At 47.2% G+C, this 140,109-nt stretch overlaps 7 protein-coding genes across 8 annotated transcripts; 2 read left to right on the top strand and 5 right to left on the bottom strand.

The window, feature by feature from the left end:
- Window positions 1-18,252: 18,252 nt before the first annotated feature.
- On the top strand, window positions 18,253-22,306 carry LOC120504756 (prostate stem cell antigen-like). Its single transcript, XM_039714568.1, has 3 exons — window positions 18,253-18,472; window positions 20,576-20,680; window positions 21,857-22,306. The coding sequence occupies exons 1-3, from the start codon at window positions 18,421-18,423 to the stop codon at window positions 22,066-22,068; spliced, it is 369 nt and encodes a 122-aa protein (XP_039570502.1). The 5' UTR covers window positions 18,253-18,420; the 3' UTR covers window positions 22,069-22,306.
- Window positions 22,307-40,992: 18,686 nt separating this feature from the next.
- On the top strand, window positions 40,993-47,597 carry LOC120504639 (ly6/PLAUR domain-containing protein 2-like). The gene is made up of 3 exons (XM_039714345.1): window positions 40,993-41,475; window positions 44,505-44,624; window positions 45,672-47,597. The coding sequence occupies exons 1-3, from the start codon at window positions 41,424-41,426 to the stop codon at window positions 45,881-45,883; spliced, it is 384 nt and encodes a 127-aa protein (XP_039570279.1). The 5' UTR covers window positions 40,993-41,423; the 3' UTR covers window positions 45,884-47,597.
- Window positions 47,598-59,411: 11,814 nt separating this feature from the next.
- Window positions 59,412-64,033, bottom strand: LOC120504744 (ly6/PLAUR domain-containing protein 2-like). The gene is made up of 3 exons (XM_039714546.1): window positions 63,902-64,033; window positions 60,295-60,414; window positions 59,412-59,702 (listed from the first exon to the last, which is right to left on the bottom strand). Exons 1-3 carry the CDS (start codon window positions 63,951-63,953, stop codon window positions 59,491-59,493), a joined length of 384 nt encoding a protein of 127 aa, XP_039570480.1. The 5' UTR covers window positions 63,954-64,033; the 3' UTR covers window positions 59,412-59,490.
- A 9,501-nt stretch (window positions 64,034-73,534) lies between these two features.
- LOC120504565 (lymphocyte antigen 6E) lies at window positions 73,535-83,887 on the bottom strand. The gene is made up of 3 exons (XM_039714171.1): window positions 83,730-83,887; window positions 79,117-79,236; window positions 73,535-78,018 (listed from the first exon to the last, which is right to left on the bottom strand). Exons 1-3 carry the CDS (start codon window positions 83,779-83,781, stop codon window positions 77,810-77,812), a joined length of 381 nt encoding a protein of 126 aa, XP_039570105.1. The 5' UTR covers window positions 83,782-83,887; the 3' UTR covers window positions 73,535-77,809.
- Window positions 83,888-93,487: 9,600 nt separating this feature from the next.
- Window positions 93,488-99,343, bottom strand: LOC120504765 (lymphocyte antigen 6E-like). The gene is made up of 3 exons (XM_039714579.1): window positions 99,292-99,343; window positions 95,143-95,262; window positions 93,488-93,703 (listed from the first exon to the last, which is right to left on the bottom strand). Exons 1-3 carry the CDS (start codon window positions 99,341-99,343, stop codon window positions 93,492-93,494), a joined length of 384 nt encoding a protein of 127 aa, XP_039570513.1. The 3' UTR covers window positions 93,488-93,491.
- A 4,863-nt stretch (window positions 99,344-104,206) lies between these two features.
- Window positions 104,207-110,889, bottom strand: LOC120504646 (lymphocyte antigen 6E-like). Of its 2 annotated transcripts, none has more exons than XM_039714368.1 (4): window positions 110,774-110,889; window positions 109,492-109,807; window positions 105,502-105,621; window positions 104,207-104,828 (listed from the first exon to the last, which is right to left on the bottom strand). In XM_039714368.1, exons 2-4 carry the CDS (start codon window positions 109,541-109,543, stop codon window positions 104,620-104,622), a joined length of 381 nt encoding a protein of 126 aa, XP_039570302.1. In that variant the 5' UTR covers window positions 109,544-109,807; window positions 110,774-110,889; the 3' UTR covers window positions 104,207-104,619. The 2 variants fall into 2 exon arrangements, with proteins under 2 accessions (XP_039570302.1, XP_039570292.1); XM_039714358.1 differs by lacking the exon at window positions 110,774-110,889 and adding an exon at window positions 110,505-110,761.
- Window positions 110,890-113,256: 2,367 nt separating this feature from the next.
- On the bottom strand, window positions 113,257-117,076 carry LOC120504722 (lymphocyte antigen 6E-like). Its single transcript, XM_039714509.1, has 3 exons — window positions 116,970-117,076; window positions 114,330-114,449; window positions 113,257-113,572 (listed from the first exon to the last, which is right to left on the bottom strand). Exons 1-3 carry the CDS (start codon window positions 117,019-117,021, stop codon window positions 113,364-113,366), a joined length of 381 nt encoding a protein of 126 aa, XP_039570443.1. The 5' UTR covers window positions 117,022-117,076; the 3' UTR covers window positions 113,257-113,363.
- Between the last annotated feature and the right edge of the window lie 23,033 nt (window positions 117,077-140,109).

The following is a 140,109-nucleotide window of genomic DNA, read 5'->3' as shown; positions in this document are numbered from 1 at the left end:
GCCTGGATTGATCCTGGGGTTTGCCCCAGCTGAGGTGCAGCACCAGCACTTGCTCTTCTTAAACCACACAACATTCCCACTTTTCCAGCTTGTCCTGGTCCCTCTGGATGGCCCCATCCTTCAGGAGTGTCACTGTACCCTCAGTTTGGTGTCATCAACAAATTTGCTGAGAATGCCCTTGATCCCTCTCTCATTCCATCTGCCCCAAAATTTGTATAAAACCCTACAACTTCTTCCCAAGTACACTTTAAAAATGAAATAAAAAATAACTTTCAACTGGAATAAATTGCTATAAACAAAACAATTCCACTTCCAGCCTTTTTGTTTTTAAAGAATGCAGCTTTCCCTGAGCAGTTCAGGAAACTTTTCTCTGAGGAGGGAAGAGATTTTCAAGGCCCATTTATGTAACTGAGGAGTCCATTGTTGTCCTACCTCGTGCTGAACTTTCCTCACAATGAAGTTAATTATAAATATATGAACTGTTATAAATAAATCTATAAGGCTCTGTATTTTTCTAAATCTGTGTATATGTTCCTTACATTATATCCTGGATAAAGCTGGAGTGGTGGCGTAATACATATAATGGGATGAGTTAAATGTCAGCACAGAGTGGGCGAATCTGGTGTTATTCCAAACATTTTCTCAGGGGAGAATATTTCAAGAATTCACTGATGAATAAAGGCAAAGAGTTTTAAACAATGTTTTCTCCTCTTTAGAAACTTCTGTTCCCAAAGACTTCGATGTAGGAAAGGAAATTCACAGGTGACCTCCACTTCCCAAATTAACTTCTGCCAAGGAATTGCCATTTTTTGAGGTGGTTTTCCCATTGTGTTTTTGGAGGTTTCCTGGTGGGAAACCATGTCTGCTCTTGCCAAGAAGCATTACTGCTAGAATATTCCTGTTGAATAAGCCTTATTTTTTTTTTAGTTCTGTCTCAGAGTAACATCACTGATTCTAACAGAGTTTCAAGGACCTAAAAAGAGAGAAAACCTACAGCAAATCAACCCAGGAATGACAATTTTAGGTCTTCAGCCTTCCTAATCTTTGAGGTGTTTTGCCCAAATTTGACTATCTTCATTTGTCAGACATTTTTTGTTCCTTCTGTGGTTTTAGGTGGTGACTTTGTGTTTTTCAGCTCTTTCTAAGTCACGAAGACTTTTTCAAGAAGAAGAGAAACTTTTTTTGGTACAACTCGTGGGATTAAGGGAGATGAGAGTGTGGCCTTAGTTTAAACAACCCTTCCACCAAGAGACATTGTCTCCTTCTGCTCCTGGCAGCACAGAGATCAAACTGTGCAGTGACACTCAGGAAAGAGCAGGAAGAAAAGGTCAAGGAGGCTAATTTGTAATTAAAGGGATGCAATTAAAGGGATGAGTCATTCCACAAGTGAGCTGTGAACCTCAGCTCATCTCTTATCTCCATCACACATGGTGGCTGCTGGGAGTAGCAGGGTGGAGATTGGATTTGTTTGAATGTTAAACATCTGTCAGAGAATGCTGGAAAAAAACCCAGCCCCTTTAGACTTCAGAGGCAAAAAGAGACTTCACAGACAGTCCCTGCAGACCAGTTCCACCTCTACACATTCCTCCTTTCTTATGTAATCCCTTCTTCATGTCACACTTCTTCAGGGAGCCACAAAAAAAAATAAAGAAGTTTTCCTGACAAGGATGATGCTGGAGAGGTAGGAGAGGTGTGCTGGAAGGTTCTTCCTGCAGAAAGGGAATTCTTGTAAAGAGGAGAGTGAAAAAAGCAGCAGTAAGGACTTGGGAAGAGGATCACAAACCATGGGACATCCAATCTTCTTGATGGAATTACCATGGAATAGTTTGGGTTGGAAGGGACCTTCAAGGTCACCTGGTTCCAAGCTCTCTGGACCTTCCACTATCCCAGGTTCCTCCAAGCCCTGTCCAACCTGGCCTTGGACACTTCCAGGGATGAGGCAGCCACAGCTTCTCTGGAGACTCTCACCACCCTCACAGAGAATATTTTTTTTCCTACTATCCAATATAAACCTACTCCCTTTGAGCTGACAGCCACTCCCCCCTGTCCAGCTTTCAAGGAGAGCATTGGCTGATGATTCCAGCAAGGGGAATAAATCCTGGAACTCAGGTGACATCTTTCCCCTGTCCTGAAGCCCATGCCAAGAGAGAAGTTTCCTGGCTGTCCCATCATCCCTTAGGCTGTGTTTTCCTAATCCAGTCCTAGAGCTCAGGAAAAACAAAGGCAGATCCCTGTGGCTGAGAAAGTTCTCCAGAGTTAAAACCATCCAACAAAAGTTTTGGCTGGCTCATTTAATTAGGAAAAAAAAGATATTTCCACTAATGGCAATACAATGGCTATATATAAACATATAGAAATGTCTGTGAAAGGAAGCAGCTCTCATTCCTAATTAACTGCTGGCTCTCCTGGCTGGGCTCCAGCTTCCACTGACAGATGGTGATGAGCCACTCTCCTCTACCCTTCCTTTTGTTAATGAACTATCCAGGAGAAAATTCTTCCTCCACAAGATCCAGAACTGCCCGGAGCCCATGGCCAGCCCTTCCTTGGTTTTCATTAAGCCAGGAATATCTGAACTCTGGCTCATTAGTGCCCACATTGCTGAAGGCTTCTGGTGCAATTAAATCTTCAAATGGCAGTAGATTTCTCTGTAAAAGCTAAATCAGGGCTGACTCGTGATGGAAGATCACAAAAAGTGGGATAAAAGGATGGCTGCAAAGCCAAGTCTCCAGGGAGAATCTCACAGCTCCACCCTAAGATTCCTGTGTAGAGGAAAATAAGAAAGTTCTTTCTCTCTCTATTGGTTCTTTGTCTCAAAATACTGGTGCTGGCATGGAAATTCTCCCTGACTCATTTCCAGGGGAGATCTTGCCTGAAATTCCTTGAAGATGAGGGAGGCAGACATTGCCCTGGGATAACATGGACAAATTATTCCCAAACCCATCTTTTAGATAAGTTTGGAAGGGTTGGAGAGGCACATCTGGACCATGAAGCGAAGCACTGAGCCCATGCTAGTATGCTAGTCAGAGCAACGCTAGGACTGGAACCAGCATTGCCCTGCCTCTTATCTCCTCAAGAGATGTTAGAGGGAGCAATTATCATCTCCAGAACAACATCATATCCTGATGTTTAATATTTTCCTGCTCACAGCATGGTTGGATCTGCCCTCCAGCCTTCGTGTCACATTCTGCATTCCCCTGCCCATGGTGCAGAGATTGGAATTGCATGATCCCTCAGTTCCCTTCCAACACAAACCTTTCCATGATTCCACGTTCTTGTGGGCCCAGGAAGGAAGGTCCAGCAAGATTTGCTGTGCAGGGGATGTTGGTCACCCAAGGAGATGAGGGCAGAGTCCTGAATGTGGCAGAGTGAATTTTGATTTGAGCAATGAAGATAAAAACAAGCCTCAAGTTCAGATCCTCATCCCTAGCTCAGGAATGTCCAACCCCCCCACATCACTGTGAGTGTCCCTCTCCAAAGACCTGAAGTAGGGAACAACATTCTTGCTGCAGCTCCTGATATCCCCTGTCAGCGCCTCCTTTTCTCCTCCCTTACTCCCACAATGTTGACAGCACTGCAGTTATTGAGGGAAACCCCAAGATCCATGGATTGAGCTTCCAGACCCTCAGTTTTATTCTTGGCTTTGTCACTGACAGTGGGGGTGACCTAGGTAAATTTTTGCTGCTCTGATCCTCAGTGTCCCAATGAATCTAAAGGGACTATTAACACTAAATTTGTTTTTTCTTGTGTCTCTCTGTCCCACAGGGTAATGACCTTATAATTTACCAGCCCTCCCAACACCTGCTCCCTCCTAAAGTGCAAAATGTCTTTCCACTCAAATTATCTGTCTCCCCTCACAAATTATCTCCCCAATTAACACCACAAACATAGCTCAAAGCAGTTTTGCTCTCATCTCTCCTTGTGTTCAAGCCTCCTGCTTCCATTTCACACCTGATTTTGGGGGTTCTGTGCCTGAGAGCTCAATGGCATTTTCCAGCTGCATCTGGTGGTTCCATAAACAATATTCCTTCCCCTTGTGAGCTAAAATCCCAAAATGCTTTGAGACAAGTTGTTGAGGAATTGTAAATGAGACCAGCTACGATTTCAGGACCCTGAACAGCTGAACCATAATTAGTATTCCTATCAGGAAATGTTTCAGATGGATTGCTTCAGGAGCAGAGGTCACAAAGAGTGAGAGGATCCAAACCCACATAACTCCTTCCTTTAGAATTATATCTCATTTTCTCTCTATATTGTACATCCTGGCTCTGTTAAAGGTATTCCAGAATGGTTCCCAGATATATGTCTCCAGTGGCCCTATTTTCCACTTATTATTTGCTCTCTCATTTTTTCTCCATTGGGTTTGGGATGATCCCCATCATGTATTTCATTCAAATTCAAGGAGAATTCAAGGAGAATTGCACTTTTAATTGACCTATCAAATGTGATCTTACTGTACAACACCATGGCTTTTGTATATTTGGGAATTCCAGAAATATTTTATCTCAAGATGAAACAGAGTTGTTCTGTTTTGATCAGACATGAGGCAGATATGGAGCAGGATGAGTTTTCCACCTGTCCATTCTTAGAGGTTAAACAACGCAAAAGAGCAGAAGCCAAAGCACAAATAATAGTGAAAAAAACACCTGGATAATTTCCAAATATTCCTGGTTTTACACTTTTTGATAGAAACAACATGGAAGAGTTTGGGTTGAGAGGGACCTTGAAGATCACCCAGTTCCAGCCCCCTGCCATGGGCAGGGACATCTTCCACTATCCCAGGTTGCTTCAAGCCCCATCCAACCTGGCCTTGAACATCTCCAAGGATGAGGCATCCACAATTTCTCTGGGGAATCTGTTCCAGGACCTCACCACCCTCACAGGCAAGAATTCCTTCCTAATACCCAATCCAGAGCTACTCTCAGTTTTAAGTCAATTTCAAACACTTTAAGACACTCTATTGAATGCCTTAACTTTCAGGAGCATTGGCAGGAGCAGCTCTGCTGAAATATTCATAGGGGAACACTTTCCCACAGGGAATTTCCTGAATTTACTCTGGAGATTCCCTAGGATGAGTTATGCTTACCCAGCCTATAAGAAGCAGCAGGCTGGGATTTTCCAACCTGCTCCAGTATCACTCCACATGGCTACACTCAAAGCCCAGTCTCTCTTCTCTCCAGGAGGGGGTTTTTCCATGTTGATTCCATCAAAGGAAAATGAAATTATTCATAAAATCATGGAATTATTAAGGTTGGAAAGGATTTTTGAGATCATCAAGTCCAACTATCAGTCTAGCTCAATGCTCACCATCAATGCTATATCCACGTTTCTTTGAACATTCCCAGGGATGATGATGGGATGAATTCCACAGTGATTGTGAAAATTTGCTTTCCAGTTCTCCTTCTTTCTTGGACACCATCCATTTTCCTGTGACCTCTGCAAGTGCATCACAAATATTACCCCAGATTGGCAATAATTGGAATACAAAGGGAGGGAGAAGAAGTTAAATCCATGCAAAAGGAGAGGGAGAAGGTGGAAACTCCCTTACATTTAGTGCACAAATCATAGAATCACCAATCATTAAGGCTGGAAAAGACCTCTGAGACCATCGAGTCCACCTCAGGATTCCAGCTCCTGCCTCTTGTGTTTCCTTGGATTTCCTCCCTGGTGAGATCCCTGCTGCTCCTGATGACTGCAGGGGCTGCATGAAAATAAAATTAGAGGCTGTGTAACCTGGAAAGTGCTTTCCAAATGTTTTTCTGCCCTGTTGGAGGGTGAGAAAGCTCCCACCCCGTGGGAGCAATCACTGTGTGCATTCAGAAAAGCCTGCGCTGAGAGCAGCAATCCCCAAGGAGACTCCAAGGGAAAACAGGATCTGTGGGAGTGCAATCAGCCACTGCAAAGCGCCTTTTCCTGCAAGACTCCAGCAGTTCCTATCAATTCCTTGAATGAAATCAGTGCTGGGGAAAACTCAGGGACAGGATTTCCCTGCAGTGCTTTTGCAGGAGAATCTTGGCCTCCTGGTGGGTCACAGGACTCATCCCTTTGGGACAAAGATGCTCCTTCAGGCTGTCCTGTCCCAGCAGGGATGTCCTGGCACAGAATCCATGGGGTCCTGCAGGATCTTCCCACTCTTTCTCACCATCATCCACATGCTCTGCATCCCAAATCTCTATGGTCTCTGAACCAGAACCAAAAGCAAGTTGATTTTCCAGCTCCATCAGCTCCTCTGCATGAACGAGGGGTGAGAAACAGCTCAGGGGTTTCTCTGCCATCTGAGAAGACACATATTTGTCCTAAAGTCAGTGATTTTACATCTCTCAGGGCAGGCACAGAGGATTTGTGTGCTGCATTTATTTTCTATTAATTTCATGAACCTTAAAACTGAGATGGGAAATAGATTCATGCTCATTTTATATAAATGTATCCATGTATGAGGCAAAATGGCACCACCATGGACCAGATGACCTCCAGTGGTCCTTTCCAACCTCACCCATTCCATGATTTTGTGATTCTGTGATCATCCCCCATCTCTCTGGGTCTTGGATCATTCACCCTTAATTAATACGTGCTTTAATTAATACCTTCTGCCTGAAAAGCACAGCATTGGCTCCCACCTCCAAAGCCAAAACGTTTCTGGCTTACACTGACGATTTAGGGGGGACATTTCCAGCTCCAGCTTTAAAAGGCACTTGGGCACTGCAAGAAAAGCAACAGAAATCATCTGGGACAAGTTCTGGACCAAAATTCCCAATAGAGCCTGAACTGCTTCTGCTCCATATCCTTCCAAGAGCAGGCATTTCCTTAAGTAAAATCCCCAAGAGTCTTGGTGAAGAAAATTGACCTGGAAACTCAGGAAAAAGTGGGAGAAGTTAAAACTGTTTTTTCCTCTTTGAGCCACACTCTAATTCTCTCATTCTGACCCAAAGGGGATCCATTCTTGAAGCATTTAAGAGCAGTGGGAATCAGAGCTGTTCCAGCCCCATGTGCTTCAGGAGATCACAGGAAACCTCCAGTCCAGATCTTCAGACCTTTTCACCAGCAGGAGTTAAGAAGATAAATATTTTATAGGTTTTAGGCTGATCTTTTTACTTGGGGATTTAAGGAATATTTTCCACAAAAAATGCAAGCAAAATTTTCAGTGAAACCTAATCCTCCCTGGCCTTCTCCAGGTGAAAAGAAGTCAATAAAAAATCCTGGCTGGAGAGACATCCACAAACCTTAGCTACCCAAAAAAAACATTCTAACCTTATTGTGCTTTGTAACTTTCTTCTAAATATTTTGGCAAATTTGCTGCTTTCCAGACACGGAAAATGTCCATCTGAACAGCACAATGTGAACTTTCCAGCTGGCTAAACCTGGCTTGAGAAAAATGCTGGTGACAAGTGAAAAATGCCACATGCTTTGACAGAAGTTATAATTAAATCCATGGATGCGACCAAGATGAACCATGTCTGAGAAGGCAAAAAAACCCCAACCAAAAAAACAAAAAAACAAAAAAAAAAACCTTTGGTGGCTGGGGAAAAATAGAGACAGAATTTTATAAAGGCTGAACCTTCAAACATTCTCTTGGTCTGATGCTTCCATAAGGTCACATTAATGAGCTGTTTCTTAGACAGGACAAGAGATCTAAAACAGAAGGAAAACCAATGGAGGAGCTGTTCCACTTTGTTCTGTTCCATCGTGATGTGGAAAAAAAAACCAAAAAAAACCCAAAAAAAAAACCAAAAAAAAAACCCCAAAAAAACCCAAAAAACAACTTTGGGTTTTCTTAAATTTATCAAGGCTTTCCAACAACTTCATTCAGAAGATCATTGAAATAAAGAACAGGCATCTTTCACTTAAACATGAACATCCAGGGAAGAGAAAGGAAAATTTTCCATAGTTCTGAGTGTCTCCATTGGCAATTCCCACCTCTGCTCCTCAGCAGGTGGGATCTCCAGGACCTTCAGGAATCCCAAGTCACTGGTTGGTCTGGAATAGAGGAGGCTTAAGAATCCATTTGTTGGCAGTTTTGGCCACCACAGTAATACAAAAAGGATATAAAGATATTAGAAGTCGTTCAAAGGAGGGACACAAAGGTGGTGACGGGTCTGGAGGGGAAGCCTGATGAGGAGAGGTTGGAGTTCCTTGGTTTGTTCAGCCTGGGGAAGATTCTGAGGGGGGACCTGGAGCTTCTGCATGAGGGGAAGGGCAGGCACTGATCTCTTCTGTCTGGTGACAGTGACTGAGCAAGAGGGAATGGCCTCAAGTTGTGTCAGAGGAGGTGTAGGAACCCTGGTTACTGAGAATTTTAGACTTTCTGTGCTGACAGGCACTGACACCCAAGAGAACACTGCATTTGACCTGAGGCCATGGAGAAGGCCTCCAAAATTCAGTTACAGAACTTAGATTATGAGTATAGTTTGAATAGAAGTGTGTAATATCACAGGGTGGGAAACTTAGAGTTTAAGGTTTTAGAATATAGTAATATATATAAAGCAAGATGGAGGTTTTAGGGCAGAGGCTGGTCCTTCTTCACCTTCTTCTCCATGGGTTTGGGTGGTTTTGTGTAATTGGATAAAAAAGTCTGCATTGTGGGCCACTGGTTATTGGGTTAAAAATAAAAATAATTTAGGTGTCATTTCTTAATTGGACAGTTTATCCTTAAAAGGCCTTTCAGAGAGAGACATAGGTCTCCATTTTTTGTTTGTTAGAGTGAAGTGCTGCAGAACTCAGGGTTTGTGAGACTGTAACATAAATAAGAACTAACAAACATCCGAGTCCAAGCAAGAAATACCATATTGCACATTTAATCCCAGCCCTGGCAAAAAGAAGATAAGACACCACAGGGAGGTTTAGTAGGATTTTAGGAAAAGGTTCTTCCCCCAGAGGGTGGTTGGGCACTGGAAAGTTCTCCCCAAGGAATGGTCATGGCTCCAAGCCTGCAGAGCTCAAGGAGTGTTCGCACAACATTGTCGGGCACAGGGTGGGATTTTTGGACATCTCCTGGAGATGGAGACTGACCTGGAGCTCACCTGGACAGAGTTTGGGCAAAGCCATGTGCTTCTAAAGGAAGAGGGATAAAAGAAAATTCCTTCCCATCCATGGAAGTGTTCCAGGACAGGTTGGATGGAGCTCGGAGCAACCTGGTCTAGTGGAAGGTGTCCCTGCTCATAGAAGGGGGTTGGAACAAGATGATCCTGAAGGCTTCTTACACCCAAAGCAGTCTCTGATTCCCTGAAAACAAAAACAAAAACAAAAACAAAAACAAAAACAAAAACAAACCAAATCAAAATAAACCCCACTAGGGATAAAATATAACAAATCAATTAATATATAAACCAGGAGTTAAGATTTATAATCCTGGAAGAGGAGGTATAAAGAATAATATTAATTTAAAAAATCAATGAATCCAAGTATCTGTCTTAATTTCTTGCTGAAAATAAGTGAATTTACCTCTTGTTTCCATTTTTTTTCCACACAAAAGAGGGAAAACAAAGGCTTCCCGAGCCTTTATGATTAATTCAATGCAGTTAGAGCAGGCAAGGTATTTACAAGTTGTGCTTAATAGAAAGGTTTATCAAAGGCAGGGCAATTACCAGACAGTTTGGGGGCCTGAAAACAGAGTGTTATTAAAAAAAATGTAGAAAAACAAGTAGAGGAGGAAATAAAAGAGAATTCACGGGAAAATGTGTAAAAAGCAAGATGAACTGGTGCCTCAGTTCTCTTGACACAGAGCAAAAAGGAAATTATGACAGGGCAGGGCAGCCAAGGAAAACAAGAAATATCTGGATTAGAGGGAATAAATAACTGCAATAAAAGGTCAGGAGGTGTGAAGGATGTCCCTGTCCATTGCTCAAGGGGGTATTTCATCAGGGATGCCAGGTCCAGGTGAGATAATGGAATAAAATGTTTGGGGTTAGGAAGGAACCTTAAAAATCATCTCATCCCAACCCCTGCTATGGGCAGGGAACTCTCCACTGGACCAGGTTGCTCCAAGCCCCACCCAGCCTGTCCTTCAGCATTTTCAGGGGTGGAAATTGGACAAAAACTTTTAATTTCCCTGTGAAAAACCTCTAAGGAGCGGTGTCAGAAGGGGCTCATGACACAGATGGACACTTTGATCCAACTGGGAATGGTAGTTCTTCCCTTCCCAAGCAGCAGGAGCCTCGCAACTTCCCCAGGTAGTTCTCTCCGAAGTCTAATCAGTCTGACTGCTAAAAATAACTGCCGCTTATCCACACTGAAATCATTCCAGTAATTAATAGAAAATTAATTCAAGGCAGGCAGCAATGCCCCTGAGAGCAAACGACCTTGCTTTTTGCAGGGAAGACAAATTAGCCAAGGTCCATCCAATGTGAGCCATCAAAATGGGAGGAACGGGATGTTCCCAACCTCCTGACTGTTTTTACCCACACAGAATTTGTGGATCACAAGGGAGGAACAGCTCCCATTACCATTCCTATTATTCCCTGGCAAGCAATTATATCATCCTTGATATTTTGTTGGGATCCTTGACATTTGTTTTGAATTTTTTTTTCTATTTCTTTTCTGTTTTTCTTCACCTCTGGATGCTGTTCCTGCAGTTCCGTAAGTCTTAACCTGGTCTATGGAAATATGGTTAATGCAGTTCTAGCTCTGTCCATCCCTCTGTCCATGCTCCTGTCTGCCCATGGATCTGACTGGGAATCACCCTGCCCAGATTCAAGAAAATTAAATGAGGTGAAAGCTCTTAAAGCTCTAGAAATTATCTCATTAAATTTGTGAAAAATGGTCAAAAAGAGGAGAAACCTCAAAATGAAGAGTTCCACAAAAGCACCTCAAACACTCCTAGAAGCAGCAGCCAGGCAGAAAACAGGAAAATCCATCCCCTGATGGTGCCTTTTGCTCAACAAAAGAGGAAGGCATCCTGGGAAGGAGCCCAAAGGCAGGAAAAAAACAGAGAATTGGGAGCTAAGAGGATTGAGGGGACAAACAAATTGGAAACTCAGCTTCATTCATTCTGAAAATTTTGGGTTGAGGGAGAGGATTCTCTCCCTCTACTCCACTCTGGTGAAACCCCACCTGGAATTCTGCATCCAGCCCTGGGTCCAGCAGCAGAAGGATGTGGAGATGCTGGAGCAGGTCCTGAGGAGGCCACTGAGATGCTCCAAGGGCTAGAGCTCCTCTGCTCTGGAGCCAGGCCAGGAGAGCTGGGAATGTCCAGCCTGGAGAAGAGAAGGCTCCAGAGAGACCTCAGAGCCCCTTCCAGTGCCTGGAGGGGCTCCAGGAGAGCTGGAGATGGACTTGGGACAAGGGATGGAGTGGCAGGACACAGGGAATGGCTTCCCACTCCCAGAGGGCAGCGTTAGATGGGATATTGGGAAGAAATTCTTGGTTGTGAGTGTGGGGAAATCCTGAAATGAAATTCCTAGAGAAGCTGTGGCTGCCCCTGGATCCTTGGAAGTGTCCAGGGCAAGGTTGGACAGGGCTTGGAGCAACCTGGGATAATGGAAGGTGCCCCTGTCCATGTCAGAGGCTGGAATGAGATGATCTTTAAGGTTTCTTCCAACCCAAACCATTTCACAATTCAATGAAAACTGCACCCCTTTGGCTGTGCCCAGGCTGCAGAGACTGTAAATCCATCTCCTCCATTTCCTTCCTATCAGGTTTGTTTCATCCTAGACACATTTCTGGCCAGCCTTTGGCATCCCACTTCTTGCTGGGGAGGCTGACAAGGCAGCTGTTAATTCCATGCTCAGTGCTGGCTGTGCTATCAATCCCAAAACCTCTGGGCTTAGGATCTGTGGCACCTTGGAAAAGGTCACGGCCGAGCAGGAAGTGCAATTTGTAAAGGTCAGGCAGGGAAAGGGATCCTTGACCCCCACCTGGGCTGTTGAGGGGGATGATTTCATTCCAGCATTGGAATCAAAAGTGGAACTGCTGGGAGCAGCTTTGATTCACACAATAGGATTTTGGTTTTCCTTTTATGCTTCCATTTATTGTTAAGAATCTGACAAAACACAACCATCTGTAAGGTGGAGCCTATTTAGTAGCCAAGCTCCTGTAAATCAGGAAATATTTAGGTGAAAAATGGAGCTGGGAATCCAATTTGTTTAATCAAATTCAGGATTTGCTTTAGGACACATTGGACAATGCCCCTTCTGGCCAGGCTTCCCCTGGGCGTACCATGGAATCTTGGAATGGTTTAGGTTGGAAGGGATCTTAAAGTTCATCTTATTCCAACCCTCCTGCCCTGGGCATCTTCCACTATCCCAGGTTGATCCAAGCCCCATCCAATCTGGTCCTGGACATTTCCAGGGATGGGGAAACCACATCTTCTCTGGGCAAACTGTGCCAGGGCATCCCCACCCCCAGAGGGAAGAATTCCTGACCAATATTCCATCTAAACCTGCCCTTTTTCGGGGGAGCCTTGAAGCCATTCTCCCTTGCACTTTCAAATTAGCAAATTCCTAAAGACCTCAAGCAATGGAGGGGTTGATTTTTCCAATCGATTTTCCAGCTAAACAGTTAAACTAGGAGGAAATGACAGATATTAATCAGAATTCCTATTATCTCTCCTGGTTTGTGCAACTCATCTTCTGCTGTCCTAAGCATCAGAGCATTTGATAAAGCAGTCAGGGGGAGAAAAAAAAATCAACTTTTTTAATGAAATAGTTTTTGTAAGAAATTGCCAATTCATCAAAATCAAATTGCTTCACTCCACGGCATCTCTCCGGCCCAATTAGTTTGTAATTAGTTAACAGAAAGTGGAACAGTTCTAAGCAGAGGGACAAAGACAAGTGCTATCAGAATTCCTGCCTCTGTAAATAGAGGAGCATCTGCTTCAGGGAAAGGAAACCTGACTTTAAAGGACTGATCCTGCATCTCCTGCATCTTAATTGCATGTCCCGAGTGGAGAATCACTGGTTTAGATGGATCTTGCTCTCCATACCTGGGTTTAATTCCAAAACCCATCCCGGACTTTGTTACTTCTTCAGAACACTTCTTTCTCCACAGAATCTTATTTTACAACACTTTGTTAAAAAACTTCAGAACTGAGTCACAAAAAATGCTCTGACAGGAATGACATCCCTCAAGAAAACATTTTCGCAATGAATAAATCCACGAGAGGAGCTCCTTCTGTGCAGAAAATTTTTCCCAAAACCTTGTTAATATTGGGAAAGCACCATCACTTCTGGGGACTGACCACAAACTAAGGACAGGATGAACAAAAAGGAGATTTTATGACCTTTGCATGAGCGGGAGACAACTTAGGAGGACTTCAAGGATGCCATGAGTTTAAGCAGGGAAAAAATTAGAAGGACCAAAGCACTCCTGAGCTGGGGATTGATCTCTTCTCCCAAGGAGTAGAACAAGAGGAAACAGCCTCAAGTTATCAGGGCAGGTTTAGGTTGGATATTAGGAAAAAATTCTTCACCAGGAAGATTGGAACAGGCTGCCCAGGGAATGCCCATCCCTGGAGGGATTTAAAGGATGTGTGGATGTGCCACCTGGGGACATGGGTTTGCTTTGGGAATGGTTGGACTCAAAGATCTCAGAGGTCTTCTCCAGCCTGAAAAACTCCATGATTGTCAGGGAATGGAGAGACCAAGAGGACATGGACTGAGGGCAGCTGTGGCCACATGAGGGACACTGGTCCCTGCTGGTCATGTCTGGCCCCAAAAACACCCTTTTCTACCCAAGGCTGGACAGGACTTGGAGCAACATGGTCTGGTAGAAGGTCTCCCAGCCCATGGCAGGCATAGTAATGGATGATCTTAAAGGTCCCTTCTACATAAAATTTTTCTGTGATTCTGTGTTTCCTCCTGCAGCAGCTGGACTGGAAATCTCCCTATCCATATTCTGTGGTTTCTTGTGGGTCCAGGAAAATTAATTTCCCCAATGGAAGGAAAAGTTCATAGACTGGGAAGCAGCAAGAGTGGTTGAGGGTCCTGGTTTGAGATCTGTTGTGTGATCCCAGGAAATCCATATTTCCTCCCTGTATTTCCAATATTTTCCCACATTTGTACACAGGAAGATGCAGTGCCTCGTAAGCCAGAAGTCAGAAAGTTTTTTGTGAGGGCAGAACAAGCACAGAACCTCTTTGTGGTCCCAGCCCAGGCTGCTCTACCCACCCTTCACTCAACTCCAAAGCATGGGTGCAGGAAAATGCTCTCCTTTCTCCCTGAAAACAACTCTGGGATGCTCCAGGCATCGCTGGCAGGAGCTGGCAGGGATCCCATACTCTGAGTCTTTTGCAAGCAGAAGAGCTCAGCAATTAGCAAAATAACAAAAACAAAAAACCAAAAAAAAAAAAAAAGAGAGAGAGTCAATGCATTTTTGATGCTCTGAAGTTGCTGAGATTTTTAAACAAACAATCTGGCGCTGCTCCCACACTCTGGGAGAGGTTTGAGCTCCAACCATGTGGCAACAGCACCATCGTATGGGAATCTCCAATCCCTGCAGCCCTTGGAATTTTCTCCATCGACTCCTCGTTCTGCAAACAAGATCAGCACCGTGGTGGGATTTATTTTCAGCCGTGCATTGATTTCATGGTTGTCAGCAGGAATGTGTGGGATGTGAAGGTGAACTTTTTCTCCAGGGCTGGTCAGGCTGGCTCTGGAAATCAGAAATCCTGAACTGGAATTGCTGGATGTTTTACTTGTGTGCCCAGACCCTTGGAGAAATACTCAAGGTCAAACAGACTCCTTGCTTGTTAAACTTTTGTATTGCACCCTGGTTGTACCTGTGTGCACCACAGATCCCAAAAACTTTGCTTGGGATGCAGGAATTCCAAGCTCTGTATGGTTTTGGAGGAAAAAGAGGCACAAAGAAAGGAAGGCTAGAGCCAAAAATCCCTGAGAAGCTCAGTGACAGCAACACAAACCCCTTCCTGCATCCTCCCAATGTCTTGCTCTTAATGACAGCTCCAGTCTCCATTGCTGGGCTCTGGAATTCCAGCAGGAATCCCAGCCTTGCATCCACGTGCTCTGAAGCTCATTTTAACAGCAAACCTGGATATAAATCCTTAGAGTAGGAGGTGAACCATGACATGGAATATGTTGCAAATCTGCAGATGTGGGAGCTGGAGCCTCTCTGTGCTGGCAGCCAAGGGCATCTCTGGAGCAGCTGGAATCATTTTTCCTGCTGCTGGATCATCATCATTCATGTCCATTCCAGGACAGAGAAAAGTGGAAAACAGCTGGGATCTGGGGAAGGCTGAGATAGGGGACATCCTGTGTGTTTTCCATAGAATCATAGAATGGTTTGGGTGGGAAGGGACCTTCAAGGTCATCTTGTCTAACCCCCTGCTATGGACAGGGACATCTTCCACCAGACTAGGTTGGTTCTGTTGTCCTGTTGTGGCCATGGGCAGTTCCAGAGATGGAGCAGCCGCAGCTTCTCTGGGCAAACTGTGCCAGAAGTTCCTCAAAGGAAGAATTCCTTCCCAATATCCAATCTAAACGTACTCTTTCATCCATCCATCCATCCATCCATCCATCCATCCATCCATCCATCCATCCATCCATCTCTGGGAACATCTCTACATCTTCTCCTTTTAAAATCTTTCCCTCTCCTTTTCAATCCATCCGTTATCCTGCGTATCCAGTTCCATGCCTCATTCTGGACCACGCTTCCCACCTTGCAGAAAAGTCTGTAATGGGATTTGCCTCACTCCCATCTGGTGACTTGATCTCATTTATTCCCCACCCATTCTGATTTGGGACAGCTGAATATTCTTGAGAATGTGTTCCCAACAACAGCCATCAGGAATTCCCACTTGGTTGCCTAAAACTGGTCACTAAAATCCCTTCTCTAACATCCCACAGCCTCACAGCATGGGTAGATTTGCAGACAGCACTTCAGGCAGCGTCAGCTCTCTGTTAACACCATCCAGGAGTGGAAAAGGCAATAAAAATCCCTCTAGAATTGTAACCACACACAGGGACTTCAGAACATCCTGGAAAGAAATTACAGGCATGACCATGCTGAGAAAACAACTCGGAGATCAGAGAAGCTGTGGCTGCCTCATTCCTGGAAGTGTCCAAGGCCAGGTTGGACCAGGTTGGACCTGGCTTAGACCATGGCAGGACTGTGGAATGAGATTACCTTGAAGACCCTTCCAACCCAAATAATTCCATGATCCTGTGATTTTAAGATCTCTGACGTCCTACAAGCTTCCCTAGAGATGATCAGGAAATTGGAGAAACTTCCTTTTGGAGTCTCTCTGTCCAGGTTTTCCAGGAATCCTTTCACCATTTTTTCCTCAAATATCCAGCTCATGGCTGGTCTTCAGTGTGATCCATGACACCATGGCCTGTACCATGATCCATCACCATTTTCCCAGCCTGACGCCAGGCAGGAGCAAATAATCCAGAACCAAGATAGAGCAAATAATTAACTCCTGTTTAACCCCCTTCCCAAACAGAGAGCTCCAGACCTGTCTCCATCAGGAATCTTCAGTGACAGCAAAAAAAGTATTAAAAAAAAAATTCCAGGGGATTTTCAGGCATCGTGAAATTTCCAGAGAGAATTGATGGTGTTTTCCATGCAGGCAGATGAACTGGGAATTTTATAACCTCGGGAAAAGAAAACAACACTTTGTATACCCAGTCCTATGGATAACTGTGTGTTAATGCATGTGGGATTATAACGGGGTACGTTTGCCATCTTCAGGAGTCGGGCAGGAATTGCACTTCAGTTTCCCAAAATACAGTGAGAATCAACAATTTATGTAAGAATACAGGAATTCCTGGGATCTCACACAGCCTCAGGCAAGCAGGACTGGGGGATGGAGAAGCTCTCAGTAGTCAGATTCTCTCACAGCACCACAAGTTTTGAGTTTTTCTGTCTGATGTTAGAAAAAGAATAAAAATCAATTATACTGCGAAAGATGGAAAGAGTTTTTCTTCCTTATCTTTTTTTAAAGAAATATTTACTTCTAGGCTGTGGTGGATTTGGTAGGGACTGTTTTTTCTTCCTCTTGGCCCTGTTCTTCCTTACCACAAAAAGCCAAACCCTACAGAGACAGTCCTAAGGGATTAAAAAAGAAAAATAACCTTCAATACCTCTGAATGAGGAAGTCCAGAGTCTGAAAAAAAAATTTGGGTTTTTTTATCCATAAAACTTGGCTATAAATTATATGGTCTGTAAAAATATGATGTGGCAGAAGCCAATAGGCACAGAAAGAAGGTGTTTGGGCACTTTTTAAGGTATTTTTTATATAGAAAAGTGCAAGTAGAAGTGGTTAAGATCCCCATGGAGGAATTAGGATTTGTTAAATCATCTCCTGCAAGAGATTCTCCTCTGGTGTAACTCAGGGCAGGAGTTTTAGTCTGTATCTTTCATCTCACAGCTGCTGATAAATGATCCACTTGCACACCTTTCGGAAAAGTTTCCTGAGAGCTAAACTGCATGGGAATAAATCCCTGAAGGAGAGAAATGCACAAGATCCCAGGGGAAAAAAAAAAAAAAAAGTTGAATTTAGCAAAAAAGCCCTGTTTTCTTTTGCCCTGGCATGTCCTCAGAAGTGGTCACAGGGTGTGAGGAATGGGAGAGGACTCTGCTCAACCCACGAGAGCAAACATTCGCACTCGACGCTGGAATGTGGCTGAACTCACCCCATCTGTGAGGGAGAAGTGGCATTTTATGGGCGAGCTTGGGTTGTTGACATTGCATCCGCTCTAAGCAAAGTGTCCGAACTTGTACCCAGCCTATGCCAGACAAGAGCACACAAAGAGAACCAAGCCACAGATGAAACATCTCAAAACACCAAATAAATCCATCACAAAGTCCCTTGGGGTTCAAACACCAAAAATAAGAGTTGGCCATTACTTTGTAAGAGAAAACAAGTGCAAATGAGGGGGAATGAACTCCTCGATACCTGGAAATGCCAATGCACTTTTAATTTGCCCACATACCTTCCTACCACATACCTTGTTATCACGAGTATCACTCACACGGTGCAGATAAATACCCGGAGCTGTTGATTCAAAGAACGTTTTGTCCTCAGTTTAAACACAATGGCTCCACTCAGGGTGGCACCGGGGGTGGAGAGCCTCGTTCACAGGGTGCCACCACAGCCTCAGTGGCTCTGAAGAAATGCATAAGGCCAGCCTTGTTCTGAAGAATTTGGGGCTTTTTCCACTCCTGTGAGCACTTTGCCCAAGGGTAGGAGGGAAGAATCTGGGTTTTTTTTTCCACTCCTGTGAGCACTTTGCCCAAGGGTAGGAGGGATGGCAGGGGTGGAGGGGAGCCCAGAGAGTGGCAGGGAAAGAGGAGAGGCACCCAACACAAATATCCCAACGCGCAAAGCAACCCCTCCCTTGGTGCTGCCAGCAGCTCCCTCAGGTGCCTTCTCAGGGATGACCTTGTGGGCACGCCCGGCCTCCCAGGATATATAACCTGCCCCAGGAGGAAAGAACCCAGAGAGGCAGCCCCAAGACAGGTTATTCCAAGATGAAGGCTTTCCTTGCGCTCCTGCTGGGAGCGCTCCTGTGCGTGGACTCAGGTAAGACCCCACAAGGGATCCGCCCCCCCATCCCTCCCTGAAGGATTTCAGTCTGGAAGGAGGATTTGTGGTGGGATTTGGAAATGAGGGAAGAGATGCTGGCACGCTGTCGTGCCAAGGTATTTCCCTTTGGATGGGTGTTGAGTGGGGAAAATGCACATCCCACCTGGGGATGGTGGGATCCGAGGGCTGGGGAGAGAAGCTTCCAGGAGAGATAAATCCTGAATCCTGAATTAATCAAAATTCTTTTTTTTTTTTTTTTTTCATGCAGACCATGCAGTTAAGGGGAAGAGGAGGGGCTAAGTGGGGTGGGAGGATTATTTTCCTTTTTCCTTTTTCCCAGGTTATCAAAATTGCAACATTTACGCAAAATTTTCCACCAACTTTTTTCCTGGCTCTTCCTTTCAAAAGCGGACCCTGACTCTGCCCAGGTTTCCAGAATCTTAGTAGGACAGTAAAAATTACTATGCCATGATGTGTTATTTTATAGACTGAATGGGTGGGGTTTAGACAATGTCAGGTTTTTATTGCTTCACTGAGAAGAAAAAAATTTTGTTTGAAACAGCTTTTCCCTATTACCAGAGAAGAGAAGAGTCAAATTTGAGCAGTTTCTCAATCAGCAGAGGATGCTTAAGAAATAAACTGTGAAGGTCTTGCACAGCCCTCAGACCTTTCTGTCTGCCAGCTTCCATCAGAACAGTCAAAATTTGACTTTTACTGCTTTAAAAGTCAGATCAGTGTGAGAACAGTGCAGCACTCAGACAAATTAAGGGTTGGGTCTTCACCTCTGTGACTCCGCCGGTCATTTACATCAGAAAGGCTTGGACAGAGTGCCTCAAATTAATTCCTTCAATCCCTCAATTCCAAACAGGGATTTTCAGTGCCCTAAAAGAGTATTTCAGGCATTAGAGTATTGAGTTGGGGGATTCATGATGCAAGTTTGGTGGTCATGGGGCTCAAAGAAATATTTATTTATTTATTTATTAACTGACACTTGCAAGGCTCCAGTGACACCCTGGAGCACAAGTAGGTGACAGGAACAGGTAATGACACCACAATCTCACTCCTCTGGGGACAATTTTTCACCAGGGCTGGATGCCTGGGAGCTGCCAGGTTTTTCCTGCCCTTGCTGGAGATTTTGCAAATTCCTTCTTCATCCCTCACTCAAGGCCAGGTCAGGTGTGGCTTGGAGAAAGCTGGTCTAGAGGGATGTGTCCCTGATGAAATGATTCTCCCAACCCAAACCATTCCATGACCCTCTTCAAGTCCTGCTGTCCCTCTGCTCTCTTTTTTGCTCCCTCACTGCACTGACTACAGCCAAAATATCTTCAGCACCTGCCAAACCTGACTCCCACCTCAACCAGGTATATTATTATCCACAAAAAAAAAAAAAAAAAAAAAAAAGAAGAAGAAACCCATTTTTCCCCCAAAGCAGAGGAGATCCTCATCCTTTGAGGATCCCCAGGAATGGTTCTGTTTCCGAGAAGTTGAATTCTCTGGCGAGCTTTAGATAGATTGAAGATACATGAGAGGGGGAAAATTGTTCCCCACCTGCAGGGCTGGGTCCAGTTCTGGGGTCCAGCATCAGAAGGACGTGGAGGTGCTGGAGCAAGTCCAGAGAAGACCATGGAGGTCTCCATGGGGGTCTCCATGCTCTGAGGGCTGGAGCCTCTCTCCTCTGGAGCTGTGAGAGCTGGAGGTGCTCACCCTGGAGAAGAGAAAACACTAGAGACACCTCAGAGCCCTTTTCAGTGCCTAAAGAGGCTCCAGGAGAGTTGGGGATAAATTTTTAGGAGGTCCTGTTGGGATAAGATGAAAGGTGATTTTTTAAAACTAAAAGAGGGTGGATTTAGATTAACTATAAAACATTTTTTATCATGAGAGTGGTAAAAAAATAGATCAGGCTGCCCAAGGAGGCTGTGGCTGCCCCACCTCTGGAAGTGTCCAAATCCAGATTGGATGGGGCTTGGAGCAACCTGGTCAACTGGAAGTTGTCCCTTCCCATGCCAAAGTGGTGGAAATTGATGATTTTAAAGTCCCTTCCAACCCAAACCATTCAATTTTTCCCTGATTTCTCTCCTAAGCCCTCTTGGTCTCCTGCAGGTTCATCTTTGAAGTGCTACAGCTGCACCTCCCAACTCAGCAACTCCAAGTGCCAGACGGTGAAGGCGTGTGGAGAGAACAACGTGTGCAAGACAGACGTGATCCGTAAGGAAAAGCAGGGGTGGAAAATGTCTTAGTTGGGATGTTGGAGTCAAACCTCTTTCCAGCCTCAGGTGTCCCATCCAGGCTCACCCAGTCTGGGTACACCAGGTGGTTTTGGCCAGCAAACCTCAGTGTGCAAATATCTCTCACCTGTGCAAAATTAGGTTTATTTCTCTTTCACAGCACCAAAAATTATTTGCTTGCAAGGGCAATGGTTAATTTTTTGCAATATTTGCAAACATGAATTAGAATGGGAGGGGCAGAGCCTGGTCCCTCCTGGTTGCGAAGTTAGGAGGTGGTGATTTGAGGTGAAATCAATGAAAATGACAAAATTTCATCTCTGCATCTGTGGGAAAGCTTGAAAACCTTGGATTTTATCCTCCTGTTTTAGATCTGGCTTGCTCTGCCCAGATCTGTGCTGACAGCTGAGTTGCTCTTGGACCTGGGGCACAAAATCTATTAGTGCCACATTTAAGCTCCCCTCTGTCAGGCAGTAGATGGGATACCTGCAGTAGGAATTATCCCAGTTGGAAACGTGCAAATCTATGACATTCACATGCAGGAGAATCAAGATGTTGTAGGACTGTAGGACTCCTTGTTATTTATTGCACGTGGCAAAGATTTCCAGGAATCCTTTGGTGAAAGTATTCCTGGAAAATCAGAATGGATTTTCGATCTCCTGGAGGAGAATGGGTCAAATCTCCTGGAGGTCAAAATCTGCTGGTAACCAGCAGTTGCCAAAAATGGCCAAAAAGATGGGCTGTGCCTCTCAGAAAAAAATCAAACAATAACTGTGACATCTGAAATGGGAATAGTTGTGCTTCCATAATTTCCCAGGTGTTGAAAGGCAACAAAGATGTTTGGGATTGGGCTTCACATGAGAGAGGGCGAGATTAGATGGGCTATTAAGAAGAAATTCCTTGCTTTGAGGGTGGTGAGGCCAAAGAAACTGTGGTTGCCCCATCCCTGGAATTGTCCAAGGTCAGGTTGGACAGGGCTTGGAGCAGCCTGGCCTAGTGGAAGGTGTCCCTGCCCATGAGATGATCTTGTATTTCCCTTCCCACCCAAACCATTCTGTGATTTCTATTTCTCTCCCACAGAACAAGCACCCCATTATTCAGTTCCACAAGGCTTGGCTTGTACTAAATCCTTCTAATAACGGTCCTGCTTTCCTCCCAGGGGTTGTGGGGCTCTTCAGCATCATCAGCAAGGGATGTGAGGCCTCGTGTGAATCATCCTACCAGGACTTCAACGTGGGCAACAGGAACATCTCCTGCTGCAGCAGCGACCTCTGCAACGTCAACGCCGCGGGCAGTGTGAGGTCCAGCCACGGGCTGGCCGGAGGCATAGCGGCCGGAGTGCTCTGGACCGTGCTCAACAACAAATTTTGAGGAGCAAAGATGCCTCCCATGACCACAGAAAGTCTCAGAGCACCCCTCTAATAACAGGAATTGTAACCAGGAGCAGTGGGGTGTGCTGGGCACCCAGCACCCTCGGAGCTGATGGCAGCTCTTTGCCATATGATGGCTTCTGCTTTAATCTTATTGCAAAGCTCCAGTGCTACCAGATAAGGAAATGCGTGTTCATGTTATCTGCAAAACACCTAAAATAAAGTTATTTCTCCACCAACTGTGTCTATCACTCAGTCATCTGTTTCTGCCCACAGCAGAGCTGCAGGTGGGTGTTTTATGTCTGGCCAATGTCCAGCCCAGCTCATTGCTGTGCAATGACCAGGTAACCTCCTCAGAGGGTGAGGGAAAGGCTGCAGATGTATCTCCCTGGAGTTCAGGGAAGCCTGTGAAGCTGCTTCCCATGAAGTTCTCCTGGAAAAACTGGCAGCCCAGGGCTTGGGAACGTGCACTCTTGGCTGGGTTAAAAACTGGCTGGATTCCAGGCACAGAGTGGTGAGGAATGGTGCCACATCCAGCTGGTGGCAGGTCACCAGTGGTGTCCCACTGGGATCAGTACGGGGGTCAGTCCAATATATTTATTGATGATCTGGATGAGGAGGTCAAGACCACCCTCTGGAAGTTCATGGATGATACCAAGCTGGGTGGGATGTTGGTCTGCTGGAGGGCAGGAAGGCTCTGCAGACAGGCTGGATCAGTGTTTCAGGGCCAGTGGTTTGAGATTCAACAACACCCATGAGGTGTCTGAGTACGAGGCAGACTCTTTAGCATCTCTCATATACAATAATAGCCCCTCTCTAAGGCTATAAATTCAAAGTCATTCTGTGCCTTTTCCAGCTGATTTATTTTATGGATACAAACTTAGATGTTCCCACTTTGCATTGAGAGATCAAAGGCAGCAGGAAAAGCTCTGTACAAAGAGGCCTGAGAGAAACTCTTAGGTGTGTTTTCCAACCTACACCCACGTGAAGAGATTTGGTAAAAAAAAAAAACTAAGGAGGAAAACATGGAGAGTAAATCTGGGAAAGCCCTCAGGGGGGGGAGAACAGAATTTAAGGAGCTGTGAAGTCAGGACAGCAGTGGTTGGAGGATTAAAAGGGGAGGGAGATTGGCCAAGAGCCCCAAATTTCTCTCTTCCACCTTAAAACCTACTGGAGCTCCCAAGGATGTGGAGATCCACAGCTTAAATAACAGGGAATCATTCCCCTGGGGTGGGGATGAGTCATCTGAAGGATCCATAGCCATGGGACAAGCATCAAAATCCCATTTGGGATGAAGTCAGAGGGATGTCAGGAGATAATGACACCGTCTGCTGTTGTGAAAAGCACATAAATCCTCGAGATGCTGGCATAATTGTAAGGAAGCTGCTAATTGTAGGAAGCTGGGAAGGGCTTTCCCAGGAGGACGTCAAGAATGAGCCACCTTGTTTACAGGAATCCAATCTGGTTATTGGTGAAGGAAGGATTTGGGACAAGTGCAGTGATTTATTCTGGCTTTTCCAAACCTCCTGAGTCATATCGCTGAAAAGGGGCTTGTCCACCTGTAAGTCTTCCAGTCGGGATGTTTTCTGCATGGGTGACCAATTCCATGAGCTCTCCATTCCAGGGAATCCTCTCCTTGCACTGCAAGGATGTCCCTGACACCTTAATGCCCTGTGCGCACTTTCTGAAACAATTCCACATCCACAGGCCATTCCCAACAAGCAATTTGGCTGCAGTGGTCTTTTCTGGAGACTGGGAATTTAGGTGGGCAAGGCGTGGTGGCACCAGAGCCACTGGAGTCCTCAGGGAAGTTGGGTGAAACAGCCTCTTCCAGCTTCTGGAGCGATCAAACATATTCCTAAAATCATGGAATGGTTTGAGTTGGAAGAAACTTTCAAAATCATCTTGTTCCATGGCCCTGCCATGGCCAGAGACACCTTCCACTAGACCAGGTTGCTCAGATCCCCATCCAACCTGGCCTTGAACACTTCCAGGGATGGGAATTTTGGGAATTTGTCCCCAAAAGTAAGATAGGGGAGTATAAATGGGGGCTGTTCAGCTCTAATTTAACATTTTGGTCCCATGGCAATGTTGTCTACTCTCTCAAGCAGGTAATTGAGGAGTTTCTTCCCAGAGCCAAGAAATGGCTTTCCCAAACACTCAGAGGCTCAAGGGATGATTTCTTCTCCAAATTTCTGCCCTGAAGGAGTCAGGGATTTCTCAAGCAGGTAATTGAGGAGCTTCTTCCCAGAGCCAAGAGGTGATTTTCCCAAGCTCTGGTGGTTGATACCCAATGTCTAAACACTCAGAGGCTCAAGGGATGATTTCTTCTCCAAATTTCTGCCCTGAAGGAGTCAGGGATTGGCCACTGAGTGATTCTCATCTGGATTTACCTAGAGATAAATCCTCTCTGTGGATGCATCTGGAAGTTGCATGGGTAGGATGAAATGGAGCACCTCTCCTATAAGGGGAGGCAGAGAGAGTTGAGGTTGCTGAACCTGAAGAAGGGAAGGCTCTGGAGAGAGCTTTCAGTGGCTAAAGAGGCTCCAAAAGACCTGGAGAAGGACTTTGGAAAAGGGATGGACAGACAGGACACAGGGAATGGCTTCCCACAGTCAGAGGACAGGGTTAGACAGGATATTGGGAAGGATTTTTTCCCTGGGAGGGTGGTGAGGTCCTGGCACAAGTTTTTCCCGGGAAGCTGTGGCTGTCCCATCCCTGGAAGTGTCCAAGGTGAGTTTGGATGTGGTTGGGAGCAACCTGGTCTAGAGGGAGGTGTCCCTGTCCCGGGTGAGGGGGTTCCAGCCCAAGGTATTCGGGATTCCTTGATTTGGTGGTGAGATAGTTCAGAGAAGGTACAGCTGGGAGAGAGCAAGACTGGGACAGAAACAGGAGAGAACTGGGCAGGAGCCCCCTGTGGAACTGATGGCATCTGGCACAGCACCTGTAATAGCCCCAAACCTCACTGCCTGTCCAGGTCACTGACAGAACAGCCTCAAAAACAACCCTCTAATTTCCGGGAAGGGCAAGGGGGTGGCAAACTGGGGCAGATAAATGACTCAGCTGCCCATCAGAACCTGGGCTGGGCCAGGGCAGGACCAGGAAGAGAACAGGATGTTCTCCAAAGAGCTGGGACTACACCTTGGCAGAAAGGTTGGCTCCCCTCGTGCTTTAAACCTATCATAAATCTCAACAGGACTCTGGGTCAGGTCTCTCTGCTCTGCCCTGCACCCTCTGTCACCAGCGTGCTCTGTTGGTGCAGAAATCAGTGATAATTTACATTTTGGGTGCTGTTAAAACATCGTGAGAGCTGCTGCAGGACACACAAGCACGTTATTCATCTGAAAAACAAGGCTGGGTGTATTTTGCTCAAGGAAGTCACTTCTTGAACAGTTTTATCAATTCTTCTGTCCTCTCCACACTTCTGAAAAAGCCTAAAATTGAGGGCAGAGGGTTTAAAAAACTCAAGTGTCCAGGGACAGGTTGGATGGGGCTTGGAGTAATCTGATCCAGTAGAAGTTGTCCTTACCCACAAGATGATCTTGAAGGTTACTTCCAAATCAAACCATTCCATGATTCTAAGGCTTCGTGAATTCTCTCTACTCCTGGTGCAATTAACCATTACTCATCATCCCTGTGGATAAGGATTAGGCCACCCAGTATTTCCTACAGCACATTAGAATTTACATCCAGTGCCTTCACCAGTCTGAAAAAGTTCCTCTGAAATCAACCCAGTTTGCAGCAGCTGATTAAAAACTGGATTTACACCACTGGAGAAAGTCTGTGGGGCAGAGAGGCTGGATGAGCTGGACTTAGGGACCAGCAGTTCCTCACTCTGCTCCACATTTCCTTCATGGCCCGGGGCGAGTTCCGCAGAATTTCCATTCCTCTGCCTTGTTCAGATGTTATCAGGCCAAACACACGCAAAGATGCTCAGATAGTGACTTTAACGGGCCAGGGGAGAGATTGAGGCTAAAAATGATCTCACAGAGTCAGCTGGAGAAGGCTGACCCGCTCCCAGCCCGCCCTGCCCAGCTACATTCCTGCTCTGAGTCATGCACGTGTTGCTGTGCAATGAAGGTGTTTTTTGGGGACAAATAGAACAGTTAGCTCTGCTCCACCTGTTATTAAACTGATGCCAAACTGATGTTTTTGTGGCTACCTAAAAACAGAGGCCAGACAAAATTAAGAGGATAAAAAGCAGTTATATTTATTGAAGTGCCTTTAGATACATTTTGGGCAGATGAAGCCCATCCAGGGGCTACACCCAAAAAATATACAACAGGTCACAGGTTTTTCTATTTTTATAAGTTTGGTCCATTTATGTATTGGGGGTTAATCTAATTACACCTTCAGGTAATCACGTAATTTACCCCAAATTTGCTTTCCCCAACTCCATTTTGTTTGCATTTCTCAGGGCCTGAGAAAGTGAGCTGTCTTTGATTCCCAGGCCTGGAGAGGAATTGTTTTGTCTGACCAAAATAGAAAAGCAGTAGCTAACAATGTATATGGACTTTAGAGCTATACATTAAGAATTACAGGATTACCAATATATGAAAAACATAATTGCTTAAATCCTAAGGCATCATTACCACTAAAACCAATCCAAATTCCTGCCCTTTGCAGGAATATATAAAAAATACATGAAAAATATAAAAGCTTAAATCCTAAGGCATCATTACCACTAAAACCAATCCAAATTCCTGCCCTTTGCAGAACTTCCCTCAGTGAATTGTAACTGCTCCTCATGCAGGACAAGTCAAGTTCATCCCATGGCATCTTGACTATTCCCACTCCCATCCTGCCACTTGACAGCTCCGTGTGCCAGAGATCCCTTGATCCCTCATTTCTGACCTTATCCTGAGCTCTCCTAATGCCTTTCCAAACTCCTTTTCAGGACTCTTTGCAAAACAGGTGCTGCCCTGACTCACCTGATGATGCTCTTGATGCTCAGATTCTCTTGCAACCCCAACCTCCTCCCTCTATGGCTTCTCTGATTTCTCATCCATATTTTATGGAGACATCACCTTAAAAGCCATCAACTCAGTAGAAAAGCTCTTGTAATTCTGGCCTTTCCCAGAATTTTTTACACCAGACAAGTTCACCCCTGACACTGGAATAACCTCTATGCCTGGAATACTGAAATTTAAGGGCACCTGCTCACCTCTGCCAGTGGTTCCCCACATGAATCACAAAGTCACCATGACCCAGCCCTGGAACCTTTTCCCAGCTCTGCTGGTGGCCCTCCCTGGCTGGGGTAGTGTCACCACTTCCCCATAAAGAGAGGTGACAGGCGTGGGGCTGAGTCAGAAAAGACAAAAAAACATTTTGCTCCTTCCCCTCTGCTTATTTTCATTCAGATTCAATCTGCCCTCGAGGGAGTCTGTGGAATGAGGACTTCACCCAGGGCAGGGGAGTGAAAGTAGAGTGGTGGACTTGTTCTCCTCAGGGGTCACCACACATTGAGTTATTTGCAGGGAGAAGCCTGGGTGGTGCCACACAAAGGTGCCAAATGAGTTGTGATGTCTGCTTTTGGATTTACATTTGGCAGCAGCCTTTGAACTTGCAAAAATAACAGATTTGTCTGATCCCACAGACAAATTCAAGAAAAAATGATGCAATCTCTGTCTGTAACCTCCAGTATTTCTTTAATGGAGGGTGATTATTCATCCTGCTTAAAATATTATTTTTTATACCTTTTCAACTGCCATAATTAAAAAGAGAGGAAGGTGTGGCCAAGATTTCAAATCATTACTTGAAAAGTGATAATTTGAACACACCTGACCTATTCTGTTCCTCTGCACATGAAATGAAGAAAATTCAGAAAAATAAAGGCAGACTTGCCATCAGAATTTGACTATTGAAATAAAATGGGAATATTCAAAAGAAAACAATTGGGAAAACCCTCTCCACTCTTGCTCTAGCAGGGAGGAGGCAAGGAATGGTAATTCCTTGCCATGAATGAGGTGCTCATTTCCATTCATTACCTTTGGACTGGCTCCAGCTGCCTTGCAGTGAAATGACTGAGCATTTAACAACATTCTCACACCCATGGACTATCAAAGACAGCTATTTCCCTGCCCTTCATAATCCCAGCCAATTAATTTATCTCCTTTGATGTTCTTGCAGCAAACGTTCTGTTATCAGGTGCTCAAGTGCGGCAGCTCTGCCCTGCTTCTCCTCATCTCTTTGACGAGGAAAAGAAATATTTACCTTTGCCATGGATATCTGTTGATTCACAGTATCCATGGGAAGCAGGGATTTGTTGCCAGAAATTCTTGCAAGGTTTTCATCAGTGTCTCCTGTATCCATAAGAATCAAGAATTCCCTGACACTTGGATTACCACAAAAAATTAAATGTATTCACTTCTTGGTTGTCACCCAAATTTATTGTCCCTCTGTGACTTCTTTTTTTTTTTTTCTTTTTAACATTACTGTACAAGTTCTGAGGCCCATTTCGGCATAAATCAAGCCCAAGACATCCTGAAACACATTGCATTCCCTGGAAGATCCTTCTTAACAAGCACTGGAGGTGGGATACACCCACACAGCCCCCAGAAATGTGGGGTGAATAGTGAGAAAAATCTTTCCTTAAAAATCATGGAATGCAAAATACAAACAACTTACTACTTTTTTGGTCTTCTAGAAATGGAACCAGCAAATCCCAGGTCCAGAGGTCACAGTTGCAGGACAGTGGACACCTCTGGGCACTGGAGGTTCCTCAACCCTACTCTCACCAGTACAGGTGGAGGTCAAGGATCTCCCAAACCATTCCTAGGGGTGGCAGAGGAGTTAAAACAACCCAAAGGCCATTCCCAGCAGCAGTTTGGATACAGTCAGTGGGTTTTGGCAGGAGAAAGAATAACAAACCATTTTTGTAGTAATTTTCAGTGCCAGAGACTCATCCTCAGCATCTCTGTCCCTGCCCATGGCAGGGAGTTGTTTGAGAGGATCTTTGACAACCTTTCCAAAACAAACTATTTCCATGGTTCTATGGCCTTCCATTTTTAAGATGCTCTGCAATATCAGTTTTAACCAACAAATAATATTTATTGCAGCAGAGATGCACAGCAAAAGGCTGAAGATGTTTGAAGAGACTGAAGTCTTTTGTGTAAAAATGTGACATTGAACTGTGGGATTTCTGGGGCAGGAGAAATCTAAGTAATCTGATAAGGGAAACTCCTCTTCCAAATGGATTCAGGAGTTCTCAGACTGAAACATTCCCTCCCAAACTGGATCTGTCCAAACCTTTTTCAAAGTGTTTTCAACCAGTCACTACCTCAACCCAGGTCAAGGTCTACACAAATGGTTGTTGCTGTTGCTGGTCCATGGAAAATCCTCACATCCAGGGCTGCTCATCAGTATTCTCCATGCTCAGCAGGAATTCTTAATATCCAGGCAGGAAGTGTTTGTTTTCCTCCAAAGTTTTGTGACTCTGTTCTAGAGAAATGTCTCGTTCCCAGAGACATTTGTGTAAAATTGTGGAAAAGATGCAAAGAATGGAAATGGAGTCTGGGATGGGTGTTCATTCCCCAGCTGTGAAAGAGAACAAAATTAATGATTAATGGGATGAAATTTAACAGGTCTAAATGACAGATTCTGCACCTAAGATGGAGCAATGCCAAGCACAAAAAAAAAAACTGGGACAGGAGGGACTGGAAACCAGTCCTGCAGAAGGAATCTGACAGGAGTTCCACAAGAGTCACCAGTGTGTCCTGGTAGCCAAGAGGACAAACCACATCCTGGGCTGTGTCCAGGGAAGATTATCCTGCTGTGTCCAGCATTGCTTCCCCTAAAACATTCTTTGCAATTCTGGGACCCACAAATTAGGAATTATGGGAATGTCCTGGAATGCATTCACATGAGGGCAATAAAGCTGGAAAAGGGCTGGAAGGAACATCCTTGAGTGTTTTGGGTTTGCCCAATTTGAAGAAAATGAGGCTGAGAGGGAACCTCATGGCAACTCCCTGAGGAGGCAAAATGGAGAGGAACGTGCTGAGCTCTTCTCCCTGGGATCTAGAGACAAGACACATGAGAAAGGATAAAAGCTGCACCAGGGGAGATACAGACTGGACATCAGGAAGGATTTTTTACCAAGAGAGTGGTCAAAGACCAGAACTGCTTCTTGGAGAGGTGGTCAGTGCCTCAGGTGTCTCAGAATTTGGATTTCAGAATATGATTTAAATTCTGGTCAGCCCTGAATTGGTCAGGGACTTGGACTGGATGAGCATTGTAGGACCCTTCCAACTGAAGTTGGAAGTCTAGTCTAGTCTAGTCTAATCTAATCTAATCTAATCCAACCTATTGAGGACAGCTGGCTCCTTTCCTGCACAGATTTCACCACGCTTTCCGTGAAGAACCCCAAAACACCAAGGGTGGAGCCCAAACAGACCAGGAAGCAAAGCCACAACCCCGTGTAGCTACGCCAAGGTAAATGCCCTGCCACCACCACCCCGGTGATTCACCACGAAATAAAAACCAGGGGACACCTTTGCATCACAGAAATGACAGGGGAAACTTTTGTTTGCTCCGGGATTTAGATGTCGACATGAACCAGCCCAAATCGCCCGGCTAAAGTAGAGCTCACAGCCTCCTCTTTCCAGCCCAACAGTGGGATTGGGAGCAGACAGCATCCTGAGGACAGCCAGGGATGCAGGAGGCAAAGAGACAATGCAGACACTTTGTGAAGGTGGTTGGTGAAGGGTGGATATGCTGCTCTGCCCCACATGACAGGGCTGTGTCTCCAAGAGGAGCCCAAGAGAAGAAGGGTCCTATCTGCTCCATCAATATCAGGTTCAGAATCATGGAATGGTTTGGGTTGGAAGGGACCTGAGAGGTCATCCAGTTCCAACACCCCTGCCATGGGCAGGGACACCTTCCACTGTCCTAGGTTGCTCCAAGTCCAATCTGGACTTCAACACTTCCTGGAATGGGGCAGCCACAACTTCTCTGGGAAACCTGAGCCAGGGCCTCACCACCCTCACAGGGAAGAATTCCTTCCCAATATCCCTCTATCCCTGCCCTCTAACAGTGGGAAGCCATTCCCTGTCTCCTGTCCATCCATCCCTTTTCCAATGTCCCTCTCCAGCTCTTTTGGAGCTGCCTCAGGTACTGGGAGGAGCACTAAGGTCACCACAGATCTTCTCTTCTACAGACTGTACAATCCCAACATCTGAGTCTTTCAATATATTTAAGGATTAGGATATTAAGGCAAACAGATCCCACACAGCACAGCAAAGTGAATATTCCACTTATCGGTCACCCTTATTTTCCTGGTCACCTTCCTCCAACCCCATCCAGGCAGAGCTGCTGTGAGACCTGGGAGTGTTTTCAGCAAAAGCAAGATGTCAATTATAGTCTCACCTCACTCACATGTGGAATAACTTTCAAACCTGCTCAGTTCACCCCCCAAGACCGTGGAAATCTTGCCTGGGCTCTTCTCCCTTCTACCACTCCAAATCTTGGAGTTATCCAAATATGAATTGCCAGGACACTGGCACTGCCAAAATAATGGAGTGTGGAAGAGCTGGATTCATCTGTACCCGGAGCTGACCACTGTCCATAAACTCTTATTTGTAGCTATGGGGGGTGTTTGCTAACCTGGGACCCCAAATGAGGCATTACCCAACATCCAGGACAGCTATCCAGGATGGATAGACATTGGAGCATTGGATGGACAGGTGGGCATTGGAGGCTGACAAGACTAAAGGTTTTCCTGGAATATTAATACTGGGAAAGTTACAAAGCCTTTCCACTAATGTGTCTGGCAAAAACACTGCTTATATTCATTCCAAAACTTCTGTGTCTCCATCCCAGTTTTCCAGTATGAACATGGATCAGTTCTCCAGCCTTGAGGGCTCCCAGGCTGGCACTAAACCTGGGACATTTATATGGAAAAGTGAAGGACTATTTTTCTCTAGTGCCACCATTTTTCTTATCTCAGGCAATTCTTCCCTGCTGTGTGTCCATATTTGGGAGTCCTTTCTCCTTCTCCTAAGAAATCCCATCTCTTTCAGAATCATGGGAAGGCTTGGGGTTTAAGGGACCTTCAAGACCATTTAGTTCCAATCCCATGCCATGGGCAGGGACACCTTCCACTATCCCAGGTTGCTCCAAGCCCTGTCCAACCTGGCTTGGAACACCTCCAAGGATAGGAGAGCCACAGCTTCTCTGGGCAACTTAATCCATTGTTTCATCTCTCTCACAGAGAAGAATTTCTTCCTAAATTCTAATGTAAATCCTCTTTTAGTTTGAAACCATTTCCTCTTTGTCCTATCACTATCTACCTGTGTGAAAATCCACTCTCCCTATTTATTAAATTTTCCTTTTTGGCTCCATATTCTCTCTATTTACATCTCCCCATGATCCTTTGGATAGGAATTCAGGTCCCTCAGTCACAGGTGGGGAAATGCACCCGGTGTTGCACCTTTTCCATGCTCCATCAGGTGCCTGACAGAGATTCCAGCTGGGATCATCCAGGAATTCCCTCATCTTTCATCTCCCAATCATCTCCAGGTGACGTCCTCGTTTAACGTACAATTGACTCATTATGGTGCATGATCCTGTTTAATCCATGACTTGCATCCAAGCTGCCTGCTTGTTCATGATACCCTGATCCTTCCTGGAATTGCTGAGGCTTCCCGAATTTGTGCCACCAGTAAATTCCGTCCTATTTTGGCATCTTTCGAGGTCTTAACAGAAAATATTAAGCAAGAGCACTCCAAAAGTGAGGAACGGTGCTGATGAATTTCCCCAGGCTGATATCCCACTCCCAACACTTTAAATATTTCCAGCTCCTCCACTACCAAACCTTTAAAAAATTCTCACCTATCTTATATAAATTTAATTTCCATCTGTGCCATCTTAATAAATACTCTCACATTGTTTTGTGTTGTTACTTTGCTAAACTTGTGAAAATCTGACTTTATTAACATTAAAACAGCAAATACAAGATTGGATTTTAAGTATTTTTCTGGGTTATTTATTATTTTGCTTCCTTCTAACCTTGTTTTTACTCCTGGCCCTCTATTGAGGTCAGAGAGTGGCTGTTACCCCTCCTCATTTTAATTTAGGAGCTAAATTCTGACCTCATGATTCTGCCTTGACCAATTAAAAACAATATTTGGGAGTGGACCTGGACCTGTTGTTCTGTATCTCAGTTCTCCAAGAGTTCTGGGATGCAAAACATCCTGTCCTGCTTTGTCCCAGCTTGAATACATTGAAATTTTTTTCCACCTCCGTTGTGGTGGTTTCTTTTTCAGGAAACATTTTTTTATGCTGTCTTTACCCCCAAAATCAAAAGCATTTTATGTATTGAATAAACAAGTAGATAATTTAATATTCAGTTTTCATCTATCACTAGTTTATTTTGCCTCTCAATTTAAAAGCAAATAATTTTACATAATATTTAAATAACTTTAAATAATTCATTTTAAATAAATGAATAAATAACATTCAATGTCTTTCTCGAGACCTAAGTAATTTTGACTATTGCATATTTTTACTTTATATATTTCTTAATCTCCCTCATGTTGTTTTGTCTGCTGCTTCATTTTTAATCCATTCATTTAGGCTTCCTTCTCATTCCTGGAATAATCTTTGAAATTATTCATCTATGTCAGGCCACAGTCACTCTCTCTAGATTTTTTTCTCCATTTTTTCCTCTTTTTTACAGAAAAAAAAAAAAAAAACCAAAAAAACCGCAAAGAGGTTTCTGAAACTTTAATTTCAGTGAACCACAAACTTCATACTTTGCATCCATACCCTTGACCTTCCAGCTCACGAGGTTTCTGAAACTTTGATTTCAGTGAACCACAATCTTCATACTTTGCATCCATACCCTTGACCTTCCAGCTCACTTCTCTTTTTTTCTGTATATCAACAAATATATCTGGATATAATACATTTATCTCTATATCAACCATATATCAACATTTTTCTGCTTATCTAAAATGGAATAATCTCAAAACTTTGCTGGATGAGGGGACAGTGTTATTCCAAGTGCCTTACACTCCTGATCCCAGAAATCAGGGTGTGCCACCTCAAAAAACTCTGCAGGGAGGGAAGGGATGGATGAGGAAGGAAAGACGCAATTCATCTGTGGTGTTGGAGGCTAAAAGGAGCTATAATCAGATTAAATTCAAATTAATTGGCAAAGCCAAACTGCTGTGGAATTATGTAGGATGCCAAGAAGCAGGACAACAAATGGAGAGAGCGTTGGACGTGGTCATTGAAGTTGGACACGTGGATGGGAGGAAGGAGCTTGGTCCTGCTGGGATGGATTGGCAAGATTCAAGGGAAGTCCAGAGTTGGAAGAGACGTTCAAGGATCACCGAGTCCAGCTCCTGGCCCTGCACAGGGCACTCCAAGAATCCCAAACTGTGCCTGAGAGTTTTTCTGGCAGGGAAAGGCAGCCCTGAGACTCCCCTGTGTCCTGAGCTGTGTCCCCAGCGTGTAGGCAGAAGTGGGGGAGGGGGGATTCTGCCCCCTGCTCCACTCTGGTGAGATCCCACCTGGAATTCTGCATCCAGCTCTAGAGTCCAACAGCAGGAGTACGTGGAGATGCTGGAGCAATTCCAGAGGAGGCCACGGAGATGCTCCAAGGGATGAAGCCATGCTGGGAGAGCTAGGAATGTCCAGCCTGGAAAAGGGAAAGCTCCAGGGAGACCTTAGACCTTCAGGCACTGCAAGGGGGTCCAGGAGAGTTGGAGAGGGACTTTAGAAAAGGGAATGGAGTGACAGGTCACTGGGAATATCTTCACACTGCGAGAGAGCAGGGTTAGATGGGATATTGGGTAGGAATTCTTGGTTGTGAGGGTGGTGAGGCCCTGGAATGAAATTCCCAGAGAAGCTGTGGCTGCCCTTGGATCCCTGGAAGTCTCCAAGAGTCCAAGTGTCCCCAGGTGGGCTGGGGCTTGGAGCAGCTTGGGATAGTGGAAGCTGTCCTTGCCCACGACAGGGGGTGGAACAAGATGGTTTTTAAGGTCCCTTCCAACACAAGCCACTCTACAATTCCATGAGAAAACACATTTAGTAACAAGAGGCCTCCAGGTGACCTCATCTCCACCCTTGCAGGGCTCCCTTTAAAGCCAGTGAAGGGAAGCAGGTAATCCCCACTGCCATCCACTTTTTGACAAAGCTTTTGTCTGATGAAATTTGGTTTTGTCTGCCTGACTGGAAAAAGAAACAGCTCCAGTGAGTCACTCAGGAGCCACCTATGGTAGAGAAGAAAGGCTGGGCTTAGGCCAGGTGGCTCCCTCACCAGACTTTTTGTCCTGCTTCAATCCTGCCCATGACTCCACAAATTTTCAAAAGTTATTTCTGCTGCATTTTCTGCTAATTGGCTCTCTCACAACTTTTTGCCTTGACCATACAGACCCTCATGATGGGTGTTGGCCTCCTTGTCACGCTACTCCCAATATTGTGCTGGATCCCCATGGCAACACCCAGCACAGGCTAATTTTATTACTTAGCAGGGGTTACTTATTTAGCTTGACTCATCCAGATCTGTATCTGGCGACAGACTTCGCTGCCAGCCTGTCAGTCAAAGGCACTGCTGATGATGCTGAAGGTTGACAAAGTGATGTCAGGCACTTCTCACTCACAGACAGGGTGACAGTCCCTGGGTTTGACAAGTGACAAGTTTGTAGCGAGTCTCTGTTTCCTTTCTCTGCACAACCAAAGCTGATAAAGAGGGAAAATCTTCCTGATGAAGGGAAGGAAGTAGCTCTGTGACTGGCCAGTCTCTGCATGTTGCCTTTGTACTGCAGAATGTTGATAAGAGATCAACAGTGCCATCAGCTGAATAAAATGTGGAAAAAAAATACTGGAGACTGCCAGCCAACAGCAGCCCCAAGGAATGTTCCCAGCATGAGAAAGCCTTGGTTTTTTTGGTGTTCAAGCACCAGAAAAGGGTGGAGTCATGATGTCTGGAAGTGCTCAAAAAACCACATGGATCTGGCAATTGAGGACATGGTTTAATGATGAACATCTTCTCCAACATTTAACAATCCCATTATTCCAAATTTCAGATAGAAAATCACATGGACACAGGCTCCCTACATCATGGAATGTGAATTTTTGAGTGATGTGGGCTTTCATGTAGGGTTGGCAGCAACTGTCACCGGAAAGGAGAAGGGAATTACACCAGAATAAAAAGGGAATTTAAAAAGGATCAGGATCCTTTCTCTAATCCTGATCACAACTGTCACAACTCGTGCCTGAATTTCTCATCCTTCCAACCAGAGTGACCTGTCTGGAAACATACCTTGGCCCTCAGAGTGTGCCTGGGCATTCCCTGGAACAAATCCAATGCCTTCAGGACATGACACACTCAGGGACCACTTTACACTAGCTAGAGATCTCTCAAGTCCATGGTAGGACTGATACAGCTTGAAGGAAGCCTGAAATGCCTGAATTGCGGATATTCATCCCTCTGGAGTCCAATTCAGAATCACATCTTGGACATTTTTGCTGTTTTCAGAAAATGCTTGAGGGACCTACATTCCCAAGGTGGCCCAAACACAGGCGGTGCCTGAAGGAATTGCCCTCAGTCCTCTGGCTGGAAGAAGAGGAACTTGAGCAACCTGGTCTAGTGCAATATGTCCCTACCCATGGCTGGGAGGTTGGATGAGATGAGATTTAGGGCTCTTCCAACCCAAACCATTCCATGTTTCAATGATTCCAACCTCCATGTGACCATATCCCTGGATTCCCCTTTTTTCTCTCAGAGCCCTGAACACAACTCACATTTTTGTAAAAATCTTTACATCTTTTTGTAAAACTCCAGCAAGTCTGGAGTCTTTCCTCCCATCCTTAGGAGCACCTGCTTTTTAGTCTTGGGATTAGTGAGCTTAAGCCAGAATTTGGGAAATGCAAGTACAGTTCCTTTCTCTGCTTGGAGAGGTTCATTTTCTCACCTCACATTTTCAGATAGGGTGTGCAAAGCAGCAAAATGAAGCTCAGACACAGAAAAAAAGGGGTAGGAGCTCTTTAGAGACTGAATCAGAGCTGTGAATCTGGATTTTTTTTTTTTTTGGATGCTCCCCATGGAGGAGAAACATTTAATACCAAACAGGCCGTGGAAAACAGACCTGAAGCGCTCCTTGGAGAAGGGTGCTCACATTTTCACCCTTTTCCAGCCCAACGAAACCTGAATTCCTTCCTGCCCAGTGGCAGAGTTTCATCAGGAGGGTGGAGACCAACTCCACCCCAACAAGCCCAAAGTCTTGTTGTTGACACACACCCATGAGAGGTGGAACTTGCATTGGATCATCAAACATCGCTGCGGCCACGGGCACGGGCAGAGAGGTTCCCTGCTACTGAGTCACACGTGAAGATAGTGGAGCATCCAAAAAGTCCCCTGGTAAAAATTCTACCCCTGTAGAATCACAGGAGCTGAACTCCAGGTGGCTCAGTGTAATGATCAACAGTATCTGTGTTTACCTGCAAACCAGTTATCACCAGGATGATCAGGAATCTGATATCTGGAAATTGGAGCAGACTCCATCCTGCAAATCAGCTCTCAGGAAAGACATGGATGTCATGTAGATTGATGCCACGGTTACCATGACATGACCACGGTGTCAGATAGGGTTGGTTGGTGTTTGTATCACAGCAGGTGGATCCATCCTGTTTATTCCTGAGATTGCAGAGGAGAAGGCTCTGGGGTGACCTCATTGTGAGCTCTCAGTAGCTGAAGAGGGGCTCCAGGAGAGCTGAAGAGGGATTTTGGACCTTGGGCATGGAGTGTCAGGATTTTGAACAAGGGCATGGAGTGTCAGGATAAGAGAGAATGGCTTCAAACTGAGAGTGGGTGGATTTTATGGGATATTGGGAAGAAAATCTTCCCTGTGAGAGTGCTGAGGCCCTAGAACAGGTTGCCCAGAGAAGTTGTGGGTGATCCAGCCATGGAAGTGTCCAAGGCCAGTCTGGACAGGACTTGGAGCAACCTGGGATAGTGGAAGGTGCCCCTGCCCATGGCAAGGGATTGAAACTGGGTGATCTTGAAGTCACTTCCAACCCAAAACATTCTGGGATTCTATGGAGTGGCTCAAGAAAATGTCCAGATCAGAGCTGGACAATGTAGGAGAGAAGGTGGTGAAACAGAGGGAGTTCTTCTGAGGAAGAACCATCAGAAGGATTAAAGCCTTGGAGAACAGAGGAGGAGTCAGAGACCCCACCAAAGTCTATCCAAGAGATATCCAAGACAAAATACATTTCTACAGAGAAGAGGAAAATTGCAGCAGTGAGAAACTGAATTTAGTAGAGAAGGGTGCAACAAGAGCCACTGGCTGTAGGGAGTCCATAAAAGAGAGCAGAAATATTTCACACAGGAGTAATTTCATGTGTGGCTGATAATCAACAACTGGAACAGCTGAGCAAAGCTTGGTGTTCACTCCCTGCCACAAAACATCTCATAAAATTCTGGGGTTTAATCACTCAAACAAGAATTGACTGTAAGGGAAGTTAGAGCAGGTGAAGCTTCTTACTTCACCTTCTTACCCGTAAAAACCAAATTTCTGTCATCTGCCTTTCCTGGTATTTGTGATAAGCAGAAAGTGATTATATCTCCCTATATTACCTTATAAATTAGGACAGTCTCCTAGTGACAGGCTGGGAGAAGGTTTGGAGTAATCCCACTGAGAATTCCTGAAGGCTTTTGGCACACAAACCTTTCTCCCTAACACACCACGCCTCGTTGATATTCTCAGCTCTCCAGACCTGAAATGACATTTCAACCAAAGTCCCTTCTGGCTCCTGTCAGTCAGTGCTTAAAACCTTTCCCAGGGCTTATTCCACCCCTGACAGAGACAGGAGGGAATTTTTAGGGTCTCCTGAGTCCTACGAGCTGTCTAAGCCTTACTGAGCTGCTCTGTCAAACCACAGCTTCCACATACTTATCAGGTTTAAAGCAGGTCAGTTTTCTTCCCTGCCTTTACTTACAGAAATAATCCCAAATTTTTTAGTGTTTAAGGTCCAACCTCACTTTCCAATTTCATTGAACTTAGGCTTGTCTTAACTCTGCCAAGCTAAAAGGAGCCAGTGTCTTCCAGTGTTATCTTTTGGTGTGAATCCTGTTGTCCCACTCTCCTCAATATTGCTTTGGTGGGTTTTTTTTGTTTTGGTTTGTTTTGGTGTTTTTTTTGTTTGGGTTTTTTTTGTCATTGTTGTTGTTTTGGTTTGGTTTTTGGGGGTTTTTTTAGGCTTTTTTTGTTGTTTTTTTGGGGTTTTTTTGTTTTCCATTAGGATCCCCTTTTGTTCTTGACAGTGGCAGTAGAATTCTACCTGGGAAGCCAGGAGGGTGTTGCCACCTCCAAAATCAAAATCCAAATCCCTGCTCTCCCAACACACACCCGGACACCACCTGGGGTTGTTTGTGTTGGGTTTTGGGTTTGTTTCCAGGTCTCCATCTCTCTGTAAGCTCTTGATTATCTTTAGATCAAGGAATACCTTAAAGGTAACAGACCTTAAAGGTCTTTCCTTGCCTCCACAATTTTACTGGAATGCTCCCAAATCCTCTTTCCCTGAAGTCTGGAACTGCTGCACCTCTGCGGGAGCTCTGGTGTTTTGCCAGTGTTTTGCCTTATGGAAAAATCTCCAACCTTTCCAAGCCTTTAAGACAGAGTTAAGCCAGTGATTAAGTATTTATTTCCCTATTCCTTCAACCACATGGATTTATCCCAAGAATTTCTTGGTATGGAATGACTTTCAGGTATGAGAGGATGCCTCCACGGACACTTCCACTCCACAATCCACCAAGCAGCTTTACCCTGCCAATCCCACTGTGCTTTCCTATTGAGGCACAACCACCTGGAATGCTGAAAGCACTGGATCTTTTCCAGTTTCATGGCTGTAAATTAGGATATTGCTCAAATGTGCCTTTGAGCTGCCCAGTTCCGAGCAAGGATCTGGATGTAACTCGGTCTGGTGGCTTTCACCAAGTGGGTTTTTTCCTATGTCCCCAGAAAATTATGTTTTATCCAGGTTTTATTTTTTAAGCACCTGAATTCGGAGAGCACAGGAAGATAAAATAAAAGATAATTTTTGATCTCATATAGAAGGATTAGGGTGTAGGTCTTTCTCTCCCTTTCCCACAGCTCTGTCAGCTTTGTGTCATCCGTGGCTGTGGAAATTTTCATTAGCAATGCTTCTCAGGTTACTGGGAACCATCCTCCATCTGGGGAGCAGGAGAGGCTGCTGGGAATGGCAGCAATATTCCCACGTGTGTTGTCATGACAAGTCTGTGACAGGCAAAGCACCTCATTAAAGCTCCTTCACTCACCTCATCTCCAACCCTAAAATCTCCAAGTGCTCCAGTGATTCACAAACTTTGCCTCTTTGGCTTATTCAGCTGTTTTATGGGAAATTGCACAACACCAGGGTTTTCCAATTTGGATCACAACAAACCCAACTAAAATTCTATCAGCTTTTCCTGTGAAATATAAAATACCAGCAGCTCAGTCCAAAGGGAGAAGTAAATAATTTCTCCCCATCTCCAAGCATTTGAAGCTGTCTCCCCAAATATTGGATAAGATACAAAATAAATGGTGATGTTTGAAAGGGTTGCCCTGATGTGGATAAAGTGAAATTTGTTATCAGGAAGGTGCTGGAGTGGGGAAAATTGATTAATTGCTCCATGTTTGGCTTATTTCCCAGCTTCAGGATAAAATTTGGTAAATAATTGACAGCTTTCCAAAGGAAGGCTGAGTGTCCTGCTTTGCCATCATGACCCAGGACCTGAGACCACGTGATTTATCCCAGTTCCAGACTTGGAAGCACCATATCCCATGCCCAGCAGCTCAGTTAATAATCAAGGGATCCAGAAACCAGGCTTGATTTTGAACTGGGTTTGGGAAAACACATCTTTGGGCAACCCCAGTCCTGCCAGCCTGTGGAATCATTTCTGCAAAGCACGTGGAAGCCCAGCCTGCTGCCACTTGCCCCTTGACAGTTGTTGGCCAGTGCAACACGTGTGACACAAGCCAGCTCTGGGCTCGTGGAGCCAGACTGGAAGGAGCAAACAAACCTTGTTACATTCCCCATCCAAGCCCTGGCATGGGGCCACACCTTGCAGTGCCAGCCGTGTTTTTCCTTTTCCATGGGACCAGCCCCAGGACATAAACCTGGGGAAGAGCCGAGGTATGGCAGGAGTCTGCTCGTTGTGGTGATGTCACCTCGTCAGGGAACTCGTTCCTCTGCAAATCCCAATCCAGACTGGAGCTGGGCTTTCCCCTGATCACCCCGAGGGAATCCGCCCACAGGATCAACAACAGCTGGTGGAGGGTGGGAAAACATATAAAGCTCCCTGGGAGAAGCTCTCTGGATCTGTCCTGGCTGCCTGGATCTGCTCTCAGCATGAAGAAACTCCTGGTGGGATTCCTGCTTGGCCTGGCATTCGTGGAGTTGGGTAAGAGCTCCTCATTCCCAACACTCCAGGGCCCCCCACCCTGGGAAATTCCTGGGAGGGCTGGGAGGGGAAAGACCTGGTAACCCCCAGGTAGGGGAAATGATGCCTTTTGTATTGAAGAAGATCGAAGGAGAGGGTGAAATGGGAAAGGGGAGATGCATTCCTGGTGGGAAGAGCTTTGATGCATGACTGGGAGCAATGCACGTCCTTTGGATACCTGTCACCCACATCCAGGGATGGAGGGGACAAGGCACAGGGCAGGACCAGCCTGGAAAAGAGCTTGAAGTGCCAGCCTCTACCTGAGCTGCCACCCTCTGCCATCAGGAATGTTCATCCCGAGCTCCTGACATCCCTAAAACCTCCCAGCTGGCTGCTGGAAATGCTGAAAGCCAGAAGGTGAAACTTCAATACAGACAAGGGTGGGGGTATGAGAAATAACTCCAAGGACATTGGAAAGTTTTATTAAACCCTCAGCTCCAGGATTTTCGCTTGTTTCAGGAGATAGTGGAAATGGGAAATTCCCCTGGGTCTGTGATGAGTCTGCATCTTGGGCAAGCTGGCAGCAGGGTTTGTCCTGCCTCCGTGCAGATGTGACCAACTGCAGCCACATCCCTGCCGGGAACAGGCATTCCAGGGATGGCACCACCCCAGAGGGGTTTAACCCGCAGCCCACGGGCCCCAGAGATCCTCAGCCTGTTTCCATGGAAGATCTCAAAGGAAAGGCAGCCTGGGCAGGGATCAAACATCTCCATCTGAATTCCTGTCTTGGATTTAATGGAATTTCTGAGAAACCACCCAAGGTCTCAAAGAATTTTATGGAAACAGAGTTATCAACCTCATTTGCTTTATAGTTGAAATCAGGCAGAAATAAGGTTTTTTTAATTTTAAAATAATTAATAATTATTTTAAATAATTAAATTTTTTAAATAATTTTTTTTTGCTTTATAGTTGAAATCAAGCAGAAATAATTTTTTTTGGATGATTCAAAAGGAAGCAGCTGGTCTAGGCACCCCTGTTGTGGGTGAGGGATGTGTCTGTGACTGTTCATATTCCTGAGGTTTGATATCAAGGAATTGAAGGTCCTGTTGGACAGTGAGGAACAGGGAATTATTGGCTCAGATCAGGATGCAGAGCTGTCTCTGTCCAGTTCTCTTGTCCTGTTCCTTACAGATTTGGGCTTTCCTCTTCCATGCAACCTTCCCACAAAACCCACGTCCTCTAAATGCCCCACCCAGCGGGAGTGAAAGATGGGGGGGTTGAGGTTTTCCTTCCTTAAACCTGCTTTTAACTGGGATTGAATCCCCCAAGGCACTTCCCAGCTCATCCGTGAAAATGTTGAGGTTTGTAAATGGAAACCACCTCACCCGAAGGATTGCAGGGTAGTTTCTCAAGTGCCTGGAGCCAGAACTGCTCTGTCCAGCCACCCATCCCTCACATCCCCAGATATCCAAATGATTGTTGATAATGTGATACCTCTGTTAAAATATATAACAATTTTATGGAATGGATCATGGATCATTGGGAAGGGATTTAGTGAGGTCCTGAGCTGGGATAAATAGGGATGGCTCCACCACCCTTGTTTACAGGCCACAAGAAAATTGAAATATTCCCATGAAGCAATCGTTTTTACTTCTGCAAAGAGACAAGGAATTGTCTCTTTGAATTGAATTCCTTAGCAAGAGCTAAGGAATGAGAAAGAGAAGTTTTGCACTGTATAGGCTCTACCCGAGAGCTGAATTTTCCAAAGGAGCTGCTGCGAGGAGCAGATGCCTTGAAAATTCCTTTCTGAAGTCAGGTGTTCAAACAAATGCCTTCAAAAATATTTATCCTTATCACAAAGCCCCAGAGGTTCCTCTGACAGCAGAACGGGAACAAAAAAAAACAGCGTCGCTGTGAATTTTTGCCAATAGATGGCACTGGACGCTTGCAGGTTGTTTTTCAGCAGGCGGAAGGAGGGTAGGATAGAAAATCTCAAACCAGGCTGGTTTTTGTCATCAAGCCACACCAGCAGGACTTTGGAAAATCCACGCTCTCAGTGTCTGCTGGCTGTGGATGGACAGTGCTCACGCTGAGGTTTTTGAGAGTTGATGTGGCCAAGATTTGCATATTTAGAGATGTCCCTCCCTCAGGTGGCAGCCAGCAAGGGTTTGTACATCGCCTCTTCAAAAAGCAGCAGTAGCCCCTGATGAGAGTAGTTTTGAGGCCACACTCAGCGCTCAGGATCTCTGACACAGCTCTGAAATTTAAATCCTGCTCTCAGTTACTGATTCCTGCAGAATTTCGCTTAAACGAGCAGGAAGGAGCTGTGAGGGGAGGGATGGGGGAGCTGTCACTGTCACAGCTGGGGAATGCTGCTCTCAGCAGAAGGAGCTGGTTTTTACCATCGTGGAATATCCTGATTTGCAAGGGGCCCACAAGGATTATCAAAGTCCAGTTCCTTGCCCTGCACAGGACATCCCAACAATCCCACCCTGTGCCTGAGAGAGTTGTCCCAACACCTCCTGAGCTCCTGATGCCATGACCATTCCCTGGGGAGCCTGTTCCAGTGCCTGACCACTCTCTGGGGGAAGAATCTTTTCCTGATATCCAACCTAAACCTCCCCTGACACAGTTTCAGGCCATTCCCTTGGCTTCTGTCACTGCTCCAGAGAGAAGAGATCAGTGCTGCCCCTCCACTTCCCCTCATGAGGAAGTTGTGGATCCCAACAATTCTCCCCTCAGCCTCCTCTTCTCCAGGCTGAATTCTTACAGAGGATACTCAGACCTAACAAAGCTCAAGCTTAGGTCCCACAAAATCCCTTTTTTTGGGCTGCTGAGCCTCCAAAGTCATGCTTAGGCCCAGCTCCTGCTACACCACCCTTGTCCTCCAGTGTGAGATTTTATCTTTCCACCCCCTGGCATATCCAAGCTCTGCCATTGCCTCCAGACACGCTTAATTTTGGAGACTGCTGCATTTTGGTCAGAAAGCTTCAGATTTGGGTCTGTCTTCCCTGCTGTGTCACCTCAGAGCCCTTCTGTCCCCTCTGCAGCCCAGTCCCTGCGATGTTACGTGTGCAAGGAGCCCACAGACATTTCCAAGTGCAGGACGCCCGTCACGTGCTCCCCGAAAGCCACCGTGTGCACCACGACGCTGCACTCCATGGAGACAGGTGAGTGCCACCACTGCCCCTGGGGGGTGCTGGGGAGAAATCCAAGAATTCCAGGATGGGCTGGGTTGGGAGACAGCTTCACGATCATGGAGCTCCAAACTCCCACCTTCCACTATCCCAGGTTGCTCCAAGCCCCATCCAACCTGGCCTGGGACATTTCCAGGGATGAGGCAGCCACAGCTTCTCTGGGAAACATGTGGCAGGGCCTCAGCACCCTCACAGCCAAAAATTCCTTCCCAAAATCCCATCTAACCCCAGCCTCTGGCAGTGGGAAGCCATTCCTCCTTATCCTGTCCCTCCATCCCTTGTCCCAAGTTCCTCTCCAGCTCTCCTGGAGCCCCTTCAGGCTCTGGAAGGGGGGGGCTTCACTCTCTGGAGCCTTCCCTTCTCCAGGTGAACACCCTCAACTCTCCCAGCCTGGCTCCAGAGCAGAGGGGCTTCAGCCCTCGGAGCATCTCCATGGCCTCCTCTGGACCTGTTCCAACAATTCCCTGTCTCTGTCGTGTCAGGACCCCAGAGCTGGAGGCAGATCCCACTCTTCAGGGGAGGGTCTCACTAGAACAAAGGGGGAGAATCACCTCCCTCAATCTGCTGGCCACACTTCCCTCTCCCCATCCCTGTCCTAGCTTGGATTACCCTTTAACATCTCTGTCAAAACCCAGGAGGAATTATCCCACTTTAGGGAGGGAAGGAGAGGAATCCATCAGATTTGGAGCCTCACAGTGAAGTAGCAGGACTCACTGCACTTGTTGCCTTTCCTACCCCAATATCTCTGTGGACTTTAAATTTATAGAGGGTGCAAATGTCTACAGGGAATTGTGTCCCTTGTCCATGCTGGAATGATTTTGGAAGGAGCAGGAGGGTGAGAGAGAGTCAGCAGTGAGTGCTGGCAGGCCTGTGTCCAACAAAAAACAGGCTGGGTTAGAGGCACCCATGGATTAGGGATGTCCAACACCTCCTCTGTCAGTGTTTCTCAATCCTATTTTCCTTCCTTTTCTTTTTTTCCCCTCTCTCACCTCCTCCTCCTGTCCAATCTGCCTCTCCCAGGTTATCCCTTTTTTGGCAACATCACCGTGACCAGGGCCTGTGAGGAGGAATGCCTCTCCTACGATGGGATAGGGGCCCAAAAACCCAAATCCTGCTGCTACACTGACCTGTGCACAGATGACACCAAGAGCAGCAACGGGGTGAGGAGCAGCTCTGCGGCGCTGGGTCTGGTGGCCCTGGTGGCTGGCACAGTCCTCCAATGCTCCCTGTGAGGTCACAAGTGTCCCAGCTCCAGCTGAAAGCCCACCACTCTCCCTGCCAAGCTGCCTCATGAACTCTTAGACGCTTTGGGAATGTCCTTCTTCTCTGACGTGTGGCTTCACCCCATCTTCAACGCTGGACTCAAGCCAGGAGATTGGGCACCTGGACTTAAAACCCCTCAAATCTCCAGTTTCCAGCTGTTCAAGCAGATGTTCCTCACCTTCAACTGCTTCTGGTCCTCAGGATCCACAGAGAATGGGTTTGGTTGGAAGGAACCTTCAAGATCATCCAGCCCCACCCCCCTGCCATGGGCAGGGACACCTTCCACTATCCCAGATTGCTCCAAGCCCCATCCAATCTGGCCTGGAACATTTCCAGGGATCCAAGGACAGCCACAACTTCTCTGGGAGTCCTGTGCCATGTCCTGGTTGAGAGGAGCAGATGGATCTGGGCCCAGTTACTTCCTGCCCATCAGGAACAGACATCTGGAGTTTAAGTCCAAGGATAAGCTAAGGAATGAGTTCAGAAGGGCTCAGCTTCCATGTGGGAACGGGATGGATTTCTGGAAAGCTCAGCACACCCCCTGGACTGACAGACCAGGGTAGGTCAGACCTGCAATCTAAATTTCCAAGTTTGGCCAGACAAACACACCCCTGCCTCAGATTCTGCCTGAGCTCAGGTTGCAGTTGGAGCTCCCAGATTTTCTTTTCCACATGTTTTAAAGACTATTCCAAGTAAATTCTTCTCTTATTCTGCCCTCCCTTCAGAGCAGAAACTGCAGGGTAGGAAAAGTAATGGTTATCCCAGACTCTTAGCTCTGGGAAAAAATCAGTTAAAAGTGCTGGGATCCCAGCTGGGATTTGCTTGGAGCAGATGTGGGATTGATTCTGAGGCCCTGCCTGCTGTAAAAGCAGCTGCAGTGGAAGCAGAGATGAATGAGCCAGGTGTTCCCAGCTCACAGAGATGCAGGAAATTTGCCATTCCCTCTGTTGCTATTGCCAGCGATCATCCAGATAATCAGGAAGCAAGGGAAGAGTGGAGCATGGATACACCCCGTGCACTATCCTTGTTTGTTCACAGCATCCCTGCAACCTCCTCTGTGGCAAAGTCTATTTTTCCTCCATTTTTTTCCCTTTTCCACTCTCTTTTCACAACAAACCAAAGTAGGGGGCTCTTTTTCCTCCTTGCACAGAGGGAATAGTTTCTCAAGGTCTGTCTCAGTAACATTTAGGAGAAAACCCCGACAATTCTGCATTCCTTGGCAGAGCTCAGGAGGATGGTGAGCCCATTTTCCTGGAGGTGAAACCCTCAGAGCTCCACTAAAACACTGAAAACCCCTTGGCAATGCTGAGATCTACAGGGAGCAAATGCCATGGAGAGGATAATAATTGCAAGTTACTCAAATCCCAATATTCCACCCACCCTCGCAGACACTGAGCACCAGCCCCTGCTTCCCACTCGTCTGTTCTGTTTTTCCCTGCTTCAAAACCAGTCGGATGTGTCAGACCAGAAGCAAAGCTCCATCCTTGCCATCCGCAGATCACATCCCTTTTTTTTTTTATCCTGGTTTCCAGCTCTGTCTCCAGCAGCCTTTCCACATTTTCTGCAGGATCCTGGGCTCTGCTTTCCACCCGTGGATGGGGTAGGGTCTGGATACAGAGGGACTGGGAGCATGAGGGTTCCCTTCTGGGTGAGGATTTCGTAAATAAAGTTGGATTCTCTGGTTTTCAGCCTGCAGCGTCTTTCTTTTGTGCTCGATATCCCTGTGGGAAAGGAGTGTGGGGCAGCACAAGGGGAGGGGGGATTCTGGCTTGTTTTTCAGCTCCCAAACTGCCCTGTGCTAGACAAGGGTAAAACCACACACAGGGATGAGCAAGGGAGTGCAAAAATCCTCCTTGGAAAAGCCAGATTTAAGGCTATCCCTGCTGGAAAATGAGGGGGAGAAGGGCAAAATATAATCAGTGGGACAGGAGGCTTTTTTGGGATATGCACTGAGAGAACTGGAGGGGTTTCAGGGAACAAAAGAGAAAGTGCCTGAGCTCAGCAGCGAGGCCAACAGGGGGCTGTGAATGACCCTGCTGTGTTTCAAAGCTGCTCCCTGTGGGGACTGTCCCCTCGTGTCACCAGCGCTGGCTGTGAGCATCCTGCCAGGACTTACCTGCCAACGTGACCCGCGAGTTTCTGCTGGAGCCAAAACAGACTCAGAAGCAGATTTTTATCTTCAAAGCACCTCTAATACATTCCTTGATTAGGAGAGGTGAGAAACTCTTCACACAGGGGTACAAAATGGCCTTTTTTCTATTACAAGTCACCTGATTACACTGTGGCAGCCACAAGGCCGAACAGGCATCACTGGGAGCACTTAAAAAAATCAAATTTGCTCTTTCTTTGCTTATTGCTGTTATTTATCCCTCCCTGTGCCCCTTAGGAGTTAAACCCAGCGAGTGCCACTGCCCCAGGAAATGCAGGAGATTCAAAGGCCTGGCCAGATTTTTGCGTCACTGGGTCGAGTGGACACGGGGAGAGAGAAGTTTAAATATAGGCTGGAGAAAATAGAACAGAGGAAAATGTGTCTCCAAAGGGCCAGAAAAAGACCTGCAACCTCTCGGTCCTGCCGGGTGAGGCTTCACAGACAGCAGAATCCAGCACTGATGTTTCTCTGCTGAAGGATTTTTCTGAGGGCTTGTTCTTCCCAGCACATGCAGAGGTTTTATCTCCAGATTTGAGGGCATTCCTCACTTCCTTATGCTTTATCTGGTCCAAAAAATTGCCTTTTCCACTGCCTTCCAGCCCCTTTGCAAATGTGGGGCAGCACTACAGATATGCAGAGTCATGGAATGGTTTGGGTGGGGAGGGAGATTCAAGATCATCAAATTCCAACCCCTGCCATGGTCAGGGACATCTCCCACTATCCCAGGTTGATCCAAGCCCTGTCCAACCTGGCCTGGGGCACTTCCAGGGATGGGGCAGCCACAGCTTCTCTGGGCAACCTGTGCCAGGGTCCTCCCCACCTTCCCACGAAGGAATTTTTTCCTGATCTTCTTCTCCCGTTTCCAGTTACAAACCTGAAGTGCTTTTTTCCACCCAGAAATTAGAGAACAAAGTACAAGAGAGGCTCTTCTGTGAGGATATTCCAGCTGGGATACCCTGTTGAGTCCCACCTCCAGCCAAAAATCAGGACTGTGTATGAGCCTTGAGTAGCCTTTGCTTGTGAGCTCCACAATTCTGGAAGGTGGAATGGGCATTCCAAAAGATAATTTCTCTGGAAAGACAAAACTTCAGCTGGGATTTAAACTGAAGGGAGAGCCAGGTTCAATCCTGGTTTGCCCTGAGCAGGATTCCCAGAGAAGCACCACGGGAACAGCAGGATTAATATTTAAAGGACTGGGTTTTCCAGCAGGGATCATTTCCAGTTGCTTTCCACAGCAGGACACTGGTCAGGCCATGAGTGGTGGTTGTTATCCCAGCATGCCCCGACTGCAGAGGTGGGAAAAACCAGGAGCTGTTTGGCTGCTTTGTTTTTTAAAAAATTTATATATTTTGCCATCTTTGGGAGCAGGAAGAGAGAGGAAGTAAGCCACACACAGCCCTCTTGGAACACACATTAAACCTGACAGAGAGACAAGACAAGGGCAGATATTATTGCGATATTCCAAGAGCAGGAAAAAGAAGGGGATATTTTTTGCAGTCGGGACATTGCATGTAAAACAGAGCTCTGATGTCATCAAATACAGAGAGGACTTGTAGTTCTTGCTAAAAATACTTATCTAGAATATAAATATACATTAGAGTGTAGCTGCGAGGCTTCTGGAGAGCTCTGCCACAGCCTTGTATTTACAGAGAGGGATTTAAATGTTTAATTCTGCACCCTCAAAGGAAAGTCACTCCATCTGAAGGAGTTATTAATTATGGAATGAGCCTGGCAGCACTGAAGTACAGCAGTAGTGATATCATTTTCAATATCACTCCCAAATTATTTCTCATCTCAAACCTATCATGTGCACTTTTTTCCGGTCTTAAAATAGAGCTATTTTTCCATATTAGGGTTTGGAGGGCTTGGAGCATCTGCCTCTGACACAGCAGCACATCCTCTTTTGGATATCTTCATTTTTCTCCTGCTTGACTCTCACATCCCTAATTCCAGAGGAACACAGAAGCCTCTTTCCCTCTTTATTCTGTACAGCCCCAGAAAACAAAGCCTAAAAATGAGGTGAAAAGAACCTTTCAGTGTCAGCAGCAGATGTGTTGAGGGGGAAGGAACTCGAGCACAGCATCACGGTTGGGATCTTAATTTAGAAAAGTCATTTTGGGTCACTTGGATACGAGAGAGATGCTCTGAGTGTTGGAAAAGGCTGGGGCAGATGGTCTGGGTGGGATCCACCTCCAGCACAGTCCTGGGGCTGCACTCTGCACATTCCCATCCGGGTGGAAAACACATAGGATGTGTTTTAATCCCTCTGTGCCCTGTTCTGGGTCCTGACACCTTTTATCCCCCAGTCCCCGATGGACAGATGGGAATTGTCACACATTGGTGGCTCCAGGCTTGGTCCAGCCACACATTTTTTTAGGATTGAGTTTTAAGTTCCTGAATATCCTCAGTAAATGTGGGTGGGGATGTTGTGCCTTGGGGAGAAACGATTTTGCATCAGCTCATGGCTGGGTAAATTGCTGAAATCCATGAGATCCAACATGTTACATGGAACTGAAAGCCAAAACATAGGAAATCCATGGATCAGAGTGTCAAAAACCTACTCCAGAATCTCAAAAAATATCCTACAGGCTGCCTTTGGCCAGCAGGTCTCTTAATGGAATCATGGAGTGGTTTGGGTTGGATGGGTCTGTAAAAACCCTCAAATTCCAACCCTGAGCCATGGGACACCTCCCACTATCCCAGGTTGTTCCAAGCCCTGTCCAACCGTGCCTGGAGCACATCCAGAATGAGGCAGCCACAGCTTCTCTGGGAAACCTGTGCCAGGACCGCCCCACCCTCATAGCCAAGAATTTCTCCCCAGTATCCCATTTATCCCTGTCCTCTGCCAGTGGGAAGCCATTCCCCCTTGTCCTGGCACTCCAGGCCTGTGTAATACAAGGGGTGAATATGCATTCCATGTCTTCAGGTCTTTCCTGCCCATTCCAAGGACAATTTGATGTCCTTGGAACAATTTGGACAATTTGGACAATTTGATGTGTCCCCAGTAACATCAGCAGTGACATCCCTGCACTGAGGCACAATTTAAACCTGGTTTTAATGCCCAGCCTTGCTCTGGACTCATCATCCAGTTGAATTATTCCTGTCTTGTTGGGACTGGGACATCCATCCCTTCACATCCTTGCAAAAGAATTGGCTTTCACTCAATAATCAATAAGGGAAGGAGATATAAAAGATTTCCTAGAAAAGCAAGTTGAGTGAAGTCAAGGCGCTCCAGTGTCAGTGCATTTGCTCCTGCAGTACCTTTGGATTTAGAATCATGGAATCACAGAATATCCAGAGTTGGAAGGGACCCACAACGATCATCAAGTCCAGCTCCTGGCCTTGCACAGGACACCTCCAAAAACCTCAGCAGAGGAGCAAAGTGAGGAGATTGGGATGACTGGGAGAAGCTCTGCTCCTTCTTTGAGGCCTGCTGCTCCGCACATTCCTTGGCTGCTCCCTGGGCTCCCTGGACCAGGCACAAACACGGGCTGGGGCTGAAGGCTTTGCCTCTGTGAAATCCTGGGGGCGGGTGGAAATCTGCCAGTCGAAACTGTGCCCTGGGCAGTGGAAGGATTCCAGAGGGTGGCTGGGAGCCAGCAGGGATGGGACATGCTTGCAGAGGGACGTGCCACTGCTCCCAGTGAGGAACATTGATCCATAGTGGGATTACTGGGAACAGGCTCACCACGAGCTGATTACCAATGTGCTTTGCTGTCGTTCTTCCTCACAGACCTTCTGAATCATTAAAAAGGTGTCTTCAGTCCCAGTGGAAGCTTTAACAGAACCTTTTCCACCCAAAAATCTGCTTCCTGACATCCGCAGGGCCTCCAGAAACCACTTCCGTGCAGTGAATCCAAAGCAGCAGCTTTGTGTGGTTACCTGCTCACGCACAAAACCAGGATCAGGTGAGCCGTGTCCTTACAAAGCTGGGCTGAAAACAAGCCAGACGTTGTTCCTAATCTTTCCTGGCTGCTGCCAATCCCCAGGGAGAGAAGCCACGGGGGAAGAGGTGTTTTTAGCATCAAGACAGCTGTCACTGTGTTGGGAGATGCCACCCAAATCTGAAAGAGAAACAAACACCCGGGAGATGGTGACAGACTTTGACGCACTCCCAGCAGAGCAGGAAAGTCAGCGTGGAAAGGAGGGGAGAGTGAATAGCAAAATATCTGACTTTTGCCCACAAAATTAGGGGCTTTAGACAAAATGCCATCATCCACCATCCATGGGAAGCTTAAGGACTTTGGAGGTGCAACTAGGAAGGGTTTTATGTTTGCTGGTGCCCTTGGATCACAAAAGGGCATTCTGAAATCTTATTTTTGCTTTTCCAGCTCTGTGCAAAGATGTCACAGACTGGTGGGGTTCTTCGAGCACACAGAGCCAGTCTTGGTATCTCAAGGGTCTTTTACTATTCAAGGAACACATGCCTAGAGTCTCCTGAGCTTCCAAAAGTCAAATCCCACCCTTATTTCTATCATATTTATTATTTCTTCTTTGAAGAAAAAACCTCATCTGAAATCTGTGCATCTTTGTGGCTCATATTCCAGACTTTCACAGCTGTGATGGTCAAAAAACACACGGACAAAAAATCACTGCTCTTTTTCCCCCTGCTCTTGGGTGGTATTTCCTGTTCTGATCTGCTCTTGGGAGATCAGCACTCCAAGGACAATAATTATCATTATTTGTGACTGTCACCTTGAGAAATCCAAGCTCTGTGCAAGATGTCACCAGTTAGACCACCACAAAAAGGGTCCTTGGAGAATCTGTTTTCTGTCTCCTGGGGCTGGATAAAGGATCTGAGATGTTTTATTCAGATAATATCTGAGCTACAATATCACCCCTTTATAAAGGTAATTAATGAATCCTTACTCCATAGAAAAACACAGCTGAAAGCCCCACAGCTGGTGTTTCCCTTTTTTTGGAATAAAAGGCAATTCCTGGCAATTCCTGATGCTTTGAAAAGCCATGAGGTCATTGGGAAAGAAAGGAGAGGAGAGGAGAGATTTCAGTTGCAAGTGACCTACAATGACCATCTGATCCATGCCCGACCATCTATGGACTGATCAAAAGTTAAACCTTGTTATAAATGGCATTATCCAAATATTTCTTAAGCACTGACATGTTTGGAACGCCAGCACCTCTCTGGGAAGCCTGTCCCAGTGTTTGACCCCTCTATCTGTGAAGAAATCTCTCCTTATTTCTACTCTAATCTGAGGTGTTCAGCACCTCTTTTTCCTTCCATCCAGCTCTTTTATTCAGTGTCATTTCTCCACTTGCCATGATTCCATGGATTTTTCCAAGCTTTAGACCTCAACCAACCTCCACCCCACAAGCAGAGAGCTGGGTCCCCCATGCTGAACTGCTCAGGGGAGCTCTGTTCAAACTGAGAATTCCCAGGAACCTGAGCCAGAGTGATGGAATCCATCCCGATCCATGTCCTAAACTCTGAACCATGGTGCCAGCAGTGCTTGGATTAGGAGCCCTGGGGTGTGGCTGGGTTTTTGGGAAATCCAGGACAGCAGGATCATGGATGGATGGATGGATGGAGCTGTGTTCTTGTTTCTCCCTCGTTGCTCAATAACCTCGTTTATTTTGGCAGCTTCTTGCCAGCCCTGGAGGCCAAAGAAGGGGTTTTGTGGAATCATATAATCATCCCAACTCTGGAACAACATGTGACAACATTATTGGTTCATTAAGGATTAGGTGCACCTGAGCTTAATGAGGCTGTTAGGAGTTTGTAGGAGATGACTACAAGCCCCCAGATATTTGCAGCTGGCTTAGCTCCAAGATCCTCATGCTTTGTTTTTGGGGACAAGGAGTGACAAAGTCATCTCCTCCCAGCACTGAAGTAGAAATAACCCCAGGAAATGTCCCTGCCATGTCCTGGGTTCACCCAATCCCAAGGGAATGATAATCCCATGGTAATGGGTGGCAGCAGGTTCCTCTGTGCAGCCCAGGCAGGTCCAGTCCAGAGTGGGATCATTTTTTCCCAATCACAGGAGGAAAAATGAGGCTGAAACATTCCTGTCCCTCATTTTGTAGCATTGCTTCTCTCTTGGAAACTCAGAGTTCTGTCCCTGGGCTGTATCCTCCCATCCTACAGGTCTGGAAAGTTGCATGGAATTAGTCACCACTGGAGAAAACAGATTTTTAAGGAAAGTAGGCCCATGACAAACCTGAGCTGTTGAAATGCAGCACTGTTATTTCCAACATTTTTTTAATTCCTCAAAAAGCATTATCCCACTCTATTTTTGGGATCAGATGTAGGTTTTCCTTATAAATAGCTGCATATTCTAATTCTGGCTGATAACTGGGACAAAGATGCCCTGGGCATCCAGACCTTGGTTTTGGGGGGTGGAGAATGCAACATTTCCAGCCAAGCTTTCTGTGAGGTCCTTCTCTCGGGAAAACTTTGCACCTGGAAAGTGTCCTGCATTCCTTGGATACAATCAAACCGGAGCACTGGGAAGGATTCATTGCCAAGACAACAAATTATTAGAACAAGGCTTTGAAGCTCTACAACAACTTTTCCTCAGAGGAGCTCAGAGCCTGAATTTAGACAGAAAAACTTCAGTATCAAAGCTGGCTGATAAGTATTCCTCTCATTTTAGAGTTAAGGAAGCTGTGTCATAAACCCATCCTGTGTGACACTGAACCAAAGCCCTTTGCTAAAGTTTGTGAAATAAAAAACTCTGTGTGGTTTGTGAAGAGATTTAAATGATTGATTACTCCAAAAAATCAGGCTGCAAACACGTCTCAGCAGACAGAAACAATTCTGTTTGAAAGAAAAAATACATTTAAATTGGAATTTAGGAAAGAATTCTTCCTTGTGAGGGTGGCGAGGCCCTGGGTCAGGTTTCCCATAGAAGCTGTGGCTGCCCCATCCTTGGAAGTGTCCAAGGCCAGGTTGGACAGGGCTTGGAGCAATCTGGGATAGTGGAAGGTGTTCCTGCCCATGGCAGGGGCTTGGATCTGGGTGATCTTGAAGTCCTTTCCAACTCAAACCATCCTATTATCCCATGAAATATTGTTCATCCATGAATAAGAAGGATTCATGGAACTATGAAGGATGGCTCAGTTCCCACCCCACCTTCATCTTACTGTAGCCTAGGAAAAGTCCATAAAACTCCATAATTCACTAAAAATGGGCTTTGGAACAGAACCTTCATGCACAAGTTGGAAAAAGCAGCTGAATTGTCCCCCAGACCAGCCCAGGGGGTTGGACCACAGACTCCAGAGCTGCCTTCCAACCCCATGTATGATTCCAGATCTGGATCCATACTGGGAGGCAATTCCTTTTATTTCTGCTTTACCCTCAAAACACCTTTCACTGCACCTCAGTTGCTGTCACATCCAGCTGGATATCTTTCCAAACATCACCAAGAGTTTCCATTCTCCCTTGGATACCTGTGCTGGCTCCAAATCCTTCCCAGTTTGTTTGCAAAGGGGATGGTGGGGTTGCCACAGGGAGCAGGGATTTGCAAATCCATAACCATGGCCTGGTGACACAGCCCTGCCCTTGAGGGCCTGAGTCACGTTGACACAGCCTTGAAGTCAAAGATAATCTCCTTATATAACCACGGGAATCCTCCTCGGAGTGAAGGAAGCCATCCAGATTTGTTTTTAAAATCAGTTTTGAAAAGAGCTTCCTGGATTTTATGAGCTCATGTTTCTGCTTCCTGGTCCAGGCACACACACAGCTCTGCTTGCAAACTGGGATGCTCACTCTGGGTACAACTATCCAGTTTTTTGTTTATTTTCCAGGAAAGTAAGGACAGGCTGGGAGAGCTGGGTGTGTTCACCTCGACAAGAAAAGATTCCAGGGAGACCTCAGAGCTCCTTCTGGTGCCTAAAGGGGCTTCAAGAGAGCTGGACAGGGACTTTGGATAAGAGATGGAGGGACGGGACAAAGGGAAGGGTTTCCCACTGCAAGAGGGCAGGGTTAGATGGATATTGGGAAGGAATTCTTCCCTGTGAGGGTGGCACAGGGTGCCCAGTGAAGCTGTGGCTGCCCCATCCCTGGAAATGCCCAAAGCCACATTGGACAGGGCTTGGAGCAACCTGGGACAGTGGAAGGTGTCCCTGTCTCAGGGAATTAGAGGGATTAACTTCCAGATGGAACAACTCAAGCACTGCTGAAATTCAGACTTCACGTTTTCAGGAGCAGCAGTAAAGGGCTTTTTTATGTAGGGACATTAAAGAAAACCTCGGTGCCTCATCCTCAGGATGTCACTGAAGGGTTCTGCAGTCCCCAGCAGGACAACTGTCTTGGCCTCTTGGAACACTTCCTCCAAGGAGGAATTAGCAAACACAGTGGATTGATTCTATTCTGTGAGGATTGGAAGCATGACACTGATCCCTGTGTGAAACATTCTGTCAGGACTGTTTGCTGATTCCCAGATTCCTGAGCTATATCCCACAGTCACCAAGCTGGATTTTACTTGGAGGGCTTCCAAGAGGGAATTCACCTGCTTTTGCCTCTGGGGACAGGGAAAAAAACAAAATATATTCAGAGAAATACTGTAGGGAGCTTAGCTCTTTGTATAGCTGGCTTGTGTTTATCCAGAGGCCTGCCTGAATCCTACTGCTCCCAAGGGAATCTGTTTAGACAGATCCAGGCCCTTGGGAAGGTCTCTCAGACTGGGAGCTGACAAACCAGAGCCAGGTTGTTCTACAAAAATTCATGCCTGAGCTGAGCTAGGAGGATTTTTTTTTTTGTTATTGGGAATTAATAAAGTGATCTGATCACTTTATTAAATCCAAATAACAAAAAAATTAGGTGGCAACTCATCCCAGCTCCATACAAGAGTCAGGAAGGTGTGGGGTGGGTGTCTGCTCCAAAGCCAGTCCCCACTGACCAAGCAAAGCCCTGCCTAATTTCCTCGGACAGCTTTTAGACAAGTTATTCATTTTTCCCTGAAGTTCTCCTTGCCTTTTGTCTGAAACATGAAGCCTTGTGCTCCCCAAGTATTTCAAAAAAGGTATAGAAAAGATGGAGCCAAACTCTTCCAAAGATTCACCGTGACAGGACAAGAGGTAAACCCAAAGGGTTGGGAGAGCTTGGGAGAAAAAAATAGGAGCAAAAGACTCATTCCTAAACAAAGCCTGCAGGGACAGCTTCGAGCAGCATCCAGGAATGAGGAGGATCAGAAAAAACATATGGCCCTGGAGGTCAACAGGATGAGGAGGGAATTAAATTTCAGCAAAAATGAACACAAAAAAAAAAAATATCCTTTTGTGGCTCTTGGGGGAACATAAATAATCAGAGACATTTCCAGAAGCAGGAAGCTGAGGACAACTTCACACCAGGTGGAACAGAGCTAATAGATTAATTAATATATTCATTTTTATATCAGAAAAGATACAAACCACAGAGAGGTTCAGGTTGATGTCTAATCACCCTGTGCTTGGAGAGCTCCACTTCACTCCAGGGGGAGCGACTCCAAAGCCTCACCCACCCAGATTTTCTGCCTTTCAGACTAGATCTCCCCCACAGCCATGATCTCTGCAGGGAACAGCCGGAATGTGGGAAACACGCTGCCAAACTGGCTGGAGATCAAAGGGGTGAAGCACCCGTGGCCAATGAAGGGAGGGGAGGATCAGCTCCTCCGCACGTGGCTCCTCAAAGGGATGACAGCCACGGTGCCACTCCAGTTCAGCCACCTGAGAGGTGGCTGCAATCAGCCGTGCCTGATGATTTTTGGAGGGCGTGGATCTCAAAAGAAAATCTCAATGGTTCAAGGGAGTCATAAACGGGAGGGCTGAAGGACAGAGGAAATTGAAACAAGGAAGGAAATTGGAAACCATTTCACCGCTTACCCCAAATGAAATCGTGGGGCAAGTGCTGGGGCTTCCTGGTTTTATCCCAGGTGGCACCTCTGGGGTCAACCCACTAAACTCCAGGATCTGATACTTCAGCAGAGCTGGAGAAATCCCCACCAAGGAGCTTTCAGAGTTTCATGGAATCGTTGGGTTGAAGGGGACATTCAAGATTATCTCGTTCCAACCCCCTGCCATGGCAGGGACACCTTCCACTATCCCAGCTTGATCCAAACCCCATCCAACTTGTCCTTGAACACTTCCAGAGATGAGGCAGGCACAGCTTCTCTGTGGCAACCTCTGCCAGGGCTTCATCACCCTCCCAGGCAAGGATTTCTTCCCAGTGTGCGTTCCTTGTAGAATTCCTGGAAATGGTGGTGTTTGTGTTCCAGTGATCCCAGTGGGATCATGATTTACGGGGTGCTCAGGTTGGAAAGGCAACCTCAGAATGTTCCTAACCCAAGTTCCTGAGCCAAGCTCCCAGTTTTGACGTCAGCCCGGGTTCCTCAGGACTTCATCCATCCAGGCCATGAAATATTCCCAAGGATCACCTCTCTTGGAAACCACATCTGCCACATGGAAGAGTTTATATCACATTTGGGTTGATTATCCCAAATGTCAGGAGCAGGGTGCTAACTGGAGGAGGATATTTTTGCTGGACCTTGGAAAGGGGATTATAGGAAAATGCAGAACCAGAGCAGGAGGGATCAAAATGTTGGAGCCTGGAGCGACACACAAGGAATTCAGGGAATTCAGTGAAAATTCAGTAAAGATAGATTTCTACTGTAAAGATAGATTTGTACAAGGAGAGTTGATGGAAGAAATGTTGATGGAAAGTCACTTCCAGTGAGGGATAATGGGAAATGTCTCATCCATCTGCTGTGCCCCAAAACCCAACTCTGTTGACTGTTAAACAATACTGAAATATGGAGTTTGGAAATAAAAGAAAGGAAAAATAAATGTTATTACAACTGTTTTAACACAAGATTATTTTTATTCTGCCCAAAAGGGTACAGAGAACATGAGATCTTAACCTCCCTGGAACAGATCATTGGCATTGGAAGTTCAGTCTCCTGCCTCATATGTTGGACACAGAAATGTCTCCTTAATTTTTTGGGGGACAAAGAAGGAGATCTAGGAAGAACAGCAGAAAATTATGGGGCAGAGAGGACCTGCTCTAAGGAGATAGGGAAGTCTCTTCTCAAGCTTTTTTGCCTTAAATATACTTCACACATTTTAATTTTTTACTTCAAACCCAATCACACCAGCACAGCAAAGAAACTCCATAGCTAATTTTGTGGGAGTTGTTGAAAAATCAATTTTAAAAATTGAGTTGGGCCTTCCTGTGTTCTGCTTGTCTCTTAGTTGTGGGGAAAGTGTGGATATTACCCACCTCCCCAAAAAAAACCAAACCAAACCAAACCAACAACAACAACAAAAAAAAAAAAAAAAAAAAAAAAAAAACCAAAAAAAAAACACCAAAAAAAGCACACAAACAATTTTTGGGAGCTGTTGAGTGTTGTTCATGAGGCATCCACATGGAAAGCTGGGCTGTGGGGGGCTATTTTCTTCATGGAATTTTCAGAATGAATTGCTCCTGTCATCCTCTCACACTCTAGTCCAGAAAAAGGCACAGAGGGAACTTGCCAGGATCCCAACTGGCACAACGCTGATCCCCAAACTTGCTGCGCCATCAACGTTGCACAGGTCAGAGAAACAGCAGGTGACAGGACGTGTCATCCCGATGCCATCCACATCAGAGGGTTCACACACAGAGGAGCACATCTTGGTGACAGTCAAGACTCCTGTGTGGGGATAAACTGTGGCAAAGAAAAAAAGCAGAAACAGTTAGGAATGGGAAAAACAGGGGAGAGCATCACCATTGATGACCAGGAGTTGGTGTCATGGAATTATAGAATGGTTTGCGTTGGAAAGATTATCAAATTCCAGCCTCTCTGCCATGGGACACCTTCCACTATCCTAGATTGCTCCAAGCCCTGCCCAACCTGGCCTTGGACACCTCCAAGGATGGGGCACCCCAGCTTCTCCAGGAAACCTTTGCCAGGGCCTCCCCACCCTCACAGGGAGCAATTTCTTCCTAATATCCTAAATCAAACTCACTAAAATCCTCATCTAAACTCACCCTCTTTAGGTTTAAAGCCATTCCCTGTTTTCCTATCACCACACGACCCTGCAAAAAGTTAAAATCTCATTTCTGAACATTAACCAGGAGTTTGCATTCACCAAATATTCCCTCACACAAACACTGCTTCCCACAACAGCCTGAGAGCCAGAGCTCCCACGGGAGTTCCTCTCCACTTTTTAAGTGGAAAGAGGAACCGGTCTCCACACCAGCATTGTTGAAGCACTGATGCCTGCTAAAAGTATGGATAAAGAAGTAATTGTCCTTACCATCCTCCAGGGAATAGATTGTAGTCTTGCATATGTTCTCTTTCTCTGTGCAGTTCTCAACTTTCTGGCACTCCTGAACTGGAGTCAAATCCCTGCACGTGTAACACTGCAAGGAGTGTCCTGTGAGGAGGGAAAACAGGAGGATGGAAAAACATGAGGATGGTCTCACTGATCACTGTGGACCCTGTCCAGGTATCTCTTGGGAGGGATTTTCCAAAATAATCATGCTGAGAATGAGAATGGAATAATAGAACGTGTTTGGACTGGTGGGAGTGAGAAACACAAAGGTGTGGTGGTCAAAGCACAGCCTCAGGTCGGGTTCAGACCCCTTGTGATGAGTCAAACAAGAGAGAGCCACACACACAGGAGACCCTGTGATACAGGAAAGAGCTTGGGCTGATTTATTTCACTGTTTTCTGGATTTATGCCTCTCCTTGACTTTAGTGGAGCATCAGAAAGAGATCCCACACTTCCAAACTCCCAGAATCAGAATAGGGGAGGTTGGAAGAGTCCTCTGGAGCTCCACCAGCCCAATCCCTGCCCTCAAGCAGTACCACCTAAAGCCTCTAATTCAGGGCTGTCCCCAGGTGGGGTTTTAATATCTCCAAGGATGGAGATTACACAACTTCCCTGGGAAACCTCTGCCAGTGCTCAGTCAACCTGACAGTCATAAAGTGTTTCCTGATGTTTCTCTCTTTCAGTTTTTTGTCCTTTGCCTGATCCTGGCACTGGGAATCACTGAAAGGAGTCCAGCTCTGTCCCCTTTGCTCTCTCCCTTCAGGAATTTACTGACATTTATAAGATTCCCAATTTGAACCCTCACTTCTCTGGCCTGAGAAGTCCCAGTTTTTCCTCAGAAATGTTCACTCAGCCCATGCCTTGTCCATGAGGATTTTGGAACAGGTTTCCTAAAGAGGTTGTGGACCCCCCACCCCTGGAAGTGTCCAAGGCCAGGTTGGACAGGGCTTGGAGCAACCTGGGATAGTGGAAAGTGTCCCTGCCATGGCAGGGGGTGGAACTGGATGATCTTTGAAGTCCCTTCCAACCCAAACCATTCCCTGATCCCATGATCTTATAGGAGAGAGCATCACAGTCTTTCCTGAAGTCCAGGTAGAAAATATCCACAGCTCCTCCCTTGTCTACCAGGTCAGTCTCTTTATCACAGAAATTTGTCAGCTTGGTCAGGTTTATCCCTTGGTGAAGGATCTGGATACACACACAAAAAAGTTGGATTTGGACGTGAGTTGCAGCAGTGAGAATTTCCTCTGGTGCCATCCACTCTGCCAGCTCTTCCCAAAGGCTGGGAGGGTGTCCCAGACAGGAGGGATTTGTCTCCATCATACTGAGAACAAACTGAGCACAATCCTTCCCCTTGTGCTGAGATTCTGGGTTTGTAAGAAGAATGTGAGGGGTTATTTTAAATCCTGGAACAGTTTGGGTTGGAAGGGTCCTTAAAATCTTCCCGTTCCAGACGCCTGCCATGAGCAGGGACACCTTCCACTATCCCAAGTTGCTCCAAACCCCATTCAACCTGGCCTTGGACACTCCCAAGGATGGAGCAGCCACAGCTTCTCTGGGAAAACCTGTGCCAGGACCTCACCAGCCTTACAGAGAAGAATTAAACCAGACAGCAGCACCATGAATGGATTGCATGCAACAAGTTCTGCTCTAGGCAGAGACCACAGACACAAAATTTGTCACTTGAGACTCCAAATCCATCCTGAGTCAGCTCCTCCTGCCTTGTCCCTCACTACTTGAGAGATGTTCCTCATCCCTGTTAAGTTGTAAAGCCCTTGAGAGCTGCAGGTTCTTCTCAGTTCCTACAACCACAGAATAACCACAGCCCAAGCCTTTCAGTGCCTGAAGTCTTCTGAGGTGGAGAAACTTTGGAGAAAACCACTGAAGAACCCAGATTTTTGTGACACGGAGCTCTCCAAGCTAAAGATATCAAATCAAAACAGTGTCTGGTGCTTCCTATCACCAAAAAAAGCCATTTTTGACAAGTTTTTTCAGGGCATTTTGCTCTCTGTGGGTTTTTCTGAGGAACCCAACATTTTATCTGGGTCCTCTCCTCTAGGTGCTCTCTTCCACCCCCTCAGCAGACACCTCAAAGTGGGTGCCACAACCACACTGATGTATTTTGCTGCCATCACACCCCAACAGCCCCTCTTCAGTCTGGGAAGCCCTTGTCACCCTGTCTGTGTGACGTTCCTGCTGAAATTCCTTAAAACCTCGCTAAAAAGGAGAAATTATTCATCTCCTCCCAGGTCCAATGGGATGTCAGCAGGCTCAGGCAAACAAGTCACCCTGTGAAAACAGACACCATCCTCGTTAATGAGCCAGAAAAAGCCCTTTTTAAACAAACACAGCAATTTTCCTGCTAAAGCAAACTTTATTCTCTTGCTTTGCCCATCATGACCTGATGGCTTTGTTTGCACTAATTCAAGTCTGACAGTTGTGAAATTCATCTTTAGGAGGAAGCATCTCTTTTAGTCTCACATTTCAGGATGCTGGACAAATGCAACGCACAGGATTTGTGTTCCTCTCTGAAAAGAAAACCAAACAAGCCACCACCTGTTTCTCCCCTGCAGAATCTGCTCAGCAAGGAGGGAAGAACTGAACATGTCCTTGCAAAAGAAGGAAATAAATAGGAGTTTAAAAATCCTGACAGAGCTCCACAGACAGGCACAGATAAAATCAGAGCTGGCACTGTCTGGATCTGAGAATATCCCAATGAACAGTCACAGATCCTGGACTGATCCTGCTCATTAATTACCTTGGACATCCAGGAGAACACCAACAAAGCTTGGGATCATCAATTTTTGTCCAAGAGGTTGGCGTGGTGGTAGAAACAAGGGACAGAAAGGATGGAGGGAGGATCATGGAACCATAGAATGGAATCACAGAATGGTTTGGACTGGAAGGGACCTTTCTGATCATGGAATTTCACCCCCTGCCATGGGCAGCAGCACCTTCCACTGGACCAGATTGCTCCAAGCCCAGCCCAGCCTGGCCTTGGACACTTCCAGGAATGAGCATCCACAGCTTTTTGGGATAATCTGTTCCAGTGCCTCACTTTGATCTTTAAGGTCACTCCTAACCCAAACCATTCCATGATTTTATGATAAACATAGAATACCTGGAGTACCTGGGCCTCCAGCAGTGTCCCAGCCCATCTTTCCCATTCCTAACAGCTAAAATTGTATAAATCCCACATATAACATTTTTTGAGAGCTCCTACACATGCTGCATGGAACTGACATCTAGGGCTAAGTATCAAAAAAGGTGCAGAAAGTTAAAAATAATGTTAAAAAAAATGAGTGAGATAGAGCACGAACATGGAAAAAGTGAGAATGGGAATTTGCATTAAAGGAATGACAGGGTTTAATCACACTCTGCCTTGTGAAACTTCCTAAAGAGCCTGACCTGACAATCCAAATGACACCATCACCATCCTGAACATATGGAAAATTCCAAAGACAGATTTTCTTTTTCCCTGAAAACTGCCTAAAGTCAGAGATGTGGCTTTCAGATGGAATGGGGCACATCCTATCCCACCACACTGCATGTCCTGAAGGAATTCGGATAAATCTGAACAGGAACTCACCCAAATCCATGCAAATGACAGCAGCCAACAGAAGAGACAGAAACACCTTCATCTTGCACAGCCCTCGCTGTCTGGTCCCTGGGTTGTCACCACTCTTCACCGATGTCACACGTCCCGGTGATTTGCCATGCACGGATTCCGTCCCCAGATCCAAATCTACTGGAAAAACGACTCTCATTGAGCTATAAATGAATTGAAAGAGCTCCAAAGCAGGCCCCACCTCTTGCTACTCCGTCATGTCTTTTCATGTTCTTTGGAGAAGAAAATTTGTTTTTGCCTGGTGGACAATGGCTGGGATTGGTTAAGTCTGGTGTTTTGTGTCCAAGCAGGATGTGGAAAGCCTGGGGTGTTAAGTAATCCTGGTGTCCAGGTCTTGTCTTGCAGCTTGGGGATATTTCCTCTCCTTTTTTGGAGTGGTTTCAAGAAATCCTGGGTAAAAACACCTTGGTGGGTGTGAACACCAAGGAATTGAACCTCATGGATATTTCTCCTCTGCATTTTCACCTTCAGTGAAGTCCACAGTTTATCAGGAGGATGAGAATCATGGAATAGTTTGGATTGGAAGGGATAATCTCATTCCAAACTCTCTCCATGGGCAGGGACACCTTCCACTAGACCAGGTTGCTCCAAGCATTGTCCGGCCTGGTCTAGAAGTGGAAATCTGACTTTCAATCACTCACTCAGTGGAAAAAGTAAATGGAGCACTAGGAAAAAAACAGGACCAGGACCCAAAAGCTTGGGCCAAAGGAATGTCTTCAGGCTCCTTATCCCAAGGAAGATGGCATGGAAAAACCCCTCTGCTCTGAGCCAAATCTCTCCAAACGTGGTTGCAAGCTCATGACGTTTTTGCTTCCCAAACACTTTTCCCATTCCCAACCCTGCTGCCCCAGGCATCTGCTGGATTTTCCTGCACTTCAGGCCAGCTCCATGCCAGGAAATCCTCCTCCAACATGGGATGAGCAAAGTGTGGAATTGCAAAAACTGGGAAGGAAGAGCCTTTTGGTGGCTATGCCAGGGACCCTCCCAACACAGAGTTTTACTAAGGAATGGGGAAAAGCTGAATCCAAGATGATGTTGGAGATATCCCCACTATCTTTGTTATTCCACCACTGAAGGAACTTTATCCAGAGTTGTTCACATGAACTCTTGGAATCATAGAATCATTAAGGTTGGGAAAGATGTCAGGATCATCACATCCAGAGTCAAACCAGCAGCACCACCATTTCGTCCTCTAAACCCTCTCCTCAAGTGCTATTTTTGAGTACTTCCAGGTTTGTGACTCCATCACTACCCTGGAGCCTGTTCCAATGCCTGACAACCCTTTCTGCAAAGAAATTTTCCCTGATATCCAATCCAAACTTTCCCTGGTGCGACTTGAGGCTAATTTGTTTTGTCCTGCCTTGGAATGTTAAAAGTTTTTCTAGGAATGCTGGATTAAAAAAATCCAATCATCATCTCTCCAAATCTAAAGCTCCACAATCATGGAATGGCTTAGGTTGGAAGGGAATTTAAAGACCATATAATCCCAACCTCCTGCCATGGGCAGGGACAACTTCCACTATCCCAGGCTGCTCCAAACCCTATCCAACCTGGCCTTGGACATTTCCAGGAATGGGGCAGCCACAGCTCCTCTCAAATTCTATTCCAGGGACTCCCCATCCTCACGGGAAAGAATTTTTCCCTAATACCCAATCTAAAGGTGGTCCCAGCATTTCAGCAATCCCTGTCGCTTTTCCAAACACCACTTCTGGGAGACTTCCATCCTCAGGAATTCCGACGGGTTGTTTTCACAGTTGCCTCTCTAATACAGTAATTAGGTGGATTATGAGAGCTAAGCAGTTATTACCAGCCCCAAAAATTACCTAGGGAAAGACATTTAGGTATATTCCACCCCTGTCGCTTTTCCAAACACCACTTCTGGGAGACTTCCATCCTCAGGAATTCCGACGGGTTGTTTTCACAAAACAGCCTTTCTAATATAGTAATTAGGTGGATTATGAGAGCTAAGCAGTTATTACCAGCCCCAAAAATTACCTAGGGAAAGACATTTAGGTATATTCCATGTCTGGCATTCCTCATGTTCAGCAGAAAATATTATAATCCTATTAAAAAGGCGAAATCCTCTGATGGGGTTTGCCTTGTTCATATGGAACAAAAAGAAAAGAAAAGAAAAAAACATTGATGGGGTGTGGCTTCTGGTTTCTGGTGTTAAGTGGCCTCAAACAATATGCGTTAAATGACTGGTTCCACCTGCACAGCTGAAATGTGATCTCCCTCGCCTTAGAAAATCTTGGATGGAAGAATCTCTGCCACCACCCTGCTCTAAATCCTCTTCCCTCCTTCGCTCCGGAGGGTGGTTTTGGAGCGGTGTCAACACACCTTGTTTATGGTTTCAGTTGATCTTATCTGAGTCCTGAAATGTCTCCTCTTTTATGCACACCCTGTGCTGCTGCTTTGCAGGGCTGGCAACTCACCAAAAAAAAAAATAAAAAAATTAACAAGAACTAATGAGAATATTCAAATATTGTTTTGTTGAATTCCTGTTATTATTTTGTAGGAAACCACAACCTGTCCTACTGAGGGGGCTTCCCACTAATTGCAGAAAAAAAAATAAAGACACACAATCTGCATAAATCTGTCTCATCACAAGATGGATTAAAAAAATATATATACAATTTTTAGTGTATCTGTTCAAATGGAAATTAATACAAAAAACTCTCGCACTTCAGATGAGTTTGTTGTCATAAATACAAGGAAAAGTTCAGCCAAATGTTTACTTCCAGCCTGGGAATCCCATGCCAAACTCTTTTCCTGTCCTACCTCGCCAGCTGAGGCAGTCTCAGGGTGGAGGCATCTTCATCAGCCCTGACTCACTTACATCCAGCCTGGAAATCTCAAAATCCCTCACCCTCCCAGGCTGCCCAATTCCATTGCAAATCCTAAAATTCCTCATCCACCTCCAGGGCAGAGTTTCAGGGACCAAGGGCTGCAGGCACTGAGAGCCTTCTTAATTATTTTGAGCTCTCCATATTCATTACTCTAATCAGCTCTTGACGTTCCTCCAGTGAATCCCAAATTTCCAGAGCAGGCAGATGCAGGAGTGAAAGATGGGATTGGATTTAAGGGTGGAGGGGTGCTGACATGACCCTGTCATCTGCTCATGCTGAGCTTTTTTGGAAGAGGATTTAAAGATCATCCCATTCCAACCCTTGCCATGGGCAGGGACATCTTCCACTATCCCAGGGTGCTCCAACCTGGCCGTGGATACTTTCAGGGATGGGGCAGCAACAGCTTCTCTGGGAATTCCATTGCAGCCCCTCACCACCCTTACAAGGAAGGATTTCTTCCCAATATCCCATTTAACCATACCCCATTCCTGTTTAAAGCTATTCCCCCTTGTCCTGTCCTTCCACCTCTTTTCCAAAGTTCCTCTCGAGCTCTCCTGGAGCCCCTTCAGGCTCTGGAAGGGGCTCTGAGGTCTCCCTGGAGCCTTCTCTTCTCCAGGCTGGACATTCCCAGCTCCTCCAGCCTGGCTCCAGAGCAGAAGGGCTCCAACCCTTGGAGCATCTCCAGGGCCTCCTCTGGACTCACTCCAGCAGCTCCACAGGTCAGGGATGAAAGGCGCTCATGGAATCACCAAGGATGGGTTACTCTGAGCACTGAACTGCTGCTGGGAAGATGCCAGGGATTAAATCACCATGAATTTCACCTCTGAGACACCACAGTTCCCACCTGTCCCTCGCAGACACCAAAATTCTCCGGAGCTGAGGTTTTTGCACCAGAAAGAAAGGAATTAAACGGGTATCCTTGCCCTTCTCTATCTCCTCCATTGATGAGGAATGTCTTTAAAAGTTAAAGAGAAAGCTGGGGAAAAAAAAAAAAGTAAAAAACAGAGAATAGCAAGCCTGACTCTGACCTATCCCCATGAATAAGGAGTCAGGAATCCAACCCTGCAGCTCCTTTAGAGCCATTTTCACTAAGGCACCACTCATTAGCTCATTAGTCACAGCAGCCTTGTTCCTCCTAATTGATTTTACTACAATCCCCTACAATGTATGGCCAGGATCCAACGTGTCTCTGCCTGGCTTAAAAACCATTACATTGGCACAGCTTTGGCAGACACTTCATCCCTCTTCCAAGCCTCTGGAATGTGTAATGGTCAGGTGATTCCCATAACTGAGCTTCTGGAAGGTGCCCTCAGGGAAAGGACATGTGTCCCCTCGGTGGGACAAGGCTCAAAGGAGCCAGCTGAGCAGAGAGTTGTGGCTTTCACACCTGGGTGGGTTTGACACAGACTGGAGCTGCGGGAAGTTTGGCAGCTCTCTCCACACTGGATTTCACCTCGGCACTGAACTGGGACAAAGAATCGTGGAATGGTTTGGGTGGGAGGGGACCTTCAAGATTATCTCATTCCAAACCCTTGCCATGGGCAGGGACACCTTCCATGTCTCCAGGTTGCTCCAAGCCCCATCCAACCTGGCCTTGAAGGGATCCAGGGGCAGCCACAGCTTCTCTGGGAATTCCAGGGCCTCACCACCCTCACAGGGAAGAATTCCTTCCCAGGATCCCATCTATCCCTGCCCTCTGGCAGTGGGAAGCCATTCCCTGTGTCCTAGCACTCCATCCCTTGTCCCAAGTCCCTCTCCAGCTCTCCTGGAGCCCCTTCAGTCACTGGAAGGGGCTCTGAGGTCTCCCTGGAGCCTTCCCTTTCTCCAGGCTGGACGTTCCCAGCTCTTCCCAGCGTGGCTCCAGCCCTTGGAGCATCATCTTGGTCTCCTCTGGACCTGTTCCAGCAGCTCCAGGTGCTGAGGCCCTCAGAGCTGGACACAGAACACCAGGAGGGAGTGGAGCAGAGGGAGGGAATCCATCCCTGGACCTGCTGGTCACATTCCTTTTGATGCATCCCAGGGTTCTGCTGTCTCCTGGCTCCAACAGAGACCTGAGAGAACTTGATTAAAGCCAGACCCAGGGCAGACAGGTCAGACCACCCCACAAAGGGTTCCTTAAATCTGCTGCTCATCCCAGATTCCCACCAGACCTCGCCGTGTCCCCCTCTCTGCCCCAGCCACTGCTGTGAGCTGCACCTGGAGCTCAGAGAAGCTTTGGATGTTCCCCAGGAGAAGAAGGCAGGAACAAGATGACTTATTTTTATAAGGAGTCCTGTTCCTTCCAGGTAATCATTCACCTGCCCTTTTTTTCTTTTTTTTTTTCCTCAACCTGTTTTTCTCCCTGTCTGAATTCCATGCAGGTACCTCTTATCTCCAGGTTATTATTTAGATTAGCCTCTGTGTAGCTCTTAACTCTTTCAGGGTGAGACCTTCATGTCCATCACTTCCCTGGCCAGTGGCCAGCACATGGATACAGCAATCCCATGGGGGAATCTTAGAGGATTCATAATTCCTAAAATCCTAGAGGATTCTTAATTCCTAAAGTGTGTTTATGTGGTGCATAGAAAGGATTGATCATATATTTATAACGAGTGGGAATTTTAATTCCTCCCCCATCAATTCTTTTCTCGCTCCCTTTTGTTCTTTTTGCTTCTAAACTGAGAAATTCTCCCTTCCCGTCAACTCTGACTGAGGCAGCAATTACTTATTTGGAGATTATTTGCTCCATCCAGCTTTTTCATGGCATTGTTAATGACGCAGGAATGTAAATCTCTCGTTCAGTGTAGCTGTTACCTGCCTTAATTATCCCTTGCCTTTGTTCCAGGCTTAATCCAAGGAACAGGAGATACTTTCCTACCTGAGTCACTTCTCGCTGACCCAGAAGGGAAGAACAAGGACAACACATGTAGAACACTAAATAACCCGACTGAAAAGTACCAGCTTTGCCTCCAGGCCCTTTTCATCTCCCTCTAATCCTGCAAAGCTTGGCACTGGAGCTGGAAATATCCACATTTTTGGCTGCTGGGAGCTGCCCAAACCAGCAGAAAACTTAAATGAAGATTCCACTGCCCAGGTGAGAGGCTCAGTGTGCCCTGCACCAAAAAACAGCTCAGGTATGGACTCCAGATGCTTGAAGATTTCAGGAAGATGTTTCTGATCCCAAAACGTGTGACTCCCAGAGCATTTCTCCCTGGGAAAAGTGAGGAAACCAACACCTCTCCTATGAGGAAAGGCTGAATTGGGATTTTTCTGCCTGGAGAAGAGAAGGCTCTGAGACCTCAGAGCCCCTTCCAGTGCCTAAAGGGACTCCAGGAGACCTGGAGAAGGTCTTTGGACAAGTGCCTGGAATGCAGGAATGGCTTCACAATAAAAGAAGGGAGTTGGGAATGTGAGGTTTGTTCCAGACGTCTGGAAAAGTCCTTATCTCCTCCCACCTGGTCAGGCTGGTATCAGATACCCACAACATAACCACCTGTCCTGATCTGCCCCCTCTTCCTGCCCAACCAGAGCCCAGCCACGGCAGAACTCAATTTTCTGAGCTGTCCCACCATGTCCCAGTGATCCCAACATTTCATGTGGCTTGGAACACGGATTTAACCCCAGGCAAGATGAGGAGTTATGAGACAGATGGATTTTTTTCAGCCTGGAAAACAGGCTGGGAAGGGAGGGCTCAGGGGCCCCCATAGCATCTGGCATGGAAAAGGGTCAAAGAGAGGTCTGGGATGGATTTATTCCTCGTCCACAGGTTCCAAATGAAGTCCTTTTTCCATCACTCCCCTTAGGAGAAGGGGCTTGTGGTCCTGGAATGGCAACACTCCCATCCCAGTCGGTCCCAAGGGAACGCAGTGGCAGAACTGGGACCTGCCTCTGCCACCTCCTGACGAGAGAAGAAAATGCAAATCCCTCCTCCCAGACCATTTCCCAAGGAAGGAAGGACTTTCCAGGGTAATTTCGGTATTTTTAAAGTTTCACTGCTCCCAAAATTCATGGGTTGTAGTCACTTGGTTCCAGCCAGCTTGAGGACAAGAAACCTCCAGATAAAAATAAAATAAGGAGAAAAATTCAGTTTATCTAAATTGCCTTCAACAGCCCAGGAGTTGAATTCCAGCAGGAATAGCTCCACCTTGTCCTTATAAAGAACCTGAGTGGTCACATACCAGGTGCCACCATCCTTAAAGTGAATTGAACTTGATTTTTTTTGTTTTTTGGCATCTTTCATACTTTGGTACTAAATGGGTGCTGCTGCTCCTGGAACCAGCAGGTTTTACTGGTCTGAGCTCAGGTGCAAATCTCAGCCTTTGGAGCAACAACGGGTGAGTGAATCGCCACAATCTGAGCAATGAGAGATGGAATCTGAGCCAGGAGTGTTTTTGGCACCTGTGGAAAACACCTGGTTTTAGCTCTGGCTGACAAAGTGTGACAAGAATCCGTGTAAAATTCAACCCACCCCGTTGCTGGTGTTAATTGGAGCGGAGCAGAGAGCACGGAGCTGCTCACACCTCTGCCCCCATGAGTTTGGTGCTGTTTGTGTCACATTTCCATGCAGTTTTATTAACAAGTTATTAATGTCAGCTGGGTGGCCGAGTGCTCCCTGTATCCCAGGCAAAGTCACATCACAGAGACCCAGGCAGGTTGTGTAACTCCTGAAATCTCTTTTTCTTGGGAGATGATAAGCAGGAAGGTTGGGACATGCTCCCACAGCCACAAAAAGTACCTCCCAACTTTCCATCTCCTCCTCGAGGTGCCGTTTCCCCCTTGCCCCCACGATCTCTCAAAATCCATGGAAGGGGGAGAAAAGGAAGCAGGAGGAAAGGAGGTGGAGAGGGTCAGCACTGGCAGGAAGGTGGAGCTCTTGATTCAGTCTTTTTTTTTTTTTTGTCTTCCTTTAGCACCACTCCAATTTTAAATTCCAAACTCCCTTCCTACATGCCTTTCTTGACGCCTCCAAAACATCAAAACTCCCAAATGAATCAGCTTTTTAGACACTCCTCTTCAGTTCCAGAGCTTTTTCCTCCTCCAAAACCAGTGTTTGCCATGGATAGAGAAGAGCCCTGTCCAGAGAGACAGCAAAGTTTAGGATATAACCCCTCTGCTCTGCCCTCATGAGATCCCATCAGGAATACTGTACCCAGGTCTGCAGTCATAAGCACATGGATGGTATGAACCTGCTGGAGCAGATCCAGAGGAAGCCATGGAGATGCTCCAAGGGCTGGAGCCCCTCTGCTCTGGAGCCAGGCTGGGAGAGCTGGGAATGTCCAGCCTGGAGAAAGGAAGCCTCCAGGGAGACCTCAGAGCCCCTTCCAGAGCCTGAAGGGGCTCCAGGAGAGCTGGAGAGGAACTTGGGACAAGGGATGGAGGGACAGGACACAGGGAATGGCTTCCCACTGTCAGAGGGCAGGGACAGATGGGATCCTGGGAAGGAATTCTTCCCTGTGAGGGTGGTGAAGCACAAGCTTCCCAGAGAAAATGTGGCTGCCCCTGGATTCCTGGAAGTGCCTAAGGCCAGGTTGGACAGGGCTTGGAGCAGCCTGGGATAGTGGAAGTTGTCCCTGCCCATGGCAGGGGGGTGGAATTTGATGATCTTAAAGGTCACCTCCAAAAAACCATTCCAGGCTCCTGTGATGGGAAGGCTGGAATTCTCCCACCTCAGTCCCCTTTGGGTCTCCCATCCTGGGATGACCAGGACAACCTTGGGATGCCAGTGAGGAACATCTGAAGAGCAAACAGGAGATATGGTACCATTTCCCTCAACTTTCCAAACAGATGAAATATGGGAAAATCCATCCTGGGCCTGTGCAGAGACAGGCAGATCCTTAGGGAACAGCAGGAGCTGGGACGTGGTGACAATGTGAGGAGAAATGGGAACACCAGGCAGGAGGGACTCACAGCTTTCTTCTGTGCAATGTCCCCCTAGTCCCCAAAATATTCCCTGTCCCCACTGGAGCCCTCCCATCCCAAAAACCACTTGCAAATCAGGCTGCAAAATACAGATTGCAGTGGAAATGGAATTCCAGCCCAGAATTATCCTGAGAAAAGGGATGAAACTCCCAAGCCCATCGCTGTTATCCCGCATTTGTCTTGCATTCCCCAGGGGATATAATCCCCTTCTCCCATGGGATCCCATAAAATCATTAAACAAAAATTAAGAGTGGCATAACTTTGCAGAGCTGAATGTTGGGAGAGAGGGGGGAGAAATCTCAGAGCAGCCAGCCCTGTGTCCGTGTGTCCGTCTGTGTGTCCGGAGGCGGGAGCAGGGCTGGATCCCTGGGAGTGCAGGAAGAGGAGGGGGGAGAAATCTCAGAGCACCCAGCCCTGTGTCCGTCCGTGTGTCCGGAGGCGGGAGCAGGGCTGGATCCCTGGGAGTGCAGGAAGAGGAGCAGCTGCCCACGGACACCCACACAGGGCCCTTTTTGTGCCCAAAATAGCCACCCTCTCCCACGAGGAAGAGTGCAGGCTCCAAGGCCAAATCCCATCTCCATTCCCAGCAGGGTCACGGGCAAGTCAAGGATATTTATGGGCTATTGAAGACAAAGACAATCCCTGTTCTTTATCCATCCCCAGGAAGAGACTCCAGTGGCCCTGAGATGCAATGCAGGAATTTAACCCTCCTTTAGTCCCTCAGTTCAGTCTGTCTTTTTTTTTCCCAACCCACAGCCCTGAGCTTGGAATACAATCCAGGTATTTTCCTTCCACACTAAACAAGAGTTAATATCTGGAGTATCTGCAGAACCAACCAAAAATCTCCTTCCAAGTGTATTTTTTTTTATTAATTCCATATATTTTTTATTAGAGTATAAGAAACAAGATGGAACATACACTTCACTTATACTTAGGTTAATATATTTAAAGGGATGGATGCTTCTTTATCCCGCTTATCCTGTTACAATAAAGATAATACACAGTTACAAATCTCACAGATAGGAATTAGTAAAATCAGCATTTCAGGGAAACCACTGCAGATCATCCAACAAAGCTGAAATAAAACGTGAAATAAAAGCTGCAACATTTTATTGGCTTCATGTATTTTCATTTGATGGAACTGGAGGATTAGGGCTGGGAAAAAGTGCTCCCATGGAAAACGTTGGACTTTGGGAAGCCTCTTAAGCCTTTTATTTCTCAATTTCCATGATCAGAGCAAAGCTGGATGAATTAAAACCTTCAATCTGTCTCTGCTGATGATGATTCTCTGCTTTGAGTGCAATTATTTGGTTTGAGGCAGCTCATCTGCCTGGATTTCAGAGATTTGGACTTCAAAGTTCCTCCACCAAGACTGGCAAAAGCCAGTAGGTGGCAGGACCAACCCAGGGCTTCGCTTCCCTGGGCATTCCCAAAATGCAAAACCGGGCGTTTCTGTTCCCATTCCCATTTAAACAGCCTCAGAGAGGGGTGAAATAACTCCTTCAGGATCAAGGATCCAGAGCCACCTTCCTCCCAAACAGCTGAGACCAACCGGAGCAAGGGAAAGAGCCCTAAACCTCCAGGCATCCAGATGTGCACATCTGCCTTTTCCAGAGGGCATGGATCCTATAACTCATCCCACGGACACAAAGACAACCCCACCAGAGCTGCCCACGGGTGGTGGGACCACAGCCTCCTTTTTTCACAGCAAATAAAGTCCCTGGGAGACAAATCCCGTCAAAAAAACCCCAACTTGAGCAAATCAACACCAATCCAGGACATCCCTGGAGCAGCAAAGTGGATCCTTGGAGCAATAATCAAGCAACTGATCATTTGTTCTCTTGCAGCAAGGAAGTCACGTCAGGTTTGTGGTTTCAAAAAAGAAATTTTGCCCTTAAAAAAGAAAACAATTCTTAAAACCAGCTGGAAGAACTGTGCTCATTTTGAAGTCCTTTTCTTGGGCAAACAGCAAACCCCCAGATCCTGGGTGGGAAGCGCTGATGCCACAATGGATTTTGAGCATTTTTAGACAATCCACAAAAATTCAAGCCCTTGGTGGGGTGGTGGGAGATGGCAGCAGCTGCTGGTGAATTACAGCCATTTCCAGGATGGAAGCACTGAAAGCATTTTCTCAGGAACGTGCTCCAAAGTGGGCAGGTATTTCACTTTAGCTCTTAATTTCCAGTAAAAACTCTTCCAGGATATTTGATGCTCCTAGGGAGCCAAACCTCCTCCCCTCATAACCTCTTGTCTTGTCAGAACAGGTGAATATCTGAGTTTTCTGCTCAGATTTTGATCTCTTTAATTTCCACAGTCCACAGAAACACATCCAAAGCACTTCAGGGCTGTCCCACCACAGCCCTCAAATTCCAAATCCAACGTCTGGATCGACAACCCACCCACCAGTCTAAACACTTCATAAATCCCATTGGTTTTCATATTTATTGTCTTATTATTAATGATTTTAATTACTTCACCTGCCCATTTTTAGGCCTGGGTTTTACAACAGATGAGGTTCTCACCAGGTTTGTCATTCTGGGGATTTGGAGGCAAAAAATAAACCCAGAGTAGGACCAGGAATAGTGAGAGTTGGCATGACTGATGGGAAAGTGCTTGGGATTCAACTGTGACAAGCTGTCAACCTCCTCCCTCTCTCAAACACACATGGATCTATCCAAATGTCTTTTTGCCAGGAAAGGAAATACTGAAAATATCCCTTTTCCCCTATTCTAGATTAGAGTACACGGGAAGGAAGAGACAAAAAGAGAGTGAGGAAGAAAACCAAACCTCCTTGTGAAATTTATCCAACTAACCCTCAGCTCACTCCCCTGGCAATCCCATGAATGTAATTTGTTATTTATTGGGATAAGCAGCCTCCGGATGCTCCTCCCATGAGCCTTTACTCCCTGGCACAACCAAACCCTTGGCACTGGCCAAGAAACCCCAAGAAAGGAAGGAGATGTCCCTTGGAGGAGACAACCAGGGTCCCTGGAGGGGACAACCAGGTCTTCAGCCCATGGGGTTGTCCAGTGTGGCATCATCAGGATCCTCATAAAAGCATGGATGGACACCAGGACACAGCTGATGGCTTTGAAGTTCAGCTCTTTGCTAAAAGTAATCAAGTCCCAAACTAACCCCAAAACCTTTTTCCAGATGACCAGAAAAGACAAGAGCCCCAAAATTCAATGTAGAATGCTCTGGGTGCCACCTTGGTGTCACAGAGAGTGCTGAGGGGCAAATGAACCCAAAAAACAAGGTTTTGAACCCTTTTGGGGGGAAAGCTGAGGCACAGGGAAGCTGGGGAATATTAATCTCAGTTTAGGAAGTTTTCCCTCAATTTTCCCTGTGCCCCACGTGCATAGCAGAGGTTTGTGGGGCACCTCAGCCCCAAGGTCCCACAAGGATGCATTATCCAAAGGAAGGCACATCCAAGGACCAAGCACAAGTGATGCATTCTTCCCAAATTAACCACCAAATTGCAGACCACATCCCAGTGACCCATCCCTCCTGCTGGAAAAGCTGTCATTAACATCTCTGTCACTTTAATTAAAACAGGGGGAGAAGGGAGGGGGGAAAAAAACATAAAACCACTTTTGTTACTAATATTTCTGTACAACTACAACCACCTTTCATTTATCACTACCTGAAGAGGGGACAGAGGTGGAACTGAAAGTTTGTGGAGCTTCTTGTTTGACACAGAAGAAGCAGGTACAAGGCATGGCTAAAATGCACCAACATGGCTAAAATGTGCCAACACCTGGGTTTTGCTGCTAGAAATAGAAAAAAAAGCCCAGTGCACCTCTGATCAATCAGTGGAAGTGACAAAAAGCTTCAACTTGACAGTTTAAGGCTGAATTTTGGCTTGGTTTGTGGCGAGCAGGCCCACAGGCAAGCAGAGTAGGCAAGACAGATGACACAGAGAGGGCAGGAGGACACATCTCCCACTGAGAACTTCTAGGAAAAACCTTGCCAAAACACCTGGGAAGATCCTGGGAGCTGAGGGACAGCAGATGTGGAAGGTTGGGTGGTGAAGTCACTTCCAGCAGTCCATAGGCACCATCAGGCATTGAAGGTTGGACCTAAAAATCTGGGTATTGGCATCTTCACCTCTGACTCCACCACATTTTTCAGACCTGTTGCCCACAGTTGTTCAGGTATTGCCATTGTAATGGTCACCATGACAAGTCCAAAGTGGGGAAACTGAGGCACAGAGTCTTTGTAAAATGCAGATTCACTTCAGAGCCCTCCTGCCAGGGTAATTGCTCCATTAGAGTTGACTCAGACCCCGAAACCTGGCATTTCCCACTAAAATGCACCTGGAAAAAGTCATTCCCAAGGGAGGTGGAACAAGCTGGCCCAGAGGTTTTTATCAGGAAGGACAGCAACAGGGAGGAGATGGATTTGCTGCTCACAGCTGGAAAGGATGTGGAGATGAAACACCGAAAAGCTGCTCGAGAGGGTGAGGGACCCTCGTGCTGGGTACAATATTGGGATTTTCCACGAAAGAGTTCCTAATCCCTGGAGCAAGGAAACACACACATGTCCCATCTCAGGTAACAACAGGAGCAAGTTTATTCAGGTCTGGCACTTACAGAACTTGGAAGGACAAGGTACACGGCATTGGTTTTCCAGAAAAGTCAGCCCAGGATCAGAAGAAACGAGACTATTTTATAAAAAGAGACTGCAGCTGCGAGGGGCCAGGAATGTGTCTCCCTTTGGATCCTGCATTCCCTCTGCCTGTGCCACCCATGTGCTGGAGCAGACCTGGTGGTGCTTGGGGTGCAATCTGTTCTCAGCGAGTCCCAGCCTGGTTTAACCAACCTTAGAAATTAGGGGGTGTGGGGGAGTGGGGGATTATTAATAGGTAGAAAAAGCAGAAACCCTTCCAAAATCATCCACCTTGGCGAAGGAGGAGCGAGAGTGCAGCGGGAGACGTCCACAGGAGGAGGAGAACAGCTCGGCCAAACCACCCAGGTCTCCAGTGCTTGGAAGAGCAAAAAAAGTCCGGGAAACAATCACCTTGGAAGCCTGCTGAGAAGTAGAGGATCTCCTTGCAGACAGCAACAGAGAAGATATTGGCTAACGAGACCCGTGGGAGGCGGCTCTTCCTCAGGCAGCCCCATCACTGGCGAGCCTGGAGGACGTAGATGAAGCTGATGAGAATTCCCAAGGCCAGGATGGCGTAGCTGGCTCGGACGCTGCTGGAACCGCTGATGTTGCAGAGGAAGGAGTCGCAGCAGTAAACGGAGGCGGCCGCTATTCCCAGGTTGATCCCGGCGCTGGGGCAGATGGGAGAGCATCCCTTCGAGATGGACTGGCCAGATTTGCCACCTGGGTTTGGAGTGGGGTGGAGAGGAAGAGAGAGGGAGGTTTAGAATGGGGGTTTTTTTGGGGGGGTTTCTGATCACCTGCTTGGCAAAGGAATTACAGCACTGGAAGAGCTGGGGCAGTGCAGGTGGCACAGGGGGGATGAAGTGCTCTGGAGAGGATGAAGTGGTTCTCGGAGTCAGGAATCCCAGCCAGCCCATCTTATCAAGGATCACCCGTGATAAGCTCACACAAACACCCCAGAGATCACACAATACCCCAGGGACACCCCTTTGGATTGGTCAATGTTCAGCTGCAACGGCTCCTGTGAGGAATCCCAAAAATCCCTCTTGAGCTTCACTCTGGGGCTCCCCAAGGGAGACAGGGAGCACTAGGGAGACACTTGGGAGCCAAGTCTGCATTTCCAGAGAGGCACAGCCCATGTTAAGAGGCAGGAAAGAGGAAACCATTAGCACTGGGCTACGAAGGGAAGTTTATGGAAGCTCCCAGTCTGTTTGTGCACATCTGACCCACCCACGCTGCAGATTTGGGCACGAAACTCCCCCTCCTCCTGCCAGGGAGAGCCAGGATGGGCTCTGGTTCCTGCAAAGGCTCCAGGAGATCTGCCAGAGTGTCCCGCCTCCCTCGGCACCGCAGCTGGGAAGGACAGAACCGCCCCAAATCTCTCCAGGCACTCAAGAAGGAAACCCACAACCCTCCCTTCCCACCTCGTCCACGGAAAGCGAAGCAAAGGTGGGACTCAGGGACGAAGAACCCAAACACGAGGCAAAAAAATCAGCAGGAATAGCAACCCTGTGGCTTCCCACACAGGGAGCCTGCAGCATCCTCCACGCTTTCACTTATTCATCAGCAAAATCCCCGCCCCCAGCCTGAAATTCCCCCCAGACTCGCGGGCATCGGTGCAGGCACGCGGGCTTTAACGTGACTCCTCCTGGCAGCGCGTCCCTCCTCAGAATTCCCGTGGGATGGTCCGACACTCAGTTGCTAAGCAGAACTTCCCTTTTTTTTTTTTTCCCCCCCCAGCCAGAATAAGGCTGCAGCTCAGCAGGTGACCCAGGAGAGAAGCCAGGAGGGGCAGGAGGAGGTGGTGTCAGCACTCACCGAGTCCCACTCCGACGTACGTCGTCACGCAGTGGTTTTCATTCTCTCCACACTTGACAGGCGTCAGGCAGGCCCAGTTGGAGGAGGCATCCGAGCAGGAAAAGCAGATGAGCGTGTGGGCTGCAAGAGAAAGGCAAACCTCATTTAGGGGCTGGTGGGAAGATGTCCTCACTTGGAGGTCCCCACCTCTGTCCCACGGGATGTCTCGCATCTGCCCACAGCCACACTTTCTGTTTTATCAACCTGCAATAGGGGATTTTTTTTTTTTTCCCCCCCAAAAAATTGGCCAAGCGAAGGGTTCAAGCCTCAGAGAGGCATTTCAAGCTCTTATCAGCAAAAGCTGATACAACCACATCCTGGTACTTTCTGTCACCGCCCTGTTTCACCAAGAATGTGTCCGAGCTACAGCTGCCAACTTTAAACCAAACTCAAGAGGAGAATTTTTGAGGTTTGAGCTCATTCAGCTCAGCCACCACAGACACAGTGTCCCTGCCTGGGGCAGGGGGGTTGGAACTGAATGATCTTAAGTCCCTTCCAAGCGAAACCATTCTGATTTTATGATTCTGTGACACTGATGAGAAATGCTCCAGGTGTGACCACGAGTTCAAACTTTCCATGACCCAGCTTTGGGCATCAGGATCAGGCCATGCTTGAGCTGCAGCATGAAGTAAAAATGATTTTTCAGCTGCAGGAAGCTCAAGACCTGCCAGACCAGCAGGTCTCCTAAAATTACAGAATCGTGGAATCATTTCAGGAAAGGACTCTAAGATCTTTGAATCTCACCATTAACCCAGCACTGCCAAATTCCAGCACTAAACCAAGTCTTTAGGCAACACAGCTGCACAATTTTTTTCAACGCTTCCAGAGATGGTGATTCCACCACCGTTTCAAAATTTGACCAGTGAAGAAATTTTTCATTTCCAAACTAAACCTCCCCTGGAGCAACTTGAGGCCATTTAAGGCTTATCCTACAGCAGCAGGACAGACCAGCTGGCTCCCATCCCTCATCCCTCACAAAGAGGAATGATTGGAAAACAGCATTTGGGGTGGGAAATGCTTGTGGAGACAGCCTGGACCAGAGACTCAGCAGGGCCACGGGCACTTTGATCTCTGTATTTTACACACACGAGCATCACATCCACGCTGCAGTTGTTGACCTACATATGCAGACAGATGAGGTCTGTTCCCAGTCTTCCATGGACTCGGGATTTTGGAGCTCCCAGGCAGCCCTTCCACAAGGCACTGCCTTTCCCTTTCTGTATTTATGGGATGCAAAGCAGAGCGGGGGCTGATTGAGGGTGGGAAGTATGAGGCAGCCCCATCCCTGCTCCTTCAGCCCCACCATAAGTGGATTATCAAAAATCATGGAATGGTTCAGGTTGGGATGCAGCTTCAGGATTATTCAGTTCCAACCCCCTGCCATGGTCAGAGACACTTTCCACCATCCCAGGTTGCTCCAAGACCTATCCAATCTGGCCTTGGACATTTCCAAGCGTGGGGCAGCCACAGCTTCTCTGGGAAACCTGTGCCAGGGCCCCACCACCCTCAGAGGGAAGAATTTCTTCCCAATATCCAACCTTGGATTGGAAGGCAGCTTCAGGATCATTCAGTTCCATCCCCCTGGCATGGGCAGGGACACCTTCCACTATCCCAGGGTGCTCCAAGCCCCATCCAACCTGGCCTTGGACACTTCCAGGGATGGGGCAGCCACAGCTTCTCTGGGAAACCTGTGCCAGGGCCCCACCACCCTCAGAGGGAAGAATTTCTTCCCAATATCCAACCTAAACCCACTCTCTTTCAGTTTGAAGCCATTCCTGCTTGTCCTACCCCTGTAAAAAAATCCCTCTCCAGCCTTCTTTAGACCCTCTTGGAATATTTTCCTAAGGAAGTGAAGCAGGGGAAGCCTTGGGGGAGCTCCCTGAGGCTCAGTAGTTCCTGACATGGATATTTTGAAGAATTATTATTTGGACAAATATTGCTCAGCATCTGTCCCACTCTGCCACAGGACTGCACCACAGCTTAAGGTTCTTCTCATTCTTGTTTCTCTCAGGAAAATAAATGGCTTCTACAAGAAAAATGAGAAAAAAAATAACAATTGCTCTCAGAGGAATGACTTTTGAGCAGCCACAGCCGAGGAGGGGAAAGAAAGCAAACTATAATCTCAGAGAAACAGATTTAAGTGGGTTAGTGGGAGATCCTGAATGTCACAGCAGAGCAGCCAAATCTCTGCTTTGGAGTGGAAGCCAACACCACAACCCCCCCAAGCAGGAATTTCCTGGTCTGGCTCACGCATCCTCCAAGGATCCTTACTCTGGAAACAATCCCCACAACAAACCCGGGTTACCTGAGCACACCGAGGCAGCCACCACAACCCACACACGGGGATTACAGGGCCACCAGCTGAGTCAAAACCTCCAGGAGAGATTCCTCAGTGGATCTCTGTGTTTAGATGAGGATGGGACCAGCCACTGAGTCACTGCCCCTCTGGACTGGCCACAACTCCATGTGGGGACCTCAGAGTGAAGCCCAGTTCTGCCCCCAAGTCTCAGGTGACCTGTCCCAAACTCTTTACCTCACAACCACCCCGAGGAGACGAATTGACTCATCCCAGGAATATCCAGCAATCAGGAATGAAGTGGATTACAGCTTCCTGTAGGTATTCTGTTAGGACAGATGTCCCCATGTGCATTTGCTCACTGCACTGAAGGCACCGAGTGGTGCAATGCTGTTCATTAAAGGTTCTGTGTCTAACAAACACACCAGAAATCTTTGGACACGACATAAAAGTGCTGTTGGGCATGAAATTCTCTGCCACGTGACTCAATCCCTGCTCCTGCCACTGCATGTCCTACCTGTCCCCATGTTTTTCATTGTCACACCTACCCATTACCCCTTGTTCTAACAGAAAAAAAAAATCCTTCCAGGAGAGGCAGAGTTTAATAAAGAAAATATTCAGGCACTTTCTGCCCCAAAAAAACACCCACTTGCAGAGGTATGAGAGCACAAACAGGCTGAGTGGTTTAGACAAAAGGCACAAGAGGGGTGGCAGAAATAATTTCATGCAGCTGTAGACGGAGCAAAAGAGTTGGAGCTCAAGGTTACAAGAAAAGAAAAAAAAGGGGAAAAAATCACAAGACTGAACAATGCAAAAGAGAAGCCTTGTTTTCACCAGTGGAAGAATTCATGTTTATTTGTTTGCTGCTTGGCTTCTAGGAGGAACAAAGAGCTCCCAAAACAGAGCAGGGCATTTGGGGGAATTCCTTCAGATAAGGCGTTGAATCATTCTAGCAAAGACAGGGGGGGAAAAGGCCTTTAAAAGCCCACTTTGGAGTCGTTAGCACCAGGAAAATGCTGTTGCTTCGGCAGCTTTTCCATTCGGCCCCGATGCTGCTTTTCCATTCTCTCAGGCAAAATCCTTATCAAGATCCACAGGCAAGATCTTTGAGCAGGAGGTAAAGCTTTTCTGTGAAATCCCCCCAGGATACGCTGCAAGTGTTTGGGGATAAAACCACCTGCAGCAAACCTTTTTGCCTGCATAAAAACTTACTTTTAAAGCTGAAGGGGTTGTGGGTTGGTTTTTTTTGGGGGGGGATGAAACCCTTTACTGGCTTGGCCTGGCCTGCTGGAACTGAGCACAAGCCAGCTGGGCTCTGTCAGAGACCCAATGCTTCAATCTCCAGTTGCTTCCCGGATCCCGCTGGGAGGTGGGAATTGGAAAGGGCAGCAAGCAGCCAGTTTCATCTCAGCGGTGCCCTCAGAAAACAAGAAGGGACCCCATTTTTGCAGAGCAGGGTGCTGGGGGAGCTCAGAACTCTCCCGGTTTGGCTCTTTGTTCGGTTTCTCCAAGCAGCGACATATGGGAACAATACGCGGTTTCGCACGGCCCCGAGGAGTTTGGACAGTGAGGAATGGAGTCCATGGGGAAAGAGGGGATGGCAGGCCCTGCGACTTGGGCAACTTGGCAGGTTAACACACAGCAACAGGAGCCGCGTTCTCCCCCCGGCTCGGCGGCAGCCCCAGGATGCGCCCCACAGGGCATTGTCCCTTAGGGGTCATCGCGCTCCGAAGGATGCTCGGAGCGGGCAGCAGGAGCCAGAATCACGAGAGGCTCTGCCCTGACTTTGCTCCATCAGCCATTGCCGGGGCTGGGCTGCCTCTCCCCTCCACCCCCCTTCCTCTCGGCTGCATCTCAGCCCATCCCAGCGCCGTTATCCCGGCTGGCTGCGCCGAAAAAGGGGAGCGCAGCCGGCCCTGCTCTTTGTTCGAGCCGCAACTGGGAAAAGCTCCAGGATACCCACCCGCACAGCCGGGGATGCTCACCTATTCATGCAGGCGGGGCAGCCCTGAAGTTCCTGCTTCAGGAGGGACATTGCTGCGAGGCACGTCTTGGGAAGACATCCCCGCATCCCGCTCCCAACCATAACGCAGCTCAGCGCTGTGCTCCCGACCCCTTTTCAAACCTTATATCCCCCCAAAAACCTCCAACTTCCACATCTCACCCTGCCACAAGCATCACTCCTCCAACCCCCAATTTGCTCTCTAACGCAGGGCTGGCGAGGAACTGGGGGACCTGCGGGAGATGCGATGGTGGAGGGAGCAGCCCCTTCCCTTACCTCTTTCCACGCACAGCACCGCGGCCAGCACAGCGAGCAGGAGCGCCTTCATGGTGCGGACGATGTGGCCGGAGACTTGCGCAGGGCGGCTGGAGGAGCTCAGGGCTGGCGGCAGGGCCGGGCGCCGGGGGTGGGGAAAGGCCGGCGGCTCCGCCCCGCGGGCCGGGCCCGGCCCCCGCGCCGCCTCCCCCCTCCGCCTCCCTGGCCCCGCCTGGTTTCGTTTCCCCGCTAGGGAGAACCGGGGCCGGGAAAAGGGCGCTGGGGAGAGCGCGTCGGCATGGTAGCGGCTGGCCGAGGAGGAACAGAGCCAGCTTTCCCCTAGCCGTGCCCCAAGAGGCTTTTTCCAGCCCCTTTTCGGGTCCCCTCTGTTTCGCTGAAGGAGGAGACGGGAGTAGGGGGCTGCCTCTGTGCTGGACCCCGCTCATCCAAGTCCAATCCGTCCGACTCAGCTTGTTCTGGGGTTCCGTGATTGTCTGACTCCCTCTACCCACAGGACCTGCTGATTTCCTGCCTCGCTTCCCTCCTCCGTGCATCTCCTCTCGCAGATCCCCTGAGCACCCACACATCGTCCTCCACGCATTCCTAACCACCCTGTACTCGCACATTCCCTGTATCCAGGGCTCCCTGCATGGATCTCCTGCAGACGAGACTCCCCCGGATACAGAACCTGTCCCTGCATTTAACAGGGACCGATCCCTGCATTCAGCTCCCTGCATTCAACACCCCCTCCTCAGGTCTGACCCCTCTGCACGCACAGCCCCCACTGACAATCCAAGCGCATAAAGAACCAACTTCCCCATCTGTTGACCAGAGCCTAAATTGGATTAGACATACAGGATTGGGAAGCTTGAAGAGCCCAGCAGCTGGGGTGGCATGGGACAGCCTGGGCTGCTTGGCAGGATGAGTCTTCAGACTGTAAATAAGTCCCCTCATGTTGGAGTGTCCCAAATTCAGTAGGTCCCATGGAAATAACTAAATCCTCTAGGAAATGAGCTGCAGGAGGACCAGTGGGGGAGGGCCCCTGTGAAACTGGCTGTCAGGAGAGCCTGGGAATAGAGGATAAGGCTGGTGAGCCAGCAGGAAACAAGCAGGCTTGACAAACTCTGTGCCACAGATGGGTTTAATTCTGCAGAGTCAGCATTTCTTGGCGAATGCATCTGTCAGGAGAAATTCCGGCTCCTGTCTAGTTGGAGGCATTCAGAGCACTCTGCTTGGGAAGCAAACCCATGCCTGCAAACCCCTGCTTCCCTTTTCTTTCCTGTGGCTCAGTTTTGTTTGTCACTGCCAGGTATTCTAGCAGGAACTGACTTCCGAGCAGTTTCTGTGGTCTCATATCTTCCACTGGAACAGGCTGCTGGGACAAACCAAATGCTAAAAAAATGGGAAGTTTCAGCTTTGTGGTAACTTGAGAAAATGTAATTCAGACACATTTACAAAACCCCAGCTTTATACAGGCCGAGGAAGTAGATTTTGGTTGGATATTGGGAAGGAATTCTTCCCTGTGAGGGTGGGGAGGCCCTGGCAGAGGCTGCCCAGAGAAGCTGTGGCTGCCCCATCCCTGGAAGTGTTCCAGGCCAGGTTGGATGGGGCTTGGAGCACCCTGGGATAGTGGAAGGTGTCCCTGCCCATGGCAGGAGGCTGGAACTGGTTGATCTCTAAGATCTTTTCCAACCCAGATTTGGGATTTTATGATATATTCTCCTCATCCCCAGGATCTGCAACTTCCAGGATTTCTCCCACACTTAAATTTAACATTATCAGCCTTATTTTTTTTTCCTGGAGAGGGTGTATCTGCTGATAAGAAGGAAGAAGGAAGACCTAAGACTCACAGAGGTCACAACCCAGCACGGGATCTGGAGTCATCCCGATACTGCTGGAATGTCTGGGCGGGGACAGCACTAATGACAGGATGCTGTAAAAGGAAGAGATGGCCAGAGCCACCAAGGACCAGTTTTCTGTGGTGGGAATTACATCAGGTAAGGAAGGAAGCCCTTCTGAGAGCTCAATGATCCTTTTGGGTCCCTTCCAACTGAGGATATTTTATATTCCATGGCATAAGCTCATCTCCTACCCTCCCCCACCACGGTTGCTGTGTGGGACACACTCAACACAGCAACTCTGCTGGCAGAGATTTCTGTTCTAGTCCAGCCCACAAAACACTGCCCCGAGTGCTCCAGCCTCTTCTTGCAAGTTTGGAGGTCACTGGAGGATTTTATTATTGTGACTGCAAGGCCAAAAAATATTTCTTCACAAAAAGAAGGGTGAAGCAAGAGAGGCAGCAGGGGTAGAGTCCAGCACCTGGAATGTGGCATGTGCTGGGAAAAGGTGGAGACAGCTACAAAAACACACTTGAGGGAGAAGGAGATAAGGAGGTGGCTGGATCAGAGGGCAAACTGGTGCTGGGGTAAATACTTCATGGTTGTGGCATGCTGGGGAGGAATGGGAAGAGTTTAAATCAGGAAATTATGAGTGTGGCAGGTCCCTTGATGGGCCAGGGCAGCAGAGATGGTGCAGAAATTAAACCCAGACTAACCAGGCCTGCAAGGGTTTCATGTTGAACAGGCACTAGACGACTTAAAGCTTGTAACTGAGGGTCAGTAAAAACTTGCTCAGCTTCTGTGGAGCCAGGTGGGACTCAGAGAGGTTCTTTCCCCACCACACTTCTGTTTCAGGGTTTGTGTGAGACTTCCTGGGCCTGGCTGTGCACGTGAGGCACCAAAACCACAGAGGAATTTGCAGATGAGACGTTTACCCTGTTAGTGGAGCAGAACTGCTCAAACAGCTTTCCTCCGATGACACAGAACGGGACAAAGACCTTTTTTTTTTTTTTTCCCCCAGTAATTTCATCATGCTCTGGAGTTGGGAATTGTTCAGATTTTTTCCAGAGAGGGTTGGAACTGCTCTGTGACAGTGTCCTGCCTCACCTGAAAAACGTGGAGGATCATTTTGGCAGAGGCCTGGAAGGACATGAGGGAGCAGGAACCCAGCACCGCCATCCTTGCTGCTTCCTCTCATCCCCAAAATTCTCTTTGTCCGGAGCACTTTGCTGCAGCACAGTCTTGGCATGAAGGTCCTTCTTTTCCAGGTGCTGGCACAGCTCCCAACAGTCCCTGGAATCCCTGGAATTCCTGCTCCCACCATCCTGCTGCTCCTGGCTGAATGAGAGGCCTGACTCCATATCCCAGCCCTTCCTTCTCATCCCACCCTGGATGTTCCTCCTCCTGAAGTCCCTCCTGATCTCTCTGGATCAAAGTTGCCCAGGAGACCCTCAGGATCATATTTGGAGCACCCAAGGATGCTCCAGACACAGATTTTCCATGGGCAAACCAAGCTGCGGGTTATTCTCTGCTGTCTGTGGTGCCAAACAGGTCACTGTCCTCTACCACCTCTGCTGCATCCTGTGGGGAAAAAACTGGGATTTCCCTCAGGTAGCTACTGAGATTCCTGAAAATTCCTGAAATAAAGGTGCCCAACCAGATGTTTGGGCCATGCCATTTATTATAAAGGAATACAACTTTTATCTGCCCCCTCCAACCACACCTGCAGTCAGATTGCTGCTGCAATTCGGCTGTCAGGTTGATGAACTTTCACTTCTGGCTGACATCCACGTTTCCTTTTCCCTTCTCTCCCTGAGCCTAAGGTGAAAGTGGATTGCTGTCTGGTGATGCTCAGCTGGTGTTGGAATTCTCACACTTCCTCCTTCCAGAGTCTGCGTGACTCACCCTCAGCCGTGATTGTTTTAGGCTTTTCACAGGAAAATAACTGTGACTCTTTAAGAAGAGCTTGTTTCTCAGGCAAAAACTTTAATTTCCTGAGCAGTCTCAGCAGGGCTCTCCCCAGACTGTGCCCGTGGCTCCAGGAACTCCCTTTAAGCTCAATCCTAACCCTTCAGGCCCTGTAAGTGTCCCTGTCTCCAGCCACGTCCTGGATGACCTTGGCCACGTGCTGGGATTTGTCTCCATCTGTTTCTGGCCTCAGGTTGTGACTTTTAGGGTTGGAATTGCTGATCCTTTTGCTCTTCCAACCCAGGGAATTTCATTATTCTCTTCTCCAGCACTAATCCTTAACTATATCGTGTCTATCCCTGTCTCCAGGCTTAATTTCATCTCCTGGGTGAACTCTGGACTCATTTTGTTGCTTTTTTCCCAATCCTGGCCTTTTTTTGTGCCGTCAGAGGTTCTGGACCACCCACAAAATTTTATGGGCACCTCCTCTCCCACAACAGGGTCCTCATCTCTGAGTTTTTTGGGGTGGGAAGAGACTTTTCAGTCCTTTCCCTTACTCCTTCCACCAAAAAATGCAATTTTCTATGGGCGAGGAATCCACCAGGCTCAAAGGAGGCAGCACAAAAATATGCTGAAGCTGTAGGCAAGGTGATAGACTTACGGAGGTTTGTAGTGGAAATGTTAAACTTGGTGTAAAAAATAGGAGTGGGAATGTTCCCGGGTGTAGAAGAACCAGAAGAACCAGCAGAGCAAAGGGTAAAAGGAAAGGCATTTGCTGAGTGCCTGTGCTCATTGAAAAGTAGAGAAAGAACAAGCTGACCTTGGATAGTAAACTCCAGAGGACTAAGAGTAGGGTGGGAGCCATAAAACACCCAGGTAAAGTAAACAAAAGGGCTGGGATATTCAGGAATTTCATCTAAAAGGGGAAAAACGAAAGAGAAAGTAAGCAAAGGCAGCATCCTCTCTTCAAAAGCTGTAAAAAACAAGTCCCAAAATTGGGGTTTTTTTGCTCTGCCTTTCAGCTTTTAACTTCACTTTGTGCTCTCAGCCTTAAAGGCACGAGGAGAATTGTGGGGCTTTAATCTTTTTTGGCTGCTGGTGGCACGGGCCAGATAATCTGGGCACACCCACACTGGTGCTTGTGATCCAATGAAATCCACAAGGAAGAGCGTGAAAAGCAAAATCCACTTTCCTCAAGGTTTCTATATTATCAAATATAAAGTCTCTTCTCTTCTCCCCGAAGATCTTGTGGGGAGTTTTATTCCTCCAGTTTCCTGTGACTGCAGAAGGGAGTTTCTCATTCCCAGGAGCAGTGTCTGCTCGTTATCTAATTGCTGATTAACATCTAATTCTGCATCCTGGAGCTGCAGGCAGGTCCCAGGTGAGCTGTTGTGAGCACTGGGCACAGAGCCAGGGCCTGTTCCTGCCTCTCCTGGACCAAGGAAAATTGTACCCCTGGCACCCCCAATTCTTTGTGTGGAATTTAAGGATTTGTCTGAGTAAGGAATCGGCTGGAAAATGAGGAAACCATCATTCCTGCAGACTGAAATGTCCTGAAATTCCTCCAGGACTGAAATCCCAGGACTCCTGGAGCTGGACATCCCTTGGAGTGAAAATTCCTGCATGGAAGTTCTTTCCACATCACTGGAGGAGCTTTGGGTCACTTTTGCTATTCTTGGAGTAACCTGATCTCGTGTAAAGTGTCCCTGCTCATGGCCGGAGTGGTTGGAACAGGATCTTTTAGGTCCCTTCCCACCCAAAACATTCCATGATTCTGTGATAAAGCAAAGCCCTGAGCACCCCAGTTCTGCTCTGGTGGAGGGAACCAGCTCCATGTGGGAATGACAGAAAGGTGACAGAGAGAGGCAGGAATGGGAATGACCAGGAATGAGTTCATTCAGCCCCAGTGGAGGCACGAAGGAGACGCCGAGACCAGAGTTTTTCCATGCTTTGATGAATCCTAATTATGGTGCTAGAGCTGCTGCTTCTGGAGGCAGTTTTCCAGTTCTTCACCCTACTTTGGATGCCAGGAATTCCTTCTGATCCTGTCTAAAATCCTCATTGCTGCTGTGTCAACACCAACACAAAAAGTGGGAAGAACAAAGCAGCCAGAGCCTTCCATTTGGAGGATCTGGAAGGTTCTTCTCCCGTCACACACCACTTCACACTTCCAGTGCAACATGTAAGATTTTTCCATGGAGTGCAGAATTCCAGCAAGGCTTTCTTTCACATTTTTTTCCCAAAGTTTGACACGTGTTAAACTTGTGATCCAGCGCACCTTTTTTCCTGCCAGATTGCTGCAAGGGAGATTCCCTCATCCCATATTTGTGCCACATTATGTGGAGAGCTTTTGTGCTTGTCCTTCCTAAATTACACCCTGTTTTCTCAACCTACCACTTAAATTTACTGGAATCACCCAGAATTCTCCTGCTTGCAGATTCTCTCAGCTCGTCACCCGTGAGCTCAGTGAATTTATTGACTAATACATCATCCAAACCAGCAATTAAAACTTTGCATCATCCCCGAGCCAAGAGGAGCCTTTTAATGGATCGTTCCAGCCTGACAGCAAATTGTTGCCTGTGATTTGCTCATGATTTCAGCCCGACTGGGTTTCCTTGGTTTTGCTTCTGAGCCCATCATGTGAAACTGTGCCAAAAGCTTTATTAAGGCTGAGCTGTGTGACAGGTACCACTTTTACCCTCAGATTTTGTTATCTTGTCACAGGGAGGGATATCACCCACCTGTCACAAAATCCTTGCTGATCATCCCTGCCTCCTTGATAGCCCCTGTGCCTTTGATTGATGATTTATTGCAGAGCTTTTTCCCCACTCTGGGTTGGCTGCTCTGTGTGTCCCTGTGCCCTTTATAATAATGGATTATTTCCACAATTCTTCATGGAAAGGCTTTGGAGTAGCACTCAGTGCTCTGGTCTGGTTGACAAGGTGGGGATTGGTCACAGGCTGGACTCAATGATCTTGGAGGTCTTTTCCAACCTAAATGAGTCTGTGATTTGTTGTTACCCTGTCTCCTAAAACACCCAAATTTCCCTGCTGCAAAGAAACAGGAGCAGGAGAAACAGGCTGGGTTTGGTAGCTGTGATGGATTTCTTTTCCCAGTTTTCCTGGACACCACTTTGGCTGACAACCCTCACTGATTTGCATATTTATATAGAAAACACTAATTTTATTCACTTTTGATGTGTTAATTAGTTCGTCTCATTAATATCTGTGGCAGCAAAGTGGCTCTTGCTGTTGTGTTTGATGTGGTTGTGTCTCCACACCTGTTTTCCCTCTTACTCCACACGTGGAAGCACAAACACAGCTCCTGACTCTGCAAGTGCAGCTCAAAATTGTGGGATTGGAAAAACAAATCCTACACTGAATCACCAAGAATTTCCAAGAATCACCTGGAATTCTTCTCCCAGACAGCTCAGCCTGGAGAGCACCAGCACCCAAACCTCACACTGGAAAAGGGAAATGGGACTGATTGAATCCATAGGGGAAAAAAAGGAGATTTAGGCTTTGCCTAAAGCTGAGCCACCTTGGTCTTCTACCTGCACCTTCCCCCAGCCCAGGGAAGGGAGGAACCAGTGTGAAAAAGGAGCTGTGACCTCATAATCAGCTCATTCCTCACCTCCAATCGAGAAGGAGAGTTTTAAATTGTCCCTCTTCCTTCTTTATTTGAAAGAGTTCCAGCGAATTTCCACTCAGAGGATCACCGCTGACAAAGTCCATCCAGAATTCCCACCTCCAGATTTACTTTTCCATGACCTTTAGCTCCCACAACCGGGAGCTTTCAGTCCAGGAGCTAGGTGGGTGGATGAGTAAATCCTGTTCAACAATCCCTTGACTTCCAAAGAATCAGTCGGGATAATCCCGGCTACTTCAGCTGCTTTGGCATCTGGAAATTTCAGGAAGAGGAAATGTTCCTCTAAATTTGTAGACAATTCTAGGGAGCCACTCTCACTTGACCTGGCAGCACTTAAACTGCTGTGGTGAAAAGTGGGGGAAGAGCTGGGAGTAAGGGGCTGCAAAAGATCTGAATAAAAGTTTGTTCTCCCTCCTGAACTGTGTCCACCCTGCTTCCCCACACCCTCACTGGACTTATCTCATCCCTCCACTTGTTCCTTCCCCTCCAGATGGTCTCTCCACCAAGACTTTGCTTTCCCGTTTCCAGCAAAACTGTTTGGGATACAAATTGCTCCTTCTACCTCCTCGTTCTCCTGCCAATATGACAGGTGGTAAAACAATAACAGCTTTGGCCTGGAGCCCAACTTTCTTGGAGTTTTTTGAAAGTACCTGAGGTCCTGCAGGGAAAAACTGTGCAGGGTATGGAGGACTTGCTCCTGGAGGAATTATTCCTGGAATTGGGATGCAGCACAACCACCACAGCCCTACCAGTGCCTGCCCTGAGCAGCTGGACATCTCTTCCTTATTTTTGGTTTAAAAACTTATTCTTCCTCTTCCCCATCTTCGTTTTCTTTCCCTTTTGAGGTTGTGTTTGGTGAGAGAAAATTAACGGCAGGTTCTGCTGTTGATTTGGGCTTTTGACATCTGTCATCTCCAGGCACAGCTCAGTGGGGTGTCAGTGTCCTCTTGTCCCTGCCCACCACTGTGGTGTCACCTCCTTAATTTCCTTCATTTCCCCTCCATCCACTAAACAAAATATTTAAAACCAGTCACCAGATCCAGAGCTCACAGCACAAAACATGAAGTTGATGTGGAATCTTTCGTCCTCCTGCAAAACTGAAATCCAGGCACGCTGAAATGCCTCAAAAATCCACATCCCTCCACGTGTGCAGCCAAAACCCAGCAGAGTTCCAGGGCAATGCTTCAGAGAAAGCAAAGATCTCATTTAACCATCAAACACAACAAAAAAAACCCGACACCCTTCAATTGTTTGGACCAGCTCTGGTTTCTCCCAGGACACAGCTGAGCTAGGGATGCTGCCAGCTTTTCCTTTTCTCTCTCTATTTTTTTTTTTTTTTAGTGTGTGTGTGTTTTCCAGGAATGGGAGCATGCAGCTGGGGCTGTGACCCAAGAAGCTCTGAGCTGTTTGTGTGAGTCCCTGGCTGGCTGCCCTTCTTCTTCTCTGTGACACCCCCAAGCCTCCTACAGAGCTTTTCTGTGTCCCCTCAGCTGCAGCTCCTGCGGGGAGAGGAGGGAGCAGAGAGTGTGGAGGGCAAAACCAAACAAAGCTCAACACAATTGATGGTTTCTCTGCCAGGAACGTGGGTCTGTAGAAAGCCTCTCACAACCTCTGAACGACAGGGATTGGTGACAGCTGTGTGAGGTTGTTTTGGCCCTGGGGAAAAAGCAGATATGGGGATGTGTTTTCCAGCTGGATGAGGTCCTTGAGGAGGCAGTGTGAGAGCAACTCCCAGCTCAGCAGGGTCCCCCAATTCCTTCCCTTCTCCCTCCCACCTTCCCACTGCCTTTCCTCTCTCAGCCACATATTTCCCTCTGTCTTTCCCCCTTTTCTCTGATGAGAGAAGTTAATTTCAAAATGGGAATGGGAGGAAAGACCCTGAGGAGCCAGAAATTTCTACCCACTGAGGCTGGAGAAACGTCCACAACACTGCCACAAATCAGCTTTACTTCCACGTGCTTGTTTATAAACAGACGTTTGATAACCCAAACTCACTGTGAATAAATTCACTGATCATCCCCTGTGCTGACAAAACTGTGGAGCCATTCCCTGTGTTTCAGGCAGAGTAGGATGTTATTCCTCACAGAGCTTTGAAAGTAAGAGACAAAACTATGCCTTCAAGGATCTCCTCGGAGCAATAATGATTTGAAGCTTGAACATGTCAAAAAGGCCATTTTCTGTATGTTTTCTTAGGTGAGTTGGATGTCTGGGGACACTTTGGATTCAAGCAGGCTCAGGAAATCAATAGGAGTTCAGCACCTGACTTATCCAGGCTCTCTCAAAAATCCCAGGGGGAAGCTCAACCACAAAACACGAATCTTTAAGAGCAGAAAATTATCCCAGAACAACACTTTTATTTCAGCCATCACGGGGAGCTCTTCCAAACCCATCACAATCCGTATGCAAAGATGTAAGTGACGCTGGCCAGGACACCCAGGGACATCATTCCGTGGCTGCTTTGCCTGCTGCTGACTCCATTCACGTTGCACAGGGGTTTCTCACAGCAGGAGACATTCTGGGAGCTTTGGATTTGCTGCTGACCTGTTACTGGACATGTTTGAGAGCACATCTTGGAGATGACGTATTTAGGCTTGTTGGGCTCTAGTAAAGGAAAAAAAAGTGGGGGAGAAAAGAGAAAAAGGAGGATGAAAAATAATAGTTTAAATATTTTCGTGGCTAAATCTGTTTTGGTGAGTAAAGGAAGGCCAGGCATTAATCCTCAAGGCAAATTTCATGGAATTAATCATAGAATTATGGAATTGCTTGGGTTGCAAGCAGAAAAATCATCCATGGGCTGATGTGAGAAATGGATTTGTAATGAATGGTATACTTGTATACTTCACTATGTACAACAAATGACAAATAAGACCATTGTAAAAAAGTTTTACAATCCAAAAAAGAGGGGGAGATGTGAGAAATGGATTTGTAATGAATTCTCAAAACCTGACTGAAAGCTCACACAGTCTTGTACATCTGTGTGCAAATGCTGAGATAAAGTGTGCTGACTTAGGAAGGCCGTGGAACAGAGATGACATTGTTGAGAGAGAGACTGAACTGGAAACAAGTTTCAACAAGTTTCAACCTACGGCCTTGCAAGAAAACCCAGGGATTTTAGAGAATTAGAACTGTGAAAGATGCATTGTAGCAGGACCACATAGGGTAAAAGTATAGGTGATTTGTGTTAGAAGTATTAGCAGTATTGCTAATAGGCTGAAAAACATTTATAAAATATTGTGACCAGAAAAAAAGGTGGCTTCTGATAGAATGGCGCTGAGTTTTACATCTCTTATGTCTCACCCTTCTACGAGACTGATAATAGAATAAAATCTTCTAAAACACCTCTCAGTTGCTCTGTTTCTATAAAAGCCAGGAAAAATCCAAGAGGCAGGAACACCTCCCACCAGACCAAGTTGCTCAGAAGCCCATCCAACTTGGCCTTGGACACTTCCAGGATGGAGCAGCCACAGCGCCATAGAATCCAAGAACTGTTAAGGTTGGAAAAGACCTTTAAGATCAGGACTTCTCTGGGCTCCATATTTTCAGGTTTTGTCAGTCCTAACATGGAATGGCTCTCAGCTCCAGCTGCCTGAAGTGATGCTCAGGCTGGGTCGTTCCCACCAGGATGGCTTTTCCTACAATATAAACACAGGGGGAATGTCCTGCATAACCTGAGATTTGGGATAAGAGCATGTGGAGGTCTTTGAGGGCACAGAGCCCCCAGGACAGACCTGAAGGATTGTGCTTGGCACAGGGAGTCAGCCACAGTGAGGTTTGGCCAAAACACTGCTCAAAACAGTTCTGGGTGGGAAACACACACAGCTCCAGGTGTGAATCCACTCCCTGGTGCTGCTCTGTGTGTGTCCTCATTTTTTCCCCAGTTTCCAGCAGGAATACCAAGGGTATCTGGACACTGCAGCAGCCACAAGGTCAGTGTCTCCTAAAAGTTGGTCATCAAGGCCTATTGTTCCCATACTGGGATGAAATCCCATTCCTGGGACTGCTCTCCTACAAAACAAACAAAGTGTTGTTCCCAAACCTACTTGTCCCGACGTCCTTCCGCACGGTCACGCAGTGTTTTTCCTCCTTGGCACACATGGAAATGGTCAAACAGTCCTTGTTGGACTCCTGTTCTTGGCAGGTGTAGCACATGAATGGATAAACTGGGGCGGGAAAAAAAAAACGGGAAAAAGCACATTACAAGGTTTAAAAACCACAAAAACCCCAGTGCAGAGATCTCCATTTCCCTCGTTACAGCCTGAGGAATGCTTCTGTGGGAATGACCAGTGACTTTCTTTATCTCCTGACCCGTGGCAGCAGCACTAAATCCTTCTCTGTCTCCTCTGGCTCAGGCTGCGAAGTGTTATCGATCTGTTTGCAATCCCTGGGAGCAGGAGATGTGAGCAGAATTCAAGGATTTGGGGGCTTTTATGGAGGAGATTATTGCTGAGCCATAGCAGCTCAGTCCTGAGGGCTCGGCCACAGGAATTGCCAATTACTGCTCAGGGTTTCTCCTGGCCAGGGCTTGGCAGGGAGAATTTAAAGATGCTCATAGCATTTTGAGGAGGTGGACTATGTCCAGTGTCCTACTTCTCTTTCATCTGGCTCAAAGACTGCTGTCACATCTCTTTTTTCGTGCTTGGACGTCACTGAACTGGCCTAACCTCAGTTCTAGGAGGTCTGGTGAGAGCCCTCAGATGCTCTGTCAAACTTCTGTTTCTAGCGTAAAATCGGGAATGAATGGAAAATCTTAACCAAAAGCTTGGTTTAAGTGCTAAAGGCAGATTTGGTGAGGTAATTCCTACATCTACAACAGTGGCAGATGATTGGCAGGAAGGTCACGCAGAGTTTCCTGCCAAGAATGTCTGTGTCTGCCCTCAAAAACAGAATGTGGTAGGCCAGACCTCTGGAAAGTAGTTAAAAAAAAAAGGAAGTGATGCCTTGTGAAGGCTGACCTAGAACAGAGACTGGATAGAGTTAAAGAATAAAGCAGGGATTTATTAGAAAGCCTCAATGGATACACCTTGGGCAGCACAAGAGCCCAGCCAGGGCTACACCCAAGATGAACCCAAAATGGTCACAAAATGGACAACCAGTCACAGGGTCTCACACTTTTATAAGTTCTGGTCCATTTGCATGTTGGGGTTAATTGTCCAATTACAGCTTTAGCTTATGAAGTCCCATCCTTCTTGTTTTTCTCTCTTCATTCTGCTGTTGTTTATGCTCTTGGGCCTGAGATTTGGATCAATGGCCCTTGGTCCCCAGCTAGAGAATGAATTGTTTTGTTTACCTGCTCTGTGAAGAGAGTTTACTATCCCCTAATATGAAGCTCAGAACTTCACACAAAAGTAGCACAGAATCTGAAAAACATAAAAGCTAAAACCTGAGGCATCATAAGAAGAACAAAACCACCCCAAAATATGTGCAGAGCACTCCCCAGCCGGGCAGATGGAAAGGTTTTATAGTGGTGGTTGAGTTCAGAGCTCATGAAATCACCCAGAGCAAAGTGTGGGGTTTTGTGACTGAGTTCCTTTAAAAACAAAGCTAATGTTTGGAGGGAAACAAAGCCAAACGCTGGCTGAGTTCCTGCTAAGTCTGGGGCCAGTCTGTCACTTTGGAAAGGGCAAAAGCAGCTGAAGGACACGTCCCTGTGAGCGCACTTTTGTCCGATAAGAAGTTGGCATTGAGAAAATGGAAGGATAGCGGAGGTCACACCATGAAACAAGAAGTTTCTGATAGAAAGGAAGGAAAAAGTCTCCAGCTGTTGATCCTGTGCAGCTTTTTTTTGCCTTTTTCACCTCTGCTAGAAGTTGAATTTTAATGTGCAGCGTAGAGGAGATTCAAGGAGGTTTTAAGGAATTTTTGCAACAACTTTGAATGATGTTGTTCTCGAGCAAGCCCAGGAAACACGGGCTGCTGAAAATTCCAGTGAACGGGTGCAAAGCCAAGCATGAAAATCCCATGATTACCTCAGAGGGTAATTCCCAAGGCTTATTGGTCAAATCAACTGGAGCAATGGAAGGAACTCTTCCCTGGGAGGATGGGGAGGCCCTGGCAGAGGTTTCCCAGAGAAGCTGTGGCTGCCCCTGGATGCCTGGAAGTGTCCAAGGCCAGGTTGGACAGGAATTGGAGCAACCTGGGATAGTGGAAGGTGTCCCTGCCCATGGCAGGGGTTGGGATGAGATGATCTTAAAGCTCCCTTTCAACCCAAACCATCCTGTGATTTTAAGTGATTTTGACAGATGGATGCAGTAAAAGAGTGAAAAAGAAGATTGGATGCAATCAAATTAAGGTTAATAAATTGCAATGGATAAAACTGAGACACTTAAATGTAGGGTGGCAAATAATTGGTTCAGCTACAATTCAAAACCACAGTGACAACAGCAGGAGTCAACAGTGTCACATTCCAGCCACGGAAAATGGCATAACCCGCGGGGACACGGGCAGAAATGTCATGTGCAAGATAACAAAGTGGCCTTTCCACCCTGGCAAGGCCTCAGCTGGAGCCCTGGTGCCCAGATCTCTCCGCAGCACTTCCAAAACTTCAGAGCATTTGGAGAGGAACCAGAGGAAAGGGAGGAGAGAAGGTCAGAGATCTTGGAAATGTGACCTTGTCAAAAAGGTTGGAAGGGTTTTGTTTGTTTGTTGAAAATGAGAATATGCTGAGGAAAGTCGCAGGAATCTTCTTCATGCAAGAAAAAAGACACAGCAAAGAAGAAAATAATAAAATATTTTATGTGTCCTGTGGTGGAAATATGGGAGAACAGAACAAAAACAGATGCTAAGAGATGTTAAAACTAAATTCCTAAAGGGATGAGAGTCTCTGAGCAATTCCAGGCTGTGGAATCTTCCTTGCTGGAAACTCTCAGGGACACCTTAAGCAAATATCTGCCTGATCTTGTCCAACATTGCAGCAAGGACTTGACGATCTTAGAGGTCTTTTCCACCCTTAATGTGATTCTGTGAAAAGGATCAAGACCTTTCATGATTTTTGCTGGACACAAACCTCACAAAACAGTGAGTTTATGGATTGAAAAGGTGAAAGACCCTCTTTGGTTGGCTGAGAGATCAAGAGTCTTGACGAAAATTTGGTCATTATGCTCTTGGATGAGACCCAGGATACCTGAGAAAGCTCAAATGGAGTTTCCACATTTTCATTTGTCCCAGTTTTAGGCCAGAAAGCTGAAATGTCTTATTCTGGATCTAGGCTGGGCCCAGAAATGTGCTGTGCAAAAGCCTGTCCTTAAATCTGTTGGAAATCTGCTGCCAATATCAAATGTCACCAGTGAGGAATCCCACCATGAACCTGTGATCCTGGATCTCTGTGAGCTTTCCAGTTCATCCTGGGTCATGCTGAGAATGTTGCCTTTGAAAATTCTCCTCTTCTACTCATGTTATGTGCTTCAATCAAGAATTGTGGGCACTAAATAATTTTAATTTTTAATAATTAATAGTCATTTTCCCACACCCAAAACTGGCCGAAGGTCCTGCTCTTCCAGGCATGCTGGAAAACCATTCCAAAGGATGTAGGAGTAGGGGGTTGATACATCAATGATAATTGATTAATTAGATGCCTCTTTCCCAACCAGATTCGTATCATGGTTTCTGGGAAACCATCTTGTGTGGGGGAAAATTTGTCACTCTGGTCATCATACCCACATGCCAGGAGCGATGGAGCAACACTTGTGTCTCACTCCCAGAAGGAGGACAACACTTGGGAGCAGGATGCCTTCAACATGAAAAGTTCTTTCACCTCTGCCGCTGATTTAATCTACAAAAACTCCCAGTGTTGCATTTTCTAGGAAGACACATGGCAAACCACTATAAGGAAGGAAAAAGCAGGACAGAAAAGTCTCTAAAATACTCAAAAACTGAAATTATTAAGGGGAATAAAAATTTTGTTATGCTTTCTATCACTTCCAGCTTGCCTCCTTTTGGAAGATCCCAAGGACCACGGTGTGGATTTAACCTGGCATCCAGCATCACCAGAGTTCCAGCATGGGAAGAAGAATCAATTCATCAGATTCTCATTTCAGCATCAAATCACTGATTGAGGTGCAAAAGGACATTGGTGACACCATCACAACACTGCAAAGTTGGTGACAGCCCTCTAGGGTATTGCCACGTGGAAAAAGTTGTCACCATCTTCCCCCTAATCCTTGTCTTAAGTAGGAGCAGCACGAGAGGCTCACCTTGTTCCACACAGAGCACAGCAGCCAGCAAGGTGACCAGAGGAGTCCTCATCTCCAGCAGATCCTCCCAGCAGCACTGGGAAGCTGTTTGGAGGGCAGGTTTTATACCCCAGCCCAACAGCAGCAGCAGTTTTACAGGTTCCAGGTGGACATGAAATCAACCCGAGGGTGTGGAGTGTTCATGTGGGAGTTTTCCACGCCAGAGCCCTTGGAACAGGCTGGCACCTTGGGGAAAAGCCCTTTCAGCCACACATTTCTTGCTCTTCTGGTCGTGTGAGTGATGGGAAGATGGGATCTGCTCTCTCCTCCTCTGAATTTCTTCCTTTCCTCCCTTCCAGAGTTGATACTCTGATGAAAGCAGAGCCTGGAGGCACAGGGAGATTGTCCAAGGAATGAATTTTTTTAGTCCCTTTGCATAGACAGCACGTGACGTTCCAGGATTTGTACCATTCATTGATTTTAATTATTCAACAGCACCGGACTCAGCCTCTGAGCTGGCCTAAGCTGGTTTACCTCAAAATCAGTGTGTTTTACACCAAATTAAATTAGCTAATGGTTGGTTAAACAGAAGATTTTCCTCAAATTTTCATGTCAGTCTTCATTTCTTTATCAATTTTCCCTCTGGTTAATCCCTCTGCCTGCTCTTTTTCCTGCTTGTCATCCTCAAATACCTTGTACAATTTTGACTTAATTAAGTTTTGCTGCTATCCAGGGATTCTTTAGAGGAGCTGCTCTTCTCCACGCCCAACAGTTTCTCGAAATTAGGCCTCCATTTCCAAGCCCACAAATTGGCACCCTGGAATTGCAGCTCTGTTCGGGAAAGAGCCATCCCTCAAAGTGTAATTTTTTCAATCTCTCCTCTTAAATCAATCCTTTTGCCTTTATTCCTCTGTGTTGTTCCTCTCCTCTGAATTCCTTAACATCTGTTCCTGACAGTCTAGGATGGAGACCCTCATTCAAGATGCATCTTGTGAGAGCTCGAGCTGCCAAGTCCACAGAGCTTCTTCTAAAACAAGATTAGTCCTGGACAGCAGAAAGAAAATATTGTCAAACCCCGCTTTTTCTGGCAATTATGGAATAACTTAACTGGCAATTCCCTGCATGTAGCCATCAGCAGGGTATTTTTGTCTGTTTCTAACATGAATCATTCCAACACTGGATGATTTCCTGATCCGTGTGATTTTCTGACACTTTTTTTTCAGGCCCTCCTGATCTGCTCCTGGAATGACGTCATCAGGTGGTGAATTCCAGAGTTGTTCAAGTCCTGTGTCCAAACAGACATTCCCTGGGTTTTGGAGGTCGGTGAGGTCAGTGGGGATGTGGTGATGACCAAATTGAGCCTTGTGCTTCACCCAGGACAACTTGGTCCTTTGCCCCAGTGTTTTATAAACAGGTTCTTCTCCCTCATTAGTGGGTGTGGCTCCTTGCTGGCATTTTGCAGTGAGGTTGAAAGAACCAATTTTTTTCCCCTTATTTTTTTGTCTTATTTATCCCACAGACTCGTTGTGTTTATTCCTTTCCCCTCTCATATCCCAGCTCCTTTTGATTTCCAGAGAATCATAGACTGGGTTGGTAGGAAGGGACCTTAAAAACCACCTTGGACCTTAAAAATCACCTCATGTCATGGGCAGGGACACCTTCCACTATCCTAGCCTGCTCCAAGCCCTATCCAACCTGGCTTTGTTGGCTTTTCCAACATCCTTTTTATTCCCACATGAATCTTCTGGGAACAGGATCAGCACAAGTTGAGTTTGACTTTGACCTAGACTTTGACTTAGAATTAGACTTTGACTTAGACTTTTTGACTTTGACTTTGACTACTTTGACTACTTTGACTTTGACTTTGACTTTGACTTTGACTTTGACTTTGACTTTGACTTTGACTTTGAAGGAGCAGTGAGGTGAAACATCCCCAGCACATCCAACAAATATGTACTGAGGAGAGGAATTTGGGTGGGAAATGGGATTTTCTGAGTTTTCTGGGAGCTGTCTCCAGGACATCAGTGTCTTACTTTGTACTGTGGTTCTAAGGTACCTTGGAATGCTGGAGCATTGTCTCTTCCCGGTGCATGGAGAGCATGGAAAAGAGATTTATTTCCCAACAGGGCAGATTACAAAACTCAGAAGCACTCAGAGGCATCACTCAAGGATCCAGCTTGGAGAGGGTGTCTCCTGCAGCCCAGGATCACAGCCTAGAGGAAGGCCTGGAGCAGGGACACCAAATGAGGAGCAAGATTGAGAATTGCAAAGAATGGGGAAGAAAAATCCCCAAGGAAGCTGAGTCACCTCTCTGGAGTAATTTTATTATCCATGCAGGAAAATTAAAGTGGATCAAATTGGAGCCATGATTTGGCAGTGGACTCAAATTGGAGCCATGGGTTGGCTCTGTGACAAGAAAGCAGCAGTCAGCTTTGGAAAAAGAGTTCCTTTTGTTCCTTTCCATGGCTTCCAGAAGTTTTTTTGACCCAGTGAGGGTGTTGCTTCGACATCTTGTATCCATTCCCTCTCTTGCTTTGGCATTGAGGCACTGAGTTGGATTAGGGCAAATAAACAGGGAAAAGGGGGAGGAATTTCATGTTGTGAGGGAAAAGACGGGAATTATTCAAGGAGATCAGCAGGCAGCACAGATTCTTCAAAACCAAGGGTGGGAAAGCCCCAAGAGAGGGAAAAGAAGGGCCAAAGTTGAAGCACCTTCTGCAGATGCCTCATTTAGGCAGGGAAAGGCCTCCTTGTCTGATCCAGGTCCTGGCGCAGTGACTCAGAGCTCTGAAAAATGAGTTTTATATAATCCACAGGGAGAGACTGGCAGTTACCTCCCAGGATCAATCCCAGCTACTGGAATGAGACTCCCATCTCCTTCCCAAAAGCCCTCCAGGCATCACAGATGTCTCTGCTCATGGGGCAGCTCAGTGCTCCCATGTGAGGAGTGTGCAGCCATGGGAGGCACCAGAAACCCGGGGTGATGGAAAGATTTGGAATTAGGGAGCAGCACCTGCGTGGGAGGTGTCAATCAGGATTTCTCAGGAAGGCTGGCAGAGTCTCCTCTTACACAACAATGCAAGGGGAGGGTTCACCACAGGAGCTCTGATGTTTTTAGGACCTCCTGTGCCTCAGGGAAGTTGCTGCTCCCGCCTCCAGATAAGGGCTTTGGGACATGGGTCAGCTTTGGAGCACATGGATGCGTTTTGTTTGGCACTAGGGAAAAACCTGTGGGGTCAGGGGGAAATTAGGCAAGGAGGAGCCAGCCAGGATGGAGCTGCTCCCTTAGGGATGGCACTTCTACATTCCCAGAGCTGTTTATAACTTCTCCATGCAGCAGCCGTAAAACCCTCCAGGGGTGTCCCACATGCTTCCATCCCCTTTGGCATGCCAGGATCCTTCCCATCCCAAAACAGAGGCACCTGCCAAGTTCAGGCAGCTCAAGACATGACCTTAATTTTAAACCTGGCTGCCAAGGGCAGGTCTGGACTCCCAAGCTTAGCAGAACAAGACCTGAGGCCGTACCAGCCCCATCTTGGCCTTTCCCTGTGCCAGCCATTGTCCCTAAGGAATCCTGAACTTGTGGATAGCACAGGGTGAGAATTATTCCAAATTGTTCAGTTGTCACTGTGTTAGGAGCAGGGTGTGGGGCAGAATATGGCCAGCCAAGGTCACAGAATTGGCTTGTTTGGGGTTTTTGGATCTGTGTCACTTGAATATCCCTGAATTTGACAGGAAGGGACGCAGGGTGAGGAGAATAAATCGGGCAGATGGATGGAGCCAGCTCAGCTGGGATAGGCAATAAAATCCGTGGGGAGAATGGGGAGACTCATGGCCAAAATCAAAGTATCCTTGGCCAATCTTGCATTTACACCGAGGAGGAAGGAATGTGTTGAGGCAAGGAAATAGAGTTTGGATGGAAAAACACAGAGTAAGATTGAAGGAAGAAGCCAACGAGGAAATTTGGGAGAGAAAACAGCCAGGGAATGCAGAGCTGGGGTTGGACGTGGATGGGAGGAAGGTGAACAGGAAGGGGTAAGAGCAGGGTGGGATGAGCTGGACCCACGAGCCCACGTTTCCTCTGCAAAGCTGTTTAAAGAACAAAAGTGTGGCTGTTTCTGAGTGCTGTTGTTCCTCTAATCCCAGAAAATGCCTGTCAAAATGAGCAGTACATGGAGCTGTGCAAGGTTTTCTGTCTTCTAGGGAGAGAAAACCAACTGGGTGAGCTGCACTTAACTGGTTTCCCTGGGAGATCTCCCTTGGGATCATCCTTGTGGAGAGCTCCTTCCTCCTAGGAGAAGACAGTTCAGCCTCCCTGGAAGGGTCGGAGGGAGCAAACATCTCATTCCTAAGATTATCCACAAGGAAGGTCAGAGCAGGGTAATGATTCCCTTCAATTTTAACTTGATGAGCAAACATAAAAGGTTTATTTGCAGTGTTAATATTTTTTCACAGATGAGTCTGGAAAATTCCATATTTCTTTCCAGAAACCATCTGTCTTTTCCTATGACTTTCCTTTAAGCATGGTGCAAGATATATTTCTCCCCTTCCTAAATAAACCTAATGCTTCTAAAGGAATTTCCACTGGGATATCGTAAACCAGTTTAAAGAAAATGCTCCAGATACCTGCCCTGCCTTTTCCCCTCTGTTTCCTGGAGAGCTCAAAAGCTGTTTCCTTCCAGGCAGCTGACCCAGGAGAGGAATTGAAAGGAAGTTAAATAGAATTCATTTTGTTCCAAAATGGAGTCACAAAAATGCCATTTCTGGCAGTGCAGAAAAAATAAAATCTGGGGAGAGGCTTCCTGAAGTGAATGCAGAGTAATTTTAATATATTTCAGCATTATTCCCATTCAACTTGCAGGCAAATGCCTCCGCTTTTATCCCATAACATGGATACATCCAGCAGCTACGCCCAGTGTACCACACCACGCAGCCACACAATAGAATAAAATAACACTTTATTGTGCCCAGTTTCTGTTTAACAACTTGAATATTAAAGGCTTTCTCACAGCAAAATGATACATGGTAGAAAATGGGAAAAAAAAAATTGGCAAAAGGGAATGGCAGGGATAAAATGAAAGGCAAAAAATGCACGGAGTTATAAATGCCAGGAGTAGGAGAGATGGTGGCCACGTGGGGCCATTCTGCACGTGCAGGGCTCCATTTTACCCCTTTCTCTCCCAAACATCATTTTGTGTTGTCATCAGAGCGTGGAAAGAGCAAAAATTACCTCCTGAAGGGAGGTGACCTTCCAGGTAGGAGGCACAGGGCAGCATTCCCACCTGATGGAGCACAGCTTGAACCGTGCCATGCAAAGCCAAGCAGCTCATTTTCCCCCCAGAAAACCCCTCAAAAACCCATCCTGAGGATGCAGGCGAGACTGGCCAGGACCCCCAGGGTGAGGATGGTGGAACTGGTTTTCACGCTGCTGGCCCCACTGATGTTGCACAAGGAGGTCTCACAGCAGCTGGTGGCGACTCCAGCTATGCCAAAGTTCAGGTCGATTGTTGGGCAAAATGCAGAACATTTCTTGGTGATTCGCTGGCTCCGGTCACTGCCTGGAGTGGAAGGGAGAGAAAACAACAGGAAAAGTTCAGGTTTTCATCTCAATTTTTTTTTTTTTTTTTTTTTGGCAGGTTTCAGTGGTTTTGGTCATAGCCTGGCCGTGCAATCCCGTGGGGAATTTTTTATTCTGCCCTCGATGCCATTGGGTTTTCCCTCAGGTTTCATCACATTCCGTCATTATTTGTGTATGTGTGACCTATGGACACTCTCTCCAGGCCTTACAAATACTTGGCTGGTTTCAGGGCTGGCTGAGGGCAGGAATTTGGGACTTATTTGTACAATGTGATTGCAAGACTTTGGCACGGTGCCTTGGGATTGCTCCTTCCACAGCTCCCGGCACTTTCCATTTCTGCCACCTCATGGCCATAAACTTGAACTTGGAGTTGAGACAAGGAGTTTGTGCAGGGATAATAAAAAATAATTATTTTTATTCCAGCATCTCCCGGTGTTTAATCAGCAGTATTTAATTTTGAGTTGAATCAGAAGTATTTTTACGATATGTTGCAACAGACCCAGGCCAAGTTCCCACCTTCCCAAGATTTGTTCTCTGCACGCTAAAATCGTCATTTGTTCCTCCATTGTTCTGCCTGGTGGGAGGAGGATGAGCTGTCAGCCCCAGCTGAGCCCCACCTTGTCCTCAGGGCCTTGGGAAAGCTCCACACTCACCGGTTCCTGCGGTGGAATAGGTTGTCAGACAATACTTCTCATTGTCCGAGCATTTGGTGGTGCTGAGACAATGGATGTTGGAAGTTGCATCTTTGCACGAGAAGCAGGTCAGGGAGAAAGCTGCAAAAGAAGCACAGAAACATCCATCAGGCACCTCTGGGAATATCCTCAGGAGCACCAAACTGGGGGTGGATGGATGGAGGATCTGTCAAGCCCAGTGGCCACAGCAAATAATTCCTGCATAAATTAAACTTGGCCCCAGGGACTCTCCAGGAGACAGATTAAGCTCAAATTGCTGCCACATCTGTGGTTTGCTCATTTAGGAACCTTCAGGGATCTTCCCTCTGGATGTCTCGTTGACTTTTCCTTGAATCCATTAAAACATCTGGCATCTCCACTGTGTTTTTGGGAAGAGCAGCCCACTCTCCCACCACTTGTAGTGTGAAGCTCTTGGCTTTTCTTTCCAACCTGGCCCCTCCAGTCCTCAGCTTCTGGCCTCTGGTTCTTGTATGGAGGCACTGGACCAGGGAATCTGTGGCTGGCCCATCCCTGGAAGTGTCTAAGGTTAGGCTGGATGAGGCTTGGAGCAACCTGGGATAGGGGAAGATGTCTCTGCCCATGGCAGGGAGGTGGAACTGGATGATCTTTGAGGTCCCTTCCAACCCAAACCATTCCAGGATTCTATGATTTATTCTATGTGGGCATCAGAATGGTTCTTTCACTCAGGTCAGCCAGCAAAACCCCAGAAAAATTTGAGTCAGGATTTCTGTCACTGTCTAAACTCTGTCTTAAATGGGGTGTGGATATGTGCGATGTTAAAAAACAAACAAACAAACAAACAAAAACAAACAAAACCACTCAAATTAAAAAAAACATATTAAAAAACAAACAAACAAACAAACAAAAACAAAACCCCTCAAAATAAAAAAAAAAAAAAAAAAGGACAAAAAACACATTCAAAGGCAGCAACTGTCCGGGACTTGCTCTGAATACCAAAAACTAAAATGAGATGGTTTTTAAGATCCCTTCCAACCGAAACCTTTCTATGATTTGGGTTGATTTTCGAAAATCGAAAGTTGCATCTTTCGAAAGACGAAAATCTTGGATTTGTAGAAGTCTGAGCTCAGCAAATCCCTGCCTTGGCTGGAGCAGATTCCTTTTCCCAGCCATCCATGGGGAATAACTCCCTCCCTCCACAAAACGTGCACATCTGGAACACTCTGCATCTGCAAAGTGCTTTGCTGAAATCAGTGAATGAGAACAGCTGGCACTCCACGAGGCTGAAGCATCATTGAGAGCAAAGAGATCCTTGGGGAAGGATTCTTTGAATGATAAGGGGAATTTCCTCCTCATCTGTTTATCTGGCTGCAGTGTCACCCTCCAGGGATTAAACTCATCCTCGTTTCAGGAATACCCCCGGCTACTGGCAGTGAATGCTCAGCTAATTCTTGCAGCAGCTTTGTCCTTTAGCTTTGCCTTCCTTGCTCTTCCTCTTCCTCACTCCTCACCCTTGCCCAGGTTTCTTTGTGCCTTTGTCAGCGATGTCCCAACCTCGCCACTGCCCTCGTTTGACTTTGGACAAGTCCTTCTGTCCCAAAGAGGCTCCTTGAGTGTCCTGCTAGCCCAGATGTGGCTCCTTGAGTGTCCTGCTAGCCCAGATCTGGCTCCAGCTCAGCCCATGACCGCGGGATCACTGTTTTGCTTTTATTCTTCCTCTGCCTGAGTGGAAACTCTGCCTTCTTTTCCCACTCCAGCCAACATCCCCTTCTTTCCCATGGCCTTTCCTCTTGTGGTCCACAGCCCTCACGTTCCCTACTCTTCCTCTGCTGTCCCTCACTGACTGGCACTGAGCAGAGGCCACCAGACAACTCAGATCCCACTTCCCACCATTCCCATGGTCATTCCAAAAGCCTCAGACTTTGCACCTGGCTCTCTTTGACTCCATATCCAGACTTTTTGAATTTGCTTCCTATCATGGTCATTCCCATCTCCAGAAGCTCCATTTGTCCTGCGTGGCTCTTGCTTTGTCCTGACCTTTCAGGCACAAATTTATTTTTTCCAAGTCTGGGACCCTCCTTTAAATAGTCCCTGTCCAAAGTGTTTGGTTTCATTCTCCTTTCTCATGCAAAATTCTATTATATGGAACGTAATATGGGATATTTCACCTCCACCCCACTGGGAACCACCCTTTCCTCACAGAAACACTCAGTCCCCAAACTGGATTTTCCAGACACAGAGCTGACTTTAATCCTTAATAAATGCAGCATCTTTAATCCAAGGCCATTCCCAGGAAAACTTCCTGAATCAGTGCAGGAAACAATGGAGCTGGTTACGTGCCCAAATCTTGTTTCATCCCAACCTCCCACAGCTCCTAATTTCAGACTCCAGTTGCCCTGGGAGCCTCCTTGGCAGGAGGAGGGGTGCAGGAAACAATGGAGCTTGTTTCATCCCAACCTCCCACAGCTCCTAATTTCAGACTCCAGTTGCCCTGGGAGCCTCCTTGGCAGGAGGAGGGGGAAGAACCACACAAGGATGAATTTTTCAACCTCTCTCTGTGCTCCAGAGATTTCTGACTCACCAATTAATCCAGAACTCTGGGATTGGCTCCTAAACTGGCACACCCTGAAGTCAGGGAGAACAATTTTGGTCAAGCAACAGAAAAACACTTTAATTTTCTTTCTTGAGGTATCTGTTGCAACAAGGGCTGAGAGGGGAAGGGAATTTTATTTCTTCCACATGCAAACCTTGAGTTAATCCAGGCTGCCTTTGGATATCTCCACACTCACCAGGACCTCTGCTCTACCTGAAGATAAACATTCCTCAAGGAATTTGCTGTCTCATTCCTTGATCTTTTAAAAAAATGGGAGCAAAGCTGCAGGAAAAGGTCCTTTTATTTGCCTTAACATCCTGAGCTTGAGCACAATTCCAAGTATCAAGCCTGTGAAATCCATCAATAGGAACATTTCCCTCCTCAAATTAAGTGGGAGCCAAAAAGATCTGTTAGTCCAGGACCAGAATGGCCAGGAATTTGCAGATCAAATCCTACAGGGAAAAATTCAGTTTACAAAGAGGTAAAAGCCCCCTGAGCTGAGGAAATCAACCATTCCCCTAAAACAGAGGGATATTCCAGGCTGCACCTTCTGTTCCCTGCCTGACCCAGAGCACGAGGTGTGGTCCTTGGCAGAGTCCAGCCAGGAAAATTGAGGTGCAGCTTCCCAGTGCTCTCCCAAAAAATCCCCCAGACAATTATCAGAATGAGAAGGGACTCTGTGTCTCCATCCCAAACCTGGGATCAGCTGGGAATCATGGAATTATTAAAGCTGGGAAAGACCTCCAAGACCATCGAGTCCAGATTCAGCACTAAACCCTGGCTCTGAGGACCATGGATTTTTCTGAACACTCCCATGGATGTGATCCCACTCCTTCCCTGGGCAGCCTGGATGCTCGACCGCCATTTCCATTATGGAATTTTTTCCTAATAGATCAGACTCCACGATCTTAGAGGTCTTTTCCAGCCTTAGGGATTCTGTGATCAGCAAAGTTGCCACCTGGAAGCCACAAGGAATTGCACCTTCTTGTGGCTCAACCACCTCTGTCCATTTAGGAAATGATGGATTGAGGTGCAACCAATTAAAAAAACACCCAGAAAAACCACAAAACCAAACCAGGCTTTAATGTCAAATCCAGAGATGTACTGCACATATTGCCCTGGATATCCCTCATGGATATCCCTATCCCCATGGAGCTCTCAGCTGCCACTGAGCCATCCCAGGGGCTGGGCTGGGTCTGCAGGAATCATCTGAGGTGGCAATCTCACCCCCCACTCCTCATCACCCCTCCAACTTCAGGTGGGGTTAAACCCCCTGTCCCCCTTCTCCTGGAATAACTCCTCCCTGACCCTTCAGCTTCACCATCCACACTGCAAAATCCTGGAATGCCAAAGCCATGCCCCAGTTTCGGGGACGGTTCCCCAATCCTTTCGGGACTCACCACTTTCCGTGCACAGGGCGACGCCGAGCACGACCAGGAGGAAAAGCTTCATCCTTTAGAGGTCTGGGAGCCTCCAAAATGAGCAGGACTCGTGCAGGGCAGGTTTTATACCTCTGCAGTGCTTGCTTTGATCCAGAGATAATACCCAGAGGCTGCTGTGTCAGATGATGGATAATTGGGAGCAGCGTGTCCGGGCTTGTATGGAGAAGGGCGTTTATTTGGAAATCAGGAGGGGGGTGTGTTTTTTGCCACAACTTCTTTTCCTGGTCGTTTCACAACGCAGCTGCTCCAGCTGACGTGAACTCTGCAACTGTTTCTAATTTTGGAGAAGTGGGGGAAAAGCAAAACATGAAAACAAAGCAATTTTCCCTGCCAAAAGAATAAGGTTTTCTTTTCCAGGTTTCAGAGTGGGCTGCATCTTCCAAGATCGTGTCCTTGCACTTATGGAAATGGAGGGAATTTAAATTTAAAATTGAATTTGGGATGGAAACTTCTCCCACATGTCTCCCAGGATTGTAAAGACAGTGAGATCAGAAGAGCAGAATCTTTCCACTGTTTTTCATAGGGGACCAGGCATCATTTTCTGTCTCCTTTTTAAGTTCAAAATCATCCAGATTTTGAAGAAATATTTCTGGGATAATTTTTGTGAGGAGAAAATGTTATCTTATTAAAAAATAGATTCCACAGAGCAAAGAAAAATGACCATTTAAGTTAAAAAATAGAAATAACACCCACTCCCATGGCACAGAACAAGCTGGGAATTTTTTCACAAATTCATTTAAAAAAAAATGTCAGGGAAAAAAACACAAACCAATTAAAGCATGAAGAAGGAGGGGCTGGATGATCAATGATCTCAACTCATTAAGTCTTCAGAAAAAAAAATTTGTGAAATGCCAAACAGGATTATTCCATTGGATTCCCAGATTGTGCTCTTTACCCCTCCTTTTTTGGTTTTATTTCCTTTAAACCACGTTTCATCCAATTTCCATTAATAAAATCAGAACCATTCCCACCTTCTAGGGCATTGTTGTTGTTTTTCCCTCCCACTGTTGCCTTTCTGCCATCGAGTCGCAGAACAGAGGCACAATCCCAGGAAAGGTCGAGCTGGATCCTCTCACGTGACCCTCGGAACTGCAGGAGCTGCCCCAAATCCTCTGCCAGCACCCTCGCTGCTCTCCATCTGCTTTATCCCCTTTTTCCTTCTCTCCAACTCGCCCAGATTCCCATCTCCCATGGAATATTTTGGGCTTCTGATGTGTCCCACCTCCAGCCCTCCTCTCACCGGGAAAACAGGCCGGGCTCCTGAGGTGATGTCAGTTTTTCCAAAACCTCCAAGCTGGACTTATAAACACTGTCCCTCTGCAGCCCTGCATGAGTAAGGGAATTTTGGCCTTCCCAATAGGCAGAGCACGAAACTAATTTGGAGCAGAGGTGGCAATTAGCCAGAAAAGCTCCAAGGAAGGGCGAGGTTTGGCTCCATCAGCCTCCTCATGGCACCCAGCAGGAGGAAAACAAAGCTCCCTCCATGCCAGTGCAAAATATTGCAAAATATTTTATTTTCCCCAAGCCAGAGTAGATTTAATGAGTTTTTAGTGGTAAATCCATGTTTATTGGGGCCTATCTGGGGGGTTCCAATCCCAAGGAGATGCTGCTCCATTCCAGAGCCAGCCCACGCTGGGATTTATCTCCAGCAGCATCCCCTGACAGGTTCAGAAATAGCAGCTCAGGCACGGCTTTTTTTTTTTCCCCTTCCCTCAAAATCTCATCCATGCCAAACCCTAAAATATCTCCTGTCTCCTGCAAGCTGCTGAGATTTGGAGGGACAGAATGGATTTCTTCAAGGCTTTATTGCAGGATTCCTGACAGATTTTCCACGAGATGCTCCTGAAATCTTCCAGCTGGTCCATATGGCCCTCTGATATTTTGTCCCTACCAGGGCCAGGTGACAGAAGGAAAGGAGACCATGAGGGCAGGAAAGACACAGATGACATGAGAAGAACTGAGGCAAAGGAGAAGTTAAAATCCCAGTTTACAAGTGCTTGGAATTCATGAAATTCAGGATGATTTTGTAAAGAGTAACAGGGGATTTAACTGGAGGTGAAAGTGGAAAGTGAGGTGGAAAAATTTATTTCCCTTGACACGGTGGAGTGGAGAAAGAAAGGAGGAAAATGTTTTGTTTATCTTGTTCTAAACCTGGTTGAAATCATCACATGAGAAGGGCAAACAATTGTTTATTTTGGGGGGAAAATGCAATTTTCATCAAACAAGTGCTGAAATGCAAAAGTATCTGTGAAATTCAGCTGTTGTTACTAAATGTGGAACTTCAAGTTGGTCGAAAGCTTTGAGAAGCATCTCAGAAACTATTGTGATTAACATAAAGTGATTTTATGTTAAAAGTGATTTTTAAAAGTGCAAAGCCCCAAGTTTCTGGGGAAATATTCCCCTCAGAAATTCTGCAACTTCAGTTACTCCACTTCAGTTATCCCATTGAAATAAATTCCAAAACACCCTTCCTGACCAGAAATTAAATCTTTATGGGATGACTAAACCTAATCCCATTTTTACAACCTTCTCCCAGCACTGCGGTTTCTCCCCGTTGCACGGAAACACATGGAATTTGCAGTGCTGGTGGGGTAGGATTCCCTTCAAATCCAGCACGGGATTGTTCTCAAATCCAGCACAGTCTTGCCCTCAAATCCAGGTCAACATTCCCCTCAAATCCAGTACAGGATTCCTCTCAAATCCAGCACAAGATTCTGCTCAAATCCAGCTCAAGATTCCCCTCAAATCCAGTGCAGGATTCCTCTCAAATCCAGCTTAAGATTCCCCTCAAATCCAGTGCAGGATTCCTCTCAAATCTGGAGTAAGATTCCCCTCAAATCCAGCACCAGATTCCCCTCAAATAAAACAGGACTGGAGGCTTTTTTTCCAGGTGCCACTATAAAGACCCTCCCAAAATTCAGTGCTGCACTTTTCCACACTCTCCCGCTCCAAGATTATTTTATTCGCCCATTTTAGCTGTAGTTCTGCTCCTCCAAGAGCTGAAGGGGATCTCCATCCCATCTCCACCATCCCCAAGGCTGGAAATGCAGCAGAAACCCTGGAAAGGGACGGAGCAGAGACCTCCCCAATCAGCTCAGACACCATCACCTCTTCCAGACTCTTCCTGCCCATTTCCCACAGGAAAATCAGGAGCAAACACTCAGCAGCTTCTTCAAGCAGGCACAGGGGTCTCCTTTCCATGGGAACAGATTCCAGCAGCGTTTTCCTTACCTTGGGCATCTCCAGCATCTTGGGATGGGACCTTTATCTGTTTCAAAAGCTGGAGCAACTCACCTTGCAGAGATCCCAGGAGAACTTCCCAGTGCAAATTCCTGCAGGACCAAATTCCTGGTCCTGTCTCAGCATCTACAAAACAATTCCTGCTGTTGTTTGCAATGGGAACAACACAAACATTTCTGACCTTTCCTTATCTCAGAGGGATCTGGGAGACCATCTGGCTCTGTGGAGTGTCTGGAGCTGCTGGATGGAAGAAAGTTAGGAAAGGCAGCCTGGAGAAGGCTCCCAAGTGGAATTCAATGTGAAGCAGAGCTGATTTCTCAGGCTGGTCCTGGTGCGGATACAACAAACACACTCTAGAATAACACAAATCTTTATTTTGTCTGACAATTATCACACACTTGCTATCAAAAGAGCTTTTCCAGGGAAAAATTAGTATAAAACAACAGTGGGGAAGAATAGGTGTCATGTTGGGATCTGAAGCAATGTCTTGGAATACAACAGGGTCGCTGCTGGAAACACTCGCCTGAGGTTCCTCTCTTGGGGAATTCCTTGTGGCTTCTCGGGTGGTCACAATCCTCTGCCAGCCCCGATCACAATCCCACCCTGAGCACACAGATCAAACTTCCCACGATTCCCAGCAGGACCACGGCGTAGTTGATCCGGATGCTGTTGGCGCCGCTGAAGTTGCAGAGGGAGGTGCTGCAGCACTTGGTGGAATAAGCGGCCATCCCAAAATTCACGTTGGTCTCGGGACAGTCCACAGAGCATTTCTTGGTGATGCGGTGTCCCACCTCCTTGCCTGGGTGGAGAAGGGGTAGGAAAGGAGAGCTGGGATTTAGGATTCTGTTGGAAGAGCTGACCAGAGGAGAGGGGTTTGCAGTTTCCTTGATTTTTCACACAGCAATAAAAGCTTTCAGGGGGTTTGACAAGACTGGGTGTGAATCCACAAGTCCTGGATCAAATGTTTGGGAAGTCCTTGATTGAAACCCACACTGGCCTAAATCTCTGATCTGATTGCCCAGGTGGTGGCAAATCAAAGGTTGGCCTCAAGACCTTAGAGGTCTTTCCCAACCTAAATGATTCTGTGGTTCCTTTAGGACAGCAATTCCATTACATTCCCAATGCATTTTTTCAATGCATTCCAATTCCACTGCATTTTTTAAAACCATGTTATTGGCACCCAACCCTTTTCTATTCTCCATCCCAAAACATCTCAGATCAAACAACAGAGGCTGCTCCTGAAATTTGGGTGTTCCAGCCAGCCCTTCCACAAGGGGCTGGCACAGGTTTTCCAGAGAAACTGTGGCTGTCCCATCCCTGGAAGTGTCAAAAGCCAGCTTGGAGCAACCTGGTCTAGTGGGAGATATCCCTGGAATTAGATGATCCTGAAGGTCCCTTCTACCTCAAAGGACTCACACTCATCACATTGAGACACTTCAACCTCAAAATCATCACTTCTTTCCAACAAAACCATCAATTTCCATCAATTCCCTTTTAAAAAGTTGCCCACCAATGTCTCTAGAAGAAAAAAAAAAATCCCATTTTCTGGGACTCACCGAATCCGGCAGTGCTGTACGTGGTCGTGCAGAATTTCTCATGGTCCTCACATTTGTAGGTTTTCATGCAGTTCCAGTTGGAATGTTCATTGTCACAGATGTAGCAAAACAGGGAGGAAGCTGGGAAAAAACACCCACAACACAGATTAGTTATTCCCAGCAATTCCCTCCTGGGGAAAAAAAAAAAGTGCCAAAAGCCTTGGAAAATACAAGGGGGAAAGTCTGGTGTGAACAACTTGTCCTAGCAAGTGAAATAAGTTTGGGTTTGATTAATGGAGCTGAGAAAACAAATGTAGAGGGCAAACCAAGTTTTCTGTCTGGACTACAGATTTTAAGGGGTTAAATTTACATTTTTCAGCCTGAGCAGCAATTTTAGGTGATTTTTTTCTTCTCCCAAGGATCCATGTTGGCCTTGTTGAAAACCAACCTCCAAAAGTAAAGTCCTGGCAAGGAGAGGAGGAACTGACTCAATTCTAAAGGTAAATTTTAAATACTTTCACCCCACATCTGCAAAACCCTGCCCAGACATGAATTAATTATTGTCTAGTGACACCCCTGGGAGCCAAATTACTGAGGCACCAGAGTAAAGGGAGTTCCCTGGGAGAGGCTGCCCTGGACAATGGATGGATTATTCCTATCAGCACCTGGAACAGGGTGTTCTCCATGATATTTTATGATATTTTGACGAGCCAGGTTTATCCCAGAGACAGAAAAAAAAGTGGGATATTATTTGGCACAGCTGAAGTAAATTGAATAAAACTTCCAGACTGGCTATTAGAACACAGATGTGCCTTCTCGTTCCCCAGAGGTGGATTCACAATTGGTGGAAATTGTTTCCCTCCTGCCCAAAGTTCCAAGAAATGCTCCTCATTTTGGGGCAGGGCTGACAGAGGCAGCTGAGCTGCTCCCAGGAAATCCTGCTCCATTGTCACCAGCGGTGAAGAGCTCTCGGTTGAAGGTGAACAAAAACTACAAACCAGTGAGGGGTCTCCATGAGTCTGAGATTTCCCTGGTTCTGTTTTTCCTGACTTTCTCAGCCCAGGAAGGCTTTTTTTTTTTTTTAATTTTATTTTTCACAGAACACCCCTTCCAATCAAACTTAGATTTTTTTTGGTTTTTTTGTGGTTTTTTTTTTTTTTTTGCAAGAAAACCTCTCCCAGTGGCCCTTCAAAGTTTGTTCTCAATTCAAGCTCTCATCTGAGGTTGATTCTGCCCATGGCACTTGGTTAAACAATTCCAGAAGCAGTTTTAAAAGAGAACTGAAAGCCCTTTTGGTCTCTAACTATCCAAGGAGGAGGAAAAAAGGCCTCCCCTCTGTGATCTGAGGAGCTCTGGGTGTCTCAGCACTGGCTTGCTCTGAAACCTTCCCAGATGCTTCAAGGAAAGTTGGACAGGGTTTGGAACAACCCGGGATAGTGGAAGGTGTCCCTGCCCATGGCAGGGGGTGGAACAGGATGATCTTTAAGGTCCTTTCCAATCCAAACCCTTTTATCACTTTCTGATTCTCTGCTCTTTTCCAGTGTCAGGTGTTGCAAGCTCGGGGTTCTCTGTAGCAGGAGTAAAATCAGCCTTGTTGCAAACTGCATTTAATTTCTCCTCTTCATCTCTCACTGTTTCTTCATCACTTGACAATTTTCAGCCTCCCACCTCTCCTCTGGAGGTTTCCCAGCTCGAGCTGGGGGCTCCTGAACCTCTGCGGGCAAAGCAAAACCCAGACCTGGCGAGGATTATTGCAATTTACAGACCCTGGAGCTCTCCCTGATCTGCTTTCCTGCCAGATTTCCCCAACCACTTCCTGCTGCAGATGGAGCCGAGTCCTCAGCACGTGCCTGACAGCAACTGAAAGCGCTGATGCTCCCTAAGTGATCCAAGGAAAATCCCTTCCAGCCAGGAAACAATAACAGCTCGAGCCATTAGAGCTGCTCTAAAGCTTTTCCTGCGTCTGCCCTCCACCCTCCATTAGCTGGAGTTTTGCAAATGCAGCCAGAAACAACCTGAACGGTGCAAATTGTGCTCCTCGGGCTGGCAAATCCGTGCCCAGAGCCAAGATTTCCCAACTGGATATTCCCCCGCAATTATCCAGGTATGCCTGTGCCTCCTTTTAAAGAGGACAAGAGCAGAGCGTTGTGCATCCCATTCCAAACGCAACTCCCAGGCACTTAACAGCCCTTGCAATTTAGGAGCAAAGAGCTCTGAGGCTTTCAAATACCTGCCAGCAGCCTCATTACCTAATTGGAGTTGCGGGGAATAAAGTGAAATGCTGGCAGGAGATGTGGTGCCAAGACCAGCCACGCTTTCGTCCGCAACAGCTCCTCGAGTTTCATTCAGGAACAAAAATCAAACCAAAGGCAAAAACTCTGAGCCCTGCCTGAGTCCTGTCAGCATTTTTCAGGTCGTGTCTTCAGCTGTGAGTGGTTGGAGCTGGATATCTGAGGGTGTGAGAAACCAGAATTCATCTCCTCCAGGTCACAGAGAACCCACCCAGGAGCGAGGACTCAACCACACCAAATATTTCTGGCCGTGGCTGACATCAAAAGTACCCTGCCAAGACCTCAGCAGCTGCAACAAAAGCTTCCAAACCCTTTTGTCCCTATTTATCTCCTTGTTTTTCCTCTCCTCTGGCTCTCCCATTCTCCTTACCTTGCTGGGCACACAGGACTGCAGCCAGCAGGGCCACCAGAAAAGCCTTCATGGTTGGTCCTCGCGCCCTCGGAGCTGGAGCAGTGTGGGAAGATGCACCCCGGGAAGGTTTTATACCAGCCTTGCCTCATCCCTGGCTTCCTTTGATTGCAGTAATTTGAGGTTTGGGCAGTGACAGCACCCAAGATGTGATCAGTGTTGGGTGTGTTTGTGCGTAGGGACCTATTATGAGGCTGCAGATAGCAATGTTTTTTCACCTGTCTTTCTCATCCAATCTTTTTTTCCGAGGCCTGCTCGTGTCTGCATTGCTAATTTGGGGAGTAATTGTGCTGATCCAAACACGGCAGTCCCTTTTTGGGCTGAGCCACAAAACCTGGAGTGAGTCAGGGCATGGCTGGGGTGACACCTTGCTTGCTGGCACCCTCCATCCTTTCTCTCTGCCATGGAATGGGAGCTTAATATCTCTGGGAAGTGGGAGAGGAGGCAAGGAAAGATTTTTTGATTGTCCAGAGCCTTTCAGAATTATTTCCCTTGTACATAATGCTTTAAGCAGGAAGCAGCAGCATTCCTTCTATCATGGAATTATAGAAAGATTTGGGCTGAAAGGGACCTTAAAGATCCTTTTGTTCCACCCCTGATCCCACTATTTCTGCCTGGAGATGTCACTCAGAGGCTCCAACAGTGCAGGCAGGGATGGGGGTTTGATGCTTTTGTTTTGTTCTTCTCTCCTCCAGAGCCATCCAGGGTTTCCAGGTGATAATGTTTGTTGCTCCCTGGAGACCAGCTCCGGACTCTGTCAGGTTTTTCCAGTCCCCCATGACCTTTCCAGTCTTTCTGGGCTCCCTCCTTCTGCTCCCACACCACCTCTTGACTCAGGGTGCAGAGGAGCCAAATGACTCAGGGTGCAGGAGAGGCACAAAGTGCATGGAGGCACCTGCAGGAGTGAAAAATCTACAAATGGGAGTGAAAATGACTGAGAAATAAAAGAAATCCTGGCCAAAAAGTTTTGGCAGGACCCTTTGGAGAGAGAAATTACCAAGGGGAGCTCAGGGTCAAGGCTTGTAAGGTCACAAATGGCGTGGAAACAGAAGAAATAACATCCAGGTGCTCTTTGTTTTCCCCAAATTAATCACAGAATCACGGGATGCCTTGGGTTGGGAGGGACCTGAAAGGATCAGCGAGGCCAACTCCTGCCCTGCTCCGGCAAAATCCGGGGAAGCTGGACCCAATCCCAACCCCTGTTAGGAGTTTTTTTGCTTTTAATCATTTTTTCTTTGCCCAGTTCCTCCTTTTTTGCAGCAGCAGCTTCAACCCTCAGTGACTCTGTCTCGGCGTCCAGAGGGTGGAGGGGATGAGCCCCCAGTTTTCCAAGTTTTCCTTTCTCTTCTCTGGTCTGACCTTGAGCAGGAATCTTGAACTATTTCATCTTTTAGTGAGGATGTGAAAGGCCCACGTGACAGATAATGCAGCAACAATATTTCAGAAATAATCTGGGGAAAAAAACATTCTTTCTGAGCAAGATTCTTTATAAATACAGGCATGAAAAACATCAGGCAGGAAACAGGATCTGCTGGAGCAGGGAGGGAAGAAAACAGGTATTAATCCACATGTTTGTTTAACGTATAACACCAGGGTTGTCTCACTCAGCTGGAAAAATGGAAAATGAGACTTCCTTCCCTTTCATCCCATCAAAAATCCCGAAATGAAAATGAATTATCACCCCCAAATCTAGCTCATCTCAGAGCCAATCGAGCAGAAAAATGCAACTTCTCAGCAGGAAGAGGGAACAAGCCTTGAACACAGCCCACAACAAGAAAGAAGAAAAGCTTTGGAATTAAAACAAATAAATGAGCAGTAAATAAATGAGGCTGTTAAAACAAAGTGCAGCTGAATAGAAAAAATGTCAAGTGAGAAATGGGCTGTGGGAAGTGGGAATGTGAGAAAGCTTTTAAATAGATTGGAGAGAGGAGAGGTTAATAATAATAATAATAATAAACAAGATTAATATTTCAGACAGAAGTGGAAAGAGAGAAGCAGGGAGCAGAGAAATATTGGTGCGAAGCAAAATAATTCAAGGCAAACACACAAAGCTTGGGGGGAAATAATTAAGGACAGGCAGAGTGAGGGAAAGGAATAAGATGGGATGGGAGTGAAGTCCCTCCTGTGTGGAAAATGTACATTTTCTTATGTGCAGACCCTAATCAGGTGCTAAAAACAGCCCTAGGAAGCTGCAGGATTCCCCAAACCCCAGTTTAACCAAGCACTGGGGGCTCCTGTGCGACCTGGATGGGGAAAGCATCCAGGGCATCACCTGACCCCTATCCCTGTGTCCCCGGGGGAGGCTGCCAAGGCTTTGGGAGGCATCCCAGGCTCTGGCCAGGTCCCAAATCCCTGCTATTCTTGGGCCCTCTTGGCATTGCAGTCACGCCCAGGGCCACTGCAAGGGCTCTGGGCTCCAACCAGCACCATCACACCGGAGGGAACGGTGCCTTTGGAAGCAAAATCCAGTTTTTTCCCAAGCAAGGGGTGAAGAGAGCTGGAAGAAAATCCAGGGCAAAGACAACTGAGGGAGTGGGAGTGTAAATGGTGCCAGGAGAACACGGCAGGGAGGTGTTAAAACCATTTCCCAGGGACATGAAAAAAGCAGGGTGAGGGGAGGGCAGCAGGGTGAGGCTTGCAGCAGAAACTGGGCCAGGTGGGTGTCACTTGCTGGGTGTCACCCAGTGGGTGTCACAAGGGCAATTAAACAGTTAACAGCGCCTGGAAGTTTGAGGAAAAAGAAACCTTCACCCACTTGGGGCTTGGCAACCACAGAGGGTGTTTGTGCCAGACTTTGGGAATGCCTTGTGCAAGGCCGGGCCTTTTTGTGTAACTGGAGCCAGACAAAGCATGGTTTCAGCCCGGGATGGAGGGATGGGATGGAGCCAGACCCAGGGATGTTTCAGTGTCAACACATCCCCCCTTTTTTCTCTCTGGAGGGTGGCTCCAATCTCAGCTCCCCTCAATGGTGCAGGGAGGAATCTCTGTTTCAGCTCAGGCTTGTGAAGTGCAGCTGAGAGGGAAGGAGAAGGCCATGGATAAGTGGGAGGGTGGAGGACATGGATGGTGCTCCCCGTGTCCCTGAGTCATGCAGATGGTGCAAGAGGTCCAGCCTGACTCCAGACAACACCAGGCTGGTCTGGTTGTGTCCTCTCCTCCTTCCTTGGGGGGTCAGGGAAGGCTGGGTTGCTTCATCTGGACCCGCAGTGGCAACAGGGTTGGTGAAGAAGCAAAAGTGGGAGATTGTGGGGTCCAGAAATACACGGGAAAAAAAGGAAAAGCCGAGTTTGACATTTTGCCTTTTCCACTCAGGCCTCTTGCAGGCAGCCTGCTCTATTCCTCCCCTTCCCAAAGCACATCTGGCACAGCTGTTCTGGCAGGCTCCAAACAGCAGGACGCAGCTCCTCAGGTCATTCCCATGGCAGATTGTGGGAAATAGATTTGTAGAGAATTTTTAGGGTTTAATAGAAGGCTTACACAGTATGTATTCATATGTAAACTTTAAAATAAGAAACGTTTTGTAAATAAGAATGGTTTTGTAAATAAGACTAGATATTTTAGAGAAATATAACTATGAAAGACATATTGTAGTAAGATTTATGAGAAGTAGTTTTAGATGATTGACAGCAGATGACAGAAGCTACCAAATTTACAGCTGGGATGGACAGGAGTAGCCCAGATCCACCATGTGTGGGTGAAATACCAGGTGATCAAGGTTGGCTTCAAGGCCAGGTTGGAGGGAGCTTGGAGCACCACGAGGCAGTGGGAGACATCCCTACCCACAGCCGGAGTTGGAATGAGATGGTCTTTAAGATTCCTTCCAAACCAAACCATGATTCTGTGACATCCAACTCAGCAGCTGTGATCTGCACCAGGAGCCTCCTTGTTGATCTCAACACTTGAGGAACTTGAGTCCTTTGGTGCTGGAACCCTGGTTCCCGCTGAGAATTTTAGACTTTCTGTGCTGACAGGCACTGACCCATGAGAGAAAGCTGCATTTGACCTGAGGCCATGGACAAGGCTTCCAAAATTGAATGATAGAACTGGGATTATGGGTGTGGAGTTTGAAAAGGAGTCTGTAATATCACAGGGTGGAAAACTTAGAGTTTAAGATTTTAGAATATAATAATATATATGAAGCAAGAAGAAGGACCAGCCTCCACTCTAAAACCTCCATCTTGCTTTATATATATTACTATATTCTAAAAACTTAAACCTGTGATATTACACACTTGTACTCAAACTCCACACCCATAATCCCAGTTCTATCATTCAATTTTGGAAGCCTTCTCCACGCCCTCAGGTCAAATGCAGCGTTCTCCCATGGGTCAGTGCCTGTCAGCACAGAAAGTCTGAAATTCTCAGCAGGAATCAGAGTTCCAACACTTTGGGCCTGCAGCCAACAGGGAATTGAAGCCATTCCATCACATTCCCTCAGCCTCCAAGATCCTAAGGGATATTTCAGCCCCATCAGCTTGGAGCGACATCAAACAGCACCATCACGCTCAGAGTCACCCTCCATGACTCACACCCCCAGCAAAATCCTGATGGAAAGGCCAGATCCAGATTCTGTCATCAAGCAGAGCACCGGCCCAGCACCACCCAAGCCATCGGGCCACCAGCATCGGGCACACCCCAGCCTGGATGGTCCCCTGGCATGGGGCTGCTGCTTGGAAGCCACTTGGATGTAACCACCCTGTTTGTGGAGTTATGGATGTGAATCATCCTCCTTGGAGCAAGGTTTGTTGTTCGATGGTGGCATCTCCACAGCCAGGAATGGGAATTTTGGAGACCTGAGGAGTCTGAGAGGAAAAAAGCAGTGAAGAGGTTGGTTGGAAAAAGGAGCAAAAGAAGAAAAGAGGGGAAAGGAAACACAGCATCCTCTTGGAATTCCCTAAAAATAATTCATTCCAGTCCCCCTCAAGGAGGGGACCACTGAGTGCAACTGTATTTGGGAAGAAATAACCCCTCTCCCTGACAAATCCCACATCTGCCATTGTTTTTTTCACTGAAAGTGGGAATTTCCCCTTGACCAAGTCCAACCCTCCTGATCCTGTTTCATAACACGAGGAGTCAACACTCAGGAGCTAAAATGGGACCGTCCCCTGCACCACATGATCCCACAAGCCCTGACAAGCTCTGATCCCTCTTTGTAAATCTTGGCCTGTGATACGAATCTCAACCATGCCAGGACAAATACTTACAAAAAGACAACTGAAATCTTTGCCACAGAATGTTTTGGCCAGGGTTTGAGGAAGACAAGTTGGTGGCACCTGCTGTGTTTTTCTTCACAACACCTCTGTGAGCACTGTGGGGGTTCTGTGTTTATTTTGTGGGTGTTTTTAAATTGAACTTTAAGATCCAGATCCTGCTGAGCTGTTGTGACATGGCTCTGGTGGCATTTTGAGGGCATGCCCAGGTGTCTGCAGGGCCTCCAAGACAGCTTCAGTCTGCTGCATTTTGGGTCTTCTGCCACAAGATCCAACATTTTCCATGACTGCCCATTTTAATGTGTTTTGGGTTCTTGACTCATCTCTTCCATGATGGATGTTCCAGGCGTGGAAGTGATCCTCTGCACTGGCGACAAGAGCTGGAATTTCCAAAGTTGGGTGAAAGCTGGGAATCAAAGAAGATAAATAATTTCATTTTTATCTGTGGAAAATGTAGCATGAGCTCCACAGAAAAACTGTCTATTCTTCATGGGATCACAGAATTTTTTGGATTGGAAGGGAACTTAAAGATCATTGAATTCCAGCTCACTGCCATGGGCAGAGACATCTTCCACTATCCCAGGTTGCTCCAAGCCCCTTCCAGTCTGACCTTGGACACTTCCAGGGATGGGGCATCCACAACTTCTCTGGGAAACCTGGGCCAGGGCCTCACCACCCTCCCAGGGAGAATTCCTTCCCAATATTCCATCTAAATCCACCCTTTTCCAGTTTTAATCCATTCCCCCTCACCCTATCACAATTCTTAATTTATTTCAACTTCTTTGAGTCGTTTTTTTTCACGAGAAGATCACTGCTGAGAGCAGAAAAACTCAACGAGAGTGGAAAAACTCAGCCCACGTGTGGGAAGATCCGGATGCTCCGGTTTCTCTCCTGCCCCACTCCCACTGCCACAGCATCAAAAGCCCGGTTGGGCGGTAAGAACCAGAGCTTGGGCTGGTCCTTGTTACGTCCAGAAACTTGTCACACCTCGTGTAATGGCCCTGCTGAAACCTCCCCAGCCACAGCCAGGGACATCAGGGCTGTCCCCAGGGAGAGCCCACGCTGGCGGAGGAGCTCCAGAGCCAGGAAAAATCCTGGCTGAAACCATCCCAACCCCACGGGTGTGGCCACCAGGGCACAGAAACAAACAGTCCTATCTGAGAACGCAATCGTGTTCTTCACTGGGAGAGATGATGGGCATTTTCCCAGGAGGGCTGGCCAAAAATTCAAGGCTGTGTTGTTGTTTGGGTTTGGGGTTTTTTAAATTATTATTATTTTGGGAAGGTAGGGAATGGTTTTGTCGGGGTGGGACAGAAGGAGGGGAAGGAATTAGTCCAGCTCAGGTGCATCCCTGCACATTTGAGATGGATTTGGCTTCTTCCCATCAGCCCTGGGGTTTGGTGAGGGCAGCTCAAGTGCCAAAATCAAATCCATCTACTGGCAGAGTATCCCCTCCGAGCCCGGAGGACAAATAAGAGCTTGGAAAACTCATGGATGGCAGCTTGGGAGGGGCATGGGAATCAAAATCCACCCACATGATCCAGGGAACAACAGAAGGGATCAAAATCCACCCTGGCTTTGCCAGCACCACCTGCATGCCAAGGAAAGGGCACGGTAGGAACAACTCGCCCTGTGCTGATTGTGTCCCAGGTTTGACTCATTCCCAAATTATTAAACTGGCAGGAAAAGCACAACCAGGTCTTGAGGGGACTTTAAAATGTTTCAGCAAAGAATTTCCAGAGCCTTAAAGCTGAGTTTTATTCCCAAAGTCACAGGCATGGGAGAGTGGTGGTTTTGGTTCCTCAGCCTCTCTCCAGCTTTGCTTTGCAGCCTAATTATGGCTCAGGGAGCAGGGGAGGAGCAAGGAAAGAGGATCTCCAGTGGAGATAAAGGTCCATGAAAATGTCCAGAAACTTATCCTTTCATTTCTGGAACAACATTCTGGAATGCAATATCTTGGCATCAGGCCCTGGTTTTGCTCCCTGACTCCCCATGTGGAAGAAAATCCACTTTCCTTCAAGCTGAAAGGGAGATGGGGTGAAGGAAGTGCCAACAGAAACAAATTTGGGATTGGCTGAGCACCTGCAGGCCGAAAGCTCTGCCCTTGTTCCCTGGGAATGGCTTTCACAGCGACATCCTGGGAATCTCCTCTCCTCCACAGCACTAAGTGCCTCTGGTGGCACTTCCAGAGCCAAAATCCAGCCATGACATCCCATCTGCCCTGATGGTGGGATGGCTCCTGCCCACCTCATCTGGTCCATCTCATTTCCCTGGGGAAGCGTGCCCAGAGAAGAGGACGATGCACCACACCAACCCAGCAATCCTCAGGAACCCTCAGGAATTGCTTCCTGTGGGTTTCTCAGCCACTTGGGGATCCTGGGCATGTTCACAAAGTACTCTGATAATGAAGAAGAGCTGTGAATCAACTTCTACACCAGTAAATCAGTCAAAAACGTGGCATTTTCCCACTGTCAACACTCCCGTGCCAAGGAACTCCTCCCAGTCCGTGCCCAGGAGACAGATTTGGATGTTTTGGGGAGGGAAGGGGTGCCACAAGCATACTGTGACACGTGTCCTCACAGCTGGGGGACGTCCCCTGCCCTGTGCTGTTTATCTGCCTGTTTGGAGCCTCTCCCTGTAGGATTTAACCTCAGGACCTTTCTCACGTGTTTGCCTCTTCCCATTCCCGCAGTGCCAAATTTAGGGTGGAGGATTTGGGGTGGGAGGTGACACGATCTGTGGGGACACTGATGGGACAGCCTCCAACCCAGCTCCCTCTTGCTGCAGAGAAGAGGAAAGAACATTTTGAGAATGCCTGGGAGTTGTGGAACACCACTCCCGCCGGTTTCCTTGGAAGCAGGACTGCACCCAGGGGAAGCTCTGTGTTTCTGCCACCAAACCTTGGGGGCTGGGGGTATTTTGGGTTATGAAATGTGGTTAAATGTAGAAAACCATCAAGCTCTGCTTCCTCTGAACCCGTCAGCCCCAGAGCAGGCAGCAAACCTTGGGAAGAGCTTCTGTCTGCACATAATCCAACCCTGCAGCAAGGACCATGTGTCCAGGAAAAACTTTGAATTATAAGCTTAGGGAAAAGAGAAACATTTTTTAACTAAAAGTGGAGAGATTTAGATCAGATATTGGGAAGGAATTCTCCCCTATGAGGGTGATGAGGCCCTGGAATGGAATTCCCAGAGAAGCTGTGGCTTCCCTGTCCCTTGAAGTGTTCAAAGCCAGGTTGGATGGGGTCTGGAGCAGCCTGGGATAGTGGAAGGTGTCCCTGCCCATGGAACAGGATGAGTTTTAAGGTCCCTTCCAATCCAAACCATTCTGAGTCTGATTTTTTTTCTGCTGTGGGGAGGGGGTAAAGGACCAGCTCCCTTGTTCCTTGCTGAAATCCAGCTGGGAACTGGCCGAGGAGCAGACAAGCCGGTTTCCCAATTTTCCAGGATGGAGCTGATCCCTGAGCTCCTCCTTGCTGTCCTGTGTGCTGTGGCAGACCTGGGACAGTGCTGGGCATGGAGGGGGAAGCAGATCAATGGAGCTTTCCAAAGTTTTCTGAGGACACAGAGTTTTGCATCCCATCCTGGAACCCACTTCACTCTGGGGACCAAATCCCGGTCTCAAAGCTCCTCTGTTTCCACCATCAGGACATTGCACATTCCAGGGACCAAATCCTGGTCCCAGAGCTCCTCTGTTTCCTCCATCAGGACATTGCACATTCCAGGGACCAAATCCTGGTCCCAGAGCTCCTCTGTTTCCACCATCAGGACATTGCACATTCCAGGGACCAAATCCTGGTCCCAGAGCTCCTCTGTTTCCGGAGCTTTCCAAAGTTTTCTGAGGACACAGAGTTTTGCATCCCATCCTGGAACCCACTTCACTCCGGGGACCAAATCCTAGTCTCAGAGCTCCTCTGTTTCCACCATCAGGACATTGCACATTCCAGGGACCAAATCCTGGTCCCAGAGCTCCTCTGTTTCCTCCATCAGGACATTGCACATTCCAGGGACCAAATCCTGGTCTCAAAGCTCCTCTGTTTCCACCATCAGGACATTGCACATTCCAGGGACCAAATCCTGGTCCCAGAGCTCCTCTGTTTCCACCATCAGGACCCTCCAAGTGGAACAAGAGGTCCCTGAACCCACCAGACCAGCTGGGCAACCTCAGCCTGTGTGAGATCTGTCAGCCTGGTGACACCAAACCAGGCAGTGGCCAAGTGACAGAGGCCCTGAGCAATGGCCACACCTCTGTGCCAACATCAAGCTCCTTTGTGACAAGGAGGAGGGCTGGGATGTCTTTCTGCAGGCCTGGTTCCTAAGAGAACTCCCAAAAAAAGCTTTCCAGTGAGTGAACGAACAGCATTTCTGGAGGAGGGAGCGACGTGGGAGCAGCCCCAGCGTTGCCAGGACAGGTTCTGGGGAAGGAGAAGCGTTCCCAGCAGTTGGAGCAGCACGGAGCTGCAGGGGCCTGGGAGAGACCCAGACACTGTGGGTGGGCACCTGACCCTCCTGATCCTGCTCTAAGGTCATCCCTGGATGAAAACATTCCCAAGGGACGGAGATCCAAAGAGTTCAAAGGTCACCTGGATTTCTTATCTCCATTTTTATCACCTGAATCAGACACTGAGTGACTCTCCTGAGGTCAGACACAGGGAAGTGGTGGGAAAGCTTGGTTTGAAGTCCCACCAAAAAAACTTGGAGAACTTCTACCCTGCTCCACTTCCCTGGAATTCCTGAAGGAATCAGGTTGAAGACAGGCTGAAAACTCAGAGAAAAGGACGGGAAAAGTGGAATTTCCATTATTAGGCCAAATGGTGGCCCCGTGTTTTGGCTGTGACCATTTCTGGAGGGAGCCAGTGGAATTTACAGGGGCAGGAAGCAGCACAAGGAGGGAATGCATAGGAAGAGGGAATGCAAGAGGGAATGCAGAGGAAAATCAGGAAAAGTCACCCAGAACGGAGCTGAAAGGCACAGCCCCATCCAATCTGATCCCCTCTTCACTCCCCAAAACTTCATGGGTGCTAAGAAGATAAAATTCCCTTCATGCTGCCAGGCCTATCAGGACAATTTTGGGGATTCCCAGGAATGGGACAGAGGGTAACACCCTCTTCCAAGCTGCCCAAACTCTGGATTAAAACCTTGAAGGGCTTTGGGATTCAGATGGAAATTCCCCCAGTTCTAGCACAGGGTGCTCCAGAATTATCCCAGAGTCCAAAGCAAGGCAAATCCCGGATTGCCAATGGTGTGGGAGAGAGCAGACGCTGGAGAATGGCCAGGCCCTGCTGTGGGCTCGGTTGGAATCAGCAGGATGGACCCACAGCCTGGATGGATCCTTGCCCGGCTCATCTCTCACACGGCTGCTCGCTTTTCTCCCTGGAAATTGCTCAGGATCAGCGGCTCTCCATGGGCTGGAGCACTGCGTGGACAGAGGCAGCAGCTCCCTCTCGTGGGCTTGTCTGGCTCTTCGTGCTGGAAAGCAGCCAGAATTTCCTTTAAAAAGTAGGTTTTTTTATTGCTGTGTGTTGTCCCCCCACCCTCCTGCAATTCAGAATATTCATTGGTCCCCCAGGCATGGAAATTTTATGGAAAAGCGCCAACTTCCATCAAATGCCACCTCGTAGGCGGGTGGGCTTTTTATAGTTTTGCCACCTTTTTTTTTTTTTTTAATTGGTTTTATTTTCCTCACTCAGTCTGGGATTCAAAACAACTCATTTAGGCATGGAAAGGGTTGATCCCTCAGATTCACTTCTGGAAAGATTTGGGGGTCTCAATGGAGCCATTCCGGTGCTGTCCTGGCACAGGGGAGTCTTCCAAAAATCTGCAGTTTGTAGGGCAGACTGCAGCATTTAGATAAGGCCAGGACATGAATCCCCAAAAGTTTTTTCAGTTTGGAATGCTGGAAATCCAACATGTTTCATGACACCAAAAGTTTTTTAAAAAGGGAGAATTAAAATTCTTTAAAACATTTTTGATTAATTTTTTTGTTTCATTCTATCTTGACCCCAAACAGCTCCAGAGATTTCAGCTTCCAGCTTTTGGTTTGGAAAACTCCTGGTTTCCCCAAAAAGCTGGAATCTCCCCCAAAGCTGAATTTCCTGCACTTTTTCCACCCAAACTCCCAGCAGAAAAGTGTCACAAGCGCCAGGATACAAATCCCCAAAAGTTATTTCAGTTTGGAATGCTGGAAATCCAAGATATCTCACAATGCCAAAAGTTAAAAAAATAAAAGGAGAAAGAAAAATTTTTAAAACACTTTGTTTGTTTGGTTGGTTGGTTGGTTGGTTGGTTTGGTTTTGTTTTGCTTTGTTTTGTTTTTGTTTCATTCCATCTTCACCCCAAACATCTCCAGAGATTTCAACTTCCAGCTTCTGGTTTGGAAAACTCCTGGTTTCCCCAAAAAGCTGGAATTTCCCCTGAAGTTGGATTTCCTGCACTTTTCCCACCCAAACTCCCAGAAGATAAATGTCACGAGCTCAGAGATGCATTTATCCATCCCTGGCTGGGGACAGCCTGGTCACTTCTCCCCTCTCCATATTCCCTAGTTTCTGTGATCCAGGCGGTCACTCCGGAATCCCAAAACCAAACAAGGACCTCACCCCCTTCCCTGAACCCTACAAATAGTTAGGAAACAGCTCTGGGCTCGCTGTGCCTCAGAGAGGAGGTTTGGGGTTTTCCTGCCTGGCCCAACACTCATCCCATGGTGGGGGTGGCAGGGGGACAGTGGGGTGGCCACTGGTCACATGCCACCATCTGGTGTCCCCTCTCCCATGGATCCCTGCCTTGGGAATTCCTCTCCCTCTTTTTTAAAGGTTTGATGGCTCTGTCCTACTCCCCACTCCCTCCCAGCACTCCTCAGCCTCGCCCACACGCATGGATTGGCACAGGGATCAATTTCTCCACGGGATTTGGCTGTTGGTGGCTCTGACAGCAGAGATGAAGGGTGACAACTATCCTGGACCTGAAGGAACCACGTCACAACTCCGTCCAACACGTCCCTGAGGTATTTAAACTGATGATTATCCACAGCCACGCACTTATCATTCCATTTGGAAGTGTTGCTCCATCTCAATTCCACGTGATCCTGCTGGCTACAGGCACTGAAAGGATTCTGTGTTTGCTTTGTGCTGCCTCTTTCAGTGCCATGCTCAGGGAATTCTTCCTCCAAGGAGCTTTTTCCATGCCTTTGAGGACAATATCTCCCCCTCCCCTTTGTCCCCATGCTCAACCCATGTTTGGGGTATTCCCTCCCTAAATTCCTGCAATAACAGCAGGATGAGCCTCTGGAGCACCTTCCCCCCTGTCTAAGTCTTTGGATGGGGTCAGAGAAGCTCAGAGCAAGGAGAAAAAGTTTTTTACAACCTTTTTTTTTGTTGTTTAGGATCCTCCAAACACCTTCCCAATCCAAGGGGTGGGTGTTGCCTTGCACCACAGAATTCGGGGTAATTTTCTGGGCAGCCTCATCCGTGCGTTAATGACTCCCATCTCTCCGTGGTCCCGACTGGGCCTAATTCCTGGCCAAAATTAGTGGCTGGGAATCACACCCTCCTCTCCTTCCTGCACATCTCAGATGTCTTGGAGAGGAGTAATTGCCACCAGGGTTGATTGGCATTACAGGAGGAGGGATTTATGTATCTTTGAGCTGCAGTGGGAATTGTAGGATCACGGAATGGTTTGGGATGGAAGGGACCTTCAGGATCATCCACTGCCACCTCCTGCCATGGGAACACCTTCCACTATCCCATGTAGCTCCAACCCCCATCCAACCTGGCCTTGGACACTTTCAGGGGTGAGGCAGCCACAGCCTCCCTGGGAAATCCATTCCAGGGTCTCACTCCCTTCCCAATAAAATTTTATTTCCAATATTCCATCTAAACCTCCTCTCTTTTACTTTATTTTTTATGTTGTAAAAAAATAACCCTTTATTCTTCAACCATGCCCAGGATGATTTATTTTCCCTTTCTATTATCCATGGATACAAGGAAGTTTTTCCGCAGCAAAGGCACAGCAAATCAAGCAAAAAAACCCCAGCCAGTTTTGCTTTAAAGCAGGAAAAAAAATAATCCCAATTGTGTTTTCCTGCAGGCTGGGGGAGCCTCTCTCTCCACGACTGCAGGAAGAATAAATCCAACCCAATGAAATATTAATTATTAGAGTCTGTCCAGCTGGGATTCCTCAGTGCTTTTAGAGAGCAGAAAAATTCTGGCACGCAGGAGAAGAACCACACAAATCCTTTTTTGTTTTTGTTGTTGTTGTTTGATGTTTTTATGAGGAAATATTGTGTGATGAGTAAATTAAGAATTTTGGGTTGAGGGAAGGGAGGGGACTGGAATTGCTTTAGGGTGGGAAATAAAAATTCCTGAAGAGGATTGGGAAGAGATTGTGCTGTAAATAGGAGGAAAAGCTTCCTTGACACGGTAGGAGGGGGTGAAGGAAAGCAGAAGTTGATTAATAAAAGAGAGACACACCCCTGAAAATTCCCTGTTCTGGAGGATTTGGAAAGAAATCCTCCGACCTGAGCAGCCCCAGGCTCCAGCCTGAGGCAGCCCTGCTCAGCACAGCTCAAAGCCCCTTTTGTCCCCGTTGTTTACCAGGCTTGGGTTGGAAGCACAACACACAGTGTCATCCCTTGGCTGAGGAATGTTTTGCAGATTTGGGAGCTTTGACTCGAGCTAAAGCGTTCCCATGATTTTTCCAGTGTAAAATTCCTCCAAAAAGTGTTGTTTAGGAGAAAGGAGAGGCACTCAGAGCACATCTGGCAAAGAAAAACCTCTGTTGTCTTGTCGTTGTTTATTTTTCCAGCCCCTTTTTACCCTCGTTTCTCTGCAGTCTTTGGAAACATCTCTATCAAATATTTGGCCTCTCTGGAATCTGTTTTCCCTGTAAACCTCTCCAAGTTTCCTCAGCAGCTCAACCCAAATGCTGCAAATGCTTTTCATGAGGGGAAGCAAAGGAGGAGGCACCAATTTCTTCTCTCTGGTGCCCGGGACCTGAGGGAACAACTGGAGATGTGCCAGGGAAGGTTAGGCTGGATTTTTTTAGGAAAAGGCTCTTCATCCAGAGGGACTTTGAGCACAGGAACTCCCCAGGGAAGTGGTGCCAGCACCAAGCCTGACAGAGTTCCAGAAGTGCTTGGAAAAAGCTCTCAGGCACAGGTTGAGATTGTTGGGTTTGTCCTGTGCAGGACCAGGAGTTGGGCTTTGAGGATATTTGTGGATCCCTTCCCGCTCAGGATATTCCATGATTACCCTGCTATTGCCTCAGAGGATGGCTGAGGAAAAGGTGAATTTATGGATTGCTGGAAGACACAATTCCAAGCGGTAGGAATTGTGAATCCAGGGAGCTGCTGGCCCTGGGTGAGGCTGTGTGGCTTCAACAACAGCAAAGCAAGCAAATGAAGGATTCCCAAGGATGCTGGAAGTGGAGGTGGGGACAGATGTGCAGCTAAGAGGGGTTATTATTTTTGCCCAGAAGTTTCCACTCTGTGGCTTCAACTGCACCCAAAATAGGATAAAATTCCAGGAGAAACCCCTCTGGAGATGTAGAGGGAGCATCTCCCTCCCAAAGCTGGAGGACAAAGCATGACAAGACAGACATTGAGGGGTTGGAGCGTGTCTGGAGAAGGGAATGGAGCTGGGGGAGGACCTGGAGCACCTGAAGCAGCTGAAGGAGCTGGGAAAGGGGCGCAGCCTGGAGAAAAGGAAGCTTAGGGGGGACCTTCTGGCTCTCCAAAACTCCCTGACAGGAGGGGAAAGCCAGGTGTGGGTCAGGCTCTGCTCCCAGGGAACAAGGGACAGGATGAGAGGAAAGGGCCTCAAGTTGCTCCAGGAAAGGTTCAGGTCGGACATCAGGAAGAATTTTTTCACAGAAAGGGTGGCCAGGCATTGGAAGGGGCTGCCCAGGGAGGTGGTGGCATCCCCATCCCTGGATGTGTCCCAGGAACTCCTGGATGTGGCACTCAGAGCTCTGGTGAGGATGCTGGAGCCACAGAGCTCAGAGATGAGAAGAAAACAAGAAGAAGGTTGGGAGACACCACAGGACAAGACAATGACCACAATACTTTATCTATTCCTCATGTTTGATGTCCACACCTGGGGGAATCTGGCCAAGCTCTTCAGTCCTTCAGGGTCCATTTTCTCCCAGCAGCACTGGATAGGTGAAGAAGGACTCGGATTGGGATGCCCTGGCACCTCATGGGCGAGCCAGCCGGGGCCCTGGGCACGCACTCAGGTTGCACAGGAAGCTCTGGCAGCAGTAGGAGGTGTAGGTGGCCAGGCCCATGAGGAAGTTGTGGTGTGGGCAGGTGCTGGAGCACTTCTTGGTGATCCTCTTCCATAGGGACAAAAAGCCTGGTCCAGAGAAGGGAGAGAGAGGGATTAGCAATGGGTTTTGTTGAGAGATCCTTGTGCAGGATGCGGTTGGGTTGATGAGTCCCATTGTCCCCCCCAGCCCCAGAGATCAGGATGAGACCCATCCTGGTCCCACCACAGTCCAGGAATTGTTGGTGACCTCCTACACAAGGAATTCCATATCCATGCTGGGCATCCAGCATTTCCCACCATGGATCCTCATATCAAGACTTTTTTAGGTGCACAATCACAACATTCATTCCTGGATTTAAATCACATTTCCAGGCTTCCCTGCTTGAGGGAAATAATTCTGTTTCCCTCTATATCTGGCTTGGATCAGAAATGGCAGCAGGACCAGGGAAGTGATTTTCCCCCTTTGTTATCACTGGTGAGGCCACACCTCAAATCATTTATCAGTTTTTGGGCCCTCACATGCAACAAAGAAATTGAGGAGCTGGAGCATGTCCAGAGAAGGGAATGGAGCTGGGGAAGGGTCTGGAGCACCAGTAGTGGCTGAGGGAGCTGGGGGGGCTCAGCCTGGAGAAAAGGAGGCTTGGGGGGAACCTTTTCACTCTCCACAGCTCCCTGAGGGTGCAGCCAGGCTGGGTTTGGGCTCTGCTCCCAGGGAACAAGGAATCAGTATTCAAATTTATTTATTCTTCCTTTGAAGGATCCTTCTTCTTCTCTCAATGTCCCTGATTTTCAACACAGGAACAAAATAACAGCTGAAGAGGAAAATCTCCATGTGTGATGGGGAGGAGAATTCCAAACCTTCAGCACCACCAGGCTGGGTTAGGAAGGGCTCCACCTCCAACTTGTGCTTCCCAACAACTCCTCAGCCCATCACAAATCCAGCCCAGACCTCACACCCCACTCCTGAGTGCCCAGGAGGGGATCCAGAGCCAGCACCTACCGATTCCTACAGAGGCCACGTTGGTGACACAGTACTCATCCTTGTCCGAGCACTTCTCGGCCTTCAGGCAGCTCCAGTTGCTTTGCTCCCAGTTGCAGGTGTAGCAGTACAGGGAATTTGCTGCAGGAAGAGACACAAAACAGGGAGGAGGGAGATGGAATCATCCTGGCTTGTGATGAGGCCAGGAGGACCAAGGCAGGGATTGTCCCTCTGTGCTGGGCACTGCTAGGCCATGCTTCAAATCCAGTGTCCAGTTTTGTCCCCTCATGACAAGAAAGACTTTGAAGGGCTGGAGTGCGTCCAGGAAAGCTGGGAAAAGGTCTGGAGCACCAGGAGCAGTGAAGGGAGCTGGGAAAGGGGCTCAGCCTGGAGAAAAGGAGGCTCAGGGGGGACCTTTTGGCTCTCCACAACTCCCTGACAGGAGGGGAACAGCCAGGTGGGATCAGGCTCTGCTCCCAGGGAGCAAGGGACAGGACAAGAGGAAAAGGCCTCAAACTACACCAGGGGAAGCTTAGGTTGGACATCAGGAAGAATTTCTTCATGGAAACGGTGGTCAGACATTAGAAGGGGCTGCCCAGGGCGGTGGTGGAGTCCCCATCCCTGGATGTGTCCAAGGAATGCTTGGGCATGGCACTCAGAGCTCTGGTGGTGATCAAAGGTTGGACTTGGAGGATCTTGGAGGTCTTTTCCAGCCTAAATGATTCTGGGATTCTGTGAAATGCCAGCAGCAAAAATCATCCCCTACTTTTCATGGAATCCCAAATGCACAAGACGCAGGTCTATAAAAGCCATGGAGCTGAAAGATCCAATCCACTCTTCCAATGCCACATCCAGCCTGACCTTGGACACTTCCTGGGATGGAGCAGCCACATCCTACTTTTTATGGAATTCCAAATGTACAAGGTGCAGGTCTGACAAAAGCCAAGGAGCTGAAAGATCCAATCCACTCTTCCAATGCCACATCCAGCCTGACCTTGGACACTTCCTGGGATGGAGCAGCCACAGCTTTTCTGGGAATCCTGTGCCAGGGCCTCACCACCCTCACAGAGAAGAATTTTTTCCATATATCCACCTAAATTTCCCCTCCTTCAATTTGATAGGCCGAGGGCACCAAGTTTGATGTGATGCTTGGAGTAGGGAAGGGCAGGGACTCCTGGAGGAGTTTCCAAGGATGTCCCAAGGCCTGGGGTCACTTTTTCTACTTGCTGGGGACTATTAAACTGCAGCCTAATTAGGCAGAAAGCACTGGCAGATGAAGAGGGTTAATTGGGACCTCCACAGCTTAGAAAAGTCAGGCTCCCACGCCTTTTTCTTTGGGTGGGACATCAATGCCCCCCAAAAGAAATCCAGAACCTGGTTTAAAGGACAGAGGAGATGAGAAGGATTTTCTTACTCTTTGATGTGAGAATTCAGCCCTAAAACACATGCAGTGAATACTTAATTCTTACTGCCTGGATAATCCAACGTGGATTAGGCCAGGGTTCATTTTGGCACTGAGGACAACCTCCCTGTCTCCCGGGCCTTGTTAACACTTGGAAATCTGTCAGGATCACTGTTCTGGTGAGTGAACAAAACTAAATAGCAGAAAGGTATTCTTAGGCCACAATGAGCCAGAAATAACTATTCCAAGGAATTCTTTTTCTGCACCAGACGTGTGGCACAATTCCAAGTGCTGGCAAAGCCTGTCCCGCTCTCCAAAATGAGGAAAAGGCTTATTCTCTATGATTTATAGAGGATATAGGATCGTATTCCTTGAAGAAGGCTCTGATTTAATTTACCATCTCTCCATGAAATAAAATGCACCATCTATAACACAATCACCATGCAAATGCCCACCACCATTAACCCACTCAGCCCACATCCCAACTTCTCCCTAAATCCCTGACTTTGTCCCAAAATCTCTGAAGTCAGCAAGCTGTGGGCTCTTGGAGATGGGCAGAAACAGCTGCACAGGGCCAGATGTTGGAGGTGTGGCCCTCGTGGACCAGGAACACAGAGCACTGTGCTGTCTTCATCAAAATTTAGGAATAACCACAGCCTTGCACCACCCCGACATGAAAACACCCTGGAAAGTCTTGCAAAGGCAGACCAGTGGGAACTACCTCCTTTTTTCCATCTTGTTTCCATAAAAATCCAGCAGGACATGGAAATTTCTGATTAAAAAATAAACTTTTCGCACACCCGGACTGAGATTCTAGATAAAAAACCCCAAAACGAGCATTGTATTGTTCACCTACACCATTCCAAGAGCTGAGGAGATCTCTTCCATCATTTCTCTCCCTGGATATGAGGCACTCCTACCTTTAAAACACTCAGCTATGCTTTATCTAGGAGCAAACCTCACCTTGAGCTGCAAATAGGACCAAAGCCAGCACCGCAAGGAGGGAGAACTTCATCTTCTCCCGGTCGTCTCCGCAGCCCAGGAAAAACACCCTCACCTGGGGACAGGATATAAATCTTCCCTGCCTTTGGATGGGGTGATGAGGAAGCCAACGATTTGGAAAGAGTGGGCAGGGATCATGGATTAGATGAGAGGCCAGGAATGCTCGTGGGTTGTTTTCTCACCTCGGCATTGCCTTCAGGCTGGGCTGGTGATTCCAGGGAGCAGTGAAAGCACTCTGGGAATTCACACCATTTATTTGGATTAATCCCTTAATTCATCTCTGGTCAGGCCAGCACTGCTGTTGATGTCTGGCTGGGGTTTTTGTTCTGAGCATCACATCTGTGGCCAGGTTATTTCCATTTCTCCAAGGAAAATGGGAACAAATGGCATAAGTTAATGGAATTGTCTGGGTCGATTATGCGAAGTCCATTTCCAGGGTTAGACCTGGAGAACTTCCAACATCTACAGGCAGGGTAAACCAAGCTGGATATTCACGGGGACAGGAAATGCATAACTTGGTTGCCTACAAAGTCTTAAATCATAAAACCATCGAGTGGTTTGGGTTGTAATGGACTTTAAAGACCATCTCATTCCAACCCCCTGCCAGGGACAGGGACACCTTGCAGTGTGTCCATCCAACCTGGCTTTGAACACTTCCAGCAAGGGTTAAAAATATCTTTGTCCTCTTTTCCATGGAGCATCCAATTAAAAGTCCCGCTCAATACCAGTCAGACAAAAACATTCTCAGCCTTTACAATTTCTCAGCATGAACGGGGTGGAGCTGGAGCTGACAACTTCATCCCTTCTGGGGCTTCAATCCGACTGCCTGTCTCACTTGTGCTTCCAAGGAAAGAGTTATCAGGATGTCTAGTGCTGGACATCAGCTGACACCTCCATGAATCACCAAGCCACCAAGGAGCAGAGAGGGTGAAGCAGGAGGAGCCCCTTGGAGTGAAGCCACTTGGGCCATCAGGTGTCTGCTTATCCCTTCCTTCTCCAACCTGCAGGGAAAGAGAATGGAGACTGAGACAGCCTGGGATTTAGGAGATGGAAAAGCAGAAGAGGCAGAGGGTCTAAAAACACGTGGAAGAAAGATGGATGAGGTGAGGGTTAAAATGATTGGGGGTCCACATGATTTTCTTTGCAGGAGCCAAGTGAGATAAGCAAAATTTTCTGAAACAGAGGAGATGCTCATCCAAGACATTCAGAGGGATGTCTTGGGATCAGCCACTGACCACAGTGAAGGCATGGCCAGAGGAAGTTCAGAGACACCAAAACGCACCACATCTTCCTTTTCAAGGCACCAAAAGCTGGGGGAAATCTTGCAGAGAGCTTTTTTTTGCTCGATTCACGGATATTTTGGAGGTTTCTCACACCACCGACTCTGCTGACGTAAAACTGGATCAACAGGATGGGGAAGTCAGCCCTGATAACCCCAGGAGCACCGGCCATTCCTCTCCCATGGATCTACACCTGGGTGTGGAGAGGATAAACCACATCTCTTGCCCAAGAGATGAAACCGTGCCAGGCTCGGGGACCGCGTGCCCCAGGAATGCCGGGGGGAGGAGGTGTGTCAGTGCTGCCAGGTGTCACAAGGCAGTGACCAAAGAGCAGGACCTGTTCCAGGGAATAAGGATTGGCCAGCCTGATTCATTGTGGCATCAGGGGTGACTCTTTGGGGGAGTCTGGAAGTCAGCCTGGGAAGGCAAGGCTCAGCGTCCTGCAGCAGTGGGAGCACTCTGGAAAAGCTCTGTCCTTTTGTTTTCACCAGTTCTGACTGTTTTTTTTCAGGAAAAAATGGGAAAATAATTGTGTTGCTCTTCCATATGACTCTCCACCCCTAGAAGTGTTGAAAGCCAGGTTGGACAGGGCTTGGAGCAACCTGGGATAGTGGAAATTGTCCCCGCCCATGGCAGAGGGTTGAAACAAGAGGGTCTTTGAGGTCCCTTTAATACCAAACCACTCCATGATTAACAACATTTATTCCCTCAGTTCCAAGGACTGATGACAAAAATAATCTCCTGCCTGACACAGATCCAGAGAGAAATCACCAAATCTGGATTAAAATCTGCTCCTCGCTGACAGCCAGAAGAGGATCTCCAAGGCCATGGGAAGTGGTCCACCACAGCTCCACTGGCAGGAGTGATTTGAGGGACAAGTGGGGTGATGGAAAAAAGGGCACAATGGGTCAGTTCCCATTTTGGGGGTTGCCAGTGGCCCACTGAACCAGATTTTTGGGAAGTTACCATCCCGGCCTTGGGGATGTGTGATGCAGGTGTGAGGTGTGGCACTGCCATGGCTGGCATTTCCTCAGGATGGTGGTGTCACCCTGGATGGCCAACACATGGAAGCAGCATGACTGGAGCATGGAAGGCTTGGCTGGGCCAGGGCAAAGATCTGGAAAAAAGGTGTCCCAGTATCCATGGGCTACAGCTGTGGCAATAAATTCAACTTTTCCAGGGCCATCTCCAGCACAGAGGCCAAGAGGTAGATATCAGTCTCTTGGGAATAATCCTTCCTTTGTGCCACCTCCTCTGTTCTATTCCAGGTATTCCATGGAGTAATGATGGTTGATCCATCCTAGAACCTTGCCAGGGAATGTGCCAACAATTAAGCCAACTAATTAAATGCTGTGGATGATGTTCCAGACCAGGGATGTTCCTAGCTACTATTTATTTCCCTAGCTTAGGTTCATCCTTGGAGATCAGGCCCTTGCAGGCATTTGAATCACATCCTTCAGGATGAGAACTTGATCCTGGATTTTACTCTTGGCTCTGGAACACTGCACTATGTGCCTGTGTTGGAGCCATAGAAATGTGACTTTTTTTTGCCTGACCTCTGGAATGCTTTGGCTGTTGAATCCTCCTGGATGTAGAACAGAAACTGGAAGTCAAGGAAGAGAGATCTGCTCATTTTTGGGGAACCTTATACCAGGTTCTTCTCAAAAATGGCCTCAGAAAAGTATCCACATAGGAAGCCCAGTGATGAGGAAGGACAGAAACATCATGGGATCTTTTCCTGTTATATATCCTGAAGTTTTTAGCCCCTCAGCTCCCCTGTGGTCAGAGGGTGACACACCTGCCTCATCCCTTCTCAGGTGGCACCTCAGGAGATTCCCAGATAATTCCATCTATCCCTCTGTTTTGCCATTCCCCACCCAGTCCTAGTGCATCAGAGGTTGCGGGATGGAACTGGTTCTCAGCTCCAGGGATATTCCAACACTAAATAAAACCCACTGAAGAAATTGCAGAGTCTTGCTCCCCATCCTTCATTTTTTTTTGGTGGAGTTTTTGAGGGAGGAAGAGGCCAAATATGGCACCACTTTTTGCCAGGAATGACAGCACTTTGAAGGACACGTGGCCCTGGGAGAAGAGGAATGGCGTGTGTTGAGCACCTCCTGGAAGAGTGAGAGCTCCAGCTCTTCCCTTCCTCGACCCAATGACAGTGAAAAGTGATTTTCCCTCCCTCTTTTTTTCCATCCCTTCTCCACAGGGATTTCTCTGTCCTGATCCTGCAAGGCTCACTCTTTTCATCCTGCTTGGTTGTGACCTTGTCAAAATCAGGACATTGAGGTGAGCTGTCACCACCATGCCCCTGACACAGACCTGGCCTCACCTCAGACCCTCACAGGTGCTCGGATTCCAGGGAAACCAAGAGGAGCTTGGAGTTCATCCCACTCTGCACATCAAATCATGGAAGGACTTGATCCTTGTGGCTGCTCCTGCCAACCTCCCACACTTTTCCCCATTCCTGGATGCTCTCCATGTCTATTCCCATGGGGAAGAGACACTCAGGATCAGGAACCAAGCGTGGGCAGCCCCAGGGCTGGGATACACCAAGGTGTTGAAACCCTGAGAATTTGCCCTTTGGCTTCCTCTCTTCCAAGCAGGGCAGGGAAATGTTGCCCCGGGGCCATCCCAAATCCCTGGTTAGGGATATTACCTGATTTTATGGTGTCTCTGGGGCTTCTGTATTGCCCAAATCCCAGCTGGATCTGGATTAGGTCACAAAAAGGGTTACACCTGTAACTGGGGACATTAATGGGGGGATCCAACTCTGCAATTGCTTCAGTGGGTTTTATTTAGGGCTGGGATATCCCTGGAGCTCAGAATCAATTCCATCCTGCAAACTTCCCTGGGGCTGGAATCACTGCAGAAGAGCTGTCATGGAATCTATACCAATAATACATGGAAAATCCATGCACAATTCCAAGGACTGTCGAACAGCTCTCCACACTTTTTAATTGTTAT

This window comes from Passer montanus, unplaced genomic scaffold (genome assembly GCF_014805655.1).
Source record: "Passer montanus isolate IOZ18808 unplaced genomic scaffold, ASM1480565v1 scaffold100, whole genome shotgun sequence".
NCBI lineage: Eukaryota > Metazoa > Chordata > Aves > Passeriformes > Passeridae > Passer > Passer montanus.
This window is presented reverse-complemented; position numbering and strand designations above follow the sequence as displayed.

Coding starts and splice junctions, on each gene's coding strand:
- LOC120504765 (XM_039714579.1), bottom strand. CDS start 99,343: ATGAGGACTCCTCTGGTCACCTTGCTGGCTGCTGTGCTCTGTGTGGAA. Junction 95,263..99,291: donor TGTGCTCTGTGTGGAACAAG/GTGAGCCTCTCG, acceptor TTCCCGCCCCAG/TTTATCCATTCATGTGCTAC. Junction 93,704..95,142: donor GCGGAAGGACGTCGGGACAA/GTAGGTTTGGGA, acceptor TTCCTTTACTAG/AGCCCAACAAGCCTAAATAC.
- LOC120504744 (XM_039714546.1), bottom strand. CDS start 63,953: ATGAAGGTGTTTCTGTCTCTTCTGTTGGCTGCTGTCATTTGCATGGAT. Junction 60,415..63,901: donor TGTCATTTGCATGGATTTGG/GTGAGTTCCTGT, acceptor CCCTCCTCACAG/GACACTCCTTGCAGTGTTAC. Junction 59,703..60,294: donor AATCTATTCCCTGGAGGATG/GTAAGGACAATT, acceptor TCTTTGCCACAG/TTTATCCCCACACAGGAGTC.
- LOC120504722 (XM_039714509.1), bottom strand. CDS start 117,021: ATGAAGGCTTTTCTGGTGGCCCTGCTGGCTGCAGTCCTGTGTGCCCAG. Junction 114,450..116,969: donor AGTCCTGTGTGCCCAGCAAG/GTAAGGAGAATG, acceptor GTTTTTTCCCAG/CTTCCTCCCTGTTTTGCTAC. Junction 113,573..114,329: donor GTACAGCACTGCCGGATTCG/GTGAGTCCCAGA, acceptor TTCTCCACCCAG/GCAAGGAGGTGGGACACCGC.
- LOC120504756 (XM_039714568.1), top strand. CDS start 18,421: ATGAAGGCTTTCCTTGCGCTCCTGCTGGGAGCGCTCCTGTGCGTGGAC. Junction 18,473..20,575: donor GCTCCTGTGCGTGGACTCAG/GTAAGACCCCAC, acceptor GGTCTCCTGCAG/GTTCATCTTTGAAGTGCTAC. Junction 20,681..21,856: donor GTGCAAGACAGACGTGATCC/GTAAGGAAAAGC, acceptor CTTTCCTCCCAG/GGGTTGTGGGGCTCTTCAGC.
- LOC120504646 (XM_039714368.1), bottom strand. CDS start 109,543: ATGAAGCTTTTCCTCCTGGTCGTGCTCGGCGTCGCCCTGTGCACGGAA. Junction 105,622..109,491: donor CGCCCTGTGCACGGAAAGTG/GTGAGTCCCGAA, acceptor CTTCTTTTGCAG/CTTTCTCCCTGACCTGCTTC. Junction 104,829..105,501: donor CTATTCCACCGCAGGAACCG/GTGAGTGTGGAG, acceptor CTTCCACTCCAG/GCAGTGACCGGAGCCAGCGA.
- LOC120504639 (XM_039714345.1), top strand. CDS start 41,424: ATGAAGAAACTCCTGGTGGGATTCCTGCTTGGCCTGGCATTCGTGGAG. Junction 41,476..44,504: donor CCTGGCATTCGTGGAGTTGG/GTAAGAGCTCCT, acceptor TCCCCTCTGCAG/CCCAGTCCCTGCGATGTTAC. Junction 44,625..45,671: donor GCTGCACTCCATGGAGACAG/GTGAGTGCCACC, acceptor TGCCTCTCCCAG/GTTATCCCTTTTTTGGCAAC.
- LOC120504565 (XM_039714171.1), bottom strand. CDS start 83,781: ATGAAGGCGCTCCTGCTCGCTGTGCTGGCCGCGGTGCTGTGCGTGGAA. Junction 79,237..83,729: donor GGTGCTGTGCGTGGAAAGAG/GTAAGGGAAGGG, acceptor TTTCTCTTGCAG/CCCACACGCTCATCTGCTTT. Junction 78,019..79,116: donor GTACGTCGGAGTGGGACTCG/GTGAGTGCTGAC, acceptor CTCCAAACCCAG/GTGGCAAATCTGGCCAGTCC.